The sequence below is a fragment of the Acomys minous genome (assembly GCF_964271855.1).
Source record: "Acomys minous genome assembly, chromosome: 16".
Taxonomy (NCBI): Eukaryota; Metazoa; Chordata; class Mammalia; order Rodentia; family Muridae; genus Acomys; species Acomys minous.
Genome location: NC_140498.1, coordinates 70,581,534 through 70,703,429, shown reverse-complemented (window position 1 = coordinate 70,703,429; position 121,896 = coordinate 70,581,534). Strand labels below are relative to the sequence as shown.

The 121,896-nt window shown below is 40.1% G+C and overlaps 4 protein-coding genes across 16 annotated transcripts; 1 reads left to right on the top strand and 3 right to left on the bottom strand.

Annotated features, from left to right (window-relative positions):
• Positions 1-328: 328 nt before the first annotated feature.
• Positions 329-37,973, top strand: LOC311587173 (uncharacterized protein; the record flags this gene model as incomplete). Its single annotated transcript, XM_084763670.1, has 7 exons — positions 329-625; positions 3,731-3,857; positions 8,155-8,247; positions 13,149-13,258; positions 14,008-15,052; positions 33,830-33,859; positions 37,924-37,973. Exons 1-7 carry the CDS (start codon positions 623-625, stop codon positions 37,971-37,973), a joined length of 1,458 nt encoding a protein of 485 aa, XP_084619796.1. The 5' UTR covers positions 329-622.
• Positions 37,974-38,389: 416 nt separating this feature from the next.
• LOC311587172 (vomeronasal type-2 receptor 116-like) lies at positions 38,390-39,853 on the bottom strand (the record flags this gene model as incomplete). The annotated part of the gene is made up of 1 exon (XM_084763669.1): positions 38,390-39,853. The coding sequence occupies exon 1, from the start codon at positions 39,242-39,244 to the stop codon at positions 38,390-38,392; it is 855 nt and encodes a 284-aa protein (XP_084619795.1). The 5' UTR covers positions 39,245-39,853.
• A 16,372-nt stretch (positions 39,854-56,225) lies between these two features.
• Positions 56,226-78,432, bottom strand: LOC311587171 (vomeronasal type-2 receptor 116-like; the record flags this gene model as incomplete). The annotated part of the gene is made up of 6 exons (XM_084763668.1): positions 77,504-78,432; positions 76,022-76,237; positions 74,356-74,479; positions 72,318-72,391; positions 61,674-61,840; positions 56,226-56,649 (listed from the first exon to the last, which is right to left on the bottom strand). Exons 1-6 carry the CDS (start codon positions 78,413-78,415, stop codon positions 56,226-56,228), a joined length of 1,917 nt encoding a protein of 638 aa, XP_084619794.1. The 5' UTR covers positions 78,416-78,432.
• A 25,402-nt stretch (positions 78,433-103,834) lies between these two features.
• Positions 103,835-119,168, bottom strand: LOC311585930 (zinc finger protein 39-like). Of its 13 annotated transcripts, XM_084761680.1 has the most exons (7): positions 119,021-119,168; positions 116,333-116,449; positions 115,732-115,827; positions 113,254-113,654; positions 110,578-110,756; positions 110,387-110,479; positions 103,835-107,990 (listed from the first exon to the last, which is right to left on the bottom strand). In XM_084761680.1, exons 4-7 carry the CDS (start codon positions 113,277-113,279, stop codon positions 106,423-106,425), a joined length of 1,866 nt encoding a protein of 621 aa, XP_084617806.1. In that variant the 5' UTR covers positions 113,280-113,654; positions 115,732-115,827; positions 116,333-116,449; positions 119,021-119,168; the 3' UTR covers positions 103,835-106,422. The 13 variants fall into 13 exon arrangements, with proteins under 13 accessions (XP_084617806.1, XP_084617808.1, XP_084617815.1 ...); XM_084761682.1 differs by lacking the exon at positions 113,254-113,654 and having other exon boundaries at positions 110,578-110,704; positions 115,732-115,850; XM_084761689.1 differs by lacking the exon at positions 113,254-113,654 and having other exon boundaries at positions 110,578-110,760.
• Positions 119,169-121,896: the final 2,728 nt, after the last annotated feature.

The following is a 121,896-nucleotide window of genomic DNA, read 5'->3' as shown; positions in this document are numbered from 1 at the left end:
ACGAATGAAAATATTTCTGCATGCATGTGCGATGCATTATGCATGTTTTCAGATTTTTTTTTTCCTCAGGTAAGCAATAAAAGCTATGACACTGGTTTCTTAAATAGTAGTTTTTACAATTATTCAAATGCTTGTTTTGTTTCTTTTTAAGTGGATACTTAAACGAAATTAAATTTGCTTTTCTAGTAATAGGTAGTATGTGAACAATGTTTGTAGGTATTTATATTCAATTCATAAGTATCTATCCTTTATTTACAAGGTTAAAAGTAGACAAATAGGAAGGAGGTTGTCTCCTGGAAGCCCTGCCTTAATTTACCTGTGAAAGCAAGGCCTGTCACTCCGGCTTCATCCACCCTTGGGTTGAAGCATGAACTGTCACTCAGGGTGGGACTTGAAGCACTACCCAATCAGAGGCACTGGGTTGAAGGCTATCCAATTAAGCACACGGACGGATAGGAGGAGGCGGGCCTTCAGACCCGGGTCCCTTGTTGCTGATCCCGCCATCTTGGCGTCTGTGGCCGTTTTTCTTCTTTCATCTGTGGGTTCTGGATTGCACCCGGTCTCTGTCGCCGTGTGACTCGCTGGTGCCTGAACACCTAGCCCTAGGGGGCCGCCTCCCGAAATGGTGCGTGTACCCGCGGCAGCGTCCCCATCCCCGAGCCCCGCGTCGGGGCCGCCTTGCGACCGGGCCCCTTGCACTGTGTCCCGGCCGAGCTAGCTGCTGCAGCCCGGGGATCGTGTCGCCTCCGTGCACGCGGGACCCCCGTAACCCGGGCCGCTGCAGATGCCGCCCAGATGGGGACACTGGGGCTGCGGGACCTGTGTCTGCAGGAACGCGGCCCGGTGCGTCCGCTGTCGCCTCCAGATCTGGTAGGGCTTCGGTCAGCACGAAAGGATGCTGCCTGCTTGGTCTTAAGGCCACTGACCTCCCCAGGTTTTTCCTGCAGCCTCCCCGCCCCCTCTCTTCATCGTGAACCACCACATTTGTCCCTGGCTGCCCATGTCTCAGTCTTGTGATGTATCTTATCTGTGAACCTCTGGCTGTGGGAGTCTATCTGCAAGACTCCCCCGCCCCCTGCTGTTTATTGGTCCATCATCTTTCCTTGCTCTGGCTGTCTGTATGTTTCTAGGGATGGAACCTGAGAATTCATCATGCAAGGTGGTGCTCTGCTGCGAACCATATATTAATGGCACAAGCGTAGTGGCTTTCGTTACATTTTATAACTGTGTGTAATATTATTTTCTTCACCTAACCTCTGTTACCCTCCCGGTCCCTTTCCCACTCCCATGGGATTCCCTGCCTCTTTCCCAGTACGTCCTCTTATCCTGAGCCTCTCCACAGACAACCATAAACTGCCTATGTATTCTCAAGTAGAAGTGGGATCTTGTAAGCCTCTCCCTATTTTTTATAATTTTTTTTATTATCATTATCGTCATCATCGTTATTTTAGACATAGTTGTAACTGCGGCACAAGGTCCTTTGAACTTAACCATCTTTCTTCCTAAGCTGGGAGCACAGCCGTTTGTACTATCTGTGGAAGCAAAGGGAAGAAAGACCCCAAGACAAGGGCCTGATACTTAGCAGGAGCCCGGGTACCAGCGGGCCATCTTCCTTTTAATCCACCTCTGCCCCGACCGATTTGGGCATGGGGAGAAACTCAGAATGCTTCTCTTCTGGTGGGGTTCCTGGCACACAGGCAGAGCTCATGTAGCACGGAATGGTGCTTGGGGGGTTGAGGTGCATAGACCAAAAGAGGACTCGGGTCCGAGGAGCAGGTATGAGAGACCTGCAGACAGATCACAGGGAGGGGAGCCAGCCAGGTGCATGTGGACACGGCTCATGTACACTGGAACAAGAGAAGTGGGGCAGAGCAGGCAGGCATTTTGAATATCTCTTGATGGAATTTGGCCTTACGTCACTGGGCTTTCCAGATTTTCCTTGGACACTGGTCTGGTTCATGGGAGATGAAGGAGGAGGCTTAGGAGACTCGAGGTGCAGAAAATGAGGACTGCACCCTAAACCTGTGCACTGCACATGTAGGTCTCTGGTCTCTATGTGTGTCTCTATGTGTGTCTGCAAATCTGTCACTCCGTCCTTTGCCTCCTGTTTGTGTGATTGTTTGTTTGTATTTGATCTTTCAGACAGGATCTCTAAGTCTGGCCTCAAGCATATGGTCCTTCCTGCTGTAGTTTTCTGATCCTTAGGGATTTTTAAAGGCATGAGCCGTCATATCCAACTCCCCGTCCCTACTGTCCCCTCATCGCTCTGTCTCCTTGCCTTTGGTGTGTCTCTGGAAGGTGGGTCGGCTGACTTTACCCCACTCAGTCGGATCGTTTAATATGGGATCCTAGGGAGAGCCATGCGTGGAGAGTTCATCTATTCCCTTTGTTTCTTTTCCAGATGTTTCCTTTCGTGCTCTGGTAAGGTGAAATAGGAGAGGGAGCCTTAGGTGCAGGTTCAAATCCCACCTCTAAGGCTTGGTGGTGTAGATATATATATAAATATTTGTATATATAATTGTATATTGTATATATAACATAGTATTATATAATGCATAATATTACAAGTTTGAAGACTTAAAGTGAGTTCATAGTGGGCTTGGGCAATTTAGAGAAACCCTAGCTGAAAGAAAAAGATACAAAGCAGTTCAGTGGTTTGTGACATGTGTGGTAAGTTTCGTTCCCAGTCATCTCCTGGTGGGACTTCAGGGAAGCCAGTCGCTGTCTTTGGATTCTCTTCTATAGAACGATGTCACAGCTTGTCTGTTGTGCAGCCATAGCCAAAGCAACATGGGATTGATATTAAAAGACTTCAGTGCACAGGAACCTTCCATTCTGGGATCCTGAGACCAGGAGAAGGGTGCTCTGTGAAGCTGCTCTCACTGTAATGAACGGAAAGCGGAGGCTAGGGATAGAGCTTGGGGGTGACTCTCTCACTGTCCACCTTCCTGGGGCAGTGACTTGGCCCTCACAGAGCAGGAGAAGGCAGTGTGTGCACCAGCTTCAGTTGGCTTCAAGTGGTGGGAGAGGTGCTCTTGATGTTCTCTGGTCACTGCAGATGGATGACATGGTTCTGAGAGCAGAGGGACCTGTAGGGGGAAGATGGGGTCTGAGAGAGGAAGTGAGGGCCGGATGGAGGAGGGGAGACCTTGTGGGAGGAGGCCTCTGAATTCCTCACACTCCAACTGGCAGCAGTGTGGGATTGCTCATGTCCCAAGTGCTGCTGGACAGCAACACCTATTGAAAACCCATTTCCAGAGGCCGAGGGCAGTGCCTGGGGACCTAGTGTGACAGGAATGGAAGGAAGAGAAGGGAAGCAAGGGGCCGGCCTGTCCTGCATGTGTCTCTTCTTAAGTGTTCTGCTGTTTCTGAGAGTCCCAGCTCCGCTCAACAGCCTCAAGTGCGGTACCAGGCATGAAGAGTGTGGACTATGGGTGGCCAACTCTTTGCCTCACCTCCTTCTTATGGGAAAACTATTTTCCCTGAGCCTTTCAGTTGTGTATGAAGCAAGTTAAAAAAAACCCAGAACCCCGCTCTTTAATGGTGAGTTCTTCCATCACTACATTAATACAGAGGTAAGATACTTGTATTGAGTTTAAACTGTCCCTCGATCCAGGAGACAAGACAAGCCTCGGCTTCTATGTGATACTGGTAAGATACGGACACCTAGGGAAATGCATTCTGTGTCCAGTGCTGAGGCCTTGGGCTGACAAGAAGTGTGTCGTTGCAGGGGTTGGTGTCATTTGAGGATGTAGCTGTGGACTTCACGTGGCAGGAGTGGCAGGAGCTGGATGCTGCCCAGAGGACCCTGTACAGGGACGTGATGCTGGAGAACTACCGCAGCCTGCTGTCCTTGGGTGAGTCTCGGTCCCTGGCAGCCCTCAGCTACTCCTGCCCTCTTGATTGAGAAGCGTAGGAATTGTTGCTGACTTTTAATACCAAATTGATAACATATTTTAACTGGCACATGTTAATGCTCTCTCTCTATATATATATAAAGAACTGCGTGGCTTTGCAGTGCGCTTAGGCAACGTGTGATCATCAGATGAAGCCAGTTGGCCAGTCTGCCAGTGTAGCTACAACTCGTTTATAGTAGGTAGGAACATTTGAATTCTCCTGAGAGCTATTTTGAAAGATTTAATGAACTGTTGTCAAGTACATTACCACACCGTAGAGCGTAAGTTCTGTGTCCCTTGCCTGTGGTCCAAGAGCAGATACTAACCATCCCCTGTCTTCCCCTTAGTCCCCTCCAGCTGTGCTCTGCTCGGGTAACTGCCATTTTCTTTACTTCTTTGACATCACCTTGAGCTGGCAAGTATCATGAGGACTTGTGGGATTTTGCTTTTTTTGTGACAGACGTGCTTCCTTTATCTTGTGTCTTTCCTGTATGGACACGAATCATCTGTTTACTCTAATTATGGAGGAAGTCTGTAGCCCAAGAAAATACCCATCTCTTCCAGTCTGGTGAATCGGGAAGTGTAGATGTTGTAGTCAGGGAGCCAAAGTGACTCTCGGGTAGCGGTAACCCTGCAAACTCTGTGGCCCATGCACCTGGGCAGAAGGGGTCTCTAATAGAGCCTCTCTTGATGGGCTCATGATGTCTGCTGAGGGGTTGTTAGTGGCTTCCTTACCAGGGTCAGAGACCTAGATAGTTGCTGTATCTCTTTATTTCACTGCTGTACTTGAGTACCAAGCCCTCTCCTGTGGGTCACCAGTTACTCAGCTTTAAGATGGTGTGGTCATTGCTGGCTCGCAGACAGTGAGGTAAAACCTGACAGTGTGCGCTCCAGTTCTTCCCCTGGGCAGATGTTCCTGTTGGTGAGGCGATGCCTAAGAAAGCGTGTTAGGGTGTCAGTACCTCCTTCTGTTGCTTTCCGGGGGCAGTGAGGTAAGAAGAGGCCACTGTAGCCTTTTCTCTGCAGATGCTTTTGAGTTTGGTGTGATCCCCCTCTGCTGATTTTGCTTTGATGGCCGTGCGTCTGGCAGACATCAAAATCCTCTTCGTCTGCCTCCCTGTCCTGAAGTGTGTATTGCAGTGGTTCTCAATCTCTCTAATGCTTTGACCGTTTAAAACAGTTCCTCATGCTGTGGTGATCCATAACCAGACATTCGTTTGGTTGCTACTTACTATCTGTGATTGTGCTACTGTTATGAATTGTAACATACATAAATATCTGACATGCAGGAAGGATTATCTGATATGCAGCCCCTGTGGCAGGGTTAGACTTACCCCTGAAGGGATCGAGACCCACAAGCTGAGAAGCAATGGTTTATTGTCTCTTCTCGCGACATCATCATGTCAAGCCTCGCATTTAAGCCTTTGGTCTACTTTCAGATTTCCTTTTTTCTTGGTGCGCGTTTGTAATGCAGTTTCTCAGGCTAGCTTTGAACTCCATCTGCAGCCGACAGTGACCTTGACCTTCTGACTCTCCTGCGTGCAGGATGTCAGGCATGTGCTAGCGCGTTCAGAGCTTGATCTGTTCAGTTTATTTCTGTGTAAAGTTGAGAGAGATGCACCTGTTGACTTTCATTAGCCTGAGTAGTCCATGTTTCTCTGCAAGGCTTACAGATGAGAACTGCCCTCCTGGTTCTAAGGTCTTGAAACGTTGGTGAAAATCAGTTGCTTGTCAGTTTTCCATCACTCCGACAGAACACCCGAGGGAAATCTTAAAAGGAAGATTGATTCTTTTTTAAATTAATCAGTTTATCTATTCACTTTACATCCTGGTTGTAGCCCCATCCCACCTCACCTCTCAGTCCCCCCTCCCCCACCCATTCCTCAGAAAAAGGGGGGCCCACTTCCAATCCACCCCAGCTTATCATGTGACGTCAGGACTGAGCCTGTCCTCTTCCCCTGTGGTCTGGCAAGGCAGTCCCGCCAGGGTGAAGTGATCAAAAAGCAGGCAGCAGAGTCCATGTCAGAGGCAGCCCCTGCTCCCCTTACTAGAGGACCCACATGAAGCCTGAGCTGCCGTCGGCTACATCTGTGTAGGGGGCCTAGGTCCATCCATGCCTGGTGCTTGGATGATGCTTCAGTCTCAACAAGCCCCTCTGGGGCCGGTTACTTGGCTCCGTTGTCTTGGGGAAGCTCCTGTCTCCTCCGGGTCCTTTTGTCCTCCTCCCCCCTTTTTTCAAGACTCCCCCCGCATCGCCTGGTGTTTGTCTGTAAGTCTCAGCATCTGTTTCAGAGCGCTGCTGTGTGTCTGCCAGAATAGCAGGGTCTCATTAATAGTGTCAGGGGTTGGCTCTCTTCCATGGGGTGGGTCTTGGATTGGGCAAGGCATTGGTTGGACCTTCCTTCACTCTCTGTCTCTGTTTTAGTTTTGGCTATAGTTTCCTAAGGTTTCCGTGGTTTCTCTTGGCCACATCACTTTGTCCTGTAGTGACGAAGAGCATTATGGCAGGGAACACATAGCTAAGATATGCTGCTTGCCTCACTGCTGTCAGAAATCAAAGGAAGGAGGTTCTGACATGCCAGCATCCCTTTTTTTGGCATTGCCTCGAGGCCTCATTTCCTTCTGCTAGACTGTACCCGCCAGTGTTGTCAAAGACTGGAACCGTGACTTCAGCATCCAGTCTTTCGAATGCATTTCCGATCCCCTGTACAACCCCGCGTTGCTGTGGTTTTGTGGGGGGCTGTGGTTTTGTGGGGGGCTGTCCCTTCTCCTTTTATGCCAGTTCCCTGCTGTCTCTGTGCGGTGGATTTGGAAGGTAGATATAAAAAGCTACATGCTTCTGCTTTTTGATCAAGGAGCTTTGCTAATTTCAGGTCTCTGGTGCTTTCACGTGATGTTTAAGACATTGTTCAGGGCAGTGTTTTTCTGTTTCTGTGGAGGAGTACATTGATCTTACCATGAACCGATTGTAAACCACTTTACAGTGTGCGGGTATTGCTTCTTTCACTATTGCTTCCAGTTTGTTACAATGTAATGTGATGACCTATATTTTGTGTCTTTGTTTTTCACCATATTTAGTTTATTTTTACTCTTATGATTCCATACTTGCATGCAATGCATTTTTAGTTTTACAATCTGTTATCATCTGATGGCCTCTTATTCCCACTGTGCATACTCTGTTCTTTACAGTCCCTGCCTGCCTTCTCACCTTCTATGTTGTGTGCTTTCCTTCCTTAGTTCCTTCCTCCCTTTCTTCCTTCCTTTCTTCCTTCCTTTCCTTCCTTTCCTTCCTTAGTTCCTTCCTCCCTTTCTTTTTTTCTGACTACTGAGTTTGATTGTTTGCATGAACATGCAGTGTGGTGGATTGATTCCTGGGACATGGGCAGTTTGTTTCTTGGTTTTCTGAGCTGTAGTTTTGCTGTGTATCCTAGGTTGCCTTTAACTTGCTTCAAGTTTAAGTAGTTCAAAGTATTTTCAAACTTATACCTCCTGTCTCAGCATATTGCGTTCAAGGATCTTTCCTTCTGGTGAGGGGGAGAGTGTGACCTCTTTTAATTTCTCAGTGTTTGGGAATTTTCAGACTGGTAATAGACTCGTTGGTTAATAAGTTATACAGTAGAGCTGGGCACGTAGTTCAATGATAATTGGCCTGCTTAGCATATGCAAGTCTGTAAAATCAACCCCTAGCATCATAAAATTGAATTGAATTAAATTAAATAATAAGTAAATAATACAATTATTGAACCTTTTAAAAGTTCTTTAACTTTTTTTTTTTTTTAATTGAAAGTAGTTTTTTTCATACATTATGTTCTGGTTATGCTTCATCCCATCCTAACTCCTTCCAGATCCTGCCCGCCTCACCACCCACCCAAACCCACACCCTCTCTTGTTCCCTCTCATTAAAAACCAAACAGGTATCTAAAAAAATCAAAACAGAGAAAAAATAGAAAGTAGCTATTTTGAATGGGAATATAAAATCAAAACGTCAGTTTTTTTAATTATATGCATGGTATTTTAATTTTTTGACTTTGTATTCTGTAAGTTTTTCTTTTAGTTTCTCTCTCTCTCTCTCTCTCTCTCTCTCTCTCTCTCTGTCTCTCTCTCTCCCTCCCTCCCTCTCTTTTTCCCCAGTCCTTTAAATTTTTGCTGTGTAGCTTCATTTAATCTTCATAGCACAGCTCAAATGGAGCAGCCATGTTGCGTCAGTGAAATGGACGTCCTACTTGGGAAATACTTATGTGTCATTTTCCATTTACAGGGCACTGCGAGGCTAAACCTGAGCTGATCTTTAGGTTGGAGCATGGATTTGGGCCGTGGAATGTGGGGGAGACTCCACTCTGGAGTATCCCAGGTCAGTGACGGTGAGCTGGGGAAGGGACATGTGCAGGGTCCTGGGCATGCGGGGCTGCCTGCACCAACGTCCAGTACCAGTCCGAGCAGCAGCTGCTGTGTGTCAGGCATTCACTTTATACAGGTTCCAAATGGGGTCTCTGTGTTAGTCCATCTCTGTTTTTGTTGTTGTTGAAGTCTGTTTTACTAAATTTGTTAAAACAACAACAACAATTTAAAAAAAACAGAAAAACAAAAACAAATAGGTTTTCTCAGACCTTTTATTGTTTTTGTTTTAATACGGGGTCTAATATAGCCCAGACTTCCCTCAAACTTGCTATGTAGCAAGACTGGGCTCAAACTCTTCATCCTTCTCTCCCCACCCCCCACTGCCACCATGGACCACCACACCCACCCGCTATGTAGCTTTGTCAGTTAGATACTTTGCCTAAATCTTTCATTTGAATTATTAATTGTTATTTCTACCTTGTTTTATATTGAAGATTTCTTCATGTCAATGTGTGGTCTGGATTTGAGAGTTTGATAGCAGTAACTTACATTCAAATGCATCTCTTCTTGAAGGACTTACACTCAGTGAGTTTGTGGTGATGGAAATAATGTGCTGGAGACAAGAGACACCAGGAATATTTACCTTGAGGAGGGGGAAAAACCAGGTGGAGTTTTATTTTAGGAAAGGCATTAAAGTAAAGGCATCTGTTGAAGAATTATTCATTTATTTTAGTTTAATGTTGTGATTACTTTAAAAATTGTGAACTAACTGGGTAGTGGTGGCACATGCCTTTGATCTCAGCACTCGGCAGGCAGAGGCAGGTAGATTTCTGTGTTCGAGGCCAGCCTGGTCTACAGAGGGAGATCCAGGACAGCCAGGGCTACACAGGAAAATCTTGTCTCAAAAAAAACCAAACAAACCAAAAAACCAAAACCAATAAACAAAACAACAACAAAAACAAGAAAAAAGGCTGCACTAAATAGGTAATGCGGGTGTAAAGACTTGATAGTGTGATTAGAATGTAGAAAGCAATTTAGGAATTGGAGGCCTAAAAAAAATCAACTGCAAAACATTTGTTTGTTTTTTAATTTAGGAAAGCATTGGAAGTTAAGGCTGGGATGGCCTATAGGAAGTTTTTTCCATGCTAATCCCTGAATGCCTCGTGTCAGAATCCCAAAAGAGAGAATGTTTTCCAAGGAGAACAAGAGATAAAAGCACTTGGGATCAGGAAAGAGGTGACAGGACAGTATGCACTAGAACAGAAAAGCTATTGAGGACAGTGCTGCACAGGCCAGAACTTCCAGTCTCAAATCTCAAGTGGTAATGAGCTGAATGCCACAACTAGGTAATGACCGTAACGTGCAAATGCCCTGCTACTGGCAGAGTGGCACCTTTGTCATGAGAGAAGCCTGTGATTCCAGCAAGTGCTAATACAGAGAAGTGACTTTTTTTTCTGACAGTATCTTGGCATAATCAATTGGAAAACAAATCAATTGCAAGTATCCATATGTAGAGTGATATACCAAGGGTTAGCCACTCTTGGGACATGATAAATAAGGTCATTCAAACACTCAGGAGGCTGGGGACATCCTGACATTTTCTGTGTAGTAGGTGGGCACAAGGGGAGTCCATGGGTAGGGACATGGTGAGATGTGGGTTCCTCAAGAAAGGAACATGGAATGTTCGGAAGCAAGTCTCTCTCCATTCTTGTGAGGGGTATGGTGTGCCCAGTCCTCACGGACATTGTCAGAGAAGAGTAGTAGTAGCCCAGGGTCAGCCAGTTTCTTGGCCTCTAGACCATTTTTCTCTTCTCCATCTGTTTACTGTACCGTAGAGCTAAAGGCTTTGAGTCTAGGGACAGCAGTTCACTAGACTTGCACAGCTCTCTTCCCACCAGAGTGTGCTCACTGCTCATTGGGTTCCACAGGCCCTGAGCATCCCAGATCTTCCTACCCTCTTCTCTGTAGGGCCTCCAGGGACACCCTGCTTCCCAGCAGTGAGGACAGAAAGGCCAACATCTCTGAAGAAGTAGTATGGTGTCCGGTTGACCCTTTCAAAAGCTTGAGCATAGAGGTGGCTAGTGGCTACTTTCTGCAAATGCCTAGCTTTCTTTAGTGAATTCAGGCCTGTCACCAACAACATAACCTTTATGGATCCCATCTCTAATATAGTGCTAACAGATAAGGTGAGAAGACAGACATTAACGTTATCCTAAAGCTGCTACCTAGCAACCCAACAACCCTCTGATGGAGTCCAGCAATAGTGTACGTGGATGAATTTTTTCCTCCTTTTTTTTTTTTCTTTATTCCTATTTTTTCAGACATTTTTAGTATTGCTTTGTGTCCTAGTTAGGGTTACTATTGATAGGATGAAATGCTATGTAGGGAGGAAAGGGTTTATTTAGCTTCTCCTTCTGCATCGTAAGCCATCACTGAAGGAAGTCAGGACAGGACTGAAGCAGGGCAGGAGCTGAGGCAGAGGGTGCGGCTTACTGATGTGCTCAACACAGCTTGCTCAGCTGGTTTGTTACAGAACCCAGGACCACTAGCCTGGAGTGGACACCGCCCACAGTGGGCTGGGCCCTCCCCATCAACCACCAATTAAGAAAATTCTCTACAGCTAGATCCTACAGAGTCCATTTCTAAATTGAGATTTCTCTCCTTTCAGATGATTCAAGTTGACATAAAACTAGCCTACACATTGTGAGTTTATTTCTCCTTTTGAAGTCCTGATGGTTGGATTTTTATTTCTCCTTGTACCTTTTTATAGTTTTATTTACCCTTTTTCTATATTTGACTATCAGATTCTGTGTTCCAGCCTTTTAGCCTTTTCTACAATTTTTTCCTCCTCCTTACTATTTTTAACTTCTTCATTTATCATGCCCACATTGTTTTTACTCTTTGATTTTTACAAATTGTTTTGCATGCTTAACGTTTCCCTGTAGTTTTAGCTTGTGGAATGGGCCTTAACTCCAATTAGAGTGGTTGGCTGCTCCCATAAGGATCATATGACTACTGCAATGCTAGGCATATCTTGCTAGGCCAGTTACTGTGGCGCTCAGGGTTTACAGCTGGCTGAGACTGTTGCTGACCTTTTCTTCCAGCACTGTGATAGCGCTTCCCAGCACTACGAAAGTTAGCCAGTAAGGATGAAGCTTCCAGATGAGCATCAGCTAGATTTTTCCATGTCCTATAACTGAAGTTTGAAGTGCCTTAGAAATGGACTCTGGTCCCCACACGTTGATCGCTTACCCCTGGCGGGGCAGCCCTGCCAGGCCACAGAGGAAGAGGATACAGGCAGTCCAGATGAGACTTGATAGGCTGAGGTCAGATGTTAGAGGAGGAAGGCTCCCCCTTTTCAGAGGACTAGGGGAGTGAGGGAGGGAAGGGGCTACAAGAACAAGTTAAATATAAAATAAAATAAGGGGAAAAAAGAAATGGAGTCTTACCATCAAGTTCTGGAGTGTAACAAGGAGCAATAGCAGTATGTTGTAATGTTGGAGCAGGGGTGGCCTTTGGGACCACACTACCAACACCTTGGAAATGGACAATCCCAACGTTCTGGGCCTTTTGTTCAATAGCCTACGGCATCTGAAACACTGCATTTTCCCCGTGTGAGCTGTCTCCTTCCTTCCTCCCTGCTTCCCTTCCCTTCTTTCTTAAGCTTCTAAAGTAGGTCTTCATGCGGCTTTCCAAAGGTCCTCAGTGTTAGCCATCCCTCCCTGTGGCCTCTTCCTCTGCCCTGTCCTCTCGCCCACCTCACTGAGCGCTACCTGCACCATTAATCCACTCTGCTCCTTTATAACACTTGAGCTGTGCCCTTCCTCATCTTCCCCCATGGCCTACTGTAGTTTTCCTGACTTCTACAGGCCCTCCAATTTAAGCACACGCGTCTCCAGATTCAAAGCTAGGCTCTCCATATGAGAGAGAACATGAGCTGTCTTTCTGGATCTGGGTTATCTTCCTCAGAATAATTTATTTTCTGCTCCGTTTATTTACCTACAAAGCTCATAGTTTAATGTTTATTTATAATTGAATAAAAACTTTTATTGTGTATATATATTGTAAATACACACACACACACACACACACACACACACACACACACACACACACACACACACACACACACACACACACACACACACACACACACACACCCTATCCTATTTTCATTACCTATTCTTCAGATAGTGGGCATCTGGACTGTTATTTCAACTTCTTAGCTTTGACCGGTAGTATACATGTGTGTTAACCATTACCCACTGCAATCAGAAGCTTCTGATAAGGTTGAGAGCAGTGTAAATCTGTAGATTTTAGAGTGTATCTGTGTCCAAGGGACAAATTGTAAGACAGAAGATGGATTAGAGGGAGCTTTTGAAGAAGCTGTCCCCTAGTGCAAGAGAAAGGTGACTGCATACAGTGACCAGTGAGAGGTCCTGCTGCGGCTTCTCAGGGCAAGCAAGCAAATCTATAATACATGTATAATAATAGGTTATGTTAGGTATAGAATAGGTTTCTTTTATGAACCTACATTCTTGCTCAAAGCACAGAATATAACACTTGTGTCATGTAGGTAGCTACTGAAACAGAATCTTCCCACCTCACATAGTGAGAGAGATGTGATGTCAGAAGGTGTGGGTACAACTAAGGTAATAGAGGGCTTGGGCTCACGTTAACAACAGCAGCTAAAATTTAGTGTGCTAAATACAGTGTCCAAGAAGCAGATGAACAACTTTCCCCACGTATTTCACAAGAGTGAAAACAGCGAGGGGACATGACTTAGCCCTGACTTACCTGCCCTGAAACACTTCCCTTAGGCTGAAGAATTGTGAAGAAACTTCACGATTATATTTGAACTGAATAAACAGTATATTAGATTTGTGGGTAGTGATGTTTGCAATACTGTTTCAGGTGTTCTTGAAGTGTATGCTCCAGATAAGAATTACCTGGAAAATCCAGAGAGTCACGTGTGGCCGGTGGGAAGCATCGGCAGGAATCTGTCCAACAAGGAGATGATCGAAGTAGGTGAAACATGAGCGTGAACACAGCCTTTCCACTTCGAACCTGGACGTAAAGAGTACAGTGCTCACGTGTTTTCTTAGGAGCCTAACCTGTAGAGGAGTGTGTCCAGAGTGAGCTGTGTGGGTTCTGACTAGTGAAGACCCTGATAATATACCTCATACACCCCTCTGGCACCCTGAGCACCTCAGTCTCCCTAACAAGTTTTAAAGTTCACATTATGGTGTTGAGTATATCTGACCAGGCATATATGTCTATACAAAGACAATATTGTGATACATAGACATGTTTATATTTAAGAAACCTCTAGTCCTGTGCATTGGAAATCTTTTATTTGCATAACACTAATTGCAAAATGGATCTCATGCAAATGGTGCATGTAACAGGACTCAGAAGGACATGACAAAGTATGGAGCTGAGAGGTAGTTAAGCCCGTAAGAACAAGAGCTGCCCTCACACAGGACAGGGGTTAGGTTCCCAGCACACACGCAGTTTTTAGCGAGGGGCTGTGACACCTCTGGCCTCAGTGGGTACCAGCCTGAATGTGCATACCTTACACATGCACATAATTAGAAACAGAAAAAACTAAATCTCTCTCTTTTTTTTTTTTTTAAGTAACAAAGTACACACGGGGGAAATGCATTTTTCTGTACAACTTTTAAGGAGTTATTGTCCTCACAGACCATTAGTAACTACGTGCTAGAAAAAAAAACTCTAGTGATATAAAACCTTGACATTCTTTTGTTTCAAGGCAGAAATGAAGGTTCAGCTGGAACTCCATCGAGGTACAAAACCCCATGAATGTAAACCATGTATGAAAATGGCCGCCCTGCCAGCACAGCAGCACAGCAAGCAGCGTGCGTGTTACTCAAGTGTGGAAGCCTACGGATGGAAGGCATGCGAGAAAGCTTTCTGTTTCAAGTCAGCGCTCCCTGCACATCAGAGAACTCGCACCAGACTGAAGATCTATCAGTGTACAGAATGCAGGAAAGCTTTCCCCTCCAAGTCAGAACTCGCTGTACATCATAGGATTCACACCGGTGAGAAGCCCCATGAGTGTGAAGAGTGTGGCAAAGCTTTCTATCGCAAGTCAACCCTGACGGTACATCAGAAAACTCACAGAGGTGAGAAACCTTACGAGTGTAAAGAATGCTGGAAATCTTTCTATTATAAGTCCACCCTCACTGAGCACCAGCGGATTCATACAGGCGAGAAGCCGTATGTATGTAAAGAGTGTGGCAAAGCCTTCTTCTACAAGTCAAACCTAACTCGTCATCACAGAACTCACACAGGCGAGAAGCCTTACGAGTGTGAAGAGTGCAGGAAAGGTTTCTCCTCCAAGTCAGAGCTCACGTCCCATCATCGAACTCACACCGGTGAGAAGCCCTATCAGTGTGAAGAATGTGGCAAAGCTTTCTACTGCAAGTCAACCCTCCGTGTACATCAAAAAATACACACCGGGGAAAAGCCTTACGAGTGCAAGGAATGTCAGAAGTCTTTCTATTATAAGTCCACCCTGACTGAACATCAGAGAACTCATACAGGGGAGAAGCCCTACGAGTGTAAAGAGTGTGGCAAAGCTTTCTTCTACAAGTCACAGTTAACTCGCCACCACAGGATCCACACCGGCGAGAAGCCTTATGAGTGTGAGGAATGCAGGAAAGCGTTCTCCTCCAAGTCGGAGCTCACTGCTCATCATCGAACTCACACTGGTGAGAAGCCCTATGCGTGTAAAGAGTGTGGCAAGTGTTTCTGTCGCAAGTCACACTTAACTCTGCATCATCGGATCCATACAGGTGAGAAGCCCTATGAATGTAAAGATTGCAAAAAAGCTTTTTTCTGCAAGTCAGGACTTGCCCGACATCTGGGAACTCACACACATGATACTAATACAAAGAAAAGAGCAAAACATTTTCCTGGAACTCACGGCTCAGCCAACCTCAGAAATGTCATACAAGTGAGGGACCCTGTGGCTGTAAAGAATGAAGAAAAGCTCCCTGCTTTAAGTCAGTCCTCACTGCATAGCATGGACTTCCTAGAGTTGAGAAGTCCTGTAGATGTACATAATGCAGGAAAACTGAACTTCATAACTCATACCTCATTCAATATGACCGAACACAGATGAGACACACTAATAATGTAGCAGAGGCAAGAAAGCTTGCAGTCAGCCAGGATCACTTGACATCAAGGAGTACCTGTAAGTTGATAACAGCAGAGACCATGTGAAAACTGCCGTAAGGAAGACCTTTCTCGACATCAGAAAACCCACATTGGTGTGAGACATTTGTGTCTGGAAAGAAGACAGGAAAGCTCTACCATAGTTGTCTCAAAGAAAGCAACTCATACATAGGACAAAGCTTATGAACTTAAAAGCCAAAAGCTTTGAATGATAAGTCTCAGTTGACATGAGTATACGTGCAATGAGGAACCCTGAGAATGTTTAAAATCAAAAACGTTTTTTAGTGTAGAATACTGTACATGTACTAACCGTGGAAAACAAACCTTTACGGGACCATATTAATGGCCATAGGAAACCCTTGATAAGTCAGATCACATTCTGCTTCAAAAAAGTCATAAAGGTGAGAGACTATGTACAAATCACACATTTGTCGTGCATCATGGTACTTGCTTATATCCCATGTTTATTGAGACATAGATATCCAGGACTAGAGATGCCATACCCTCTCCTGCTCTGGGTGAGCCTAGAGTGTTAGAATTGGCTTGTGTAGAAATGTGACGTCGTTCAGCTTGGGGTGTGTGTTGCCTGACGCTGTGCACCTGGTAGGAGGCGCTTGCATCTTTTGTAGGCCTGCTAAAGTCGCCGATAATCAGCTTTCTCTGATTCTTATCTGGCAAGAGAAAAAAAATGATGACTCTTCTGATAAAGTCATTTTAAGCTGACAGTCACTGACATAGGAGTCAAGAAACTAACAGTTCCTATTTCCTGCTCCTCAGAGAAGCGATGGTTAAGAGGAGTGTCAGTTATATTAAATTAGAAGCCCAGGAGAGACTGAGGTACATGGGGTTTGCACCACACTTTGCAGACACAGAAGGGGATGTAGACCCATGCCTAAGATAACAAAGCAAGTGAGTGTTCAAGCCAGGCCAGGTATCCTGCCTCAGCTCAGTGATGGGTGCATTGGCCCTGCACATTGTACTTGGTGAGACATATACAGTCTGCTGTTAGTGGCTGAAGGGACGACAGACTTCACTACCATTTTCCCAACTCTGGCAGAAGAGAATCTAAATCATATTATGAGTGACAGACAGTCCTCTGAGCCAAGGAAGTGCCATCTTGGGGAATTCTCTTGTGCCCCCTTGGAAAAGCTCATCCCAGCTGAGCTTGTTGATTTATACCCTCTTTCCCCCTCCCCAGTATCCAACTGCTCCCTACCAACTGGCCGCTCTGCAGCCTGCCTGGGGAAGAGTGAGTGTGTGTGTGTGTGAGTGTGTGTGTGTGTGTGTGTGTGTGTGTGTGTGTGTGTGTGTGTGTGTGTGTGCATGCATGCCAGGGAAGACTAGGGGAGGGGCCACAGCCTCCATCTGTGCTGTTTTGGAACAGCCCCCTTCCTGCTGGGTGTGGCCCTTTAGGTGTGACCCACTGGCAGTAGCGTGCCCACACCCTTTAAAGTAACCCTCACCCGTACTCTCTGTGGAAGTCAAATAAACTCATCAGTTTATTCGTAAACTTTGATGGACTCATTCCTCTGTTTGTCATTAGGACCTTAGGGGAAGAGATAGACATTGCTTACGTCTCCTCCTGGGAAGGAATTTATAGCAACATAGGGCCGCTAGTAGATGAACCCTCAAGTCAAGATGAGGCAGGGGCAGCACAAGGTGAGTGTTACTGTGGTAGGCTGCAGCTCCAGGAAGTTGGGGTGATCCTCTTTACCTGTTACGTCCTCTAAAGCCAGCCTTTCTCAACTCTTCTCATGTTACTGAGTGATACTACATTAGAGAGAGGAGATAGCACAAGAAACGTTTATGCTCAGAAAACTCTATGCTCGGGTTGAATTGGGATAAGAGACGTTGACTAAAAAAGAATCTTAGTAATTAGCCTGACTCAGTGGAGTGAGAAAATAAGAGAGAGGCAGCTAAGGATTCTAGTAACTCTAAAGTGGGACATCTTAAGATTATCCTGGAAACCAGTTAGTGAGTAGTCAGTTCAGCAGCTTCCTAGGCCGTGAGTGGGTACCCAAACATGTGCATTGATTGTTACTACTGTGATGATGCAGTGTCATCCTTTATTGGCACCTTTCTCACTGACCTAGTAGTTCTGGATCTTTATGAGTAATGTGGATGGGTGTGATTCTGGAGTCAGATCTTCGGGACAAGGAGTCTGGCTGAGACTTGAGAAGTCTCAAAATCTCAGTACTTAGAAAAAGTCCTTTAAGAAGAGTCTCAAATCTGAGATTATGCTGGGTGCAATTGGAGTGACATAATCTTGACAAGATACTACCCAGCTGTTAAGGTGCTGCACAGAAGTAGGAGGTCTTCGCTGGCTTGGAGTCAGTTTCTAGGAGATGAAAGGTAGTAAGTGTTCATCCTGATCTGGGAAAAACTAAGGGCTAGTACTCACTTTCTGTGTGAGTTCCCATGTCTTCAGCCTGTGGTCAGAGGTTTGGATTTATGACCAGTTCCCATGGTTTTCTTCTAGAGGCAGAGCCTGGCGTGTAACCACACTGTTTCCACACACATCTGACTACACAAGGTCCTAGAAATAGTGCAAATACCAGAGGGTGTGGTAGCAGTGACGTGAGGGGGACTTTGGTAGACTTCTGTAGTCAGAGTAGAGTGGAGATGTAGCAGTCAGAGTCCCCAGGGGTAAAACCTTCATTGTGCTACAGCTTGCACTGTTGACTTATTAGGAGGTTCAAAGACGTTGACTTATGTTGGGGTTAAAAGAGGGGGTTTTAGGTGGGACTAGAAGCATGGACAAGTAGTGGTGTGTGTGTGTGTGTGTGTGTGTGTGTGTACGCGCGCACACATTCTTTGTAAACTCCAGACTAAACATGGATTACATCATTGCTTGTACGAGAGAAAGAAGCAGGCTCTGTTTAATGAGAAGTCTGCCAGAACATCACCATCTGCCTACCATTACACACTTGTGTGTACTCTCATGGGGCGTGGACATACATAGTCTCATGGAGAGTAAGTAAACATGGAACCTGAGAAGAGACATTTCAAGCTATAGTTCAAGAAAGAGAACAACCCTTTCACAGAGGACACCTAAGACCATTGGAAAATACAGATACTTATCTTCCAACTCATATAGCAAAATACAGGCATGCAACAGCAATGAGAATAATCTTATGATTGACTAATTAAAGCTAGATAGTCTCTGGATCCCATAGGATTAGTAAGATGCAAGGATATAGTAGTTAATATGCAAAATGTTTAGAAGGTCGTTTGAAGTTACGCATTTACTTACTATCTTACCCAGAGAACCAAAACCTTGATAGTTTCTGAAGTAACTAAACACTAAATTTTTAAACAAGTATCCACTTAGCTACGTGTGCTGGATATTACCATATTCCAAATTTTAAATATGGACCAGTTGGTCTATTGGAAGAACCACAGTAGATAGACTATACTAAATGAGTGTGTGTGTATAATGAATGAACATGTTAGACTCATTGAAGAAGTGATGGAAGGTGCTAAGTCAAATAATATAAGCAGGGGTTTGAGTATATTTTCCAAATATCAGACTGTACAAATTATTCCAGTTGCCAAGTACTTTAATTGCAGGGATATGAGTTTGCAGTTGTTGAGGAACTCTTGGGGGAAAAAACCACATTGTAGATAAGTGGTACTGATTCCTACAATCTAGTTGAAAAATTGTAAATAAAATGAAATGCTCCAGTAAACATGGTGCCAGTCTATAATTGAGATCATCAGTATGACTTTATAGTAATGCCACACTTTAATCCCTTTGTGACTGTTTTTCCCTGCATTCCTTGGGTTTTAACTCTCGAAGCAACATTGCTGTATTCTCTTGTCTTAAAATCCTGCACATGGACAGACACTGTGTTATGTCATTGGTAGGGGAATACCAAGTCTATTCATCAGCTAATTTTACTAAGTGGATAATCATTTATATTCATTTTTTATTCATGGGTATCCACTTATTCTAACTCTTCACATGTAAGGTGTTTAATAATTTTTCAAGTTAAAATATTACATTATTTTCTCTCTTTCCTTTCTCCCAGCCCTTCCCATGGTACCCCCTTGCTCTCTCAGATTCATGGCATCTTTTTCTTTAACTTTGCTACAGATATGTGAACATATTCCTAAATGTATAAATACAGCCTATTCGGTCTGCACAGTGTTACTTGTATGTGTGTGATTTCGGGGTATTGGGTAACCCTCCCTGTTTTCACCATTCCTTAGTTCTCTATCGTCCTTGTGAGATCTCCGTGCCACCCCCACTCTCATGTTAGTATGTCTGTTGATGCTATCTCTTCTTTAGTTTTTTGAGACAGCCTTGTAGCTTGGCTGTCCTGGACTTACTTTGTAGACCAGGCTAGCCTTGAACTCACAGACATCCGCCTGCCTCTGCCTTCCTGAGTGCTGGGATTACGGGTGTGCACCACTTCGCCAGGCTGATACTATCCTCTGAAAGGAGATTTAAAATATGTATGTGTGTGAGTATTTTCCTTGTACTTATGTACATACACCACATACATACCTGTAGATACCAGACTGTGTTGGGATCCCGTGCAACGGGAGTTACAGATGGTTGTAAGTAATGTGGATTCTGAGATCTGAGCCTAGGTCCTGTGCAGTCGCAACGAGTACTCTTACTGAGCCATTTCTCCAGCCCATGCCACTAGTTAATTTGTACATCTGCGTTGTTTTTGTTTTGTTTCTCTAAATTTATAAACATGTTGAGGGTAATTTATAATATTGAACACTTGTATATATTCTACACATGTGGCCGTTCAAATCTCTTACCTATTTTTGTTGTTGTTGTTGTTGTTCTGGACTGGCTAGTTTTCATTTTCAAAGTAGTTGAAAAGGGCATGTTGGCCCATGTTTTAATCTCAGCATTTGAGAGGCAGAGGCAGGCCGATTTCTGTAAGTTCAAGTCCAGCCTAGTCTACATAGTGAGGTCCAGAACAGCCAGGCCTATGTACAAAACAAAACAAAGTAGTTGATCTAAGTGGTTTCTCCTGATGTGTTATTTCTCTTTTACCCATGAATTAGATAATCTGATGAATAGTCTTAATGGTATTAGGCACATTTGGAAGGAAATCTTCCACATAAGAGTTGTTTTATAGTTTTGTTTTATCTTCACATATATTTTATGAACGTAGAGAGAGGTCACAACACTTTTGACACAAGTATCCTCCATTGTCCCAGCCAGTGGTTTTCATTTTAAAAGGAAATAAACTGTTCTGCATTCCATCCTCCACATCTCCCCCCTCTTCCTTCGTGTGTGTGAAAGGTAAGGATATATATATATATCCGTTCAAATCTTTAATAAGTTCGTGCAGGTTGGTAAAGCATCATAACATATAGCCATGGCACCATTGGACTCCATATATGGTGGTAATTTTAACTCACAGCATAGAGGTCCAGTGCACTGTATTCTGTATGTTTCTCTCATGTTAATGTGTTTTCACAGTCAGTATTAGGTTAGAATGCCCCTCTCATAAGGTGTTTTAGTAAATATTAAAAAATAGCTAATATTTATAATTAAGTCCTATAATTATTATGCCAGTATTATCTAACATATTATAATTAGTAAAAGACATAGACACCTGCTGTATTTTAGAATGAGCCTTACTTTTACCTGTGGCTGGGCAGCTAATAACTCCTGCTGTAGTTCCCATTGCCTGTCAGCCCTCACACCCCAGGCCGTTTGCTTTAATCATTTCTCTCTGCGCTATCTCCCATCCATGATCCCCCAATACGTGTTTATGCTGTTCATCTGGGCCATGTGAAACTTCAGAGTTCCTCCTCTTTGCTCACATGGTTCCTCCCATCCCATGGCGATTCTGTCGTGTGTCTCCCCCAATCCCGCTGTCCCCTGTCCCCCCGCCCAACCCCCACCCTGTACTTCCTTCTCCTTCCCAAGATCCTTCAGTCCCCAAGGCCCGGGAACCTTAGCTCTGCTCCTCACCCCTGGCCTGCCTGGATGCAGGCCTTTTTCTTAGCCAATCAGGAATAATTTCTTATGCAAGATTACAGATATAATTTTTGGGGTATGTGAATGTCTGTTTGTAGAAGACAGCAAGCAGATCTCAGGGAGCAAAATAATGCCAGAGTACATAGCACCAGACCAGCCCCCAACAATAAGAGTACTCATGTCAAAAAACATGACTATCTGTCTACATGTATGTGTTCTACATGTATGGTTTTTTTTCTACTTTGTCTGGTTTTTTTTCCTTTATTAATTTATTCTTGTTACATCTCAATGGTTATCCCATCCCTTGTATCCTCCCATTCTTCCCTCCCTCCCATTTCCCCCTTATTCCCCTCCCCTATGACTGTTCCTGAGGGGGATTACCTCCCCCTGTATATGCTCATAGGGTACCAAGTCTCTTCTTGGTAACCTGCTGTCCTTCCTCTGAGTGCCACCAGGTCTCCCCCTCCAGGGGACATGGTCAAAGGTGAGGCACCAGAGTATGTGAGAAAGTAATATCCCACTCTCCACTCTACTGTGGAGAATGTTCTGTCCATTGGCTAGATCTGGGTAGGGGTTTAAGGTTTACCGCCTGTATTGTCCTTGGCTGGTGCCTTAGTTTGAGCGGGACCCCTGAGCCCAAATCTGCCTATCATAATGTTCCACTTGTAGGTTTCTAGGACCCTCTGGATCCTTCTACTTTGCCATTCTCCCATGCTTCTCTCATCTAGAGTCCATGTATGTGCTCCAATTATTATAAGATTTTTTTAAAATTTTCTTTACCAGAACCCTTTCTGCTTCATGATTTGCTGAAACAACTTTGATATTGCTCATTATATTTATAATATGCTCATTTTCAATATCATTAAAATTTGCTGTTTAAATTGAATTATATTCCATTTTTATAAGAAATTTTTGCCTAAATTATTAAGACTAATGATTAGCTAATAATTTTTTTTATTTCACTTACTGAAGACTGATATGTTTGCTGCCATTTTAGATGCATTCAGCTTTTAAAAATGTATTGAGGTATATGTAACAATATTCTGTATATAATATCTATATATTCTATATTTTGATATGTGTCATCAGTGCCAGTCTAGATAAATAACATATTATCACACTAAACTTTTTCCTAGTAGCTTTTTAGAATCCTTCATGCACTTCCCTACTAGCTCACTGTCTGTAAGCCAAAAAGTAAGTTTGGCAAGTGATACAATTATATGGATCAATGAAATATCACACGATACAATTAACTGCTTATTTCAAGTTGAAAGTTCACTGTAATTCAGAAAACACTTTAATATCTTTCTAACATCAATATCATGTCTGTTTTCTTCTCCATAATGGTTACTACTATTTTATTTTCTAGGTTATAATCTTCAGACATTCTGATACTATCTTGGGGGGGGGGGGAGATTTCTACTTACCTATAAAAAGTAATGGCTCATTGATTATGCCTGACTAGATCTAGTTAAACTGTTTTCCACAGCGGCTTTGCCAGTTTACTCAGTCCTCAGTCATTTGATGGTTCAGTAACTTAATGTCATTATTGTTCACCTGTAAAACACTGAGTTTCAGATACCTGATGAGAAATGAAAAATATCTCAGTTTCATAGATGAGTTGGTGGCGTATATGAGCCCACTCATCTATATATACTGGAGTCTTGTTCCAGTGTCTCTAAGACAAATACACAAAAAGGAGAGTTTGAAAACTATCATAAGTTTATTCTGCCACAACACTGGGACATAGAATTTCAACCTCAGGCATCCTCTGGACCTATTTAAACTCTGAAAGACCGAGGTGATAATGTCTTCCCTGAGAGCCAAGCGATGAAGTCTCAGCAGTCCTCGAATTGGAGCAGCAGCACTGGCTTCTTCGTCGGGGCCGTGCCATAGGAGGTTCTTTCTGCTATAGGTTTCTAACCGTGTCTTGTCGAAATGCAATGACCTTATTGTTGGGGGTTGGTCCGGTGCCAAGTATTGTAATGCTAATTACTGTCCCCCAAGATCTGGTTGCCCAGATGAGCTCATTCTCACACACTCCTCTCCTTGTTCTATAAGCCTTGCTCTACCTAATTTAAAGTTGGTTGGTTAATAAAAAATGCCAAAGCTTGGGATTTGGATGAAGAGAGGGAGGCAGTGTTTTAGGTTCCCATGCCTGGGGTCAGGGAAAGTCAAGGCAGGGAGAGAGAGAGAGCGGGAAGGACAGAAGACAGACAAGGACAACATGCCCTGATTGAGCAGAGCCAGATCAAAAAGGATGACTTATTGGCAAGTAAAATGGGCTGTGTAGCTGATAGAGAGCCGAATAGCTCGGAGGGTTGAAATCTGCCCAGCTCCAGTGTGTTAAGCTTGTGAAATAAATCATAGACTCTGTGTCAATTATTTTGGAAGCTAGCAGGGTTAAAGAAAACTGTTTCTCTTACCTCTTACCCACACTGCTCACATTGCAAAGAACCTATTCCCCAACCGGAGTCACATGGTATCTAGGCATAAAGGGTTAATAAAGCCTTTGTGGAGACACAAGTCGAGAGCCACCTATACTTTTGTTCATGATAAGGAAAATGTAGGTCAGCATGACAGTAAATGGCTTAGTTGTCTTCTGAAGGGAGCACCTCTGCTCCTGCATACACAGCATATGTATACTAGAGGTGAGTGACAGTGCTCAGGTTAGGAGCTACCTGCTATAGACACTTTGTTTGTCACTTAGGTTATGTACAAAAGTAGAAGTAAGGCTTTGCACAGTGCCACAGAATATACATGAAGCTATAACTAAAGTGTTAGACATTATGTTCACGTGAAATTCTTCAAACTCTATAATTTACTCTCCTGAACTTTTTATGTTCTGATTACCCTCATTTCATATAATCAAAACTAACCTGACATTAGTAGAAACTTGTTAGATTGTATTATCATTTGAAATAAAGATATATTTTATGGCCATATATTAGAATTATAGAAAAAAATATTGCCAGGTACCCTACACACATATCACCATCCAATTCTTTCTTATAGAGAGACATTGTATTATTGGATTTTTTTTAACCAATTAATGAACCAATATCAATGCATCATTATCAGGTAAGGGGCATTGTTTGCATAATAACACACTTTTTGTCAAATGGTTCATTGTGAGTAAACTTATCCTAATATGTGTCCATGCACACAGTGTGACACACACTATTTTCAGTCTCCAGGTCCCTCATACTTTAGGAAATAGAACCCTTCTCAAGCTTGATTTATTCAATGGTTTGAATTATAGAATATGTAGATTCTTTTCAGCTATTATGCTTTATTGATAAAACAATATATTCCTCACAATACCTCACACTCCAATAAAAGGATAAATAGTGGGTGAAGCCGGAACTCTGGCTGTGTAAGAATTAGGACTATATCATGAACAAATGATCTACTATGTCCAAAACACAACTGTACAGAATATCAGAATACAGAATGTTAAATTCGTGTGATAGGTTTATAAAGAAAGATGTCCCATGATTTTGACTGGGCCATGCCTGGCTTTGGGCTTTTCTGTCCATTTACAATTCACCTAGCACAAATTCCTCTGATGTAACACATTTGCAGCATCCTAAGTGGCTGTCACATGAAAGTGTCTTGGTAAAACATTCTGGTAAAGAAGATATTTAACTCTGGGATCTCACTGTTCTTAGTCCTAAGTGAAAGCGTGTGGCCCGTGGCTAAAGGAGGTACCCCCAACATATTTTGAAGTTTGCCTTTATCTTGAATACATGGGGCCTCTGATGGGAAGTCTCAGGGACAAAAGTCTTCAAGAATTCTCCATGGAGTAGAGGAGGCTTGTTTAAAAGAAATATTTTAAAAAGAAAAAGAAAACCCCGTTATTAGAGTGATGATCCCGCTCACCAACAACATTGCAAACATACGAGTTATGCATACAGCTGCTGAACACTTGGATCCGTGTCCCCCATGCTTTTACAGCTGGGCAGACATTTCTGTTTTATGATGTTCTCCCAGCTACTGCAGACTCCTGTTCCCATGAGCTCCTTTGTTGCCTCGGTGCCGACTGAAAGAAGGCATCCATCTGCACAATGATGGAAATGTGTTGACCACTACGTTTGTTCCTCTTCAATATAAAAAAAAGACTGATTTTAGTGTCAAATGAGACTAATTGAGTTAATTCTTTTTTAAATTATTTATTTTCAGAATTCAGTATCCATCTACCTTGGGGAAGTTTGTACTGGGATCAGTATTTTATTTCCTATTTTGACATGTTTTCTTGTGCGTTCACAGAACTCTTCTTCAGGTGTGTCTTTCTGTGCACCCCTTTTCTTCTTTCAAAGCAGAGAAGGGGATTCTGTTTTTTATTCATGTTCTTTTTTCTTTCTTTCTTTCTTTTTTTTTTTTTTTTACAAATGATACTCTCTGCCACCATGCTGTGGTGTCTTGCCTTTAGTTGCTCAGGGGTGCAATATTTTCAATGTTAGCTCTGCAGAAGAAGTATTTAATGAAGGGCTGATATATTATGTTTTGAAATTTTGAAAGTTTGTTGGGATTCTGTGAAAGAAATGATGCCAATTGCTGTCCGGACCCACCAGACAATCAACTGGGACCCTCGGACCCCTAGGGAGAGAATGGGGGACAAGAGACGCGACGAACGGACAGCAAGTCAAGGAGTCTGATCAAGCTGACCAAATTTTATACGGGCAATTATATACCATTGAAGCAGGAGGAAGAGTGGGGTGATCTTGGTGGGCAGTTTTCGTAAGATATCAGGAAGTGAGGAAGTTTGGCAGGGCGAGGCCCCTGTGGTTCCAGGGCTGGGTGGTATTGTTAGGCATCTGGAACCACAAGGTGTTATCTATAGACTTTGTTTCGCTCGTTCTCTGAAGACCTCTGTAGTTTCGGGAATCCTGAGAACAGCTGGAGAGGACCTTGAGGGAGGGGAAGAGGTTGCAAGGCAGCCTTCTGGAATGTACCCTGAGGCAAGGAGGGAAAGAGGTCACAAGGCAGCCTGCCCCAGGTCCACTTATGTATTATGCCAAAGTCCAAGATGCTCGCCGGCTACGGTCTTGGCTCCCCACAAATTACTACAGTAACTAGAGTCCCTTATGTGCTGCTTGGGTGACAGGCATGGCCTGAGCTAACTACTGCTGATTTGGGAGTAGGAATGAGAGAACTTTTAGCTGGTAGTTTTCTTTTAAAACACCTTTAGCATGTATAATGATTTTTATTTAAAATCTTGATTACCAATCTCTTACGTTGTGCCATCTTTGCCCTGTTTGTCACATATAATTTCTATTTTTCCCATGAATTTTCTCACCGTTGTGGGGGTTCAGGCAACACACTAATGGTGATGTTGGCCAATAAAGGTTGTTTCTTTTTTTTTTCCTCCTTTATTAATTTATTCTTGTTACATCTCAATGGTTATCCCATCCCTTGTATCCTCCCATTCTTCCCTCCCTCCCAATTTCCCCTTATTCCCCTCCCCTATGACTGTTCCTGAGGGGGATTACCTCCCCCTCTATATGATCATAGGGTATCAAGTCTCTTCTTGGTAACCTGCTGTCCTTCCTCTGAGTGCCACCAGGTCTCCCCCTCAAGGGGACATGGTCAAAGGTGAGGCACCAGAGTATGTGAGAAAGTAATATCCCACTCTCCACTCTACTGTGGAGAGTGTTCTGTCCCTTGGCTAGATCTGGGTAGGGGCTTAAGGTTTACCGCCTGTATTGTCCTTGGCTGGTGCCTTAGTTTGAGCGGGATCCCTGTGCCCAAATCTGCCTATCATAATGTTCTACTTGTAGGCTTCTAGGACCCTCTGGGTCCTTCTACTTTGCCTTTCTCCCATGATTCTCTCATCTAGAGTCCCACTAGAATGTCCTCTCCTCTGTCGCAGTTTCCTGGTAAGTGAAGGCTTTCATGGGACATGCCCGTTGGGCTAATATGCAGATATAAGTGAGTATATACCATTTGAGTCTTTCTGCTTCTGGGTTAACTCACTCATTATGATCATTTCTAGCTCAATCCATTTATCCACAAATTTCAGGAATTCCTTGTTTTTAATAGCTGAATAGTATTCCATAGTGTATATGTACCACAGTTTCTTTATCCATTCTTCTATTGAGGGACACTTAGGCTGTTTCCATGTTCTGGCTATTATGAATAAGGCTGCTATGAACATGGTTGAGCAAATTTTCTTGCTGTGTGCTGGAGCATCTTCTGGGTATTTTCCAAGGAGTGGAATAGCTGGGTCTTGAGGAAGCCCTATTCCCATTTTTCTGAGATAGCACCAGATAGATTTCCAAAGTGGTTGTACTAGTTTGCATTCCCACCAGCAATGAAGGAGTGTTCCTCTCTCCCCACATCCTCGCCAGCATGTGGTGTCGCTTGAATTTTTGATCTTAGCCATCCTGATGGGTGTAAGATGGAATCTCAGCATTGTTTTGATTTGCATTTCCCTGATGATTAAGGAGGTTGAGCATTTCTTTAAGTGTTTCTCAGCCATTTGATATTCCTGTGTTGAGAATTCTCTGTTTAGTTCCATGCCCCATTTCTCGATTGGGTTATTTGGTTTGGTGGTATTTAATTTCTTGAGTTCTTTATATATTTTGGATATTAGACCTTTATCAGATGTGGGGTTGGTGAAGATCTTTTCCCAGTCTGTAGGCTGTCGCTTTGTTCTCTTTACCGTGTCACCTGCCTTACAGAAGCTTCTCAGCCTCATGAGGTCCCATTTATTAATTGTTGACATTAATGCCTGGGCTGTTGGTGTTCTGTTCAGGAAGTTGTCTCCTGTGCCAATATGTTCCAGGCTCTTTCCCATTTTTTCTTCTAAGTGATTTAGTGTCTCTGGTTTTATGTTGAGGTCTTTAATCCACTTGGATTTGAGTTTTGTACAAGGTGACAACTATGGGTCCAGTTGCATTTTTTTACACATAGACATCCAGTTAGACCAGCACCATTTGTTGAAGATGTTATCCCTTTTCCATCGAATGGATTTGGCTTCTTTGTCAAAAATCAGTTGAGCAAATGTGTGTGGATTCATCTCTGGGTCTTCATTTCGATTCCATTGATCCATCAGCCTATTGCTGTGCCAGTACCATGCTGTTTTAATTACTGTTGCTCCATAGTACAGCTTGAGATCAGATGTGGAGATTCCTCTGGAGGATCTTGTATTGTATAGGATTATTTTTGCTATTCTGGGCTTTTTCTTTCTCCATATGAAGTTGAGAATTGATCTTTCTATGTCTTCAAAATATTTTGTAGGTATTTTGATAGGGATTGCATTGAATCTGTAAATTGCTTTTGGTAAGAAATGCCATTTTTACTATGTTAATTCTCCCAATCGATGAACAAGGTAGATCCCTCCATCTTCTGATGTCATCTTCAATCTCTTTCTTCAGAGATTTAAATTTTTTTCAAATAAGTCCTTCACTTGCTTGGTTAGAGCTACTCCTAGATATTTTATATTGCTTGTGGCTATCATGAAGGGGTAGTTTTCCTAAGTTCTTCCTCTGCATGTTTGTTATTTGTGTATAGGAAAGCCACTGACTTTTTTGTGTTAATTTTGTATCCAGCCAATTTGCTGAAGGTTTTTATCAGCTGTAGGAGTTCTCTGGTGGAATTTTGGGGGTCACCTATATACACTATCATATCATCTGCAAATAGGGATCATTTGACTTCTTCTTTTCCCATTTGGATCCCCTTGATCTCCTTTTGATGTCTTATTGGTCTGGCTAGAACTTCAAGAACTATATTGAAGAGATATGGAGAAAGTGTGCAGCCTTGTCTGGTCCCCAATTTTAGAGGGATTTCCTTGAGTATCTCTCCATTTAATTTGATGTTGTCTATTGGCTTGCTGTATATAGCCTTTGTTATGTTTAGGTATGTGCCTTGCATTCCCGATCTCTCCAGAACTTTGAACATTAATGGGTGTCGGATTTTGTCAAATTCCCCTCACATGTTGATTGGATGCATATATGTATGTTCATTCTGATTACCACAACAGAATAATAACATCATGAAACTTGGGGCTTAAAGTATTTAACATATCAGAATATTATGTAACTTTTTTCTGTAGATTTTACTTGTATATGATTATAATTAAAAGATGGTAAGTGAACACTTAGAACATAAGGAAAACATATTTCCTTCAGAATAATGCACATTTATATATATAGGAGCAAGATGGCTAGTTTCCTGGGCATGTACCTGTTAATGTCACTGAGTGTGGCCAATAATAAAACCTCCAAAAATACTAACAGACAGTCTCTTTACTCCTCAGTTATGAGAGCATAAATATTTCACATTTACTTAAACAAATACTTGACTTGACATATTAAAGTGGCATTTCAACTATTCTAAGTACATTTGTCTCCAAGCACACACTTTAAAAATGTTCATGTGGCACCATGAAAGCCTTTAAACCCATTGCAGTAAGGCTCATAGAGAGGAGGAGACCCTGGGCTTCTTGTCTGTCAGCTTCAGTGATAGCCATGGTCTCAAGGGAATAAAGAAGAGAACATTTGAGCAGGGAAGATGTCCTCTGGCTTCTTCATGTGGGTGAACTGGAGGATACACCAGCACACACACACACAAGTAGATACACTGGAAATGCATTCACGATGCATATACAGACACTATGACATACATATGTTTACAGCATGAATGCCTAGTCATGAGCTGGACAAGGATGACACCAACAGAAAAGTAGACATGGGAATGCCCATGAGGACTGGACTGTAGACAACCGCAAGCAACCAAGGAATGCTGAAAACACGAGAAACGGTCTTCCCCAGGGATGAGCACACTGATTGCTTATTCAGTACCAAATGGTCAGATCTGAAAATATACATTTGAGTAACATCGCACAGAATGAGCGTGATATATTTAGGCATATGTTTGTATATGCATGTAATAACAATTAGAAAAAGAGGAGGCCATGAATTTGAAAGGCAGAAAGGGGACTTTATGGGATTGTTGGAAAGGAGAGAAAGGAAGGGAGAAATGTTGTAAGTGTATTTTCATCATCTCAAAAACTAAATCTAAATATAGAAAAAAAACATGAAAATTTAAAAATACATTGACACTCAATTCAACCTAGTCCAAAAATAAAAAAAATAATCAGATGGTAGTGTGTACTAGTCAGATGCCATTATGTTATTGGTGTCTTTTCTTCCTGCCACTTAGCTCCTGAAATAACAACACTTGAGACTCATTAAATAGTATATAAATACCTAGGACATATAGCGAGGATCTTCTCTGACCAGCTCATAACTTAAGTTAACACATACTAGTCGGCATTTTGCCACGTGGCTCGTTACCTGGTCGTAGGCACCAGGCATCCATCTTCTTCACATCTTGCCCACTGAATCTCCCTCGCCTGTTTCTCTTCTAGAATCCCTTCTGCCTGTCAGGAGCCCCACCTATTTCCTGCCTCAGCCATAACTGACAAGTGTTGCATCCATACAATACATAAGCAGTTTCCTCTACAGTGATGAGTACATGAGAAAAGGAAACCTGCATATACCATGGCTGGGAGCACCATAATGGACAGCATTGTGGAGACAGCAAAACTAAAAACCAAACCAACTCATGACCCTTCTTTAACCCTCATGGTCGTGTAGCATAAAGAAGTCTATATCCTCCTCTAAGGATTCCTTCACAGAGATCATGGTGGTCACAACATCAAGGAAATGTATCAGGATAAATGTCTGTTCTCAAAATAAAGGGAGAATGATAATATGATTCTTCTAGGCATTTGAATTTTATTTGGTTGTCAAGGAAAATGAAATCCTAATATTTGAGGGGAAAATTGATGGACTTGAAATTATTCTATTAACTGAGGCAGGCCAGACACAAACATCACAATGTTCTGTCTTGCCTGCACTCCCATGCTTCTAATAATTAAATATGTATGTTTACATGTGTGGATGTGTGGATGGAGCTGAGAAAAAAAGTATCTTTGAATAGAACCAGAGGGACTTTAAAAGGAGAAAGTTAAAAGAACATGTAAGATATGAGAGCTGAAGGAAGAATGCCAGGTCAGGAGGGTACCACAAGGATCTATGGAGGGGCAGGACATGGGTGGAAATTTCATCACATTTAAGCATATAGGACAATTTGCTGGGTAAATTTATTGCTTTACAAGCTCATTTGAAAATCTTGTTAAGGCAAGGACTGACTAAATCAAGGCCTCTGTTCTACATCCCTCTTTCTCAGATTTCTCTCATCTTGGTTATGGAGCTACACTCCCATAACTAGCACCGTCTCAGGTCTACTCTTTCACATTAGAACTGATATGAAATAACCAGTTTCAGATTAAAAAATAAGAAATCTATCTCTGTCTAATATAGAGAAGGTATTCTCTAATTCCCTATGAATTTCACAGGGTGAGGCATGCAATGTTTTTCAGTTGTTTCAGGAGCTACTTTCTTTTACTAACATTTCAACAATGCCCACAAAAAAAAATTTTTTTAATGAGTGTTCCATGACCTGAAAGTTTTATTCTGTCACAAGCATGGGACACAGAAATTCAGACGCAAGGTTTCTCTGTAACCATTGCTATTCTGATCCTCTGAATCATTTACCTTATCATCTTGAAGAGGCAAGTTTCTTCAGCCTTTGCACTGGAAAAAACTCTGCAGCTGGGCCATGACTTGGGAGGTTCATTGTCTTGTAGAATTCCAACCACATCAGTTACAACTGTAATGACATTATATACACAGATCACATCTGCAAATAAGCCATTTCCAAGCAGGGGTTACAAGATATTAGGGTTTAGAGCCTTGATAGAACCTTTGCTAAGATACCAGCAGGCAAAGGTATTTAAAGCTTTTATCCTACATGCTCTCTTTCTCTACTAAAGGCAAAACTGGGCCAACTCTGGTTTAAACAATATTCACAATAGGAACCATTGCAGGTCTAAAGTCTCACTTTTGCATTTTACAAATGCTACCTCACTCATATACTCAATGATGCATGTTTTTCATTAACTGGTGGCTCTATATTCTGGAACTTTGCCCCTGGTAAATGTTGTCCTGCTAGACAGTCTGTTTTCTTCTTCTTTTTTAAAAACATATTTATTTATTTATGTACATAGTATTGTGTCCACCTGTACAACTACACACCAGAAGAGGGCACCAGATCTCATTATAGATAGTTGTGAGTCACCATGTGGTTGCTTGGAATTGAACTCAGGACCTTTGGGAGAGCAGCCAGTGCTCTTAACCTCTGAGCCATCTCTCCAGCCTCCAACAGACTGTCTTCTAAATCACTCCAAAAGCTATCCTTTCAACATCACCCCCCCGCCTTTTTAAAGTAAAGTGCTACATAAACCCCTAAAAGCAGTTCAGGTAACTCTGAAATTGGGATTAATAGGACATTTTACTCATGACCAATGGAGCCAACAAATCTGGGCAGAGGAGCAGGGTAGAGCGGAGGCTTATGCACCAACCAAGGACCACGCATGGTGATGACCTAGTCTCTCTGCTCAGAGGTAGTAGTAGGCAGCACAGTCTCCTTGTGCATCCCATAATATAGGGAGTAGGAACTACTTCTGACATGGACTCTGGCCCCTACACTTTGATCTCTTTCCCCTGGAGGGGCAGCCTTGCCAGGCCACAGAGTAAAAGGACACAGGCAGTCCAGATGAGGCTTAATAGGCTGAGATGAGACGTTAGTGAAGGAGAACTCCCCTTTCTGAGGATTAGGAGAGGGAAGGAGAGGGTATGAGAGAGGGAGGGGGAGCCAGGAGGTGATGGGGGAGGGGCCTACAATCAGGATGTGAAGTGAAAAAATTAAAAAAAGAAAGTTCCAAGTTGTCCAGCTAATTAACGTTAATAAATGAAAGGAAAAATTAGATTTTACCAATGCAGGCTTACAAGGTATATGAATCTCAGTTAAGTGTAAACTCCATGCCCAGCAGTAGATGTCCATCACAAAATAAAATCAATGGGAACATTCCATTTTTTCTGTTCTTTTCTTTGTTTGTTTGTTGTCCTCTTCTGGATCAATCTATCATGTATTTATCTCTCTCTCTCTGTCTGTGTGTCTGTCTATCACCTATCAACTATCTATTTATTTATTTTATATGTCTGGGTGTTTTGTGATAATAGAGAGAAAGGTTATGTTTTTAGGTTGGTGGGAGGTAGGAAAGATTTGGGAGGAGTTTTGGGAGGAAAAACTATGATAAAAAATATAGTATTTTAAAAGTCTGATTTCAAGTAAAAAGGGAAAGAAAAAGATGTGACATTTTGAAGTGTTTTTGTCTCATAATTCTATTTTTGTATTGTTTATTTTACTGGTTTCCAATATGTGTTTTTATTATTTTTAAAAATCTTTTTTCCTTTTATTGAAACAACTTTTTTCCTCATATTATATATCCTGATTGTGGTCTATAGTGAGAATTTTGGTTTCTTTAAAATCCCACTTATGTTATGGGGATATGTTTTTGTTTTAATACCAGGTTTGAGGGCAAGAGGATGTTTCACAGCAGGTAAGTTTGATTTTCCTCACACACCCTAGCTGCAGATGGTTGCTGCAAGTGTATGGCGTTTGGAATTCTGGGAACTTTTTTGAGGTTATATAAATGCCAGGGCCTGAGAGGTGGGGTTGCTGCTGTTGCTGCTGCTGGCTGGTTGCAGTTTGTTGCGGTTTGTCAAGTGGTCAAAGGCAAACAGATGAGAAGAAATTGAGCATCCTGTCAGTGAAAGTCACACTTGCTTCAGAGAACCCAATACAGTTGGTCAGCAGGAAGGAGACTAACGATAAGCAAGCCCCCTGCCCCCCTCTATTCTTCTCGTCCTCCCTAGTGTCAGAGGGGGCGCTGAATGGATGGAACATGGGCGGAGAAGGGTGGTAGAGGAAGGAATCCAAACAACAGCCAAACGCTGGCTGCATGATTTCCCTTCCTCTTCTCCTCACAGTTCCACTCCATGTCCCCTCTGATGCTGAACAAACATTGCTTTCTATCACTAGGAAACAAACAGGCATCTAAGGGACACGCACTATAACATAACATAATATAAAACAATATAATAATATAATATAAACTATGAGACAAAGACTAACATATCAGAATACGTCAAAACTAGCAAACACAAGGAAAATTGCCCAAGAAAACCCATTTGATTCCATCCTTTGGAATCTCATAAACAACTAAACGGGAGCCATAATATATGTGCAAAGGGTAAATATATAAAGGTAAAGAGATAGGTAATATACATAAGTATTAATAATGTAAGATAAAACATAAGATTAAAAAGAGAGAAAGCAAAAGCCTTGGCAGGACGTTATGGAAAAGGGAACCTCTAAACCTGCCACTGAGATGGGTTTTGGTTGCCCATCAAATGCTGGTTCTCCAGCCCACCCGTAGAAGTAGTTTGTTTTCCCATTCAGAATTCCTGAGAGAAAACTAGATTTTCATTTGCAAGTAGTTATGAATTGACAACTGCTACCGTGTTAGAGGGAAGTTCATGTCACCATACGTGTCCACTCTCCTCTCAGCTTTAAAACTCCATATGCTGCACACCCATGCAGGCCCTGTGCGTGCTGCCTCGGTATCTGTGAGCTCGTATGTTCTTCTAACCTGCTCATTCAGGGGTCCTTGTTTTCTCCGTGTCCTCTATCCCTTCCGGCTCTGACATTCTTTCTGCCTCATTTGCCACGGGATTCTCTTAGCCCTAAGGGGAAGGGATGAATGGAGACATCCATTTAGGACTGAGTGTTCCAAATGCTTTCATTCTCTGAATAATATCTGTGGGTGCCTATATTTTTTCACATCACCTGCAGGAGGAAACTTCTTTGATGATGGATGAGCAAGGCATTGATACATACATACAAACACACATACACACACATACATACATACATACACGTACATACATACATACATACACACACATACATACATACACACATACATACACACATACATACATACATACACACATACATACATACATACACACACATAAACACATACACACATACACACACATACACATATACATACATACACACATACACACATACACACATACATACATACACACATACACACATACACACATACACATACATACACACATACATACATACATACATACATACATACATACATACATACTACTCCAGAGTCCAGCTCCGGATGAGGGTCAGGCCCCAAAGAAGGGTGTATGTAAGAAGAGGGAAGAAAGAATCAAACACGGGACACCATTCGGTTCTTTTGATGAGAGACAGGACAGAGAGGAAGCCTTAGTGGCTTTCTCTGCTCTGACTACTTGAGTCTCCTTTAAGCTTTATTTTTACACAAAATAATTTCCTTAAAAACTTTAATCATTGATTACACAGCTTGAAATCTTTTTCGGTTACATAAATATATAGGACCAAGGGGAACAAAACAAGCAAACAGCAAATTTCCTGAGAACTAATAAGTAACTTTAGGATAAAATCAGATTTTTTTTTAACTTAAAACTTTCTTCTTTGTGAATTGTATCATAAAGCCTTGCAGTCACAAAAGGTATTAAACAAAACAACTCTATTTGATTTTGTTTTAGTTGGTATATAGTTAATAGACCAAAGATCAATCCTTCCACCTGGCACCCTAAACTTGTCTTCTTGACCCTTACTTAATCCTTTCTTTTTTTATTTTCTATTTAAAATAAAGCTATCCTTTAAAAATATTATGTAGCCTTTTTACTTGGAAGCAGCTTGTCCTTTTGTCTTTCCATAACATTAGCAAAGTCCTGGCCTATAAAGTTTACTCAGAAGGGCAGACAGTTCACTGAGCCAACATGCCTGTCTCTATGCCTTTGTCTTGAACCCCTGTATCAATACAATTTCTATCCTTACTATAATCATGTGAAGTAACATTAGAATTTTAAAACTGTTTTCTTTTACTTTTAAACAGGCACCAAAGTCTGTTGATAATGGCATGATCAAAATCTCTTTCTTTCTAAACTAGTTCCTTGTTTCCAAAGCTGAGCATAAAGACCGAGTGATTTTAATTATAGTTTGTCAGCTTTCAAACTTTCCCTAAAACTTTCTTCTTTATTAATTCTTCTAAAATCCTCTAAATCATTTACCAAAATAAATTATTAATAATATAACAATGAATAAGTTGTATAAAAGACTCAATTTTCTGCATAGCTGTATTTTCCCAGGGAGTCACCAATGACTTTATTAGTTTTTATTAGTATCAGATTTTACTAATTTTCAATTCTAGCCTTTGGAGAGAAGCCTCTAACAGGAATTTCTGCAGTAAAGGGTCAATCCAAGGCATCCAGGCACTGGAACTTTGTAAAGCAGGCCTTAAGGACACCTGGTAGTTGGGGCACTGGAACTTTGTCAAGCAGTGCCCCCAGGGTGCATGGCAGAGGCGCTTGGTCATTGGGCACTGGAACTTTGTCAAACAGTGCCCCCCAAATTCCTGGTGTCACCATACATGCATACATGTATATATCATAATGTCATTGGTAATCACTTTATTGATATGTACTTTTATTAGAATACTAGTATGATCTTTTACATTAGGCCTTTAGACTATCTACTCTTCAGGGACAGCAAAGTAGTGTCAGGTATGGTTTCTATCTCGTGGTGTGTGACTTCAAGCTTCGTGACACTATTGCACTAGCATATCTTAAAAGGTAGACACGTGTGAGCGTGTGTGTGTGCCTTATTACATGTTTCTCGTGCTTTATCTTTATATTTGTTTTATTTTATATTCCTGTTTTCTAAAAAGAAAAAGAAATGAGAGAATTGGGGGGTGGACAGGTAGGGAAGATCAGGAAAGAGAGAAGAGAGGAAAAACATGATCACAATGTATTGTATGAAAAAAAATGTATTTTTTAAAAGTTTCCATATCTGGGCAAGGTGGTGCACACCTTTAATCCCAGCACTCAGGGAGGGAGAGGCAGGTGAATCATTGTGAGTTCAAGGCCAGCTTGGTCTACAAAGTGAGTCCAGGACAACCAAGGCTACACAGAGAAACCCTGTCTCAAAAAACAAAACAAATAAAGTTCATTATGATGAACCAATTCTCAAAAATATAATCTGGCTTGTTTTTAATTTTACAATAGAGTTTGATATAATTAACCCTCTGCCTTATTCTTGCAAGCTTATAGCTTGTGTACTATAAAAAGTCTGAAGTCTTGATTAGTGAGCTATGACAATATACAAGGCATCCAGCACAGAAATTATTATACATTTATGCAAATGTATAGTACAGAAGAAAAGAAAGCAATAAAATGTTTGCTTAGAATTAGATATATTTTATGAAATGGTCATAACTTATCAAGAAATGGGTACCCATAAATATGCAAGATTTACTAGATATATTTTATGAAACAGTCATAAATTATCAAGAAATGAGTACTCATAAATATGCAAGATCCACACAATACACTGTTTCAATTGAAAAAATATAGACCACTTTATCATAGTGAAGAATTAGGAACAAGGGAATACACAAAACACTGTTTGGATATCAATAGTCAACGAGAGACATGAGCACAGGTTCTGATGAACTGGATACAACTGAACTCTAGAATTTTTTCACAGAAATAATGGAGGCTTTATGTACTTATCTGCTATCAGGAGTGTCCAGGTGAGTACAATTTGAATTCGGGTCGTGATACATAGATTTAAATTGGTCTTCATTCTACTATGATAAACAGATCCTGGTACAGTTAGTTCTTGTAATATTTCTTTCATTATAATGTGCTTTTCTTCAGAGTGTAAGTATACATGAAATAAAGCCACTATGTAGTCATGTGACCTATCACCAGCATCATAAGCATATGAATATAAATGGAAATATTTGGTGCTTTAAAGGCAAAGTCATGAAATGCTGAAGAGGAATGAATGATGTAGAACTCATTTATCTTCCTCTTTACTACCAATTTCTAATTCAGAGAAGTAAATTATAATAACCAGTGGACAAAAGCCTAAGTTGTAACATTATCTCTGGCTGTTGGGTTGGCGCTAAACCGGCTTTAAAACTTCTTTGTGATTAAGAATGCAAGGACTAAGCTGTAAGGTAGGCTGTTCGTCTAGAATGTACCTTGTGCCTGATGCCATGGGGTGAGTTCCTGTCTGGTCTTAACAAAATGATATAGCACTTGGGGGCAAAGATGCAGCCTAGGATTCCTGCACTGGAAGACAAGATAGAGAAGCCTTCCATGGCCACCATGACCTTCCCCTTGGTGCTATGGTAGACAGGGAGGAATGTGACCCACACACTGAAGAACACCAACATGCTGAATGTCAAGAACTTAGCCTCGTTGAACGTGTCAGGCAGGTTTCTGGATAGGAAGGCCATAGCGTAGCTCCCAAGTGCCAAGGAGCAGAGGTATCCCAGGACACAGTGGAAGGCAACAGTGGAGCCCTTGTTGCACCTAATGATGATGTGTCCATGTTCAGAGTGAGCATCTGAGTCAACAAAGGGTGGAGAGGTGCTCAGCCAAATCCCACAGAGCACGAGTTGGACAAGGGTGCAGATGGGAATGATGAAGTTAGGGGCCCTTGATAGCATGAGCCACCTCACCATTCTCCCTGGAACAGTGACCTTGAAGGCCAGAACAACAGTCGTTGTTTTGGCCAAGATTGTGGAGAGAGTCACCGTGAACAGAACGCCAAATGTGCTCTGCTGTAAGATACAGGTGACTGTGTTGGGATGGCCAATGAAGAGCAAGGGACAGAGAAAACTGAAGGACAGAGTGATGAGCAGGATGTAAGTGAGAGCCCGATTATTGGCCTTGACAATGGGAGTGTGGTGGTACTTCACAAAGACTCCAAGGACGCCAGCTGTGAGTATGAAGAAGCCCAGGCCCATGCAAGTGAGAGTCTTTCCCAAGGGGTCTTCATAGGCCAAAAAGGCCATGGCTTTCTGTAGGCAGTAGCTCTGCTGTGTGTTTGCATAATGACTTTCTGGACATTTCTTACAATTATCCACATCTGGTCATGAATGAAATTTAGTGTGAGTCTATGCTCAGCTTCCCCTTTTATCCTAAGCCAGTTCCCAGCACCAGCTCTCTGTCATGTGACCCTTTCCTGCTTTGTTTTACACTCAAGTAAATTAGGGCTCGATAGTGAAATTTCCCAAATTTTCTCCAATCAATTATCTCAAATGGGAGGATCCAAGATGGTGGCACCAATTGCACACAGTGTCTGATTAGCAGGAAAACCAGGACTGCAGAGTGACCTAAAGACTAAATTGAAAGCTACCAAAACACCAGTGCTGCTGATTCTCAGGTGAGAGGGACCCAAATTGTGTGGGGCACAGGTGGGTCCAACACCTGACCACCCAGCTATCCCACAGAAAAAAATCAGGGGATATCCCACATTAGCCAATATCTTGGGAAGGACTGTGGGCTATCCCTGCAACTTTGGGCTCTGACCACTCTCAGCCCCTCAGTTGCTTGCTGGCATAGCCTAGCTGTGTCACAGAGTAGATAAACATAGGCCTGCCATCACAAGAGGGCACGTGTAGCTTCTGAGCAGCTTGGAGTTCTGATTTCTCACAGCCGCCCTCCCCAGCTGCTTACCAGCTGGGCCCATCTGTAACAAGGAGCATACCTAGTGGCCAGCAGAGCTGAATCCAGGTGCTGGCCACAATCCGTATTAGTTCCCATCCTATGAGCAACTTTAGGCCTTGGTCTGTCTCCACCCACCTGTCTGATGCAGGTGCTCAGACACATCTAAGACACAAAACAAACAGGCTGAGCAGCCACCTGTGAGGGCCACAGTCCACATTAGCTGCTATCTTGTAAGCAACGTTGGGCCTGTGTCAATCTCTGCCTGCTGCCTGAAGCATACTGCTCTGACACAGCTAATGCACTAAGCGAACAGACTGAGCAGGGACCTGCTAGGGCCACAATCCTCATTAGCTGCTATCCTGCTAACACCTTCTGGCTCTGATCTCACTCCACCCACCTACAGCCTATTGACCTGATCCACCTAGGTCACAGAGCAGAGAACTGTGCAGGCCACACCCCACATTAGCTGCTGTTTTGTGGGCAGCTTTGAGCTCTAATCTCTCTCTGCCGGCAAGTGGCTTACTGGCATAGCCCAACTGGGGCACAGAGAAAATAAACAGAGCTCTGTCATATCAAGAAGGCCTGTAGAACACACCAACAGCTTTAGGCTCTGGTTCCCCTTAGTCCCCCCAGCTGCTTACCAGCCTGACTCATCTGGAATGCAGAGCAGATAGATAACAGCTGAGTCTGGGGCAGACCAAGACTCACATTTGCTGCCATTTCAAAAAGGTCTGTGGTGTACCTGAGCAGCTTAACACTTGAATCTCTAACTGCGCCGCAGCTGCTTACTGACCTAGCTGATCTGGAACACATCAGATAGTCAGAGCCCTGCCATCTCAAAAAGGATTGTAAGGCACGTAAGCAACTTTGGGCTTGGAAATCTATCAGCCAACTCCTCTCCTGCCTGACTCAACCGCAATATAGACAGGGAAACCAGCTGATCTGATCTGAGTGCAGGCTCTAACACCCACTGTCCAACATCCTGAGGAGGCCCCTGGAGAGCCCTAGCAAAAACCCTTTGGCTTGGGGCTCTCTTTACTTGCTCCCAACTTGCCTGGCCAATGTGGGACAAAGACAGCAACCTCATTGGAGGAAACTCTAGGCCTGCTAACACCAGAGACAACCAGATGCCTAGAGGACAGTGCAAGAAGACTAGTGACAAAACTCAGAGCCATATGACACCAGAACCAGTGATCCTAACACAACAAGCCCTGGAGATAACGACACCCATGAATCACAAGAAGACTTTAAATCTGAGGTGATAAAAATGATTGAAGCTTTGAAGGAGGAAAAGAAATCACTCAAAGAAACACAGGAAAATACATTCAAAAAGATGAAGGAATTGAATAAGTCCTACAAAGAACTGCAGGAAAATTCCACCAAATGGGAGAAAGAAAAGAATAAGACTATTCAAGACCTAAAGAGGGAATTAGAAGCAACAAAGAAAACACAAGCTGAGGCAGTCTTAGGGTTACAAAACATGGGGGAAAGAACAGGAACGCTGGACAGAAGCCACACCAACTGGATACAAGAGATGGAAGAGAGAATCTCAAGTGTGGAAGCTATGATAGAAGTTATTGACACATCAATCAAAGAAAACATTAAAAGTAAGTTTTAAAATGTTCCTGATAAAACCTCTCAAGAAATCTGGGACACTATAAAAAGACCAAACCTAATAATAAGAATAGAAGAAGGAGAAGACTCCAAGCTCCAAGGCCCAGAAAGCATTTTCAACAAAATCATAAAAAAAAATTCCCCAACCTAAAGAAAGAAATGCCCATAAACATGCAAGAAGCCAGGAGAACTCCAAATAGATTTGACCAGAAAAAGAAATCTTCCCCACACATAATAATCAAAGCATTAAATGTACAGAACAAAGAAAGACTATTACAAGCTGCAAGAGAAAAAGGTCAAGTCACATATAAAGGCAAACTGATCAGAATTACACTTGACTTCTCAACAGAGACTATGAAAGCCAGAAGGTTCTGGACAGCAGTAATGCAATTATTAAGAAACCACAGATGCCAACCCAGACTCCTATACCCAGCCAAACTTTTAATCACCATAGATGTAGAAAAATATACATTCCATGACAAAACGAAGTTTAATCAGTACCTAACCACATATCCAGCCCTACAGAAGGTACTAGAAGGAAAACTCCAACTCAAGAAGGCTAACTACACCCAGGAAACACAGGAAATAAATAACTCCACATCCACAAATCCAAAACACAGAAACAACACACTCTACCTCCACCAACATCAAAACAAAAGGAACTAACAACCACCGGTCATTAATATCTCTTAACATCAATGGCCTCAACTCCCCAGTAAAAAAGACACGGGGTGACAGAATAGATGAGAAAACTGAATCCATCATTCTGCTGCATACAAGAAACACACTTCATCAATAAAGACAAATATTACTTCAGAGTAAAGAGTTGGAAAATTGTATTTCAAGCAAATGGACACAAGAAGCAAGCTGGCGTAGCCATTCTAGTATCTAATAAAATAGACTTTCAACTACAAGTAATCAAAAGATATGAGGAAGGACACAACATCTTCATCAAAGGAAAACTACACCAAGATGATATCTCAATTCTGAACATATAGGCCCCAAATGCAGGAACACCCACATTTGTAAAAGAAACATTACTAAAGCTTAAAGCACACATCAAATCTCACACATTAATAGTGGGAGAATTCAACACCACCCTCTCCCCAATCGACAGGTCCTGAAGACAGAAACTAAATGGAGAAACAAGGAAACTAATAGACATCATGAAACAAATGGACCTAACTGATATCTACAGAACATTTCACCCAAACACAAAAGAATACACCTTCTTTTCAGCACCACTCGGAACCTTCTCCAAAACTGATCACGTACTTGGTCATAAAGCAAACCTCGAGAGATACAAGAAAATAAAAATAATCCCTTGCATCTTATCAGACCACCATGGATTAAAAATGGAAATCAATAACAAAAGAAACAACCAATAGCCTACAAACTCATGGAAACTGAACAACTCCCAACTCAATGACATCTGGGTAATGGACAAAATAAAAAGAGAAATTAAAAACTTCCTAGAATTCAATGAAACGTGAAGGCACAACATACCCAAACTCGTACGACACAATGAAAGCAGTGCTAAGAGGAAAGTTCATAGCACTGGATGCCTTTGTAAAGAAACTGGAGAGATCCCATACTAGCAACTTAACAGCACACCTGAAAGTTCTACAACAAAAAGAAGCAGACACGCCCAACAGGAGTAGATGGCTGGAAATCATCAAATATAGGGCTGAAATCAATACATTGAAAATTAAGAAAATAATTTAAAGAATCAATGAAACCAAGAGCTGGTTCTTTGAGAAAGTCAACAGGATTGACAAGCCTTTAGCCAAAGTAACAAAAAGGCAGAGGAAGAGTGTTCAAATCAACAAAATCAGAAATGAAAAGGGAGACATAATTGAGAGACTCTGAGGAAATTCAAAGAATCATCAGGTCATACTTCAAAGCCTATATGCCCAAAAATGTGAAAACTAAATGAAATAGATAACTTTCTTGATAGCTACCAAGTACCAAAATTGACTCTAGATCAGTTAAATGAATTGAATAGTCCTATCACACCTAAGGAAATAGAGGTAGTCATCAAAATTCTCCCAACAACAAAGCCCAGGACCAGATGGATTCAGTGCCAAATTCTATCAGACCTTTGCAGAAAAGTTAATACCAATTCTCTTCAAATTATTCTGTAAAATAGAAACAGAAGGAACATTACCAAATTCGTTCTATGAAGCTTCAGTCACCTTGATACCTAAACCTCCAAGAGACTCAACAACAAAAAAGAGAATTTCAGACCAATTTCTCTTATGAACATTGATGCAAAAATACTCAATGAAATACTTGCAAACCAAATTCAAGAACACATTAAAACTATCATTCACCATGACCAAGTAGGCTTCATCACAGACATGCAGGGATGGTTCAATATATGGAAATCATCAGTGTAATTCATCATACAAACAAAGTGAAAGAAAAAACCCACATGATCATCTCCTTAGATGCTGAAATAGCATTTGGCAAAATCCAACACCCACTCATGTTAAAAGTTCTGCAGATAGCAGGGATACCAGACACATACTTAAGCATAATAAATGCATTATACAGCAAGCCAATAGCCAGCATCAAACTAAATGGAGAGAAACTTAAATCAATTCCACTGAAATCAGGGACAACACAAGGCTGTCCACTCTCTCCATATCTCCTCAATATAGTATGTGAACGCCTAGCTATATAAATAAGACAACTAAAGGAGATCAAGGGGATAAAAATCAGAAAAGAAATCAAACTCTGACTATTCACAGATGATATGATAGTGTACAGAAATGACCCCAAAAAATTCTATCAAGGAACTCCTACAGCTGATAAATACCTTCAGCAAAGTGGCGGGATACAAAGTCAACTCAAAAACATCAGTAGCCCTCCAGTATACAAGTGCAAACAGACTGAGAAAAAAGTTAGAGAAACTACACCCTTCACAATAGCCACAAATAACATAAAGTATCTTGGTGTAACTCTAACCAAGAAAGTGAAAGATTTGTATGAAAAAAACTTCAAATCTCTGAAGAAAGAATTTAGAAACGATTTCAGAAGATCGAAAGATCTCCCATGCTCATGGATCAGGAGAATCAACATAGTAAACATGGCCATCTTACCAAAAGCAATCTACAGATTCGATACAATTCCCACCAAAATACCCACACAATTCTTTACTGACATTGAAAGATCAGTTCTCAATTTCACATGGAAAAACAAAAAAACCCAGAATAGCTAAAACTATCCTGTACAATAAAAGATCTTCTGGAGGAATCTCCATCCCAGATCTCAAGCTGTACTATAGAGCAACAGTAATTAAGATAGCATGGTACTGGCATAGAAATAGACTGGTTGACCAATGGAATAAAATTGAATCAAAACCCAGAAATAAACCCACATACCTATGGACATGATTTTTGACAAAGAAGCCAAATCCATACAATGGAAATAAGATAGCATACTCAACAAATGGTGCTGGTCTAACTGGATAGTTCCATTTAGAAAAATGAAAATAGATCCATATCTATCACCCTGAACAAAACTGAAGTCCAAATGGATTAAAGACCTCAACATAAAACCAGACACACTAAATCTGTTAGAAGAAAAAGTGGGGGTTCGAAGTTTACTGCCTATATTCTCCTTGGCTGGTGCCTTAGTTTGAGGAGGACCCCAGGACCCAGATCTGCCTGTCATAAAGTTCTTCTTGTAGGTTTCCAGGACCCTGTGGATCCTACTATTTCCCCATTCTTCCATGCTACTCTCGCCTAAAGTCTCAATAGGATGTCCTCTCCTCTGACCCATTTTCTTGGTAAGTAAAGTTTTTCATGGGACGTATCCCTTGGACTAGTGTTTTGATATAAGTGAGTATATACCGTTTGTCTCTTTTTGCTTCTGGGTGAACTCACTCATTATGATAATTTCTAGATCAATCCATTTGTCCACAAATTTCGGGAATTCCTTGTTTTTAATAGCTGAGTAGTATTCCATAGTGTAAATGTACCACAGTTTCTTAGTCCATTCTTCTACTGAGGGATACTTACCAAGACCTAGCCGACGAACATGATATTCTCCACCGTTGAGTGGAGAGTGAGATCTGACTCTCACACGAACTCTGGTGCCCTTTTCTGACCATATCCCCTGGATGGGGAGGCCTGGTGGCACTCAGAGGAAGGATAGCAAGTTACCAAGAAAAGACTCGATATTCTAAGAGCATATATAGGGGGAGGAGGTCTCTCTCAATCACAGACATAGGGGAGGGGAGAAGAGGGTAAGCGGGAGGGAGGGAAGAATGGGAGGAAACAGGGGAAGGGCTAACAATTGAGATGTAATATGAATAAATTAATAAAAAAGTTTAAAAAAATAAAAAATAAAAATAAAAAGAAGAAAAAGTGGGAAGAGCCTTGAGCTCATCAGCACAATAGACAATTTTCTGAACAACACTAACAGCTCAGGCGCTAAGATCAACCATTAATAAATGGGACCTTATGAAACTGAAAAGCTTCTGTAAGGCAAAAGACACTATAAACAGAAAAAAAATGAAATCCTAGAGACTGGGAAAAGATCTTCACCAACCCTACATCTGACAAAGGGATAATATCAAAAATATATAAAGAATTCAAGAAATAAACACCACAAAACCAAATTATCCAATTAAAAATAGAGTACAGAACTAAACAGAGAGTTCTCAACAGAGGAATAATGAATAGCTGAGAAACACTTAAAGAAATGCTCAACAACCCTAGTTATCAGGGAAATGCAACTAAAAAAAAAAAAAGACTGAGATTCCATTTTACACCTATCCAAATGGCTAAGATAAAAAAAAAAAACTCTAGTGATAGCACTTGCTGGCAAGGATGTGGAGAAAGGGGAATACTCCTCCATTACTGGTGGGAATGCATACTTGTACAACCACTTTGGAAATCAATCTGGTACTTTCTAAGGAAACTGGCAATAACTCTACCTCAGGACCCAGCCATACCACTCCTGAGAATATACCCGAAATATGCTCTACTATACAACAAGGACATTTGCTCAACTATGTTCATAGCAGCTTTATTCATAATACTCAGAATCTGGAAACAACCTAGATGTCCCTCAACTGAAGAATGGATAAAGAAACTGTGGTACATTTACACAATGGAATACTACTCAGCTATTAAAATCAAGGAAATCTTAAATTTTGTAAGCAAATGGATGGAACTAGAAAAGATCATCCTGAGTGAGGTAACTCAGACCGAGAAAGAAACACATTATATACTCACTCATAAGTGGATATTAGCCACATAATACAGAATGACTACACCACAACGCAGAGACTGAAACATCGACCAAAGACCATATATGATGTGGACCTAGACCCTCTGCTCAGATGTAGTAACACAATCTCCTCATGGATCCTATATATGAAGAGTAGGGACTTCTTCAGACACGTACTCTGGCCACTGAGCTTAGATCACTGAACCAGTCCTTGCAGGACGCCCTTCCCAGGCGACAGAGGAAGAGGTTACAGGTGGTACAGATGAGACTTGATAGGCTGAGGTCAGAGATGTTAGGGGAGGAGAGCTCCCCGTTTCTGAGGACTAGGGGAGGGAGGGAGAGGGAAGGAGAGAGGAAGGGGGATGGGGAAGGAATGAGGGAGGGAGATGCAATCGAGATGTGAAGAATTTAACCTGCAGAACAAGCAGGAAACTTATGATGCTAATTCCACTACATGGGAATAGCTCTGAGACTGGCTGAGACATGAATGCCTAGGCATAGACAATGCTCCTTGTTGGCTACAGAACACCTATGAATTACTATTAGATGCCATTCTTCATATGGCATGAATGAAGACTTACAGATTTGTTTTTCCTGCTCATACAAAGAGCAGAAAACCAGCCTTAATTGGTCTGTGCATCACACACACACACACACACACACACCTTATACACGTATAATTTTAGGACTGTATAATGCTTGTGAGAAATTATATGCTTTCAAAATAAAAAAGCCAGACACTGAAACTGGATCAGACCTGACAGGATGCGTTCCTCTCAGCATGCTGGACACTGACATCCTGTATCCTTCATGTTCCAGCACCAAGTGCTTCAGTTGCTGTTCCTCATCAGAACAAGACAGCTCCCAGGACACTTTCAAAGAAAACTTCCAACCCCAATTGGACCAGCATCTCAAACTGTCCCACACAGGACTCTATTTAAGCCTGAAATTACTCAACATTTAGAAACTGGAGCAAAATGTGATTCTTAGCTTGTTTAACCATTTCCCCAATTTTATTTGGGCCCCTACAAAGGTTTTATTCATCCCAAATCAGCTGGAAGAAACCCTAAGAGAATGATGTCCCATTTCCTTTGGGGGGGTCAGGTAGGTTTTTGGTTGCTTTCTTTGGCAACAGAGGGTTGTTATCAATGGGAGATGGTTACAAGTTATTATTTGTCTTATCTAGAGAGAAAACAAGGTTGGACTCAGGGACGTCTCTCTTTTCCTTTACCTTACATTCTTAGGTTTGGAGATAGGGGTTGAAAAGAAAGAAGGGGGAATACAGAAATATATAGAGAAGATGGAACAAAGAGTAGATTAGTGAATCTTCTCAACTTAATGGCTCAATTGTCACTCACAGGTTATGTTAAATTCACTGGTATAGAATTTTGTTTATACATGCAAAATAAGTTTAATTCTAGGTACAGTGGTATAGAATTCAAATGTAAGACTATATATATATATATATATATATATATTCTTTTTTTTTTTTTTTTTTTGGTTTTTCGAGACAGGGTCTCTCTGTCCTGGACTCGCTTTGTAGACCAGGCTGGCCTCACCACGCCTGGCTTTTATATATATATATTCTAATATGAAGTAGTGTACCCATATAACTCAATTATAATACAAGGTTTACTTCCAATACTGTGAAAGTGCTATTACAGGCTGTTTAGAATAACTAAGTTATACAAGTTAATTGTTAGTTGATCAAATCATGGTCATGTCAATTACTAGTATATTTTATCACATAGGTGTGGCACATAGATATGATTCTATAGAAAGATAAGGTAGGATAGATAAGGTCTTCAAAAACCTCAGAGATATGCAGAATATGGCATTGTAAAATGTTTTTATTATTTTAAGGATTCACTGATAATGAGACAGGTTAACTCCTGGCAATACCCAGCCTACCTCAAAGAGGATGGTGAGCATCAAAGAATCTCCTTATGGTGATAGCTTCAAACGTGGCAAACAAGTCACTGAGCAAAATGTCCTCATTTCTACCTCAGACAGAATTCTGCCTAAAAAGGGGCAAGCTGGCATGCAGGCTGAGTCAATGGCCAACCTCTGCCAACACAGGGTAAGCAAGTCCTCAGTAGTACCTGCCTCACAAATATGTCTGTCAGTATATTGGGCCAGAAGACTGACGAAGATGTTCCAATGTTATATAGAGTTTGGGTGACTATTCAGGTAGTAAACTCTCTCTGCCATTTTCTCATTTGGAAAGCTACTAACCTGGACTCCCGCTATACTCAAGTAATCATGTTTATTCCTTTTCAAGTCTCAGATGGGGTTAAAGACCAGGTAGCTTAGTTTTACAATGACACTTAGTTGTTTAGGGGTTAAGATATCTTTTAAGTCTAGATAGATGTTTTAAGTTGATAATGACAAGATGTGATGGAGATTGGCGTACATCCAGAATTTTAGATGCACCAAGATTGGAAGCATGTTATCTTCAAGGCTGTCAAATACAAATAGCCAAACCTCTAAGAATGTAACATTTATATAATTCCTGATTGTGTCATGGTTCTTCACGCTGTAGGTAGTTTATTGTATATATGTGTAATAATATAAGTGTATATGTAAAAATATGAAAAAGAAATAACAATCAACTGTGACAAAATACAATATAATAAAATGTCAAAGATAGAAAAAAATAATCTCTAACTCTAATTTGGTTAGAAGAAAAAGTGGCAAAGAGCCTGCAACACATTGGCACAGGAGACGACTTCCTGAACAGAACACCAACGACCCAAGCCTTAAGGTCAATAATTAATAAATGGGATATCATGAGGCTGAGAAGCTTCTGTAAGGCAGAAGACACTGTCAACAGAACAAAGTGACAGCCTGCAGACTGGGAAAAGATCTTCACCAACTCTACATCTGACAAAGGTCTAATATCCAAAATATATAAAGAACTCAAGAAATTAAACTCCTACAATCAAGAAATGGGGATCAGAACTAAATAGAGAATTCTCAACAGAGGAACATCGAATGGCTGAGAAACACTTAAAGAAAAGCTCAATGTCTTTAGTCATCAGAGAAAGGAAAATCAAAAAGACTCTGAGATTCCATCTTATACCCATCAGAATGGCTAAGATAAAAAAAAAACAAACCACTGCATGCTGGCAAGGATGTGGAGAAAGAGAAACACTCCTTCATTGCTGGTGGGAGTGCAAACTTGTACAACCACTTTGGGAATCTATCTGGTGATTTGTCAGGAAACTAGGAATAGGGCTTCCTCAAGTCCCAGCTATTCCACTCTGTAGAATGTACCCAGAAAATGTGCCCCACCACACAACAAGGACATATGCTCAACCATGTTCATAGCAACCTTATTCATAATAGCCATAATGCTCTTCAGTTGAAGAATGGATAAAGAAACTGTGGTACATTTACACTATGGAATACTACTCAGCTTTTAAAAACAAGGAAACCTCAAAATTTTCTGGACAAATGGATGAAACTAGAAAATGATCATACTGATTGAGTTAACCCAGAAGCAGAAAGACTCACATGGCATATACTCACTTTTAATTGGACACTAGCCCAAAAGGCATGTCCCATGAAAGTCTTCATTTACCAGGAGATTGGGATAGATGTGAGAACATCCTATTGGGACTCTAGCTAAGAGAAATATAGGAGATGGGGAAATGGAAGATCCAGGAGGTGTTAGAAACCTACTAGAAGAACATCATGATGGGTGGATCAGGGCCCAGGGGCGGGGGGAGGGGTCTACTCAAACTATTGCACTAACCAAGGACAATACAAGTAGTAAAGATCAAACCCCTACTCTGATCTACCCAATGGACAGGACAGTCTGCACAGTTATGTAGAGAGTGGGGACTGACTCTGACATGAACTCTGGTGCCCCATATTTGATGACCTCCCCCTTGGTGGGGAGGCCTGGTGGCACTCAAATTAAGAATAAGTATGCTGCCAAGATGAGACTTGATAGCCAATGACCATAAAGTGTGGGAGTAGGTCCCTCTCAGTCATAGACCTAGGGGAGGGGAATAGGGTGAAAGTGGAAGGGAGGGAGGAATGGAAAGATACAAGTGATTGAATAACAATTTAGTTGTAATCTGAATAAATTAATTAAAGAAAAATTAAAGAAAAAATAATCTCTAATTAATACTGCCCACTGTCTTGATTGGACTATGAAGTGAACAATTCTAGTCAATTCATCTTTTACTTAAATATCTTTGCATTTAGGTGATCCTTTTCAATTACTAATAGAGTCATAAGTCAATGAGTTAAATTGCATGAACCTGGCTCATTCATAAGATTCCTTCCTTGTGAAGCACCAAATGTGTGAGGTGGGCAGTTGAGTTGGATGCAAGAAGGTGACTATGATCACAGCTTATCAGGACTCATCTGGATAGCCTGCATCACCTTCCTCTGTACGCCTGCTGTATTTCCCCACCAAAGGGAAGTGATCAAATTGGGTGCAGAGTTCATGGCAGAGGTAGTCCCTGCTCCCCCGACAACTCAACTCTGTTGAATGCGCTGTCAATTGGCTATATCTGAACAGGGGGGTCTAGGTTCACTGCATGCATTGTCCTTAGATGGTGCAACAGTTAGTGCAGCCTCCCCCCAAGCCCAGGACTGCCATCCTTGATGGTTTCTTTGTGGGCCTCCTAAGCCTCTGGGTCCTTCCATCCCTCCGCTCTTCCGTATCACTGTCAGGACTGTGCCCAGAGTCTGGCCCCACTCCTGCAAATTTCAAGGTTTTTTTTTATTCTTAATAGCTGAGTAGTATTCCATTGTGTAAATTTACCACAGTTTCTTTAACCATTCTTCTGACGAGGGGCATCTAGATTGTTTCCAGATTCTGGCTATTACGAATAAATTTGCTATGAACATAGTTGAGCAGATGTTGTTGTTGTACGGTGGAGATTGATTTCCAAAGTGGCTATACAAGTCTGCACTCCTACCAGCAATGGAGGACTGGGAAAATTATCTTCACCAACCCCACATTGGGCAAAGGGCTAATATCCAAAATATGTAAAGAGCTCAATAAGTTAAATAACACCAACCCAAATGATCCAATTAAAAAATGAGGTCCAGAACTAAACAGAGAATGCTTAAAAGAAGAACACTGAATGGCCAAGAAGCACTTAAAGAAATGTGCAACATCCTTAGTTATCAGGGAAATGCAAATCAAAACTCTGAGATTCCATCTTAACCAGAGTGGTTAAGATCCAAAATTAAAGTAACAGCACATACTGGCGAGGGTGTGGAAAAGAAAGAGGAACATTTTGTTACTCTTAAGGCACTCCTCTTCTGTTTCCAGTGTATTTACTTGGCATTATTTTCTAACAGCGTTAATTAATCATAACCATAACCCTGTATCTTATTTATGTAAAAGCACAGGCTATATACTACATGTCAAATATTTTATAAAAATGTAAATATGAAATTTTCAAAGACAAATACAGCTCATTCTACTTGATTTGAAGGGTAAGACTTTCTGTTGTGAACCATTTAGCAATTATGTTTTAGTTCATTTTTTTCCTGAAACTTCTTTGAAGCTTCTTTTAACCTGAGCCATGTAGAATTAGAGGATAACATTTCAGGTTTCCATATCTGTGTGTGTGTATCTATGTTCTGTGTGTGTTGTGGTGTGTGTGTGTGTGTGCATGTGTGTATATGTGCATGTAATAATTGTATGATCATGGTATACCACCAATGTAAACAAAGCATGTATATGTACAGTAACATATACTGTATAGTCTGTATAGTCATTCCTAATATTCACATTTTAAAATAGGAGCATTGAAAGACAAAAGAATTAGAAATTTTCTATTTTCATGAAGTAATTTTAAAGCATCTGAGTGTTTGGTGAAATCTCTACTCAAAATATTGAAACTAATAAATGAAGAATGTTATTAGACTAAAAATTGATGATGGGGAATGCTTTCTGGTTTTCTCTTCATATTTAACATGACTCTGTATGTGTGCTCATCACATCCACCATTTCCCAATTAACTTGTTCACAATTACCTTATACCTGTAAGGTATAATCAATAAATAAAAATGATGATACAAGAACTGAAATAGTTTTACTTTTTACATGAAAGAAGAACTGCATTTGTCTCTGCTTTTTCTCAGAAATCTTGTCTATCACCTTAGACATTGTAGGACAATGTGGATAGGTGGGAAAGTCCCCAGCGATATTGACATGTACCTGTCTCATTGGAAATCTCATTGTCTGGACATCGAGTACAATCATAGCAACAGGCAGCCTTACTCTCCTGGGGGGATTTTCTGAAGCCAGGAACACAGCTCTCACTGCACAGAGAGCGAGGAAGCTGAGGGTTAAATACACAAGAGAAAATATTCAAGAGTGGAAGTTGTAAAACAATTAAAAAATTACATTTCAACATTGAGTAAATAATATGGCAGATTTTTATATTTATAACATCGGGTTATTGCTTTTGGTGCTTCTAGTGTGAAATGTATTAAAACCACGATTCAAATACAACAAATCTCTGAACAGTTGTAGGAGTGTAAGAAATAGGACAAAATAAAAGGACACTAGGTCACCGAGGACATGTTTACTAGTGCAGCTAGAATACCACAGTGATTCTACAGTGTGCTTTCGAATAACTGGCAGGGCAGCCTGTTTTGTAAAGGTGATTGTTAACATCGATTCTGGATACAAACCTGAATAGGATTCAGATTACAGTGCAAACAAGTCTTTGGACTTTCTAAGAGAGATAAGTTACATTAGGGTACGTGAACAGAGAAGACATAACCTAAAAATAGGTAACACCATTTGGTTGGCTTTTGTTATTGACAAAATGAAAACCGAAAGGGTTTTGAAAAAAGTAATCACCTCTATATACCTCCTGATGAAAAAGCAATATTAATCACTTTCTCAGACTTTTGCATCCACAAAAACCTGAATCTTCATCGACTACTACTGCTGCCATTTGAAATCAACGTGAAATCTATGTTCTTAGTTTGCTTCTGTCTGGTTTTTGGTGTGTGTGTGTGTGTGTGTGTGTGTGTGTGTGTGTGTGTGTGTGTTTGGTTTGGGTTTTTTGTTGTTGTTCAGTTCCTTCCTTTTTCAGCAACAAGACATGTAATTAACCCAGGCACATGTGCCCTCCATGCTAGTCTGCCTTTTCGGGAGCCTTAAAACAGAAGGGAAAATGATATCAGCAAACACACAGGTATTTCCTAATCTGAGAATCAAATTCATCCTCTGGTCAATGTAGATTCTGCACAAGTATAAAATCTTTATTAACAGACAGTGTATGTATGACTCAAAATAATTACCCATGTGAGAAATATATTAAAACATCTATGGTTCAGAATGGATAACAAAAAAATCCTTCATCTGACAGTTTTATTTTGTATAGTGATGGGCCATGTATAAGAAACCAGAAATCATAACATCCACAAACAAATGTGTGTTTATGTAGAGACCAACACATGAGATCTAATCCAACACACCTCTTTAAATCCGATACCCCATTGTATCATAGAGTCAGACAAAAATAGTTGGTGACCTTGGGGAGCTTTTGGAGAAAATGTTCCGACTTTCATCTTTTGTCTAAGACCATTTGGAAAATTCCAGAAGTTGAGAATATTATACTCTTCATCTAATTTCTTTTGTGGATCCATAACCACCTGGTTTCCAGCACCACTTTTGAAATGGATATTCTTGAGAAAAGGGTGGAGCTAAAAGAGTTGCAGGATATTGTGATCAATTTATTTCCAGAAATGTTCAACAGAGCCCAGTGAAGCAACACCCCGCACTGATTGTAATCCCTGTTCCAAGCTACAACAGGCTACACTGAGCGTAATGATGAAAGTTCCAGCAGTGGCACTATTGTCATGTTTCTAGACAGTCAATGTCAAAGGAAAGCAATCACACATACACATACATACAAAACAACAAACCAAACAAAAACAATTAACCAAAACATGTTGTCTGAGGCAAATTTCCACAACCCTGAAATACAAGCCACAATCAGTTATTTAAAGAAAACACTCAAATTTCAGTTTGTAAACTTGAGTGTTGTTGATTTCCACAGTGTAAGAAGTGGAAAGTTATCTAACAGAACCATTTATTCGGGATTTGAACCTTAAGGTCTTATAGCATTTGACCATTCAGCATCTAGCTCTCTTATTTCCATTCTGAAATGTACTTTGAGATAATGAGAACTCAAATTGAGAATATTACCATCAGGAGATTCTGGGGCTATGTTTAAACACTGGATTTTGACATATGTGCATATAATCCATGTTATTACCATCTACTCAACACGTACATTGACACATGTGTCTGTTATGATGTTTAGACAGGTAACTACAGTCTGCCGTGTCCTTCTTGGTAATCTTCCACGAAGTGCAATGGCATATTGAATGCTTTTACAGAGCTTCAGTACCACAAAATTTCTATTGTTAGGACATAAGAAGAGACATTACCTCCCAGGGGTAGGCATTCCTGTCCTCATCTTGATGAGGTTGAGTTTGTACTTGTTTGAGAGTCATCTCATGAAGACTGTGAGCCACGGCATATACAGAATTATATATATTGTAGCTCTCTTCAGTCATGTCCGTTTCCCATATATTCACAGGCAAAAATTCCAAGGAAGCATTGGGTAAACAGTTATCCAAAATTTTACAATCTTGTACAGAAAAAGAGCAATTGAAATACCTGTTCCACAGAATGGCAACATAATGATCTTCAGGGTATTTGAAAGGGTTATATGTTCGGATGAACTTTCTAAAACCAGGAATCTCATCATGATGGTGTGAGAAAAAGAGACTTCCGTGCAATGAATCAAAGAGTAAATAATTATGAGTGGCAGTTAAATCCCATTGTGAATTCATGACCCAGACTTTCCATGTTATTATCAATTGTATTAGATTTAGCATTACACTATGTAAAGATTCAGTGTCTTCATAAATGATAACAACATTAGCAGATGATATCATGATCAGCTTGAGAGTTTCTTTGGATCCATAGTCAAAGACAAGCAAGTTTTCTGGCATCATTCTCACAAAACCCACACACACTCCACTCCTGTCCATCTCTCCTATCAAGTCGGACAGAACCTGGATCCCATTGTGGTTATCTATGAGGACAAGCCCCACCCAGGTCCAGCTGAAATGAAGCATCAAAGACACAATACCACATGACAGTGATGTGTCCTTTGCAGCTGTCTGGTAGAGAGCAGAGAACTGTCCTCTGTCACTGAGGACATTGTCAAATGGCCCAAAACTAACCTGAAGAAAAATTTAAAAAAACCAAACAAACAAGAAACAGAAACCAATCTTAGACCTGAGGCAGCACTTGCTATTGGTAGAGACTAACTTACGTTCATGTTATTTTAAACTCCTATATCATCTTGAAGACATTTACTGAGCATTCTTAAAAGACAGAGTTTGCTGAATACCCCCAAATATGCTCCAGCCTCTTTCTCTTCTCTATCTCAAGAAATGTCTATGAGGCTACATAAACCAATGCCCAACTTCTTCCTTTTGATAAATAAGAATTGGGTCTCTCTCCTTCACAAGTGAAAACACTGGAAATGCCAGCAGATTAATACTGGTTTCTTGTTCCCTCACAGCCATGTCCCTTACCTGTGGGTATTTGTAGAGATTCAGAAGTGTCCCGATACGTGCAGATGTTGCCCATGATGTCCCTGTCAGTATAGCAACAGTTTTGTTCTCCCTTCTACATGTGTAATTGGGAACATTTATTCCCATACCCGAGAGCCAAATAAAAGCTTCCCCCAGCATATTCCACTCACTTCTTTGGACATTATAGAGATCAAATCCTAAAGATACGTTGGGTAAAAGATGAGGGCTCTGGTTGATCTCCTCTGTGGCAAATATGAAGGCCAAATAACACTGGTAGTTCTTCATCTTGAACCTGCAGAAAATATCTGTCAACATTAAGGAAGAGGGCTGGGCATGGTGGTGCATGCCTTTAATCCCAGCACTCAGGAGGCAGAAGATGGAGGATCTTTGTGAGTTACAGGCCAGGCTGGTCTACAAAATAAGTCCAGGACAGCCAGTGTTCATAAGAGAAATTGGTCTGAAATTCTCTTTCTTTTGTGGTTTATGTAGCAAGGTGACTGTGGCTTTATAGAATGAATTTGGTAATGTTCCTTCTGTTTTGAATTTTGTGGAGTAGTTTGAAGAGAATTGGTATTATCTCTTCTTTGAAGGTCTGGTAACATTCTGCACTGAATCCATCCAACTTTGGGCTTTTTTTTTTTTTTTTTGGTTGGGAGACCTTTGATGACTGCTTCTATTTCCTTAGGAGATAGAGGACTATTTAATTTGTTTACCTGATCTTGATTCATTAATAGCTATCAAGAAAATTGTCTGTTTATTTAGATTTTCAAATTTTGTGGCATATAGGCTTTTAACATAAGACCCAATAATTCTTTGGATTTCCTTGGTGCCTGTCATTATGCCTGCCTTTTCATTTCTGATTTTGTTTATTTGAGTCAATCTTGTTGATTTACTCAAAGAACTGGCTCTTTTGTTTTAATTTTATTGATTCTTTGAATTGTTCTCTTTGTTCCTAATTATTGATTTCAACCATGAGTTTGATGATTTCCAGCCATCTACTTCACTAATGTGTGTCTATTTTTTTCCTAGAGCTTTCAGGTGTGCTGTTAAGTTTGCTAGTATGGGATTTCTCCACTTTCTTTATAAAGGCACTTAATGCTATGAACTTTCTATTTAGCACTTATGTCACTGTGTCCCATAAGAAGTAGTACCTACATTCCCATTGAATTCCATGAAAGCTTTGATTTCTTTTGTTATTTCATCCTGACCCAGAGGAGTGATTCTAACCACACAACTGAAAGACTTGAATGACAAAAACTTCCAGGCTCTGAAGAAAGAAATTGAAGGACATATCAGAAGATGGAAAGATCTCCAATACTCATGGATAGGTAGGATTAACATAGTAAAAACAGCCATCTTACCAAAAGCAATCTACAGATTCAATGCAGTTCCCATCAAAACACCAACACAGTTACTTAAAGGCATAAAAGAATAATTTTCAATTTCATTTGGAAAAACAAAAACCACAGACAGCTAAGACAATCTTATACAATAAAAGATATTCTGGAGGTATCTCCATCCTTAATCTAAAGCTGCACTATAGAGCAAGAGTAATAAAAAAAAAAACAGCATGGTCCTGGCACAGAAACAGACAGGTGGAGCAATGGAATCAAACTGAAGGCCCAGAAATAAACACAGACTCACATGGACACTTGAATTTTGACAAAGAAGCCAAATCTATACAATAGAAAAAAAGATAGCATCTTCAAGAAAAGATGTTGGTCTAACTGGATATCTATGTGTTGAAAAATGCAAATAGATCCATATTTATTACCCTGCACAAAACTGAAGTCCAAGTCAATTAACCATCTCAACATAAACCCGAACACACTAAATCTGTTAGAGGAAAAAGTAGGGAAGAGCCTTGAGCTCATTGGCCCAGCAGACGTCTTCCTGAACGTGCCAATAGCTCAGGATCTAAGATCAACAATTAATAAATAGGAACTTATGAAACTGAAAATCTTCTGTAAGGCAAAGGACACCAACAGCAGAAGAAAATGACAGCTGACGACTAGGAAAAGATATTTTAAAAGGCTAATATCCAAAATATATAAAGAATTCAATAAATTAAACACCTCCAAACCAAATAATCCAATTCTAATATGTTGTACAGAACTAAACAGAGCATTGTCAATAGAGGAATATTGAATGGCCAAGAAACACTTTAAGAAATGCTGAAAGTCCCTTATCATCAGAGAAATGCAAATCAAAGGGACTCTGAGATTCCATCTTACACCTATCAGAACGGCTAATATCAAAAACTCAACTGACAGTATGTGTTGGAAAGGATGTGGAGAAAGGGGAACACTCCTCCTCTGCTGGTGAGAGCGCATACTTATTCAACCACTTTGGAAATCAATCTGATGCATTTTAGGAAAACTGGGAATAGTTCTACCTTAAGACCAAGCCATATCACTTCTGGGCATATTCTGAAAAGATGCTTCATCATAATATAAGGAGATTTGCTCAACTGTGTCTATAGCAGCTTTATTCATAATAGCCAGAATGTGGAAACAATGTAGATGCCCCTCAACCTAAGATTGGATTTTTTAAAAACTGTGCTACATTTACACAATGGAGTACTACTCGGCCATTAAAAATAAAGAAATCTTGAAAATCTCAGGTAAATGGATGGAACTAGAAAAGATCATCCTGAGTGAGGTAATCCAGACCCAGAAGGCACACATGGTCTATAGTCACTTATCAACAGGGATAGTCAAATAATATAGGGTATCCACACTACTATACACAGACCTAAAGAAACTAAATAACAATTCTCATTCAGAAATACAAATAGAATAGACTCGGGTAGCTGTTGAGGAGGAGCAACAGGACGGGAGCTTGCCATAGAGGTCCACTAAAAGACTCCACCCAGTAGTAGATCCAAGCAGATGCTGAGACACACAATAAGAAACAACAACAGCCAGCAGATGCTTTAAAATGCTTTCCAATGTTTTGATCATCAGGAAAATGCAAAACAAGTCATTTAAGAATTCAGTGGTCCTAGGATTTTGAGTAAGAGTGATTCAAGATGTACGGGTACATCATTAGGAAAGAATGAGGAAAAGAAATGACTGCTGTTTGTTGGGGGCTGTTCTGGTGCTCTGTATATTAAGAAGCTAAATTCTTGATCCCTGTATCTGGTTGCAGTCCAGACCAGTGCATTCTCATGCGCACTTCAGGTTGTTCTGTAAAACTTGCTGGCTTCCCAATAATCACTAATTGGTTAATGAAGAAAGGCTGGCGCCTGTGGCTGGGCAGAAGACAAGTAGATGGGGCTTTGGTTCCCAGGCTTGGGGACTCAGGTAGGGACCACGAGGTGGAAAGAAGAGAGGGAAGATATAGAAGATGGATGGCAGCCAGGAGGTGAGGGCACAGGAGTCATTATGAGAAGATGCATTACACAGAAAGGGCCAGATCAATACTAAATGCAAATGTCTTAGGGATTTTGACAGGGAAGTGGACAAACAGCTTAGAGGGTTGATATCTGCCCAGATCTATTGGTGTAAAACTTATTATAAATCTAATAAATAAGTCTCTGTGTTTTTTATTCAGGAGCTAAATGGTCTAAACTGGGGTAGAAGTCCCTAATAGATATTTAAAAGCAAAGCAAAGGGGGCATAGCAAATTCCCCAGAAAATAATTCTAACATATTTCTTAATGTTTCCCGATCTACTACAATTCCACTGGGAAAAGTCTATGACACTGAGTACATTAGCAACTCATTTTCAAAGAGAAGGTAAAACAGTGGACAAACTAATGTGTAGTTAAACCACTGACCTTTAAGGAAAATCAGTTTTCCTAGTATTTAAATTATTAATACTAGAAGATAGAGTAGAAGAATTGACATGCTTATTTCTGAATTTAGAAATTGTATATATGTTAAGAAAATAAAAACACAAAAAAGATGGTTAGATTAAGATATATCATGAAAGCCATGTTTTTTTTTCAATAAAAGAAAATAATACCATTATGAAAATTTGTATAACTACCACAAAGAAAATGTTATATCCCATAGAACAAAAATATGCTCATTTAGAAGAAAATACTCATACCCAATTAGGAACATGAAGTCCGTGTGTTCAAGTAATATGTTCTTTAAAGCCATACATGTGTGCCCTACTCTGACTGCAACAGACACACTCATCCTTGCTCAAATGCCATTCTGACATATCCACTTAACTATATTTTTAGGCACAGGTGAAAAACGGTGCTCCTACATACAAATAGTGATACTGTCTGCTACTACTCTCCTAGAGGGGCATTATTGTCTGTGCTTATTATCTTTTAAATTATCACAACATGAAAGAATATTTAATTAGCAATTAAGCCACAAAATTACTGCCATAGAAAATATTGCTGTCCCCACATGTAATGATCTTTTTGTTAAGATGATCAGAATGACCATTGTAGAGCCAATCAAAACGTGAAGAAAAGAATCTGAAAAGGGAGAAAGAATAAACCCACTTCCCTCATGCAATCATACGGGCATGCAACCATAACTGACATTGGCTATGTCAATTTCTGTCTATGTCACCAAGACATACTTAGTATCTACAAAATTTTCCTGTATGATCACTTTACCTGATCTACTTACTGTTCCTCAGCTGGTGTCTTAGCACTCCACTCAGGATTTAACAAGGACACAATCATACAGCAAGGTCTTAAATTTAGCTTCACTCCTAATTGTCTATCAGCAATTTCATTTTATCTATCTGCGTTTCACTTTTACACCATAGAGTTTGCAAATACTTAGACACATGAATCAAATAGAGAAAATGAGGCAAAACTGGTAGATTCTGAAAGATTTCTAATCAAAATTAATAAAAAATGTGATAAAAGAAGTCTCAACTCCAAATTCTCACATTTCTCCTCTGAAATCAGCTGCAGCTAGCACAGGCAATCCCTGTCACTGAAATATCATCTAAGAAACTTTGTAGTTATTACCGTCATTAGGATTATTTTTCAGGAGAAGCCACATTGAAAATTGGTCAAAGCAATGTGTGAGTTTTTCTTCAGTATTCCTTCTGCAGAGAAAGCCATAATAAAACTGACCCCCCCCCCAGAGCAGCTAAAAGCAGGGCAGAGCAAGGTAGAGAGTTTCAGAGCATCATGTTTTTAATTACCTGAAAGAAAAATACTTTTTTTTTAATCCTTGAAAAAAAGAATAGAAAAACATACCTGTAAAAAACTTACATGACTACAAGAGAAGAAAGCCTGAATGGGACATAAAAATTATATTGACATACATACAAATTTAATTGAGAAGAATGAAAACTTAACGCTGAGGTTGAATAAAAGTTTAAAAGAACTTACCTCATTAGATATTTTCCTTCAACATTAAAAGCAATTGTTTCATTTTTTATGAAATAATTAAAAAGAGGAACAAATGCAGCAATCACCACATTCCCATCACTGTACTGATTCCAGTGTTCTTTTGATTTGCACTTAGAAGTATCAAAGATGCACAGAAGAATACGAGCCTGAAGGAGCCAGAAGATAAGTATCCAAGAGAACATCATAAAATAGAAGTGTTGGCCACACTGTAAGCACAGGTACATAGATCTCAAATTGTCCAGCAGCTATATACACAGCTTGTGTGTTTGTGAGCATATGCATTTGTAATATTATTGGTGAGTGACATCATCACTCTAATCACTTTTTTGTCAAGCCTCTTTTACTCTATGGAGAATTCTGAACATTTTTCTTCCCTGAGTCTACCCATCTGAGATACTACATTCAATAAAAAAACAAGGTTCAAAATACATGTGTAGATCTTTATCCTCAGGCCACATGATTTCATCTATGAGGACAGACAACAAGACCCCAGGGATAACTCCTCGTGAGTAGACTTGCACAGACTTTTGTACTATGGATGGCGCAAATGTCTTCCAACAGAAGATGCCATGGGGGTTGACAAGAAAACTTTCAGGGGTCCCACTCAAACTAAGGCACCAGCCAAGGACAATACAGGCGGTAAACTTTAAACCCCTACCCAGATCTAGCCAATGGACATGACATTCTCCACAGTTGAGTAGAGAGTGGGGTATGACTTTCACACAAACTCTGGTGCCTCACCTTTGACCATGTCCCCTGGAGGGGGAGACCTGGTGGCACTCAGAGGAAGGACAGCAGGTTACCAAGAAGAGGCTTGATACCCTATGATCATATACAGGGCGAGGTAATCCCCCTCAGGAACAGTCATAGGGGAGGGGAATAAGGGGAAAATGGGAGGAAGGGAAGAATGGGAGGATACAAGGGATGGTATAACCATTGAGATGTAACAAGAATAAATTAATAAAAAAATTTTTTTAAACTTTCAGAAAACGTCCAACCCAGAAATAGCCCAGCGAAAATCAGTAGGACATCCTGTTCCCTAAAGCTGATCATTGCCTATGCCAATCCAATTTACCAGTAGCCTGGAGGAGACATAAAGCCCTATCTCTATGAGTTAGGCATGTCTGCGTATTGATATTCTATTAATGTCTCCTACTAATCCAAAGGACTCTCAGTCTTACTCCTGGGAAACTGATAGGCTGAATTTATGAATTCCAAATCAGTGGTTTAATTTCAATGCTTAGATTAGGTTTCCTGATTTCATTCTGAAATCTGACCTATTGTGCTGTTGTTTTTTCTTTTCAATGGCCAATCATTCATTTGTTGTAAAATACTTATTTCTCCCTCTCTATCTATAGGAAGAGCTTCAATCAATATTTATTCTTTCCTTTGAACAGGGATTCTCTGTGTAACCTTGGCTGTCCTGGACTCACTTTGCAGACCAGGCTGGCCTGGTGATCAAACAAGCTGTTATTGAAAGTTTTCTGGGTATAGTAGTCCAAAATGGCATCTGTGATCACTTAGGGTTTGTAAGACCTCTGCCCAGGCCCTTCTAGCTTTTATGGTCTCTGCTGAAAAGTTAGGTGTGATTCTAAAAGGTTGCCATTATATGTTATTTGGCCTTTTCCCTTGCTGCTCTTAATATTTTTTCATTGGTCTATACATTTTGAGTTTTGAGTTTTATATAGAAGGAAGATTTTCTTTTCTGGTCTACTTTATTTGGTGTCCTGTAGGCCTCTTTTATGTTTTCATGCATCTCTTTTTTTTAATTGGGAAATTTTTGTCCTATGATTTTGATGAAAATATTTTCTGTTCTTGGAGCCTGGCATCTTCTCTTTCCTGAATTCCTATTATCATTAGTTTTCTTTTTTCACACTGTCCTTGATTTGGGGGTGTTTTGAGTCAGGAATATTTTTAGATTTAACATTTTTCTTTGATAGGTGCATCAAATTCTTCCATTATATAGTCTATACCTGAGATCCTTTCCTCTATCTCTTGTATTTTGTTGATGATGCTTACCTCTGTGGTTCCTGTTTTCTTCTAAGTTCTCTCTTTCCAGGCTTTCCTCAGTTTGTGCTTTTTTCATTGCTTCCATTTTCATCTTCACATATTTAACCATTTTATTGATTTCCCTCACCTGACTGTTTGCATTTTCCTGAATGTCTTCCAATGATTTTCAATTTCCCCTCTATAGGCCTCTGTCATGGCCTCTCTAAGGTCCTCAATCTGTTTGGCTGTAGCGTCTTGTATTTGTTTATGGCTATTATTCATTTCCTCCATTATCATCTTCATTATGAAAGATTTGAGGTCATTTTATTGTGTTTCAGTTGTGTTTGAGTTTCCAGGGCTGATTGCTATAGGGTAACTCGGCTCTGGAGCTCCAATATTATTTATGCTTTTGTTTGTGTTTTTAATCTTGCTTCTAGTCATCTTGCTGTTTCTGGCATTGGGTTATAGTTCCTGTGTTTCAGAAAGAACTGTGGGCCACAAGGCAACATTGTCTGGGTCTTAGATCCCAGAGTAGACCCCACAGTGTAGAGCACAAGTGGACCTGACATACATCAGGCCAACCTCCCAGACAGTCCAAGGAAAGTTCCCAGGTCTGAGCACAGGTCACCTGCCTGATCCATGGAAATGTTCCGTGAAGGTGAAGGGTCTCAACCTATAGCCACTCACCTACAAGTTGCTCTCTAGGACAGTGAAAGACACCAGAAACTACCACCCAACGCCAGAGACAGCAGCTCACAGTTCAGTCTGAGACAGAGTGCTGGTACAGGATGCTAGCCTGCATTTGGCTGGGCTTTGGAGGTATCCAGCCACTCTGATGAAGAAGATTATCAACTATGGGATTTCTCTGGTAGGATTTTTCTGGGTCAGTTGTGTTTTCTATCATATCTGTGACTACTCACAGATACTTTCACTTCTTTCTTTCCAATTTTAATCCCCTTGATCTTATGTTGTCTTATTGCTTTGGCTAAAACTTCAAGTACTATATTGAATAGCTAGGGAAAGAGTTGGCAGTCTTATCTAGTTCCTGACTTCAGTAGAATTGCTTTAAGTCTCTCTTCATTTAATTTGATGTTGGCCATTGGTTTGCTGTATATTGGCTTTATTGTGTTTATATATGGGCCTTGCATCCCTGATCTCGCCAAGACTTTTATCATGAATGAATGTAAGATTTTTGTGAAAGTCTTTTTCATCATCTAATGAGATGACCATGTGGACTTTGTTCTTTAAGTCTATTTATATTGCGGATTATAGTGACGGCTTTTCATTTGTTGAACCATTCCCGTATTTCTACGATGAAGTCTACTTGTTTATGTTGGGTGATATTTTTTATGTGTTCTTGGATTCAATCTGTGAGTATTTTTAACATCAATGTTCATAAAGGAAATTGGCCTGTCATTCTCTTTCTTTGTTCAGCCTTTGTGTGGTTTAGGTATCAGAGTATTTGTGACCTCATAAAATGAGTTAGGCAATGTTCCTTCTGTTTCTGCTTTGTGGAATAGTTAAGGAACATTGGTATTATCTCTTCTTTTAGGCTCTGTTAGAATTCTGCACTAAAACCATGTGCCCTGGCCCCTAGGCATTTTTTGTTGTTTTGTTTATGTTTTCATTTTTGTTTTATTATAATTTAACTTTGGTAAATGGTATCAATCAATAAAATTGTCTATTTTGTTTATATTTTACAATTTTGTGGTATATATGTTTTTACAGTAAGACCTAATGATTCTTTGAACTTCCTTGGTGACTGTTGTTATATCTCTTTTTCATTTCTGATTTTGTTAATTTGGATCGTCTATCTCAGCTTTTTACTTAGTTTAGTTTGTTTGGTCTCTTGTTGGTCTTCTAAAAAAAAAAACAGCTCGTGGTTTTGTTGATTCCTTGTGTTGTTTTCTTTGTCTTTAATTCATTGGTTTTAACCCTGACTTTTATTAATTCCCACCATCTATTCCTCTTGAGTATGTTTGCTTCTTTTTGTTCTCATGCTTTCAGTTTTGCTATTAAGTTGCTTGTATGAGATCTCACTAATTTCTTTATGAAGGCTGTGTTTGTTATGAACCTTCCTCTTAATACTGCTTTTATTGTGTCCCCATAAATTTGGGTATGTTACACCTTAATTTTCATTGAATTCTAGAAAGTCATTAATTTCTTTATTTCTTCCCTGTCATTGAGTAGAGAGTTTTCCAGTTTCCATGAGTTCAGAGGCTTTCTGATTTTCCTGTTGTTGTTGAGTTCCAGCTTAAATCCATAGTACTCTGATACAATATAGGGCATAATTTTAATTTTCTTTCTATCTTTTGAGGCTTGTTTTGTCACAAAGCTGAGAGAAAGGTATATTCTTTTGTGTTTGGGTAAAATGTTTTGTATAAATTGTTAGGTCCATTTGATTAATAATGTAACTAATTCCCTGTATAGTTTCTGTCTTGATGACCTGTCCATTGGATTCAGGTGTAGAAGTCTCACATTATTAATGTGTATGTTTAGTAATGATTCTTTTATGAATAAGGGTATCCTTGAATTTGGAGCATTGATGTTCAGAATTGAGATGTCATCCTGGTAGGCTTTTTCTCTGATGAATGTTAGCTTTCTTTCCCCAACTTCTGGATTAATTATGGTTGAAATTCTATTTTATTAGATTTTTGGATGGGTACTCCAGCTTGCCCACTGGGTCTGTTTGCCTGATAAACATTTTTGCAGCCCTTTACTCTGTGGTATGCTCTCTTTATTTCTGAGGTATGTTTCTTGTATCTCCCAGAATGATGTTTCCTATTTTCACATCCATTCTATTTGCCTGTGTCTTTTTATTGAGGAACTGAGCCTATTGATTTTGAGAAATATTAATTTCCAATGTTAATTCTCGTTATTTTCCTGTTGGTGGTGGTAGCAGTAGTAGTAGTAGTAGTGTGTGTGTGTGTGTGTGTGTGTGTGTGTGTGTGTGTGTGTGTCCCTTCTTTATGTTTTGCATATAAAGGTTATTTATTTCCTGTGTTTTCTTTGGTGTAATTAATCTCCATGGAATGGTGTTTTCTTTTTTGGTATTTTCTCTAGGACTGGCTTTCTGATTGATATTATTTAAATTTGATTTTGTCTTGGAATATCTTGTGTTCTGAATCTATGGTGATTGAAAACCTGATGAGTTATAGCAATATGGGCTGAAATCTGTGGCCTCTTAGAGACTGCAGGATGTCTGACTAAGCTCTTCTGGGTTTTAGAGACTCCATTGAGAAGTGTAACTTTGATAAGTCTGCTTTTATATGTTACTTGTCTTTTTCCCTTACAACTGTTCAATATTCTTTCTTTGTTCTTTATGTTTAGTATTTTTATTATTATGTGGTAGGAGGATTTTATTTTCTGGTCTAATCTGTTTGGCATTCTGTAAGCTTATTATATTTTTTATCATTATCTCTCTCTTTAAGTTAGAGAATTTTTATTCTATGATTTTGTAGAAAATATTTTCTGGGCCGTGGATGTGGGAATCTTCTCTTTCTTCTCCCACTATTCTTAGGTTTGGTATTTTCATAGTTTTCCAGATTTCCTTGATGTTTGGTATCATGATCTTTTTAGATCTAATGTTTATTTTCACTGATGTATCAATTTCTTCTCTTGTATTTTCTACACCTGAGATTCTGTCCTCTATTTCTTGTATTCAGTTGGTGATGCTTACATCAGTTCTCTTGTCTAGTTCTGCTCTGTTCCCTAGGTTTTCCTTCTGAAGCATTCTCTCAGTTTGTGTTTTGTCTATTGATTCTACTTCCATTTTCACGTCTTGAAAAGTTTTATTCATTTTCTTCACATTTTTAAATTATATTTTCCTGTACTTCTCTAAGGGATTTACTAATTGCCTTCTTAAAGATCTCTACAATCTTCACATGATCAGATTTAAGGTCATGTTCTGTGCTTTATCTGTGTTAAAAAAAAATCTAGGGCTCATTGTCGTAGGGTAGTTGGGCTCTGGTGGTGCCATATTTCCCTAGCTCTTGTTGATTGTGTTTTTATGCCGGCCTTTTGCCATCTGCGAGTCACTGGTACCAGCTGTTCTTCTGATATACAGGCAGTGTTATGGGGTGGAAATGGAGTTCAGGTGAAAGAGTGCAGTTTGCTACTGCTGTGTGTTCCTAAGGGGACTCGGCAGGCAAACAGTCTAAGGTGGAGGCCGACACAGTTTTCCCAAAGGTTGGTAGACCTGGATAGCCTGGTGCAGGCAGACCTTCAGGAATGGAGGCAGAGCTGGATTCCTTATGTTGGGATGGAACTAAGATTCATTATGCCCCATGTTGACATTCCCATTTCTATAGGATCATTGTATTCAGATAAGAAATAAAGGAAGATGGCTTGCATTCAAATTTGAACACAACACCAAAAAAGTAGAAATGCAGAAGCAATGTCCAGATTGTGAGTTAACACGTAGAATATTAGGAGCGAAGATGGATTAAATGCTAACAATGTGATTCTGGTTTTGTTGGAACTATGGTCAATTACTATGTCAACAAGACACAATGAAATGCACACTGTCTGTTATTGTGGTTCATAGCAGTGTGTGAGCACATGTCTATGTAGAACAGTTCCTGTAGGGAGAAATTATATGCATGTGTCTGTGTGAGTGCATCTATAGTGTGCATCCTGTATGCAGCATGCAGAGGACTAAAGTAAACCCAAAGAATAGAAATTCAAGAGTGATATTTTTAAATTATTTATTTATCATATATACACATTGTTTTGCCTGTGTGTACACCAGAAGAGGACACCAGATCTTATTACAGATGGTTGTGAGCCACTATGTGGTTGCTGGGAATTGAACTCAAGACCTTTGGAAGAGCAGGCAGTGCTCTTAATCTCTGAGCCATCTCTCCAGCCCAAGAGTGATATTTTTTGTTATGTAAAGACTGGGCAAGGAGTCACTCTTTGTTCTGACTTTTTTTTTTAAACTAAACTATCTTGATTTTATTTTATTTTTTTAATACATTTTTATTAATTTATACATATTACATCTCAGTTGTTAGCCCATCCCATGTATCCTCCCATTCCTCCCTTCCTCCCACTTCCCCCCTACTCCCCTCCCCTCCCCTAAGTCTGTGTCTGAGGGGGACCTCCTCCCCCTGAATATGCTCATACGGTATCAAGTCTCTCCTTGGTGACCTATTATCTTTCCTCTGAGTGCCACCAGGCATCTCCATCCAAGGGACATGTTCAAATATGGGGCACCAGAGTTTGTGTGAAAGTTAGATCTCCTTCTCCACTCAACAGTGGAGAATGTCCATCGGCTAGTCCGGGTAGGGGTTCAAGGTTTTTACTGCCTATTTTTTCCTTGGCTGTTGCCACAGTTTGCGGAGGACCCCAGGGCCCAGACTCGCCTGTAGTTTTCCAGGACTCACTGGATCCTTCCATTTCCTCTTTCTCCCAGGCTTCTCACACCTAAAGTTTCAATAGGATGTCCTCCCCTCTTACCCACTATTCTGGTAGGTACAGTTTTTCATGGGGACGTACACCTTGGACTAGTGTCTCGATATAAGTGAGTATATACCATTTAGCTCTTTTTGCTTCTGTGTGAACTCACTCATTATGACAATTTCTAGTTCAATCCATTTGTCCACAAATTTTGGAAATTCCTTGTTTTTAATAGCTGAGTAGTATTCCATAGTGTAAATGTACCACAGTTTCTTTATCCATTCTTCTATTGAGGGACACGTAGGTTGTTTCCAAGTTCTGGCTGTTATGAATAAGGCAGCTATGAACATGGTTGAGCATATGTCCCTGTTGTGTGGTAGTACATCCTCTGGGTATATTCCAAGGAGTGGAATAGCTGGGTCTTGAGGAAGCCCTATTCCCATTTTTCTGAGAAAGCACCAGATAGCTTTCCAAAGTGGTTGTACTAGTTTGCATTCCCACCAGCAATGCAGGAGTGTTCCTCTTTCTCCACACCCTCGCCAGCATGAGGTGTCAGTTGAGTTATTGATCTTAGCCATTCTGATGGGTGTAAGATGGAATCTCAGTGTCGTTTTGATTTGCATTTCTCTGATGACTAAGGAGGTCGAGCATTTCTTTAAGTGTTTCTCAGCCATTTGATATTCCTCTGTTGAGAATTCTCTGTTCAGCTCTGCGCCCCATTTCTCTATTGGGTTATTTGGTTTGGTGGTGTTTAATTTCTTAAGTTCTTTATATATTTTGGATATTAGACCTTTGTCAGATGAAGAGTCGGTGAAGATCTTTTCCCAGTCTGTAGGCTGTCGCTTTGTTCTCTTGACAGTGTCACCTGCCTTACAGAAGCTTCTCAGCCTCATGAGGTCCCATTTATTAATTGTTGATGTTAAGGCCTGGGCTGTTGGTGTTCTGTTCAGGAAGTTGTCTCCTGTGCCTATGAGTTCCAGACTCTTCCCCACTTTTTCCTCTAACTGGTTAATGTCTGTGGTTTTAGGTTGAGGTCTTTAATCCACTTGGATTTGAGTTTTGTGCATGGTGACAAATATGGGTCTAATTTCATTTTTCTACATGTAGACATCCAGTTAGACCAGCACCATTTGTTCTGACTTTTAACCCAGTAAGCTGGGCAGGCTTGCCAGCAAGCCCCCATGCATCTGCATATACTCAATTACCTCAGAGAATCTCAGTGCAAGCAGCATATCAGGCTTTCTCCCAACGTGTTTTAATCTAACTCAAGTTTTCTCTTTTGGATGGCAAACACTAATATTCCCTTCCCTTCCCACTGGCCCCATCCCACAGATCTTCTGCTTTTAACCTGCCTCCCAACCCTGTGAGTTGTTTTACCCCAACCTCCACTGCAAAAGTCAATCCCTATGGTTGCACAGGCCACTTCTGCCAGAGAAGCTGGGAAGCTAACTACATATCCTCAGCTCCCCGTACATTATGCAAGTCAAATCCCACAGTCTTGTCTACACTTCTGGAGCAGAACATTTGTGGCAGCCTCCAGCTTCTTATCGCTAGTGTATCCCACAAGTCTTCCCATCCAAACCCCCTACTTCCCACTAATATGAAAATCCAACTGCTCCTCAATCAACTGACAGCTCTCTATCTATCTGGAAAGGGGTGGGCAGATGACGTAGGGGGATGGAGAAAGTCTAGAGAGGGTGTTCCATATGTTTATAGCAATATACGTTTTCATTCCTACCGGGGAAGGCTTTCCAGGTGGAGTCAGTTAGGAGAAGAATGCCCATACCCATATAAATAACCCCTTATGTGTAGGGGCTACCTAGGGCAAAAGGACCTTCTGGGTCCTACAGAAGAAGGAGTACTCATCTTTTGTTCCATGTCAGGTTCATGCTTGAAGAGAACAAAAATGGATTGGTACCAAAGTCTGGGTACCTGAGACTGGAGACTAGAGACTGAGAGTTTCCTGATAAAGCTGTGCAGAAGTGTCCCAGGTAGTGAGATGTGAAATGCTTTGCTCACTCTTCCAGCATCCACCTTGAAAATTTTAATTTAGCCCCAACAAGATAGGAAATATCTTTAAGTTTGACAAATACAAATACTAAGTCACTATGAATGTAAAACTTGTATAACATGATTGTCTCATGGTTCTTCCTGCTGTATGTAGTTTATTTTAATCATGTGTAATAATATAGCTGTATACGTTGGAAGAGAAACATCATAAAATAAAAAAAGGAACAATCATAGATAATTAAATGAAGAAATGTTAGCTGATAGAATCAAATGCATACTACATTTGTGTGGCACACAGAATGATGAATAAGCAACTTTAATTCTTATATTAAAATTTTTTAAGCTAGGAACTAAGTATATTTTTTTGAACTAGGTCTTGGGGGATTTACTATTTCTGGAATGTGTTTTGTCCCTGATATGGTACAGTGTATTCTTCTCTGGTCTGAACAGAATAATATAGCACTTAGGGGCAAAGATGAAACCAAGGAGTGATGCACTGGAAGCCAAGATAGACAAGACTTCCATGGCCACCATGACCTTCCCCTTTGTGCTGTGGTAGACAGGAAGGAATGTGACCCACACACAAAAGAACACCAGCATGCTGAATGAGAGGAATTTGGCTTCATTGAATGTGTCAGGAAGATTTCTGGACAAGAAAGCCATGATGAAACTTCCAAATGCCAAGGAACACAAACATCCCAGGACACAGTGGAAGGCAATTGCTGAGCCCTTGCTGCACACAATGACGATGTGTCCATGTTCTGCATGAGCATCTTGGTCAATAAAGGGAGGAGAAGTTGACATCCATATTCCATATAACACAAGTTGGATCAAGGTGCAGATGGGAATTATGAAGTTTGGGGCATTTGATACCATTAGCCACCTCATCACTTTCCTTGGAAAACTAACCCGGAAGGCAATAACCACAGTAATAGCTTTGGCCAAGACAGTAGCAAGAGCCATGGTGAATGCACCTCCAAATAGGGTTTGCTGCAGTATACAGGTGGCTCTGTTGGGCTGGCCAATGAACAGCAAGGAACAAAGGAAGCATATACAGAGTGTGATAAGCAGTATGTAACTGAGGGTTCTATTATTGGCCTTGACAATGGGAGTGTGCCTATGCTTCACAAAGACACCAAGAACCATGGCTGTGAGAAGAGAAAAGCACAGGGCTATTGTAGTAAGAGCCACCCCCAAAGGGTCTTCATGGGATAGAAAACTCACAGTTTTCTGGAGGCAATGATTCTTCTCTGTGTTCGCATAGTGACTTTCTAGACACTTCATACACTGATCCGCATCTAGACAGAAAGAAATGTGACTGAATTTATGCTGAGGTGATCCCTTTTCTTGAATGTCATTGCTCAATACCTGCTCACAGGTCTGTTAAAGAACTTCACTTACGTGATTTCTTGGAGACAAGGAAACACGCACGAAATCAGGAATTATTCCAAATGTATTCAGCCAATCTCATTGGTATTATATATTTTATTCAATATTTATACATGCATATATAATGTATTGCTTTTTTTCACTCCTACTATTTCCCTCTGCTGCCCTCGTGTTTCCTCTTCAACTCAATGTGCTTTCTACCTTTTGCTTTTAAATTTTAATACGCACTAAGCCCATTAAGTGTTACTACAGTGTACAAGACTGGAGGAACCCTACTGAAAGTGGGTGCCATTTCTGAATGTATATCACTAAAAAAAAGTGGCATACCTCTTTTAGTAGCCATCAACTATCATTTGCTTCTCATACAATGCACTTTCTTTCTAGTGACAAACTTTTTATTTAAAGTCTTTGTCTTATTTGGGAGTGTCTCTTTTGGATTACTGTATTATGTTGCATAAATCTATTTGGTCAGTGATATAAACCCCCCATAAAAATATACCTATATTATGAATTTGATTGTGAATTCTATAGAAAATGAAGCATGCCTTTTGATATTCTTTCATACAATGCTGTTCTCAAAATGGGCCTAAACTTACTTACTTCCATAAAATTTTTGTGTTTCCTACTTCTATTAATTCTCCACTGGAGCTTCAGTAAAAAAACATTATTACATTTTTAAAGGTTTGAAAAGTGCCCTAGGGAAACTGTTTTCATAGCATTTTGAGAAATGTTCTATGTTCTCGTAAATACAGAACCATTGAAACAGTTTTTTTTTTTTTGGTATCACATGATCATTTATTTCATTAGCAATAATAGTTTCAACAGTATTTGGGTTTTTTGTTTTTTTAATGTTTTTTATTAATTTATTCATATTACATCTCAGTTGTTAGCCCATCCCTTGTATCCTCCCATTCCTCCCTTCCTCCCACTTCCCCCCTACTCCCCTCCCCTCCCCTATGTCTGTGTCTGAGGGGGACCTCCTCCCCCTGTATATGCTCATAGGGTATCAAGTCTCTCCTTGGTGACCTATTATCTTTCCTCTGAGTGCCACCAGGCATCTCCATCCAAGGGACATGTTCAAATATGGGACACCAGAGTTTGTGTGAAAGTCAGATCTCCTTCTCCACTCACCAGTGGAGAATGTCCTGTCCATCGGCTAGTCTGAGTAGGGGTTCGAGGTTTACTGCCTATATTTTCCTTGGCTGTTGCCATAGTTTGCGGAGGACCCCAGGGCCCAGACTCGCCTGTAGTTTTCCAGGACCCGCTGGATCCTTCTAGTTCCTCATTCTCCCAGGCTTCTCACACCTAAAGTCTCAATACAATGTCCTCCCCTCTTACCCACTTTCCTGGTAGGTACAGTTTTCATTGAAACAGTTGTAGAACTTCAAACATCAGATGTTTGCTATTCTGATCTTCAAATTTTTAAAAAATTTCACCTAGAATTTTAAAACTTTGCACATTGACTTGTCTATATCAAATTTTATATCAAAATGTTATAGATTTCTTAAAATCAGAATCAATCACCAGACTTTCAGTATTATGTTGTTGATTATCATACTAACAGTATATTGACTCTATTATAGCAGAATAAAATTTATCTTTGTATATCTCATTAATGCTTTCTTCTTTCTTCAAACTATATTGACATAAAATAAACCTGTCTCAGGACATACTATTATGCTAATCTCCCAGACTCTGATATTTTCTTATTTATTTTTAAAGTGTTTATTTTCCATTTATTTTCTACTTTGTAATGATTTCTTCACATATATAACTCCATCTCTTACTAAATGCATATGAAAAGGCCTTGTGTACGTTTTCCTACAGAAGTTTTCATTTGATTAGACTTTCCCTATGCTAAACTTGCATTTACCTGTCTCATTAGAAATCTCATTTTCTGGGCAAGGGGTACAATCAAAGCAGCAGAGAGGTTCTCCTTCCTTGATGACTTTCCTGGATCCAGGCTGACAGCTCTGACTGCACACAGACTGAGGAACCTCAGAAGAAAGAAATCAAATTATCTAATGCTCAGTGTTTCAGAGAAAACCCAGTAAATACAGTTTCAAAATATCATACAATTAATTTGAAAATGTTGTGTCTACCAATGCAGAAATGGTGCTGAGGCTCCAGGCAAAACAGGTGCATGTGTTTAATAATTCATCTGACAATTTTCACAGTGGTGGAGAATTTTGAATCTTAATGAGGAGGAGCCAAGTGTAAGGGAGTCAAATCATTGGAGACATGAGCTAGGAAAGCAATTGGATCTTCCAGACTGAATCTGTTTTTGTACTCACTGCTAAATGTCTGAGAAGCTCTTACTTCTGTCATGATTATCAGTCTTGCTCATCAAGTTGACAGGCTTTAGAATCCTCACAGAAAGAAATTTGGGGCATTTCTGTGAGGGATTTCACAGAGAATTTTACCTGAGATTAAACAGTTCATTCTAAGATTGAATGTCACAGTTCCATTGGCTGTTGTCTCAAAATGAGTGAAAAGGAGAAAGAGATGAGCATTTACATTCATTGCTACCCAATTCCTGCATGGGGGGTGTGATATCATCAGACACCCCATACATTTGCAAAAATAATGGTCTGCATCGTCAAACTATCAGCCCACATAAATGCTTTCTTAAGTTACTTTAGTTATGTATATACTTGCAGCAGCCAGACAAGTCAGTGATATACAAACATACACACCAAATCATCGCTCCTTTCTAGAGGCTTGGGAGGAAAAGGATAACTGATGGTGGACTAGAAATTGTAAGCAAGGAATCAAAATGAATCTGTGATTTCCTTAGTGACAATGGATGGCTACTAAGATAGACACTATCTGGTGGTTTAAATGAGAAATGTTCCTCGTAGGTACAGGTCTCTGACTATTTCCAAAATGGTGGTGCTACTTGAATAGTTATTGGAATATTAGGAAATACAGACTTGTTGGAGCAGATATTTCAAAGGCTGTAAAATTTGAAACTCTCTAAGCCTTATGAAATTCCATTGCTCTTTCTCCATTTCCTGTGTGCTTATAGAGACATTATATCTCAGGTTTCTGTTCCTTTCTCTATGGCTGCCACTTGCTAGCATGGCCATAATTGATTCGCACAACAACAGAACCATAAGCCAAAATAAGCCCTCTCTTACAATAGACATCTTTGGACATGGTATTTAACCACCACAACAAAACAACTCTATTACATGGTTTTATAATATAAATCCTAAATAAGTGAATTACCTTACAGGATGACCTGTGAAATATTTTGAAGAATGAGATTCTCTCTTCCTAAATGTCCCTAATTTGTGTCAAACTGACAAAAACTAATCTATATGTGAATGAACATTAGGAAACCTGTTTAAAACAACACACTTCTGTTTATTATAATCAGGAGTGAGAAGATACCCTTTACTGGTAGAAACGTTTTGCTATTTCCCACAAGTAGCTTTATGTCAATGCCTTGGAGTGAGAAATAAAAGTTCATTGCAATGAGAAACATACATTTGTTATTGGAATAACTTCAGTTATTGAGATAATATATAACCCACCTCTGAAAAAACTTCTGGCCATTGTATCATCTGCTCAGATAATAATAACTGTTGACCCTGGGGAGCATTTGGAGAAAAGGTTCCTACTTTCACCTTTAGTCCAAGACCCTTTGGAAAATTCCAGAAGTTCAGGATGTCACACTCCACATTTAACTTCTGTTTCCACTTTAAATCAATGTTATTTCCAGCATGAGTCTTTTGCAGGAAACGGTGAAGCTGAAAGGATCCATGGACCTGTGTTAAAGTGGGTCAAAGAGGTGGAAAAGAGCTGTGCTATGGAATGTCTCTTATTGTTCTTAATCTTGGTGTAAAACACAATATTAATGTAGTTGTCCATATGGTAGAGCAATGGAGCCTCAGTGAATGGGATGTCACAAGAGGAAAACCAGGACCAAGAACAGTTGTTGTTCTTCAGTTGTTGTTGCTTCAAGCAAATCTTTATGATTTCAGTAATGAATCACATGTACTTACTTACTTTCAGACTTCATTCAGAAGCTCAGTGTGTAAGATGAACTTATTGATGCCTAAACTGTAATTAAAGGGATCATTTGGGTACAACAACTACCATGTTGTAATGAGATATGTCATTGACTGGAGTAAAGATCTACATCATCCTCTGCAGGTGGTGAGAACTGAAAAGGAGAACCACACTTGGGCAGAGAGAATTTCTGGGATGAGCTAGAAATATAGGACAACAGAAATTCCCAAGAATCTATGAAGGTTACCTTATCCAAGACTACTAGGAATAGAAAATATGAAATGTGAAATGGCTACCTCCTATAACCAGGCAGGATTTCCAATGGAGGGATGAGGACACCAACCCAGTCACAAAACCTTAGACCATAATTTGTCCTCTCTACAAGATGTCATGAGTAAAGATGGAGCAGGGAATGGCCAATGAATGCTGACCCAATTTGAGACCCATGCCATGAGAGATAGCTGCTCCATAAGATGCCTTCCCTTCTCTGAAGATAAAACAATGGGGGCGTGTGGGCATGGGGTGTGTGAATGTGAAACTGTGAGGAAGAAAGGGAGGGGAAGTTGTGATCAGGATATAAAGTAAATTAATTAATGAAAAAATGAATTATTCACTCTGAAATAAATGTTTAAAATGCCTAAGAGTCATATGGCATAAATAGATAAAAATCTATGAGAAGAAATCTACCTCCTCTTAATTCTTTCAGGAATGTATGAGAAAATTATAATATTTTCTTTTGGAGGCTATTACCATGAGAAGATGGTAAAGTTATTTGTGACACAAACTTGGTATAGACTAAAAACATTTTCTGCTTGTCAATTGAACTAGATTCTTCAGCAATACTCATAACTGGGTCTGCCTTGATAGCTGAGTAACCTAATGATCACAGACTGTCCAAGGATTTTAACAAAACATATGGAAATGTAGACTACCTAAAATCATCCATTTTCAGATTCTCAAAGTGTCACATTGCTAATGTTAGAATTCAGATCAAAGACTATTACCTGCCTGGAGGAGAAAAACATTTCTTCAGCATTTGCATGTGGTTGCATTTGTACTTGCTGAAGGCTCATCGCATGGAGGCTGTGTGCCACAGTATACACAGCACTGTATATGTGGTAACTCTCCTCACTCATAGCCACATTAAAGATGTGCCTAGGCAATAATTCCAAGGAAGCATTGGGTTCACAGTTCTCTAAAAGTTTACAATCAAGTTGAGAAAATGAACACTTGAAAAACAAAAACCACAACTTAGGAAGATAGTTGTCTTCTGGGTATTTGTAAGGATTAACTGTTCGAATAAAATCTATAAGCCCAACAATCTGCTCATGGTGGTGTGAAAAAATGAAACTCCCATGGAATGAGTCTAACAGGAAATAATCAGCATGGTTTGTAACATCCCACTCAGAGTTCATGACCCATACTTTCCACCTTGTAAACTGTTGTCCTATAGCTCTCATTAAACCCTGTAAAGAATCAATGTCACCAAAAATGATGATAACATTGGCCAATGATTCTTGGACCTTCTCAACATTTTTCCAATAGTTTTTGGAAAATGAGTTGCGGGTGCGTGGGATCATTTCAACAAAAGCTGTGCAGATTTTATTACTCTCCATCTTTTCTCTTAAATCTGATAGCATCTGAATCCCTCTGTGGTCATCTGGAAAAATCAGACCAACCCAGTTCCAGCTGAAATGAAGCATCAAAGAAACCATGGCAAGTGAAAGAGATGTGTCCTTGGGAGCCATCTGATAGAGAAAGTTAAACTGACTGTGGTCACTCAGTGTAGGATCAAAAGGCCCAAATGTAAGCTGAAGAGACAAAAGAATAAAAAACAAAAGGAAGGGCACTGGCATCAAACACAATTTCAGCCCTAAAGCAACATATGGAAACGATTGGGCTGAAAATGGGCTCATCTTGGTTTTAAAGTCAATTTTCTATGTCTGGTATCTACAGTAAATTAATGACAATTCTTCCAGTTTGAGAACCATCATTTTCTGGTCTACTCTCTCCTTATTACCACTAATTGTCCTTTTCTTTGATACTTGAGCAACTTAAGTGTCCCTCTTTTATCACTGCAGATATCTGAAATGTCCAAAAAGCAGGTCTGGATCCCATTTCTCACACCCTCTGATTTACCTGTGGGAATTTGTAGAGTTGCAACAGTGTCCCAATATGGGCAGATGTTGTCCATGATGTCCCTGTGAGAACAGCTGCTGACTTGCTCTTTTTTCTACAGTTGTAATTACAAAAGGGATTGCTCAGCCCTGTGAGCCAAACAAAAACATTCATCAAAATTTGTATGTCATTGTGTGGAATGTTATAGAAATCAAATCCCAGAGATGTGTTGGGTAAAAGATGAGGATTCCTGTTGATTTCTTCAATTGCAAACATAAGTGCCAGAAGAAGTTCATAGTTCTTAAACTTATACCTGCATTGACGGCATAAAAACACACAGGAAGAAGATAGACTACACAAAACTTCAGGTTTAGTGCGCCGAGGTTTTTAGTCCAAATATTACTCTTTCTCTTTATCCACATTTAATATTCCCCTTATATTACTGGAATTCATGTCCTTGTTTTCTCATTAGATTGAGATGAGATGCTATAGATGTGACTCTCATTTTGTCAGTCCCACGAGAGCTCACTTTATATTATCTTCTGTGTTAGCTACACTAAAGCGTCTGCCCATGAATCTGAAAAGAGCCTCACAAAACATCACATCTCCTGGTGCATTCATCTTGACCTTCTACAACTATAAAAAGTAATAATCCTAGATTAATCCACTCAATTTTCCCCAGGATAAAATAACATTTCTTGTTTACCCTCATAGATATTATGTATTTTAAATGTTTTAATAGAGACAGTTCGGCCTGCATCTGCAGAAGCCTGCTGCCACTGGAGACAGACACGAGAGACTGCCTACTCCCCAGACCCCTGCCTGCAGATTCCCACTGGGCAAGCCCAGCAGCAGTGAGATACACCTTGTTCCCTTTGAGCTCTATCTCCTGGACCAAGCTCTTCCTACATTCCCTAGAGGCTAGTTAAAGTCATGGACCACCATGTGAGAGTCCTCCCTCCACAATTCCCTGACTGTCTTTTCATATCAGCAAACCTAGCTTTGAAGAGCCCTGGCCACTTCTCTGTGCACCCCATTTCTAGCCCAGATCTCAGTCTGAGTCTCCTGAGGCATGCTACCATCAACTAGAGACAGGTGAGACACCTATACCCCGTACCCCAGCCTGCTGGGTTCCCCCTTGCATGTCCAGCAGTGGAGAGCTATGCCATGTCTGTCCCTTGTTTGCTCTTGGCCCACAGCACTACCTGTATTCTCAGAGGCTTGTTGCTATCTGGAAACACAAGGCCCTCCATTTTCTGGCCCACAAATCTGCCTGCATTACTGGAGGCCTGCCATTACCAGATCAATCAGATGGCTAAAGGACAGTGTAAGAAAAGAAACAAAAAGAGCTAGGGCAACATGGCACAAGCAGGAACTAGATACCTTACTACAACAAGCCCAGGACATTCTAATACAATGCAAAGCACAAGAAAATGACCTTACATCCAATTTTATACAGATGATAAAAAGCCTTTCAAGAGGAAATGAAGAAATCCCCTAAAGAAATACAGGAAAATACAATCAAACAGGTAGAGGCACCCTAAGAGGAAACTATAAATTCCTTAAAGAAATACAGGAAAGCACAATTAAACAAGAGAAAGAAATCAATAAAACTGTCCAAGACCTAAAAATTTATTACAGTATGAAAAGAACAAACCTAATAATAATAGCAATAGAAGAAGAAGATTCCTAGCTCAAAGTCCCAGAAAATACAATAGAAGAAAATATCACTAACCCAAGAATAAGATACCTATAAATGTACAAGAAGCTTATAGAAAATCAAACATATTGAACCAAAAAGAAAATCTTCCTACCACATAATAATCAAAACACTAAGTTGCAGAACAAAGAAAGAATATTAAAGGCATCAAGGGAAAAAGGCCAAATACCACATGCAGGCAGACTTATTAGAATTAAACCAGACTTCTCAAAAGACCTTAGAAGCCAGAAGGGTATGGGAAGATGTTTTGCAATCTCTAAGAGCCCACAGATTCTAGGCCAGACTACTACACTCAGCAAAACATTCAATCAACAGAGATGGAGAAAACTAGATATTTTATGACAAAAAACAAAGTTAAACAACATGTATGCACAAATCCAATTATCCAGAAGCTACTACTAGGAAAACTCCAAAACAAAAATGTTATTACCACTCAAGGAAAAAGAAAGGAAACACACACATGGAGAGAGAGAGAGAGAGAGAGAGAGAGAGAGAGAGAGAGAGAGAGAGAGAGAGAGAAGACAGACAGACAGACACAGAAAGACAGACCAACACAGACAAGCAGACACACTGTTATGACCATAATCAAACCATTTGTCAACAATTTCTCTCAACATCAATGAACTCAATTCCACAATTAATAATAAAAACATGCTAGTAGCCTGTATTTGAAAACAAGATCCATCATTTTGCTGCATACTAAAAATATACCTCAGCAACAAAGATAGACATTACCTCAGAGGAAAGAGCTGTAAAAATATTTTCCAAGAGAATGGACCCCAAAAAGCAAGCTGAAGTAACCATTCTAATACCTAGCAAAATAGACTTTCAACCAAAATTAATCAAAAGGAATGGGGAAGAACACTACATACTTGCCAAAGGAAAAATACACTAAGATGACATCTCAATTTTGAATGCCTTTGACTCAGATGTGAGGAGATGCACATTTTTAAAATAAACATTACTGAAGCTTAAATCACACATCAAACCATATACCTTAGTAGTAGGAGACTTCAGTAACCCACTCTTTCCATTAGATAGGTAACCCAGACAGAAACTAAACAGAGAAATAATGAAACTAACGGATGTCATGAGGCAAACAGACCTAACAAATATTTACAGAGTATTTCACCCAAACACAAAAGAACATTTAAAAAAGAAAATTCTTCTTAGAACATTAGGGAGTCTTCTTTAAAACTGAACACAAAGAAAGTCTCAACACATACAAGAAAAGCATCCTATATCTTATCAGAGCAGTATAGATTAAAGCTTGGGTTCAATAGTAATAGAAACAACATAAAACCTACAAATCTATAGAAACTGAACAACTCAACTCAATGACCAACTTGTCAAGGAAGAAATAGAGAAAGACATTAAAGACTTTCTAGAACTCAATGAAAATTTAGGCACAACATACCAGAAACTAATGGCACACAATGAAATCAGTTTTAAGAGGAAATTCTTCAGCAGTGAGTACCTTCACAAGATAATTCAAGAGACCTAATACTAGCAATTTAAAAGCATACATGAAAACTATAGAACAAAAAGAAGCAAACACATCCAAGAATAGAAGACATCAGGAAACAATCAAACTCTGGACTGAAATCAATAAATTACAAACAAAGACAGTAGTACAAAGACTCAACAAAACTAAGAGCTGGCTCTTTGAGACAAATCAATAAGATAGACAAACCCTTAGTCAAACTAACTAAAAGACAGAGTCAGTAACAAATTTTTAAAAATCAACAATGAAAAAGCAACATAACAACAGACACTGAAGAAATGCAAATAACCATTAGGTATTACTTCAATATCCTGGACTCCAAAAAATTAGAAATGGATTGTTTTTGATAGATACTAATTACCATTGTGAAATCAAGATCAGGTAAACAATTTAAATAGTACTATAAGCATTAAAATAGAATCAATCCTTAAAAGTCTGTCAACAGAAAATAGTCCAATGCCAGATGGTTTGAGCACAAAATTCTACCAGATGTCCAAAGAAGAGCTAATGCCAATACTCCTTAAACTATTTCACAAAGTAGAAACATAAGTAACCTTGCCAAACTCATTTTATGAATCCATCATCACAAAGACGCATCAAAGAGAATTTCAGACAAATATTCCTCATGAACGTTGATGCAAAAATTACTCAATAAAGTCCAAGAACACAATAAAAATATCATCCACCATGATCAAGTAGGCTTCTTCCAAGGGCTGCAGGGATGGGTCAGTATATGAAAATCCATCAATGTAATATAACATATTAAATAAACTGAAATAAAAAACTCACAATCATCATCTATTTAGATGCTGAAAAATCTTACAAAATCTAACAATCTGCATGTCAAAATCTTGGAGAGAAGAGGGATACAAGGCCCATAGAAACACAATAAAAGCGTATATACAGAAAGTCAATATCCAACATCAAATTGAATGGAGAGATATCAAATGCAGAGATTATATGTGTGTGTGTGTCACCACACCTGGCCAAACTGTTGCTTTTAACTTAATGATTTTATGTTTAAATTGGATGTTTTGTGGACAACATAGTTAAATTTGTCTGTTTATCTAATTTGACATTGTAGTTTAGTAAACATTTAATGATTCTTGTTATGTGTATGTGTTTGAATTGAAATTTACCATTATACTCAATATTTTACATTCATTTCATTTGACAATAATGGTGTCAATGTTGTTTGAAATAAAAAAAATTGGAGACATATTTAGAACAATTCCAATAAAGTCAGGGACAAAACAAAGATGCCCACTCTGTCCATATCTATTCAATATAGCACTTGAAGTTTTAACTATAAAAAAAAACAACTAAAGGAGATCAAGGGGTTGAAATTTGAAAAGAAAAAAGTCAAAGTATTACTAATCCCAGAGATATGATAGTATGCATAAGTGACCACAAAATTTATCCAAGAGAACTCCTACAGCTGATAAACACTGCAGTAAAGTGCTGGATACAAAATTAACTCAAAAAAAATCAGTAACCCTTCTTAACACGAGTGACAAATGGGCTATGAACAATACTAGGGAAACAATACCCTCCACAATAGCCACAAATAATATAAAATACCTTGGTGTAACTCCAACCAAGGAAGCAAAAGACCTATATGACAAGAACTTCAGGTCTCTGGCGAAAGAAATTGAAGAAGACATCATAAGACAGAAAGATCTCTCATGCTGGATTAACACAGTAAAAATGGCCATCTTACCTAAAAGCAATCTAGAGAATCAGCACAACTCCCATCAACATTCCAACACAACTGTTTACAAATCTTGAAAGAGCAATTCTCAATTTTCCACAGAAAATAAAAACCCAGAATGGCTAAAGGAATCCAACACAATAAAAGAACTTCAAATGGGATCATCACCCCCAATTTCAAGCTGTACTTCAGAGCAATAGTAATAAAAACTGCATCATGTTGGCATAAAAACAGACATGTTGATCAATAGACTTGAACTGAGGCCCACAAATGAACCCACACAGCTGCATACACTTGATTTTCCACAAAGAAGGCAAAGCGTTACCATGGAAAAACTGCATGTTTGCATGAAGAATGGATATAAGGGCATAGTTATGACCCTGCACAAAACTCAAGTAAAAGTAGATAAAAAAAACTTCAACATAAAACATGATAATCTAAATCTGATCAAAGAGAAAGTGGAGAATAGTCTTGAATTGATAGGCACAGGAGACAGCTTTCTAAACAGAATACCAAGAGGCTCAGGAACTAACAGCAAAAATTTGCAAACGGGACTTCACGAAACCGAAAACTTTCTGTAAAGAAAAGGACACTATCAATAGGACAAAATGGCAGCCTACAGAATGTGAAAAGATCTTCGCCAGTCTTACCTCTGACAAAAGGCTAATATCCAAATATATGAAGAACTCAAATTAAACAACAAACCAAAAAAAAAACCTATTAAATTTGGGGTACAGAGCTAAACACATAATTCTCAATAGAGGAATCTCTAATGGCCAAGAAGCATTTAAAGAAATGTCCAATACCTTTAGTCCTCAGGGAAATGCGAGTGAAAATGGCTCTGATATTTCATCTTACACCTGTTAGAATGGCTAGGATAAAAAAACTCTAGTGATGGCACATGCTGAATAGGATGCGTAACAAAAGGACCACTCCTCCATTGCTGATGGGCGTGCAAACTTCTACATTCACTTCGGAAATCATTCTGGAGGTTTCTCATGAAATTGGGAATAGTTCTACCTCAAGACCCAGCTATACTACTTGATATACCAAGGGAATATCCTTCAATCTCACCCAGAAGAAGACTTATGCCGAAAAGATGCTCCACCATATCACAAGGTGGCCGTGCAGGTCTACAGAGGAAGAGGATGCACATATCCTGAAGAGGCCTGATAGGCTGTGGTCAGATGGTGAGGGAGGAGCCCCAAGTCAGATGACTGCAGGAGGGAATATGGCAGAAAAGATACGTAGGATGGAAGGATACGTGTGAGTGAGCAACAATTGGGATTTTATGTGAATTATTTTTTTTTAATTTAAAAATAAGCAAAAAAAGTACAATGTCCTCTTCATAGACTTTTGCTTTGACCTTTCCTATATCTTCTGACCTGGTTTTTTTTTTTTGTAGTCTATTTTTTTAATACTTTTCTTTTTATTAATTCATTCATATTACATCTCGATAGTTATCCCATCCCTTGTATCCTCCCATTCCACCCTCCCTCCTGCTTTCCCCCTACTCCCCTCCCCTATGACTGTGACTGAGGGGGACCTCCTCCCCCTGTATATGCTCATAGCGTATCAAGTCTCTTCTTGGTAGCCTGCTATCCTTCCTCTGAGTGCCACCAGGCCTCCCCATCAAGGGAACGTGGTCAAATATGGGGCACCAGAGTTCATGTGAAAGTCAGTCCCCACTCTGCACTCAGCTTTGGAGAATGTCCTGTCCATTGGCTAGATATGGGTCGGGGTTTGATGAATACTGCACATATAGTCCTTGGCTGGTACCATAGTTTGAATGGGATCCCGGGCCCAAATCCTCCTGTAATAATGTTCTTCATGTAGGTTTCCAGGACCCTCTGGATCCTTCTATTTCCCCATTTTCCCATGCTTCTCTCACCTAAAGTCTCAATAGGATGTCCTCCCCTCTGTCGCACTTTCCTGATAAGTGAAGACTTTCATGGGACATGCCCCTTGGGCTAGTGTCCAGATATAAGTGAGTATATACCATTTGAGTCTTTCTGCTTCTGGGTTAACTCACTCATTATGATCATTTCTAGTTCAATCCATTTGTCCACAAATAGGAGAACAGGAAGTAAACCATATAGCTTGAGTTAAAATTACATAAAGGCCAAACACAGATGGAGTATGGGCTACATAGCAGGGAGAATGGCATTGGAGAAAGAGAAAGAAAGACCAAAGTACCACAGACAGCATACTTTGGTTTTGGCCAGGATCAAAAGGAAAGAGAAAAGCAAAAGTATGATTTATGGAGTCAATACTCAAGGGCAATAAGAACCAGGGAAGCTCATAGGACATTCACATATATGAATGCTGAAACTTGTACATTCCACATTCTACAAGTGCAATGAATTAAAAGTCAGTACCCCATATATTGGTTCAAATTTTATTTTGCCTAATGTTTTTAAAGTGATAGATGTTATTTCAATATGCATTATTACTAAGTTTTATCAATATGAAATACTTGAGAAATTGGAGGAAAGGATGAAAAAGCCAAAATATTAGATTGCAATGACTCAGAATAAATATTTGATAAATGAACTTGTCCAGTATTTTCAGTGGCATGATAATGAGAGCAGAATGTAAAAACACGTCAGTGGGAAAATTTAGAAATTTGAGAATATCTTATATGGATTTCTAAGGAATTCCTGTATCATGTAAGGTTCACTGAAAATAAGAAGAGATATTATGATATGCTCACTAAAGTACATTACATGCAAAACTAATATTCTATCATTTAATATTTCGCTATTCTAATCAGAGATAAATCAGTTCACAAAGGTGTGAATTGCTAATGAAGGTGAATGCACTAGAAGGAGGGGCACAGCTGCTTCTGAAAATGACAGTGTTGGATGAATGGTATGAGAATCCCGTACTCAGCTCAGTGCGACTCTGACAAATACCCTCACATCAAACAAGTTTGTATCTATCTGATGGGCTGCTTGTGACTTACAATTTCTGTATGGATCACCTTGAGGAAAAAAAAAAGGAGAGAGCCAAAGACCTGACTGCCAATGAAAAGTACAAAATGGTGATGAAAATAGTCCAGTGGATATATGAAGGCAGACATCAAAGAGTTCCTTCTTAGATAAGTGAAATCAGGAAAGCTAGCCCTCCAGAAAAGGTTTCAGGAACATTCAAGGATCACTCTTGTCATATGCTGGGAAAAGACCACAAGTCTGCAAGTCATAGAAAGAAGAGGATCCATCATGAAGCCACAGAAAATAGTGGAAAGAAGAACTCAGAATCAAGATGTAGTTAGGGGTAGAGGATCATGGATAAAGGAACCAAGGCGGGCTTATCTCTTTGAGTAATGCTTGACAAAATTGGCAGATGTGTCTTTTATTGTTTGCTTCAGTCATGAGAAAATATAAGACATACCTCTTTACACATATTTAGTTTTAAACTTCACTGTTTGTCTTTCACAAAACAACAAACCATCCATTTCCACCGGTAAAATACAGATTGATAAAACTTAATGAATCCAAAAGGTGGTGTACTTTTTCCAACACTTATATATCAAGTATTAGATATATTACTCGTATCTTATTCATCAAGACATGACTGCCTAAACACAGACTTAACAATGACAAAAGCTACCTATATGCCAGTGGCTTGGGAAAGACCCCAAGTCCTACACTAAGAAAGAACAACAGGCAACTAAGGAACACGGAGTGTGAAAAATAGTCTTTGCCCTGGAAGAGCATACAAATTGGTTTTCCAATAGCAAATGGTCAGTTCTACAAAACATAACAGACATAGCCGTAACATTTCAGAAACTGAGCAGATAGGATTTAGAAATATATAGGCATTAATGTGTGGCATTCTGTTTGAAAAAATTTAGGAAATGAATGGTACAAGACATAAGCATTAATATTTTATACTATTAAGAACATTTTTCTAAGACAAATGTAGGTGGATATTATGTATGACTTCTTCACAAATAATGCTTAGTGTCCATCATCAAAGTCAATGCGCCTTATGAACGCATTTGTGATACAGAGGAAAAACTTAATAGAAATTAATGGAGCTAACAGGAAAAAATGGGATCTGCAGATAAAGAATTTAACATGAAACTCAAAGGTACGCAAAGCAAAGCTTTTGAAAGCAAGGAAGTGTGCCCAACTACTAACTATGACAGCCTTGCTCCTGAACCAGTGACATCTAACACAGGCAGCACTTGTCACTCGACTATCACATTAGGCACTCAGGAGTAACCCCTTTCATTGGCATAACCTTCTTTTCCAGGAAAACATGTAGGCTTCTAGAATGCCCTGTAGTGTTGAGTCAACCATGAATAAAATCATTCTCCCTCTTAAGACCTATCAAGTATAACATGGAAACCCTGTGGTGGTAAAAGCACGACAAACTAAGATCGTAACATTCAAATTATCACATTTCTAAACAAAAAAAATCTAAAAAAAAAAATAACAAACTCAAAAAACTTCTCCCATCCCTTTTGAAAGAAAAAAAAAAAGAAGTGAACAGGAATATACAATTAAATAAAATTTGAGACTGGAAGATGACTTGACCTGACGGAAAAAAATAAAGACAATGCAGGCTTGAGTCTGCACACCAGCTAGATCATAAGAAATCCAAAATCTGAAAACAAATAAATGAGTAATGGCACTTACTGTAAGTAAAAATCCTTAAAATAGTTTGTCATTTGCGGATGTGGAACTTTGTTGCCTGTGTAGAAGGTGTGTACTGGGAAAAACGCAGCAATGACCACATCTCCTTCTTGGTGAAAATTTTCTTTGATTCTATAATAACACTCATCATTGCTATAGGCATACACAAGGTTGGAAATTTGCAGGATCCAGAGAATAAAAGTACAAAAGAACATTCTATTGGTACACGTTAATAAGCATGCCCAGCTGTAAGTCTGCTGGATGCAGGTCACAAGCTGTCCAGCAGGCATATATACTTAGCACGTGCCTTTGTGAGCATGTGTGTTTCTAACTTAGTTGAGGAGTAAGAATGTCGCACTAATCACCCCCAACCTCTTTTCGAAACCTCCGCTGTCATTGCAGATTCTGGAACTCTTTCTGCCCTTAGGCTCTGCATCTGAGGCCCTGCATTTGGCTAGAAAACAAGTGAAAAATATGTTTTAGGATCCTTCTCATGCTGAAGTCACCATGATTTCAGCCGATAGGACATAAACTAAAGCTCAGGGACCATATTTTGTTTGGCTGTTTTGGGCACAGGTGTGAAGCAAGGATGATTTCATATGACAATTTTGGCTGATGCAAGTATGTTACATCACTGGATGCCATGCTACCTGACAGGGAACAAGACCTGAAAATGAGCATGTGAGGTGTGCACAGTCAAAAAAAATGGGTCATAAATGCTTTCCCAAAGCAAAAACAACTAGTGGGGAGTCTAATTTTTCTAATGACTATAGGAGTCTTAAAATGTCCTTCTTTGAAGAGACTTGATACCCTATGAACATATACAGGGGGAGGTAATCCCCCTCAGGAACAGTCATAGGGGAGGGGAATAAGGGGAAAATGGGAGGGAGGGAAGAATGGGAGGATACAAGGGATGGGATAACCATTGAGATGTAACAAGAATAAATTAATAAAGGAGAAAAATGCAAAAAATGTCCTTCTTTGATACGTGTCTGCCTGAAGGCCAATATGATATCCACACTCAACACAGTTTACTTTTCACTCTGGGAAAACCAATAATCTTGCTGAATTTCTCAATTGTAAGTCTTAATTTCAGTGCAGAAATAAAATTTCGTCTTTACAATGTGAGGTTTGAACTTTTTGACTACTGCTGTTCTCTTTCACCCTTGGTAAATGAGTCCTTGTGATCCACGCCTACGTAAAGGAGCCTGGGTTCAACCACCACACATAATTTTCTAGGAGCATGAGGGTTTGAGGAAAACATTTCTTTCTCTATATAGCACAATAATTTAAAAGCATCAGAACATGTGCTTTCACCTACTGGACTCTACGAAGCTCTCCTGATCAGGGCTATATTTCCCAGTCCCAAGGAGGAGGTTAGGGCAGTGAAAGTTTCATGCATTTTGTTATAACAACAAATGGATGCTCCAACAAATAAATGAACTCCCCTAGGAAAGGGTGGAGCAGGGAGCACATATACAGTAACAATAAGAAACAAGAAATGAGAAGTATTACCTGGCCAAGATGTGGCTATTCTGTGGCTCTCTGTTTCTTTCAGATTAGCATGTAATGAGTGGACAACATATGTGGAAACTTCTATAAGACTGTGTACAGTAAAAAGACGCAGGGTAACCTGATGTTTAGTAAATCACAGTGCATGGCCTTCCTGGACCATACAGCAAGCCTGTGTGGCAACCAATACAAAGCTGCTCTGCATGTAGACATATGGTACATGTGGTGCTGAGTCTGCAGAGTAAGAAGTTTTTGGCAAATTAAAAAAAAAGAACCTTTAGTAAAAGATGCCCATCAGAGTTAACAACGGGCATGTAGTACCACTTAGTCGTGGCATTTTTGGACAAAAAGCACTCATTTTATATGTAAAGTATATTGTTATGAAAACATGATGTATAGATTAAAGATATTCATGAAATAGTGGAATAGAGGAATAAGATATTGCAAAATGCTACCCATAAATATTGAAGAATCAAAATTAACTGTGGTGGGTGGGCTCAAGTTCTGACTTTTGAGGGGCAACTATCCAACTCTGAGCATCATGTTAACATGTTAAAATTATGTAAATGTAGCAAATTTTCTTTATCCATTCTTTGGTTGAGGGACATCTAGATTGTTTCCAGATTCATGCTATTATGAATAAAGCTGCTATGAACACAGGTGAGTAAACATTCTTGTGGTATGGTGAAGCATCTTTTGGGCATATGCCCAGGAGTAGTATGGCTGGGTCTTGAGGTAGAAGTATTCCCAATTTTCTGAGAAAGCACAAGATTGATTTCCAAAATGGTTGTATAAACTTGCAGTCCCACCAGCAATGCCGTTGTATGGCTGGGTTTTGAGGTAGAACTATTCCCAATGAGCAAATATATGTGTTGAGAACAATCAGAACAAAAAGTGAAACTGAAATGCCTCTGTGAGGCAAAGGACACTGTCAACAGAACAAAATGACAGCCTACAGACTGGGAAAAGATCTTCACCAACCCTACATTTGACCGAGGGCTAGTATCCAAAATATATAAAGAACTCAAGAAATTAAACACCGCCAAACCAAATAGTCCAATTAAAAAATGAGGTATAGAACTAAACAGAATTCTCAACAGAGGAATTTTAAATGGCTGAGAAACACTTAAATAAATGCTCAGAGTTTCTAGTCATCAGGGAAGTGCAAATGAAAACAACTCTAAGAGTCCATCTTACACCTATCAGAATGACTAAAAACTCATGTGACAGCACATGCTGGTGAGGATTAGGAGAAAGGGAAACACTCCTCCATTGCTGGTGGGATTGCAAACTTCTACAACCACTTTGGGAATCAATCTGGTGCTTTCTCAGAAATTTGGGGATAGCTCTACCGCAAACCACCTATACAACTTCTGGGTATATGCCCAAACGATGCTCCAACATAGAAAAAGGGACTTGCTCATTTATGCTCATAACATCTTTATTTGTAGCAGCCAGACTCAAAGCAACCCAGATCTCCCTCAACTGACACAATGGGATACTACTACTCAGCTATTGAAAACGAGATCCTGAATTTTGCAGGCAAATGTATTGAACTAGAAAGATCATCCTGAGTGAGGTAACCTAGACCCAGAAAGACACACTTGATATGTACTCACTTATAAGTGGATTTCACCCATATAGTTCAGGATAAACATACCACAATTCACAAGCCTAAGGAAGATAAGTAAAAAGGAAAAGCCACAAAAGGATGCTTAAATCTCACTCAGAAGCGGGGAAAAAGAACAGACCAAGGTAATGGTTGAAGTGAGAAAACATGGTAGGAGAGAGAGTGCGGAAATATGAAGGTGGAGATCAGACCTGGGGAGAGCAGAGGCAAGAGGACAGAAGGCCTGTAGAGAAAGTATTAACTGTGGGCAGGGACATCTCGGTGACAAGCTGGAGACTTAAGTTGGGATAGGCTCCTGGGAGGCTATGAGGGGAACTCTGGCAGAGACTCTTAGTAACCAGGGCCATGGAGACTGGAGAGGACACCCTCTAACTATACAAGACTCCTAATAGAGGGAGGGGAACACCAACCCACCCACAAAAACTTAAACCCACAACTTACCCTGCCTACAAGATGTGCAGGGATAAAGTTGGACCAGATAAGAGCAGAGATTGAGGGAATGTCCAGCCAATGCCTGGCCCAACCAAGACCTGCCCCATGCGAGACAGCCAACCCCTGACACTGTTAATGATGCTCTGACTTGCTTGTAGACAGGCACCTAGCAGAGTTGTCCTCTGAGAGGATCCGCCTAGCAGTGGTTTGAAACAGATACTGAGACTCACAGCCAAGCATTGGACGATGTGTAGAGAGTCTTGTGGAAAAGTGGAGGGAAGGAGAAAAGTACCTGCGGGTGACAGGAGTTCCACAAGAGGCCCTGCAGAGCCAACTAACCAGGGCCCAGAGGGGCTTGCTGAGACTGAAACAACAACAAAGGAACAAGCAAGAACTGGACCTAGGCCCCTTACTCAGGTATAGCTTATGGGCAGCTCAGGCTTCATGTGGGTCCTCTAGTAAGGAGAGCAGGGGCTCTCTTTGACATGGAATTTGTTGCCAGCCCTTTGATCACTTCTCCCTGGTGGGACTGCCTTGCCAGGCCACAGGGGAAGAGGATACACTCAGTCCCGATATGACGTGATTCGCTGGGGTGGATGAGAAGGTGAGCTCCACTTTTCCGAGGGATAGGGGAGGGGGAGGGCAGAGAGGGAGAGAAGGGGGGAGTGGAGGAGAGCAGGGATGAGGCTAGACCAGGACGTAATAAATAAATAAATAAATAAATAAATAAATAAATAAGAAAGAAAGAAAGAAAGAAAGAAAGAAAGAAAGAAAGAAAGAAAAGAGCAGGCTTCCCAGGGGCATCAGCCAAACAATGTGTAACATGTAACAATAAGAGAAGTCACATACTCCCATGTCAAGGTGGATGACTTTGCCACAATATTCTGTTGTCTGGGTTTCATTCTTTTACGTGCTTTTTTCTTATTTTCGTGTTTCTTTTGCTGTGTGTATCTTCCTTTATCCTATTAACCATATTTTTTTTTATTTTAACCACTAATTGTTCTGAATAATTTGAGGTTTAGTTATTGGTGGTGTATCTGTTGTCTTTACTGCTATTTTTCAAATTTTATTTCTATTTAAATATTTACTTAATTTTCTTCCGTCTTACCTCTAACCTCTCTTAAATTCCTCCAGTGTTGCTATCTTACAAACTACCTCAAACTGTTTTAAAAGCATAACATCTTTATTTCAAATAAGGCAGTGGAGGTGCACGCCTTTAATCCCAGCATTTGAGAGGCAGAGACAGGTAGATCCTTGTTAGTTAGAGGCCAACCTAATCTACAAAGCCAGCCCAGGGCAGTCACGGCTACACCATGACTCAAAAAACAAAAAAAAAGTTTTAATTAAAATTATAACATGTTTCTGGCAATCAGAATTTATTTCTGACTGTTAGAAATTATGTTCATCTAAACCACGGTGAATGAAGCAGGTAACTCCTGATGTGAACACTGCAACAAATACACAGCTGCTATGAGCAGGAGTGCAGAGATTTCCATATTCTAAGCACCCTGAAGAAGCCAAAGGATATCCTGTTTCCCATGTATTACTCTCTTCCTAATTCCTGAAACCAGAAATTTCACTGAAGCTGGCAGCCAAGAAGCCCGGGCTATCCCTCTACATTGCCAAGGCTATCCCTCTACATTGCCAAGGCTATCCCTCTACATTGCCAAGGCTATCCCTCTACATTGCCAAGGCTATCCCTCTACATTGCCAAGGCTATCCCTCTACATTGCCAAGGCTGTCCCTCTACATTCAGCCACTGCTGAAATAGGATGAAAGGCTTACATAAGTCCACACAAAGACTTTTAAACAAGTGCTGTAAGTATAAATCAGGCTCTCAGGCTTGTACAGAAAGTGCTTTTCTCCATGCCACCATCTGCTGAGCCTCCCAAAGTAACTTTATTTGCCTTTCCTTTGCAAGCTAAGCTAAGAAGCATTTTAAATTCTATTTGCTAGCCACTTATATTACTTTAAAAATTATCTTCCAGGTTTTAGTCACACTTTTTGCTGATGATTTGGAGTGAAATTATTTGTTTATTGTTTTATTTGCTAGCTTGTACATTTTGAGTGTTAAATTTTTGCTGTTTTTTTACATGTTCTACATATTAATCCCCTGTCTGAAATAAAGGTGAAAAATCGTTTCTCATTATGAAGGGTGCCTGTCTTTTCATTTATTGACAGATTTGCTTGGTGTGCAAAAGATCTGCACTCCCTGAAGCTGCACTGCCCATTCTTGGCATTCTGTCTCGTGCTCTTAACATTATTTTAGATACTTCACACTGACATTTTATGTCCAAGCATATGTTCCCTACTGGTCACTTCTTTATTATTATTTTTTATTTTAATTTTATTCATTTATTCAGATTATAACTCAGTTGTTATCCCGTCACTTGTATCCTCCCACTCACTCCTCTCTCCCTCCCACTTTCACCCTATTCCCCTCCCCTAGGTCTAAGACCCAGGGGGACCTCCTCCTCCACCATATGGTCATAGGCTGTCAAATCTCATCTCGGTAGCCTGCTTTGAATCAAGATTTGACACTGTAGCCATAGTCACTGAATGGCTTCAATTCATTTCAAGCTAGAAAATACATTAATCCGCACCATTATTCTATGTGTGTAAACAAGGTGGCAAAGAACGCCATCATTTGGGCAAAGCAGAAGGCCTCAGAATGGAGAATATCTTACCTGCTACATATCTGATAGATAACTAATCTTACCTAAAACGTACCTTCAAAACCGGATACAGAAAAGGGAGCCCTCCTCCCCTATCATCTGACCTGAGCCTATCAAGTCTTGTCTGTAGTGCCTGTAACCTCTGCCTCTGTAACCTGGCAAGGCCACCCTGCCAGGGAGAAGTGACCAAAGTTTGGTGGCCAGAGATAGAATTCTGCCTAAAGAAGGACGATCTTGGGTGCAGGTAGAGTCGACGGCCAAACTCTGCCAAGACAGGATGAGCAAGTCCTCAATAGCTCCTGCCTCACAAATATGTCTGTCAGATATATTGGTCCAGAAGGCTGAAGATGCTCCAACTTTATAGAGAGTTTTGGGTGACGACTCAGGTAGCAAACTGTCTCTGTCATCTTCTCAATTGGGAAGTTGCTAATCTGCTCCCCCTGTATACTCAGGTAATCAAGTTTACTCCTTCTCAAGTCTCTGATGGAGTTGAAGACCAGGTAGTTTAGTTTTACAATGAAGCTTGGTTTTTTTAGGGGTTAAGATGTTTTTGGGTCTAGATAGATGTTTTAAGTTAATAAGGACAAGATATGATAAATATTGATTTACATTCAGAATTTTAGATATACGAAGATAGGAAAGATGTTTTCCTCAAGGCTGCCAAATACAAATAGCCAAAACACTATGAATGTAACATTTATATAATTCCTGATTTTTCATGGTTCTTCTTGCTGTGGGTAGTTTAGTGTGTGTGTGTGTGTGTGTGTGTGTGTGTGTGTGTGTGTGTGTGTGTGTGTGTGTAAATATATTTAATAAATAAACAATAAATTTTTAAAAGATCCAAACCTCGAGTGACAGCATATGCTGGCAAGGAGGAGAAGCAAGGGGAACATTCCGCTTTCCTCTGCTGGTGGGAGTGCAATTCCTCGACAAAAAATAACTTTTTAAAAAGTGATATATTTACACAATTGAATACTATTAAGCTATTTAAAACAAGAATATCATGAAATTTACAGGCAAATGGATGAAATTAGAAAATATCCTTAGTGAGGTAACTCAGACCCATAAAAATATGCGTGGTATATCTCCACTTACAAATGGATATTAGCCATAAAGTAAAGGATAACCATGCTACAATCCACAGACCCAAAGAAGCTCAGTAACAAGGAGGGCCCAATGGAATAATTGACTCTCACTCAGAAGGGATAATGAAATAAACATCTACAGTACATGGAGTGAGGGAACTATGGGGAAAGAGGTGTGGAAAGGAACAGAAATGAGCATCAATTGTGAGGTGAAGTGGGAATGGCTGGAAGAGAGAAAAGATGCTTCTCTGGGCAGGTGAGGGGCCAAGAACTCTATGGTGGTGACCCCAGCTGAGGCTCCTAGCATCAGGGTATATGCTGCTTAAATTTGCCACCTCCTGTAGTCAGGTGGGACATCAAGTGAAGGGAGGAGGACACCAAGTGACCTAGGCAACCGATGACTGGACCAAGTTGAATCCCACATCATCAGAGAGAGCCTATACCTAACACTATGAATGACATTCTGCTATACTTGACGACAGGAGGCTAGCATAACTGTCATCTGAGTGGCTTCACCTGCATCTGATGAAAACAAATTCAGAGTCTTATAGCCAAACATTAAGCAGAAGTCTAAGCATCTTGGGGAATGAAGGATTGAAAGAGCCAGAGAGGTCAAGGGCACCACCTGAAAACAGACAAAATCAACTAACCTGGGACCATAGGGGCTCACATAGACTGAACCACTAACCAGAACATCCATAGGATGGACCTAGGGCCCCATACATATGTAATACAAGTACAACTTGGTATTCATGTGGGACCTCTAACAGCAGTAGCAGGGGCTGCCTCTTAACTCCGTTGCCTACCTTTGAATTCCTTTTCCCTAATTGGACTGCCTGTATATCCTCAGTGGAAGATGTGCCCAACCCTACTTGATATGGCAAGGCAAGTTGGTATATACGAAAGGTCTCTCCTTCTCTGAGAAGAAAGAGGGGAGTGGCATGTGGGAGAGGAGCAGAGGTGAGGTGGAGAGACTGGGAGGAAGAAAGAGCATGTAAACGTAAAGTTAAATAACTAGTTAAATTAAAACAAAACAAGCAGGCATCTAAAGTATAATAGAATAGAATAATATAACATAATAAATATGAAATAAAAACTAACACATCATAATGAAAACAAAACTAACAGAAGAAAAACTGCCTAAGAAAAAGCATTAGAAACAGAGACACAGAGACCCACTTGCTTGCACACTCTAAAATATCAGAAAACCAATTCCTTGAAGTCATTGTTTGTAAGAAAGAGATAGTATATAACATACTCTATAACGTAAAATAAAAGATAACACAAATCTTAAATAAAAGGGTCCTGACTCTTCAGCCTCACATGCCACAAGGTTCCATTCTCCCTGAGGGGAGGAAATCGATAGAGACATGACTTTTAAGAGTAATTTTTCTATGTTCTCTCATTCTCTGCATCATGGCTCGATGTGAGCATCTGTATTTTCTCACGTCATGTACAGGAGGAAGATTCTCTGATGATAGGTGAGCAAAGCACCGTAAGTACAACAGAATGCCATTAGTAGGAATTTTATTGATTCGTTCCTTTATTAAAGCAATAGTATTTTGTTTTACACTTTGTGCTTGGCTTTTCTACTGCCAGGTGCTTCATAACCTAAGCGGTGTCAGGTATGGCTTCCATTTCTTGGTGTGAGGCTTAAGTTAAATCAAAGGTTGGTTACTAGCCCTAGTTTGGAACCATCATTTCACTAGCATGTGTTGCAGGTTGGAAACTGTGTGTGTGTGTGTGTGTGTGTGTGTGTGTGTGTGTGTGTGTGTGTGTGTAACTTTCTATGCATTTCTCATGCCTTATTGTCATATATATTTATTTGGTTTTTTTCTTTTCTTTTCCTGTTTGTTTTTTTTAAAGAACAGAGAGAAAGAAGTGTAGGATTGGGAAGCGTGGGCAGATATGAAGAACGATGGAGAAGATGAGGAAGGAAAAACCATCATCACAACATATTGAATGAAAAAATATATTTAAAGTTTCATCAAGATGAGCCAGGTTTCAAAGACAGAATCCTGCTTGTATTAAAATTATCTATGGAATTTGACATAATTTAACTTTTCCTTTATTCTCCCAAGGCCACAGCTTAGGTAGTATAAAATGACTGATTAGTGACAGAAGACAATCTACAAGGCATACATCACAGAATGTCTTACAAAGTCACACAAATGCAAAGTCCACAAAAAGAGAGGATTCCAATGTGTTGTTCTCTGAGAGATATTTACATTTTACGAAATCATGACAAAAGATTGTGAAGTACATACTAATAAATGTGCAATTCACACAACATATGATTTAAAGTGAAGAAATACAAGCCAATTTATTCAAAGTGAGTAATTTTGAACAGGAAGTGTACAAATCACTCTTTGGATATGAATAGTCAGAGATGTGAGTCCAGGATCTGGAGAACTGGATACAGTAAGCAAACGACATCCTTCATGGAGTTAATAGAACCTTCATGTAAGTATCTGTTAGCTGCAGTATCCGGTTGGCTGATACATCATTTTGGATTATAAAATCAATATTTAAATTGCTCTTCTTTCTACTGAAGTGTGCATCTTGTTATGCAAGTAATTGCAAATATTTTTGTCATGTCAAAATATTATTCAATTATCAAAATGTATTTTTCTTGGGAGTGAAAGCTCACAAGAAAAGAACACATGATGTACTTCTGTAGCATAACATTGGCACCAGAAACATGGATACATATGAATACATTTGGTGATTTAAAGGGAAAGTTATGAAATGCTAAACAGGTAAGGAGATAAACAGCTCATTAATTTTCTCTTTACTACTATAGAACAAATTAATTGTTGTGGAAGTCAACTTTCTAAATGAAACAAATAATAAAATAATTAGAAAATAAGAAAGTAGTTCATCAAACCATGAACCAATAAACATTTTGGGTTTGGGGTGAAGCTAAACTGGATTAAAGAGGTTTATGTAACAAAGAGCACTAATCTATAACATGGACTTTTCCTCTAAAATGTGCTTTAACCCTGATGCCATGAGGTGAGTGCCTCTCTGGTCCTAACAAAATAATGCATCACTTGGGGGCAAAGATGCAGCCTAGGAGTCCTGCACTGGAAGCCAAAATCGAAAAGCCTTCCACGGCCACCATAACTTTCCCCTTGGTGCTATGGTAGACAGGGAAGAATGTGACCCACATACTGAAGAACACCAGCATGCTAAATGTCAAGAACTTGGCTTCATTGAATGTGTCAGGCAGGTTCATGGAGAGGTAAGCCATAATGTAGCTCCCAAATGCCAAGGAGCAGCGGTATCGCAGGACACAGTGGAAGGCAACAGTTGAGCCCTCGTTACATACAAGGATGGCGTGCCCATGTTCAGAGTGAACATCCGAGTCTATAAAGGGTGGAGAGGTGCTCATCCAAATTCCACAGAGCACGAGTTGGATAAGGGTGCAGATGGGAATGATGAAGTTAGGGGCCCTTGATATCATTAGCCACCTCACCATTCTCCCTGGAACAGTGACCTTGAACGCCAGAACAACAGTCGTTGTTTTGGCCAGAACAGTGGAGAGAGCCACTGTGAACAGAACTCCAAATGTGTTCTGCTATAGGATACAGGTGGCTGTGTTGGGTTGGCCAATGAAGAGCAAGAGACAGAAAAAACAGAGGATCAGAGTGTTGAGAAGGATGTATGTGAGAGCCCGATTATTGGCCTTGGCGATGGGAATGTTGTGGTACTTCACAAAGACACCGAGGACACCAGCTGTGATCACAAAGAAGCCCAGGCTCATGCAAGTGAGAGCCATCCCAAGGGGTGTTCATAGGTTAGAAATGTCACTGATTTCTGTAGGCAGATGTTCTGTTGTGTGTTTACTTTCTGGACATTTAACACAACTATCCACATCTGGTCAGGAAGGAAAGTTATTGTGAGTCTCTATTCAGGTTTGCATTATATTCCAAGCTACTTTTCTGCACCAGCTCTCTAGCATGGTGCATAGATTTCTTTCCTTTGTTGTTTGAAACTCAAGAAAGTTTGTGCTTAATAGGGCAAGTTCCCAAATTCTGTCTAATCAATAATCCAAAATTGACACTATATATTGTCTTTATTGATACCTGAAGTGAACAATTCTATTCTCATCATCTTTGTACCAAAATATCTTTGATTTGGAGTTACAATTTTTGTCTATGTATGTGGTCATAATTTATAAAATTAAATTCCATAAGCTAACTTGTTTATAGGATTTCCTCCTTGTGAAACACTAGAAGAGTGAATTGATCATGTAAGTTCAGTACAAGAAGGTCAGTGTGCTGTCAACTTTCTTCCTTGTAGTGTTGTTTTTAGTTATTGGCCCCAGATTTGCCATTTCATGGTGTTTATTAGAGTCTTCAGTATGTTCATTCCATGAAGGTGTGTGCAGAATGATAATTATTAGACTCTTGATAACTTGAAAGCTCACTAAGTGAAACTGTTGAGGAATTAGTATGGAGAAAAGATCTATTTAACATATAGATATAAATGCTTGTTTATGATATTTTCCCCTCCTAGGCATCCACTTCTGTTTCCAATGTATTTTCTTTCTATTTCTTTTTTCTAACAGAACATGAATTCCTTGTCACCATGACCCCAAGTATTATTTTAGAAGAATCATGGAGTAAATAAGATGTCAAATATTGTATAGAGATTTAAAAGCATAATTTTCAAGGATGAATACAGCTCATTCCCATGTTTTGAAAAGTACGATTCTCTGTTTTGAACACTTCAAAATTTGTTTATAACTTCTGAAGTTGCTCTTAAACTGAAACCATATGGATATTGAAGTTTACACTTCAGGTCAGCTACAATGTGCACATATAGTGTGTGCATGAACTTACAGTGCCACCGATGTCTATAAAGCTCGTATAAACACAGTAAGTCTTTGATGGTCGGTAGAGTCATTCTGAATATACACATTTTAAAACCAGTAAAAGACCTCAAAATGAAGGAATTTTCTATTTTCATGAAGTAACACGAAATCATCTGAGTATTAGAGGAAATGATTATTTGTTCCAAAATATTCAAAGTAATAAATAAAGAATCTCATTGTCCAAAAACTTTAATGCTGTGGAATTCTTTCTGATTTTCTCTACATATTCAACATTGTGCTTTTGTGTGCTACTCATATTTACTGTTATCCATTACTTCATGCCTATTTTCTGTTCTGTAGACGCATTTTACATAGTTTATCTGTTATTCCCAGATTCATCTTGAAAAACAAATCTTTCCACTTCAGTGTCCTGAGATGCTCTGAGAACAGGAGTATACATATATGCCTGACTTAATCTCAACACTAACATTAATAGAAGTAATGGTGTGTCTTTTCAACTACTAATTAATAAAAATTATTCCTAATTTATCTAGTCTATGTTCAGTGAATCCATTGATACATTATACAAAATACAGATATCTGTATACACTGAATTAATGAGTACTAACTCAGATGTGCTATAACCATAAAATCAATTTCACAATACATTGGTGATGATTGATTTTAAAAATTCATTTGTGCTCAATGGAAGATTCTCATGATAGGTTTGTGACATGGCTCCTTAATGTAAATTTTGTGGTCCACAACATACTTTAGGAATTTAAGATCTATGTTGCAGATTGATCTCAATATCTTGAGATACTACATAGCACGATGGTTTCTGGATGCATAAGGAGATGGGGAATACAGGTGAGAAACCTATTCATTAAGGGAATGTCGAACATTATCTATGCCAGATGGCCAAAAGAATATTTCTGGATAAATGGTAGTTTGGTACAGGGCAGCTATTACACTTAAGTAGGAACCAGATTATTTTGTAAGCACCCACATAGTGAGCCAATGTCTTCTGTGACTCCACAATGGGATACGATGGCCTCTTCTACACTCCATATGCACCAAACAAGCCCGTAGATATTAGCCATAAAGTGCAGGATAATCATGTTACGGTCCATAGACCCAAAGAAGCCAAGGCGTGCCCAAGGAAGGATGCTTGAATCTTACACAGAAGAGGAAATAAAGGACTCATCTGAAGTAGCTATAGGGAGAGAACTGGGTGGAAGAGGGGATAGGGAAAGAAACTAACCGTGATGAGGATCTGATGGGGGCGGGGGTATCAGGGTAAAGGGAGACCAGGAGAGAGAACAGAAATTGGTGGAGATCAACTCTGGCGTGGAAGTGGCTCCCAGGAGTCTATGGGGATGACCGTAGCTGAGACTCCTAGCAGCAGGGTTAAAGAACCTAAAGTCATCACATCCTGTAGCCAGGTGGGACTTCCAGTGAAGGGAAGGGGACACCAGCCCACCCATAAAACCTTCAACTCAAAATTCATCTTGCCTACAAGAAGTCTGGGGATTAAAAATGGAGCAAAGATTGAAGGAATGTCAAACAAATGGCCGGCCCAACTTGAGACATACCCTATAGGAGAGATCCATTCCCTGTCACTATTAATGACACACCACTAGGCTTGCAGAAAGGGGCCTAGCATAACTGTCTTTTCATCGTATTCATCCAGCAGCTGATGGAAACAGATGCAGAGACCCACCGCCAAACAATAGGCCAAGCTCGGGGAGTTTTGTGGAAGAGTGGGAGGAAAAATACAGGGAACCGGAGGGCTAACTGACAGAACAAGAAGGGCTGTAGAGTAAACCAACTCTAACCTGGCCCACGGGGACATTCAGAGACTGAACCACCAACCTAAAGCATGCATAGGCTGGACCTAGAAACCCTTCCCAATCATTAAGGATGTGCAGCTTAGTCCACATATGTGTCCCCTCACAATGGGAGTAGGTGCTGACTCTGACTCTATTGCCTGCTTCTGGATCCCATCCCACTAACTGAGCTGCCTTGCTAGTCCTCAGTGGGAGAAAGTACTGCCGTGACTTGAAGTGCAAGAGTGGGCTGGTTCCCGTTAGGGACCTCTGTTTCTCTGACAAGAAAGAACAGAGGAATGGGGAAAAGAGGCCATGAGCGAGGGGCCTAGGATCAGGCTATAAAATGATTAAATAAATAAATAAGATAAATTATTTTTACTTTTAAATCAAAGTAGAACAGAGCTTACCTCTGTTGTTTCTTCACAAAACTTTTCCATGTGCTTAGACATTGCAGAACAAGAGCATTTACCTGTTTCATTGGAAACCTCATTGTCTGCCGGAAGCCTGTATAAGGATATGAGAGAGGAAGGTTTTGCTCTTTGTCTGCTTGCCCTCTCCTTGTTAGTAAGTCTATCCCTTCACTGGCATCAGAGCCCACTTCTTAGAGATTCCAGTAAATACTGAAGACCAACGGAGAGATCCAGCCTCATGGACTGAGCTACTGGATTCTGGAATTTCCATTCACAGCCAGCTATTGTGGATTTGCTGGACATGGAAGTCATTCTAGTAAATCCCCTTTATAGAGTCATTCTATGAATTGTTACTCTAGGCTAATACAAGCGCTCTCTTTATAAGTTGTGATAGTCATGGCAGCTTTTCACAGCAATAGCAAAATAACTAAGACAGTAAATAAGACCTGAACAACCATAGGCTAATGCGAAGGGGAGGAAAAAAATCTCAGAGTCCCACACCTAGACAAAGAACTTGAGGCAACTGATGGACCAGGCTGACTTCATCCTTAGAAGCCATCCTGTTACAAGCTCAAGATAAGTTCATTCCTGTTTTCTGCTGGATCATTTCTTGATACATTTTGTGAAATTTCAACATGTTCCTCATCCTATACCCAGGCTTTCACCCTGATAAGATGTTCTGCCAAGTTCCTACAAAACATCCTTGCAAACCCCTTGGCGTTGATGTTTGGGGTACATATTAAATTTATTTTCCTTTTGTTTGTGGCTACTCCCTCAAACCCCAACTTAGGGACACAGGCCTACCAGAAACAAAAGCTATCTTAATTATATTTTTAAAGGGGGAGAGGCCTCCTTAATTTAAAAAGAACCAGTGGTCTTTACTCTCGTTCAGTAGGATTAACACTCCTGCTGAGAGGCAGAGAATTATCTTCTCCCAGGAATGAAGCCCAATTAAATGATTGTCCACTACAAAGCAGTCAGTGCTGGATCCACATACATAACAACAAAAATGAATTCAGTAGCTTATCTCTCTGTATCTGTAGGTATACACGTAACTATAATAATGAAAGAAGAGGCTATCAACATGAGTGAGGAGAAAACATGGACTTGGAGATAGCACCCAGAGGGAGGAAAGGGTAGGAGGGCAACTGATAGTTATAACTAAATAAAGGAAAGGGCAAGAGGGCAAGTGATAGTTATAATTAAACTAAATATGTAATTAAAAAAAGAAGACAAAACAACAATTGTTGACCAAAAACGCTTTAATTCAGATTATGTCAACTATGAACAATTGTGTAGCAGCTTTCTGCATTTTAACATGAATTGTTTATATTAGACACAACAGCAGGCTTTTCGTTGGTTAAACTTTGAAAATACATTATCAATCACCCTCTCGGGACAGTGGATAGCTCCTCAGTTTCAGTCTGAATAATTTTGTAAAAATACAACGCATGGACCTGATATGTAGTTGTTAATGTGACAGTTGTGTATTCTGACTTGAACCTGAAAAGGTCCTCCAGAGGCATGTGTCCTGGGTGCTTGGTTCTCAGATTATAGCAACACTTTAGGTGATGTAAACTTCAGAACGGCTTTTTTGTTTGCTGTTTGTTTGGGGGGAGTTGTCTTTGTTTTTTATGCATGTCGCTGCCACGTATCTTTAAATAATAAGCCTAGTATTAAGCCACTTCTTTGCTGTTTTCTATCTATCTTAAGGTTAAAAAGTGCTTGCTAAGCCTTCTACCAACCATGATCTACCCATGGTAAGGGGTCAAGTAACTATTGACTATATGAAACTATGATTTAAAGTAAATATTTACACCCTTAAATTGGTTCTGTCAGATAGTTAGCCACAGCAATACCAAGTTAAATAATGGAACCATGGTATTTTAATACTTTGTGTAAGTCTGAAATTACAACCAGAACTACATAAGAAGGTATGGACCCCACCTAAGTAGTCTCTCAATGTATTTGTTACACATGTGGCAAACTCTCTGCACTTGTACTGAGTGCCCCCAATTCAGATTTCTAAAGCAATATACATAATAAAAACCATACTTATACTTTGAGATATGTGTTCAAGTCTGGCCACTAGATTTCAGTATTAACTATCACCCTACCAACTTTCATTTATATCAACCACAAATGTCCCAGATTGAGGCAAATTTATGCTGATTGGGAATGACCATCCTGCTTGTTTGTTCACAATTAAATACAATTTGAAATATTTTAAATTATTTATTATTTCCAATTTACACCCAAGTTATATGAACAGAATCTTTTTTAGATTTTAGAATTTTTAACACAATCCTAACAGGGGTGTTTTATTTCAATTCTTTCATTACCTTCTTCAGCTTCCCTGCCTTCCGTTTCTCTCTGATGACCAAGATACAAATATCTGTTCCAGCAAATGTTAAATGTCACATCCTGACAGACTTGGCATCCTTTCCGTGAGCTGTAAAATCAAATCTTTCCATTTGCTCAATTTTTTTTAAGCATGGTGATGGGTCTCATGTAACCATGCATGCACACAGCATCCAAAAAAGCTCCAGAATTTTTCACTCTTAATTTTTTAGGCCTTAAAATGTTATGGCTGGACACAGTCACACATACATGTAATCTAAGCACTCAGAAGGCTAAGGTAGGAAGAGCAGGACTTTGATATCAGCCAGGACATTTGTATCAAGATCTTATCTCCACACTGAAAAGTGATTTTTTAAAAAGTCCTTCTCAATAATGCGACCTGGACTGTCTGGACTATCTCTAGAATTGCTTTTCTTCTGCAACAGTTGGTGAGTATAAAATACAGAGGCAGGAAAGACATCTCAGAGGGTAAAGACTCTTGCCACCAAGCCTGATAACCTGAGTGTGATACCAAGGACCCACCAGGTAGGAGAAAACTGACTTTAAAGTTTGTACTCTGACCTTAACATACCTGCTATGGAGCACATGCACAGCTATAATAAAACCTTTTAAGTTATAACAGAGGTAACCTATATGAAAGGCAGGTTACACCCCAGGCTGTCACTCTGCCACTGAGCTACATCCATAGCCCTCCTAACTGCTTAAATTCAAGTGGGGTCACTTTCATGAGTGAAGTGATGTTCTGTGTCATATAATTTCCACAACTTTCTATAAAATCTACACAAATAGGACTCCTATAGCATCTTTGATTCAAATGGAAGTGAAGTATACCAACATTTTGCTCAATAGTATTCTTGTCCTTAAAATGTTATGGCTTTATAGGGTTTGTAAAGTTCTTGATTCCCAAATTCTTGAATTTTAATTATTTGGCTGTTGGTTGTTTTTAAAGGTTTTGTATAGCCCAGGCTGGGTTTGACCTTGCTTTGTAGCTAAGGTTAGACTATAACTCCTGATCATCCTTCCTCAACCTTCCAAGTATTGAGATTACAGGCATGCACCAACACATCCAACAATCGAGTTCTAAATTCTACTCAGAATTTAAGGAAATTCTTCACGTTCACTAGTTTCACATCATTGGGTTCTGGTATGTCAGGAGAACGTCAAGTAGAAAACTTTGCCCTGTTTTCTTTCAAGCCCGGGTGTCTTCTGTTGCCCAAGTACAAGCGACCTTCCACCATAAGCATCTGTCTTATGCTACATGAATGTAATTGACAATTTAACAATTTAATCTGCCACAGTCAATTGAGAGTACTTTGATAAACATGAAACAAAGTTTCCTTCACTGCTTATTCATATAGTTTAATCCCTTGTGTGGGGTATTCCTATGTACAGTAAGATCTGATTTGTGGGTGCTTACCAATATTTTTTACAATCACAGGGTTCCCTTACCTGTAAGAAGAGTGCTGGATGTTTAAGTAAAATTTGTTTTATGGTGGAAAGTTTTCTTGCATTCTTCATATCCATAGTACAGTGTCTCATGTTGAGAAGTGTCACCCAGAAGAGATTTATTGCATTGTTTGCATTCACAGGCTTTGTCCATAGTATGAATCTTCTGATGGCGTCTCAGGTTTGACTTATCATAGAAAGCTTTCCTACATTCCTTACACTCGTAAGGTTTCTCACCTGTGTGAGTTCTCTGGTGTACTGTAAGATGTGAAGTGCAGTAAAAAGCTTTCTCACATAATTGACATTCATAGGGTTTGTCACCTGTGTGAGTTCTCTGGTGTCGAGTCAGACCCGACTTACGGTAGAAGGTCTTCATACACTGCTTGCATTCATAGGGTTTTTCACCAGTATGAGTTCTCCAATGATGACTAAAACTTGACTTACAAATAAATGATTTCCTACAGACTGTACATTCGTAAGGTTTCTCACCTGTGTGAGTTCTCTGATGTACAGTTAAATAAGACTTGGTGGAGAAGGCTTTTCCACATTCTGTACACTCATAGGGCTTCTCACCTGTATGAATTCTCTGATGTAGAGTAAGTTGAGGCTTTTGGCAAAAAGCTTTCCCACATTCCTTACATTCATATGGTTTCTCACCTGTATGAATTCTCTGATGGTCGGTAAGCTCTGACTTACGGTAGAAAGCTTTCCTGCATTCGAAACATATATATGGTCTCTCACCTGTATGAACTCTCTGATGCTGAGTGAGGTGTGACTTCTGGCAGAAAGCTTTACTACATTCCGTACATTCATAGGGCTTCTCACCAGTGTGAGTACTCTGATGTCTGTTGAAGCTTGTTTTCCAATAAAAGCACTTTCCACATATTTTACACTCATAGGACTTTTTCCCTCTGTGGATTTTCTGATGCAGACTCACTTCTGACTGCTGAGAAAAGTCATATTCCTTCTGGACAAACAGCTTTTCTCCCATATGTTTTGGAAGGTATGATTCAGTAATGAAAGGGTTCTCAAAGTCACTACATTTGTAATGTTTCTCTCCCAGGTGTATTCGCTCCTTTTCATCAATGTCAGACTTGTTACACTTTATCTCTGATACATTACATCCAAAAGACTTCTCTCTTATCTGAGCCATCTCTTTGCCAATAAATGCTGTATCACATAAGGATTTTGCATATTCACTGAACTTATGAGTAAGAAATACTGCTTTTGTGTTGAAGGATTTCCCTGGTATAAGACTTTGAAAGTAACTTTGGGAATTGTGAGATTTGAACAGACTAACATGCTCTGGATGTTTGATGGATTTTACAGTTCCATTAACATCATCAGGTTCTTCCACCTCATCAGAATCACTCTGAAGATACACATCCTTCCACAGAATAAGCTTTCTAGGACTCATTCCCAGTGAGTTCTCATTCTTTATATTCCAATTTGAAACCTGGTTTGCACTCACACTGAAAGTCTTCCCTAGTCCAGCCAACTCCTCTGATGAATCACTGTCCAGTGCAACTTGCCACACATGTGTTGCTTTGGTTTCTGGATTGACCTTGTTCAGAGTAATCATTTTCTGGAAATCTAAATGACAATGAGGCATATTAACATATAGGCTATCTTCCTTCCCACTAGAAGGATAACACATACATACACACACACACACACACACACACACACACACACACACACACACACACACCTAATTTTCTTTTATGCTTTACCAATTTGCTTTTAAATCATTTTATCAAAAATGAAAAATTAGAAAAATTGTTATATACCTTAACAAAATGATACTCATTTTCCTTTACCTAACTCAATGTCATATGTAATTTCTAAATTTAGCACACATTAATTGTACAAACCTAAGGTGTATTAGGTTGTTTTGATATATGAAGAGATTTCTGTATTTGTCTTGTTTCTATACTTGTATACAATATACTCTGATAATATTCACATCTACCTTTCTCAGACCAGACCTGAAGGTTCTCTTCCTTCCTCTAGACATTGCCTATTCTACTACTTTGAGTTTACTTCATCCTAAAGAATTTAACCCCTATTTTTCTAAGAGCTACAGATCACTCAAAACTGTATTCAAACACATATTTGCTTAGTTTCTTTCATTTCTCTGACTACTGGCTTTTAGCCTTTTCAGTTTTGATGCTAAAAGATAAAAGAAATTATTTCCAATATTTTTTGTTTATTAGAGCTTTACAACCTCAAATTTGATTTGTTTTAGAGAAAGCTTAGATGTATATTTCACAGCCACTGAGATAGTTTATATTGTATATATCTCTTTAGTCTCACTGACACACACTACTGTTTAGCTATGTTTCCTTGTTAAATCTTGTTCCTCAGTTAGCTACTGCTGATCGTAGACTGTTTTAGTTATTCAACTCCAGTAGATATTTCACACATGAAAGTAGATGTTGTCTAGCTCAGATTTCTTTGTAGTTTTTTTTTTTTTTTTGAATATGCCATCCACTCCTAGAATACTGAAGGCACTATTGCTCTATCCAGAACTTCTGTCTTCCTTTGTGTTTAGAAATATTTCTATGGCACTCAGCACAACATTATTCAATGCATAAATATTTAGAATAATTACCTTTTAATGGATTGATTCCTTTATAAATATTTGGTAAATTTCTTTATTCTTTATCCCTTCTAAACTAATTTGACATGAAGTTGGCTTACTCGTAGGAGTATAGCTATTGGTGAGTACTTTTACACTGTTTGTTAAAAAAAACAAAAACAAAAAACCACTGTTCATATTTTAAATCCACATGTACTTCTGCCAGTGAGAAGAGATGCTACACACAGAAAACAACAAGATCTTATTTTTTCTTCCATTCTGGCCATCTGCTTTAAAACTAAGAACATTTATATTTAGGATTCTTACTAAAAGATACACACTAAATCTTAAAAGGTCTCCTAATTTGCTAAATTAATAATGGTGATAGCATGTACATATCCTCTGTAATTTGTGATTATTTCTTGATTTCATGTCTACAGTACAGCTCAGTCTCAAAAACTGAATAAGAATCCTCTCAAAGTCTGGGTATAGCACTTCAAGGTAAAGGAACAATGCAACTGGTTCTTCTCCAATGCTAGTCTGTTTTGAAGAAGCTACTTTCAGGCAAGGAACACTCAAATGTATGTCAGCCTCTGACAACTGTGGTTTCTCCTATGTCTAGTCGTCCAAAGGGCTGCCTACATGCTCCAGGCTTTGCTTGTACTTATGGCTTTGGGTTTTCTCCACACACGGAGATACTTATAGGCTGCCTCCTGCCTCTCCCTCCCCCCCGCCTCTGTGTGTGTGTGTGTGTGTGTGTGTGTGTGTGTGTGTGTGTGTGTGTGTATGTGTGTGTGTACACATTATAGTTTTGTTTTTCTTCTTTTTAGCTGACCTGAAGACTTAGGATAGTTTTTCCTTTATTATCCTATCTCTCTATATTCAGAGAATCATAAAGCATTCTTAATCTATTACTTTACTCTGGAAAGCTCTGATGCCATTCTCTCAAATTTCACCTGTAGCTATAACAGTAACTATGACTAAATACTAGTCTTGAGCTATTCATTTATGAATTTGTATCTCTTTTAGTAACACCCATGACAACTATCAAGTCTTTGGTAGATAGCCACCCGCCTATTATGTAGCAAACTTGGAAAAAACTCATCTCAGAATTAAACTACCTACATAAAATAAATGTGTAACTACTTCTTTAGAACTCAGTTTAATAAACTTTTCATAAAATAAAACACTATATATGTTCTTTTTCTAAGATCCATATTGGGAATGGAATTATAGTAATTTTTTAAAAATTCAATAACAACGAAAATCAGTCTTCTTTGGAGAATGTATTAGACAAATGTCCTAATCATGGATAGACCACCTTGAAGACTTCGGTAGGGATAAATATTCTGACCATATCTGATTAGTTCTCATCATCTGAATCTCTAACTAGTACGCACTGAGGTACCTGGGATGCTCTGAAGTGAGGCTTCTCCTACAATCCATGACCCAAGTCTTTGCTCCAAATTGAAGATCAACTCTGGTTTGGTCTTGCAGTGCCCTGTAAGTCAGACAGAGAAAGAAGGTATCTTCATTTGAGGAGACATTCAGTGATGAGGCCAATTAGCTCTGATAGTTTATCTTCCATTTTTCACTCACCCAAGAACAGCAGGTTGCTGTAGTTCTCCAGCATCACATCCCTGTAGAGGGTCCTCTGACCTTCACTCAGGTCCTGCCACTCCTGCCATGTGAATTCCACAGCTATATCCTCAAATGACACCAATCCCTGCAATGACACACTTCTTCTCAGCCAAGAGCTCATCCTTCTATGTGGACACCTGTCTTACATAACACAAAACTTGATTTGTATTCTGTATCATGGGAGAAAGTAATATCTTACCTACACATGAATTTAATAATTCAAGAAAATGTAATTATCCAGCTTCCCTTAAAGATGCAGAACAATCCCTATTACTAGGAAGAACAGGATTAATAAAATTCTCCTCAGGAGAGAACCTGATATAGCCCAAAGAACAAGTATAAACACATTATTGATATGTACAAAAAGGCAATGTTCTATATACAACAGGAAAATGAAGTAGAAAACATTTGCTATTTACACAAGACAGAAATGTCAAATTATTTTCTGGGTGTGTTCTCATGAATATGAAGCAACAGCAGTCCAATTACAACAGCACAAAGGACACAAGACAGGCTAAATGAACTACACAGAATACTGGGTCTGAGTATGCTCATGTTGCGATGTGTGATAGCACCAGTAGATGTTCAAATCATTTATTACCCAATGGTTTTTTGCATTTAAGGAATTCTGACAATTTAATTTCAAGTACTTATTAGTAGTCCATTACATACATAGGTATTTGTTCAGCAGCTGGAGGGATGGCTTAGCAGTTAGACTGACTGTTCTTCCAATGGGCCCAAATTCAATTCCTAGCATCTCCATGGTAGGTCGCAAGCATCTAGAACTCCAATATAGAAGATCTAATGGTGTTCAAGGGCACTAGGCCTACTCACATTGCACAGACATGCAGGCAAAACAGTCCACACACCCATATACATAAAAATGTGAAGAATTAAACCTGCTTTAAAAAGTAGTAACTACAGGTATCGCCAAACTTTTGTTTTTTCACTAAATCAAAAAGAACTGCTACTGCATGGGTTCGCATAAAAGTGACCATTACCCGTTTCCTAAATCAAAGATTCTAAAAAGAGGCATGGGGTGCCATAAACACATAAATTACATGAACCAAAATAACACTGGTCACTTACATCATTAACTCTGACCTCTGATTTATAGGCAATTGATAGTTACAAGGAAAGGGGTTCACAAATACCCAATCCTTCTAAAAGACTTATAGTTACAAAGACATTCTTGTCAGTGGTGTAACATCTTATGATTTACTCATGCTCCTATTAAGTAACCCTAACTAAAGCTCACTGGCTCACCAGAGCTTGAGTACATTTCACCTGTCATTGGTGTGTCGTCTGGGTGAATGAGAATCTGATGTCTTCCCAAGAAATGTCCACACAACTGGAGAGCAAACATGATGCTCGATCAAAAGTATTAATACTCTATGATGGCCACTGGCAAATCCAACGAAACAGAAACAAGAAAAACCATCATTGTCACAACACATACCTAGAATCCCAAGAGAATCCATTGGACATTATTCCAATCAGAAGGATTCGATAACCACACTATACAAGTGACATAAGGGCTGGGCTGTAGCTCAGTGGTAGACGGCTTTCCTAGCATATGAAGCCCTGGTTTCAATACCCAGTAATGCAAATAAATAAATAAATAAATAAATAAATAAATAAATAACACAGGTAACTATTCTAATTTGCTTGCTTTGCTTCAATAAACCACTGACCAAAATTCCAATAAATAAATAAATAACACAGGTAACTATTCTAATTTGCTGTCTATGCTTCAATAGAACACTGACCAAAACCAACTTTAGGAAAAAAGAATTTATGACATTTTTCAGATTAGACAGAGCCCATCATCAAGGGTACCCAGTAAAGAGCTCAAGCAGGAACTTGAAGGCAGGAACTGAAGCAGAAACCACAGAGCAATGCTGCTTCCTGGCTCTTCTCTTCCAGCTTATTCAGCTGCCTTTCTTCTATAGCCCAGGCCTTCTTGCCCATGATGGCTTCACCCACGGTGAGCAGGGACTCCTACATCAATCAGCAACCAAGAAATTCCCAACAGATATGACCACAGGTCAATCTAATAGAGGCAATTGTTCAATTGAAGTTGCCTCGTCCCAGTTATGTCAAGCCGACAAGCAAAATTAGCCACACAGAAAATGTTTACACATCAGGTATGTCCAGACAATAACAAAATACCAAATTAAAGGTACCTACTATAGCAACAAAAACATACCAACTTATCAGAGAATAAAACAAATTAAGGTTATACAAAAATTAACAAAAACTGCATTTATGAACATAAAATTATACATCACAAAAATACAATAAATAAATGGATAAAGTCTACATCATAGTTTCATTAATTTTTTCCTAAGTAGTAAATTTTCTTCTTAGATAAGTTGATTTCAATATTGTTATAAAAAATTTTTTGCAAGCTGGTAAGATAGGACAGAGGGTAAAGATAACTGTCAGGAAGTCTGACAACCTGGTCCCACATGGTAGAAGAACCAACTCTCAAAAGTTGTCCTCTGATCTCCACATACATGCCACACAAAAAAATAGATGAATTCTTTAAAAATTAACACAAAACTAGCAACAGAGTAGTGTAGGTTTAATTCCTACTCTTCCAAATTCAATGCTTTCCCCTGTATTAGTTACCTCGGGTTGCTATAATAGGTGAACATGAAATTCGGTCAGAGTTGTGTAAGTTGATAGTTACAGCTGCAGTTGGTTCAGTTCCTGATAAGGTCTCCCAGGTGACAGCCTAGAGTGTCTTTCCATCCAAGAATAAAATAATTCTCCCTTCCTCTTTTGCTTTCATTTCTTCAGTTCTCGGGGGTCAAATCATGGCTTTGGCAAAACAGACAGATTCTCTTACACTGCGCTAGCACCCAGGTCTTCTTTTGGATGAGGAAGTTCAGAAGCACGGTTTTAGCACCCCACACATATTTCCTCATTAGTGGTAATTACATGGTTGGCATGTGGATTTAAACATAGGCTTCAATAGAGACGTTCTGGGGAAAGGAGGAGCACTTCATCCACAGCCCTGATCGCCGTGCCTTTATCGGAATAAAATCCTGAAGAGTCAGAGCATTCCCACAAGCCAACCTGGAGCCTCCCTTTGCTGCCTGGGTTAGCCCTGCACCCTGAATGCAAGTGATGTACAGTCTTCTGAGCGGAGCCAGAGGATTCACATGTAAGGGATGCATAGTCTTCTAAGAGGAAGTCGAGGGCATCACCCACAAGTTCACATTTTGCTTTGTCATAAGGTTTGATAATGTACTACAGAGAAAGAAATCATTTTCCTCTGATACTCTGAATCAGAGAAGCAAATTCTCTATGCTCTTGATGGACAGGTTAGTATAAGTAAAAAAGAAAAAACTTGTTTCTGATCTTCCTGGAAAATCACCATGACAAAAATCATCAGGAATAACAAGCAGTGTAAGGAAGCTGTTATACTGTCTTAAATGTTAACTAAGACCAAACAAATACTAACCATAAGAATAGCACTCAACCCCTACTAGTGGTGTAACCTAAGCTATGTTTTACTTATACTATTTAAGATAACAATTAGTGTAATGCAAGTGGTGCACAGAATATTCTGTGCTTACCACAGGACTTAAAATATAAATGTCAGCCATATATTTCAGGTGTTAGCCACTACATTTAGCAAAAGTACCCAGTTATGAATGGACAGTATAAACATGCCAGTTTATAAGAAGTAAAAAGGAGGCTAGGCGAGGTGGGGCACACCTCTAATCCCAGCACTCAGGGAGGCAGAGGCTGACGGAGCTCTCTGAGTTTGAGGCCAGCCAAGGCTACAGAGAAACCCTGTCTCAGAAAAACAAAAACAAAAACAAAGAAACAAACAAAAACAAAACAAAAAACAAAAGAAAGAAATGGAAAAAGAAAAAAAGAAGTACAAGGAAGCAAGGAAGCAGTAGACATTTGAAGACGTACAGTCCTAAATCTAGGTGCGTTTCCATCTCATCTTTTACGTTTGTGGGCTAGGAATGTAGCTCATTTCCACAGCAGTCGGCTAGAATGTGTGAAGTTCCAAGTTGTTTGACACTTTTTTTTTTTTTAATCCTACAGTGAAAAAAAAATATCAAGAAAGATTAAAACTGATTGAAAATGGGGGCATCTTGGGTCAGATGGAAGAACAGAAGCTCTCTATGGTAACCCCAGGCACAAGAAGATCAGGGTAACAAAAGATAGACTTTATTCTGAGCAGAGGGGAAGAACACTGGGAAACACAAAAGAAGAGACTGTAAGCTGAAATGCAGTGAGAAAGGCACATCGGTGAGAAGAAGATGGCCAGTGGCCTTAGCCCAAGCAACCCAGGGAGGAAAGAGGCCAAAGATGTTATCTACAGGTAGGCCGAGTCGCCTTGGGGAAAACAGACTGGCAGTGGCTACCCACGCAGGAAGGGGCCCATCACGATCTATCGTGGATGGGGCAGGCCGTACAAGGCCCCACCCTTCCTTCGGGAGTATCGGCAGTCAATGAACACTGAGTACTTCTTGGTGGTGTTGCCACTGGTTAAACTATCTTTGTAGTCAATTACCCCCTACCCATGCTCATGCCAGCAATCCTACTTAAGTGCAGTGGGCCATTAAAATAAAAAAAAATGATAAAATAAATTATAAATTAAAAATAAGTACATAAACAATAAACAAAAAAGGAAGAGAAGGACTTATTGGGAAGAAATATTCAATGGGAAGAGGAAGGTGATAAGTAATGAGGGGGTTGATCAAAAAGTACTAGACATAGGTATAAAATTGTGAAACATTTTTTAAGTTGTATCATTTATATTAAAAGTCAAAACTCATAATAGTTTAGAAGTCTTTTTTTAAGCATCTGGGAACAGAACACAATATACCCTGTGCCCAATGATGGCCCAACCTGCAGTCAGTAGGAAACTAAAGGCACAGAAAGCACCAATGGGGACTGAAGTCACCTTGCAGGAATGAGTCAGGCCACCTGGGTCCCAAGTACCAGCCCATCACCCACCCCACAGAGAGGGGCCCTGGGGTCCAGCGACCCAGTACAGGCTTCCAGCCTGTACACTCCTGAGTCACAAATGATTCCCACCAATTAGAGTCCCTGGTTCAAGATGCTGGCCCACACACTCACCATTTCTGGCTTCCAGGACATCGAGCGACCTCCCTATGGAACTCCCCGCACCAGCACGTCACAGGGCAACAGTGTCTACAGCACAGCCACCTAGACCTCCAGAGTAGAGGAGACTGAGCCTAGGGACGCATCCGAAGATGGCGAGCTTCAGGGTAAAAAGGCCCTAGCAAGACTGGGAAAGCCTGCCCCTACTGTTTAACTGCCTGATTAGACATTCCTCAACCCAGCACCTTCAACTGTACAGGAGGGGGCTGCCTCTGGGGCCCTAAGGAACAGTGGAGTCACCAACCCATGAATGAATGAAGCCAGCATAACACGTACTGTGTGTTGAAACACCAATCATATGTATACATGTATACATGTGTTTCTGTGTGACCCAACATTATCTTTCAGCTAAAGGTAATCAGTACCTATGAAGTGCCAACTTTTTGCCAATATTAGCAACGTGTCATTAAACTTTGGAGTCCTATCTATCATAGGGGGTGATAATTATCTACACTAGATAAAAAGCCCATTCAAAATTTATTAAATACAGTATGATTGGGCTGGTCAGTAATTTAGGCTCGGATCAGAGGGCTCTTTTTGGGGTATGTACACTTACCTGATAGTTGAAGAGGCAGATGAACTTCAGAGGGTACCCTGACTGCCAACTGGAGCATCTTGAATCTCGAACTCCAGTGGCCTACTGGGGCCTTCCTCTCATGGAGATAACAAGGATCTGAGAGAAAAAGATGGATGTATTCAAGGAGCTTTCAGAGCAGGTACCACACTAATACGCTTTCCCATTCACAGCTTCACGAGCGATGTGTCTGTCAAAGAGGCAACTCTGGAAACAGCGTTCCCTTTCAATGGGACCGTCCTGGTTATGAATTCCGAGAACTAATGGTGACTCGCTGGCATTTTGGAGCTCACTATCACTCAGCCTCTGCTTGTAGAGAAAAGTTTCTATACCTGTTCCAAGTCAAGGAAGAAGCACTAAGCAGCTGACCTAAGTAACTGGACTCTGGGGTACATGAAAGAAGTGGACATGAAGGTTCGAAATGGACCTATTGGGAGTATCTGAGGGGAGCAGGGGTAATATGACTAACACATTGCGTACATGTAAGAAACTAACTATTAAAGAATCAGTAAGACACTGAACCATCTCTCCAGTAGTAAAAAAAAAATATATATATATATATATATATATATTATATATTATATATTATATATTATATATTCTAGGGAAAAAGAAAAAAAAAAGGCCACTGATCCAAGATCAAGAGTCAACTCAACCTGAATACAAAGACCAAGTGTCCCCGTGAAGACAACACGAGCCTTGTAACTGAGCTTGTCCTCTTCAGTCCTAGATAGTGAGCGCTTATTCCACTGGCAGAACTCAAGGAATCAAGGAGTAGCCGTAGATTTCTGATTTCTCGTCACAGGAGAAACTGGAAAGCATGTGTAATACGTCCCACAGGCACGCCAATCATTGCCATCACCTCCAGTACTTACAGGTAATTTATGACTTCTTGTACAGATAACTACAAACCACTGGGCCTGGAACATCTTACTGTCAAAGTGTCCTGAAGACCTAATTAAAGAACACACTTCCTCTTGTTGGAAGTTAGAGAAAGATACAGCTAATATCCTGAATCTTTTTCTTTTGATTTTTTTTTCACTAAGCAAAGCTGTTTTTGAACACTTGAAACTGATCCTACAATGATGCAAATACACACAGCACACTGATGTTTCTAGAAGTGTGAACTCCCATTCCTAACCCAAAAAAGACTCATGAGTCAACAAAATTAGAATTCCCATACGGCCCCTCCTAGAAATCAATATTCCTTAATGTGCCTCAGGAGTACACAGTGTGAAGGCAAGGCAAACTCATTGCTTTTTAAACCATCATCTTTTGTTGACTTATTTATTAATTGGCCTTTAGGTAATCTAAAAATCTTGGGGCTGGAGAAACGGCTCAGCACTTATGCTGGCCTTCTAAAGGACCCAAGTTCGGATCACAGCACTCATGTCAAGTAGCTCCCCACAACTGCTAAGTCCAGCTGCAGGATACGCAATGCCCTTTTCTGGCCTCTGAGGCACCTGAATGCTATTGGCATATACTCACATACGTATAAATAGATAATTTTACTGATGAGGTGTGGTGCTTCAGTCTTACCTATGTTATCTAATTAATAGCATATGCTCACCTCAACAATTGCTTTGTTCCTGGTTGAACCCAGTTCCAGGTGTGGCCTACTGTGCCCAAACAACTGAACACTTCAGTCCTCTCCTAACTACAGTGAGCATTACTGTAAGGTGAGCACTCTGTGGGCAAAAGACTGATCCAAAAAACTAAAGCCATGGCACTCATGAAATTCAAACAAAAGTTGGCAGCTCTTAGGGACTGCCCAAAGATGAGGAAATAATGACCTCAAAAGACTACACTGGGCTCATGAAGACACGTGTAAATATGACCAACATTAAAACAAAACTAAATTGTTATTCTCAGATAGTTAGGTATGCAAATAGTTAACAGGTATTACTTCTTGTTGGTGTATGGTAGCATGCATGCTCTAACAAATTTACAAAGCATTCCTGTAAAAACCCAATGCCTTTTTGCAGGATGTTCAGGAGTCAAATGACTTCTGTTTTCCTTTCTCTTTTGTGATGTTTATGTTGTGCTCACAAATAGAAAAAAAAAAAACATTTAAGTCCTTAAGAGATTATTTTTCTCTAGTACTTTTGATTTATAAAATAAATAAATTATACAGTATTGCATATTTGAAAACGTACAAGGAGGAACAGTTAACATAATGGAGACTAGACGGTGGTATTTGAGAGCATGGGCAGAGTGGTAAAGTGGTGGTGGGGGCGGGGGGGGTGCTTACAGGGACCGAGGAGGGGCGGGGCTGTCATTCGGGATTCTGGGTTTGGGTATCGATGCCCAAATATCTGGGAAAATTGTAAGAAACCAGCAACCCCCACCCCCGGCTCACGGGAAGGGAGAGGAACTAAGCATCCGGTGGGTCACACCTTGGAAAAAAACCTCACAGACATTATAAAAAGAACCCACCACAACACTACCTGCAGGGACCAAGCAGCCTGCCCAGAGCTGCCCAGAGAAGGCTGCCCAGCCCGCCGCTGTCGCCGCACCTGCAGGACAGGACGCCCAGGCTCCAGCAGCCCCACAGCCCAGCGCATCCAGCGCGCACCGACGCCCGCGAGGCCTCACCGCAGACCCCGGTCCCGCCGCCACAGCGCTCCCCGCTCGCGCACCGCCACCTCCGGGTGACACACGCACACTCACCATGCCCACTTCTGGGGGACGCCGGCGTCCTCCTACCATCGCCCAGCACCTGCCGCGTCCCTCCGTCACCAAAGGTGCGCGGAAGCCTCCAGGGCAAGCGACACCGAGCCCAAGATGGCGTCTCCCAGGACAAAGGCAGGGCGCCAGCCAAAGCCCGCCCCTGCCCTCCGTCCCGTGTGTCTGATTGGATACGCCTCAGCCCGGGGCCTCCGATTGGACAGAGCTTCAGGTTCTGCCCCCTGAGTGACAGTAGATGGCGCCTGAAGCACAGCTGAAGGGGCCCAGAATGACAGCTTCTTGGCTGCAGCGAAATTTAAGACAGGGAGGATCTCTTGTGAAACACAATATATTTCTGTAACTGAACATTTGTCGTTTAACCTTATATTTTTCTTTCATCTAAAATCATATAAGCCTTGTGAGTTATTTGTGTGTGTGTGTGCGTGTGTGTGTGTGTGTGTGTGTGTGTGTGTGTATTAGTCACAATTAGAAGTAAGATGCCAATTTTTCAAGTCTGTAAGTTACAGACCCCGTAGCTGATGCTTTAAGAGAACTGGGTTTTACACACACACACACACACACACACACACACACACGAGCGCGCGCGCGCACGCATCCCTTGCTATGTACAGTGCCTCCATGACTTTTGGCAAGCAAGCTAGGTCACGTGGTTTATTCAAAAGAATTGGGTCTGAGTTATATACTTCAGGCTCAACTATAGCCTGTATTCAGGTAGAACCATGACAGTCTAAACTCTCCAAAATGTACTGGAAAAAAAAAATTCAAAGTGAAGGGGTAAAGGTATTTACCAGAGCAGAAGTTATATACTGTGTTAAATGTGTCGTTTTGTGAAGAAAACAATTAAGAGTTATTCTTTGAGTAATGCTGAAGTGTATAGTTTTTCTTTAATTAAAAAAATTAATTAAAATATATTTACATCACTTCCTCCTTTCCTTTTCTCTCTCCAGCTCTCACGATGTCTCCTTCCTCTAACCCTGTTCATAGCTCCTCCCTGATTTATGTGTATATTAAATCTGATGAGTCCTTTTAATGTTTCTTGTGTGTATATGATTTCAGGGCCGATCACTTGGTATTGGACAACCAATTAGGGAGCACACCCTGACCAAGGCAACTCTTATAAAAGAAAGCATTTAACTGGAGCTCTGCTTACAGTTTCAGTGGCTAAGTCCATTATCATCATGGGGGGGGGGGCATGGTGGCACGTGGCATACGTGGCACTAAAGTGGTAGCTGAGAACTACATCCTGATCTGCAGGTGGAAAGGGAGAGAGACAGAGAGAGAGAGAGAGAGAGAGAGAGAGAGAGAGAGAGAGAGAGAGAGCGCCTGGGCCTTGTGCCTCTTCACAGAAATAGAGCGGTGACAAAAACAGACTTGATACCCAAGAAGCAGGCTACTGTGGCGGGCCTGGCTTTGCTTCTTATGAACTATGGACTAAAAATAAAAATTAAAAAAAAAAACATGTTTAAATGGCTTTAATGGGCCATCTTATTGTGAGCAAAGACAGCAGGGCTGGGAATGACAATTAGAAGCCAGCTCAAATTTCAGAGTGGAAAACTATTAACAAGTGCACAGACATCATTCTTATAACATTTTGGCAAAGGGTGTGGTTGCTTTTTGCCTTGGTCCTAAAAACCTGCCTGAGGCTAAATTGAAGAGTTTTTGGTTTGTTTGTTTGTTTGTTTGTTTGTTTTTGATTAATGACACTGGCGTAGGAGATTTCAGGGCAGCTTAGTGTTGACTACAGCACGTGGCTATTAATGATCACTGTTGTGCAGTTACATAATGAAAAGGATGGAGCCGAGGAAAGAAAGGGAAGTACACACTGGGCAGGGCCCTCTCCGCCAAGCAATAACTTTTTTTAAAAAACATTCCCTGTAGGCTTGTTTGCCTAGAGCCTGATCTTTCAGAGGCTTTTTTTTTTTTCTCTTTTCTTTTTTTTCCTTCAGTTGAGGTTCTCGTGCCTCAGATGACTTTATCTTGTATCAAGTTGCCATAAAATTAGTCAGGGCAGGCAGTACACATTAAAATGCTGAAGGAAGACAGAAAGACAAGGAAACCATAGGGATACGGAAAGGGAGGGCAGCCCTTCAGCCCAGAGTCTGAGTGAAGCCTCTTACCCTACAAGAAGCAAAACCTCCTGCCAAATGAGCCACATTTCTGGGAAAGGCAGCCAACGTAAGATGTTAAGGTTGCCATCATGTAGAGACAGCGTGGGTCAACGTAGCTAAGAAACATGCTTAAAAACTGAATGTACATCATCTTGGGTAGTGGCCTTATATATCTTTTCCCCCCCAGACATGGCCAAGAGCTACCGAGCACGACTTGAATTTGTTTGTGGTGAGCGTGTCCTACCTTCTTGCATCCCTGTGAGCTGGACATTTATCCTATTTAGACTTTATCCTGTCAGGTGTCCCTCAGAAACCACCTGGTAGATCATTTTGGGGGTCCCTGTGTATGTGCACATGGGTATCCACATGCTCTGTTGTGTGCGTATATGGAGGTCAGAGAGCAACTTGTGGGAGTTGATTTTTCTCCTTCTACCCTGTAGCTCCCGGGAACTGGGCTCAGGTTCTCAGACTTAGAGGTCTGAGCCTTTACCAACTGCACCATCATCACTCCATTATAAAAAAAAGGGGGGGAGGGGCGCTGGTTGCTGTCTGGGGGTTTTTTGAGCTCGTTTTCTTGACCACACAAAGGATTAAATCTTTGACAGGACAGAAGACCAAGCCACAAGGAAAGTCAAAGTAACTGCTTTACTCTTGAAAGATGGGAGGAGCCCTAAGCCTGGGAATTCATTCAGTGCCCAGTGGACACTGGCTTGGGTATTTTATAGAGGCAGATGAGTCTTCCCCTCCCCT

What these genes read in the sequence shown, in the direction of transcription:
- LOC311585930 (XM_084761680.1), bottom strand. Translation starts at nt 113,279, where the DNA reads ATGTTCACCTATTATAGCAACCCGAG. An exon ending in ACCTATTATAGCAACCCGAG is followed by an intron (nt 110,757 to 113,253) that starts GTAACTAATACA and finishes TATGTAAGACAG; the next exon opens with GTGTCCACATAGAAGGATGA. An exon ending in CAGCAACCTGCTGTTCTTGG is followed by an intron (nt 110,480 to 110,577) that starts GTGAGTGAAAAA and finishes TCTGACTTACAG; the next exon opens with GGCACTGCAAGACCAAACCA.